The 144,179-nt window shown below is 38.6% G+C and overlaps 1 protein-coding gene across 1 annotated transcript; it reads right to left on the bottom strand.

Annotated features, from left to right (window-relative positions):
• Positions 1–76,290: 76,290 nt before the first annotated feature.
• LOC130463256 (uncharacterized) lies at positions 76,291–77,767 on the bottom strand. The gene is made up of 2 exons (XM_056832333.1): positions 76,822–77,767; positions 76,291–76,619 (listed from the first exon to the last, which is right to left on the bottom strand). The coding sequence occupies exons 1-2, from the start codon at positions 77,765–77,767 to the stop codon at positions 76,291–76,293; spliced, it is 1,275 nt and encodes a 424-aa protein (XP_056688311.1).
• Between the last annotated feature and the right edge of the window lie 66,412 nt (positions 77,768–144,179).

Raw genomic sequence — 144,179 nt, 5'->3', positions numbered from 1 at the left:
ACTGATGATAACATGACCTCAAGTCATTTCTTTGAAAACATTCCCACTCCTTTCAACTAGTCAAATAGATCATCTATCCTAGGCAAAGGATACTTATTCTTGATTGTGACCTTATTCAGCTCCCTGTAGTCTATACAGAGTCTCATACTACCGTCCTTCTTCTTCACAAACAAGACTGGCGCTCCCCAAGGCGATGCACTTGGTCTAATATAACCTTTCCCTAGCAATTCTTCAAGTTGACCGTTTAACTCACTCATTTCTGCTGGAGCCATCCGGTATGGGGCTTTCGAGATAGGTGCAGTTCCGGGTGCTAAATCTATGGTAAAATCGATTCGTCGATTGGGCGGCATTCCCGGAATCTCCTCCGGAAACACGTCCGGGAATTCACTCACCACTACAATATCCCCTGGTTGCTCTTTCATTACATGGTCCAGGTCTCTTACATTGCATAAGAAAATAGGGTTCCCTTTGTGTATTAACTTCACGAGTTCCATTGCCTTGACGATCCCTACACTCCCAGGCTTCCCAAAACGGCGATACGATACAACCTTTCATAGACTAGACTTCAAGTGAATCTTCTACTTCTCACAGTCCATCTTAGCTTTTAACATGGCCAACCAGTCCATTCCCAAAATCACATCTATATCCCCTAACTCAAACTCAATTGGGCTAGACAAGAATATGTTGCCTATGGTTAAAGGTACATCCCTATGGATCTATGTGCATTTCACGATCTCACCGGTTGGTATCACTATGGGTACTTCTATCACTTCAGGTTCTTTCAATCCTAACTTCTCTAAGATACCCTTTGATATAAATGAATAAGTCGCACCAGAATCAAATAGTACTTTAACTAAAATGGAGTTAATAGAAAAAGTACCAGCTATGACGTCGGACGAGTTTTCGGCTTCCTGCCGAGTGATCACATTCAGCTTTCCTTGGGCAACTCCCTTGTTATGGTCACCTCCATTGGCATTTCGGTTCCCATTCTGCTGATAGTTCCCTCCGGGCTTTCCATTACTCTGGCCATTATTGCCATTATTACCATTCTGGTTACCTCTTTGGTTTCCACCATTGTTCCCTCCATTCCAGTTTTGGTTATTCCGGTTGTTGTTCTGGCGGTTGCCTTGGTTGACTTGGTTGGGTTTCCCATTCTTGGCCCAACACTCAAACTCTCTATGGCCTAGCTTCTCACAAAACCTACAGACAACTTGGTTTCCATTACAGTCTCGGCCTGGGTGATTAGTATGGCAACGTCTACACTCATAGACTCTCGTTCCATTCCCTGCAGACTGATTATTATCTCCATTGTTATTGTGGAAGTCGTTCCTGTTTCCTCCCTGGTTTCCCCTGAACTGGAAATGGTTGTTTCCTTTGTTTTTCTTAAATTTCCCCTGATTCTGCTGGGCACCACCTTGGTTATGGTTACCAACATCCTTCCTCTTTTCACCAATTCCATTCTTCCTTTGCTGCAGACCATACAAATGGGCAGCATTTCCATATAGGGTGTCAAGAGATGTAAAGGTCTCTAGCAAGCATTAGTTGCAAGTCCATAGTCAATCCACTCTCAAATCTTTGGGCTCTAAGCTCCTCCGTTGCCACCACTTCCGGTGCAAACCTAGACAACTCTATGAACTTAGAATAGTACTCTGTCACAGACATACCATCCATTTTCAACTCGATGAACTCTTGAGCTTAAGGTTGGGTAAAACTTGTTCCTTAAGGTTGCCTTGAATGATTCCCACCCAAATCCAGGTGTAGCTCTCAAAGCATTCTCACATCTTTGCCACCATAAATCGGCTTCTCCCCTAAGGTAATAAACATCACTATTAACCCTAAGGTCTTCTGGGCAATTGACACCTACGATAAGCTTATCGAACTCCCTTAGCCAATTCTCAAGTACAGTTGGGTCTATCTCCCCTTGATACAAAGGAGGCTTACTCAAGGCCACCTTCTTAAACATCTCACCAGCTATATCAACTCCCTGGTTATTCCTATTCTGTGCTAAGTTCTGCACTACTTCAGCTAGTTGCCTAACCACGTCGGCAATCCCTTGGGTAGTCATTTCCCTTCTCCTGAATAAAACAAAAGACTAACTTTAACAACTGAGGTTGGACACTGCCTTACTAAAACATTGCACTAACTAGTCATTCAATTGATACACATGCATGAAATTTTCGGACCCTAAGCAAGATAGGCGCCTGTTATGGGCCGTTTTTCCCCTTAGTCTGCATCACAAAGTTCAAGTGGTGAAAATTGGACCACCTTGCAAGTATAATTTCATTGAAGAAATACATGAAATTCCTTAGCGATAATCGCTCAAAGAAACATAAAATTAGAATTAAAGGTAAAAGAAAGAATTCTAAGCTTTATTACTTCCATGGATAATAATACATCCTTTGGATCGTACTTTATTCGGAAAACCACAAAACTGAACTACTAAAACCATAAATAGTAGTGTACTACTTTATCGCTTCACTAAATTTTAGCACTAGCTATTACATTAGAAATGTCTTTTAGAATGCTACTCTACTATCCAACCACCTCTACAAACTGGTGAAGAGTGCTCATGGTCTTCAAAGTCATCAAAGTCTTCCTCTGGATCAGACTCATACTCCATATCCTCATAGTTCTACTGTAGCACACTGTTCACTTCATCATTGTTGGTTTCAGGCTCAATTTCTGTGTCACTGGAGATCTCAATAGTGGGTCCAGGAATGATAGGATTAGGGTTCTCAATCTCAACAACATCATCATCACTATCCTCATCCATCTGAGTTTCTGTATCATGATCTAATCCTGTAAGGTTGATGTTCTCTACAGTTTTACCATCATCAAAACATTCCTCCGCAAGTTCTATAATCGTAGTCATAATCTCCAAATCATATCTCCATCTACCATCTGGAGTACCATACTTGTAGTAATTAGGAATACCATTTTCCATATGCATGTCACGAAATCGGTTCTTAAGGTCTATGTATGGGTTCTTGGAAGGTAAGCAATGAATAACCATCTCTGCCATAACATCTATCTCTGCCATAACATCTTTCTTCCTTAGTTAAGGTAGGTTCTTCACTGTAGCAAAGTAATTGCAGGCAAACTCGATCTTCTTCACATAAATGTGTGGGGTTTCACAATCTAGCTTCTCTAGGTTTCCTAGATTTGTGTACTTTGAAATCAACATCTTAACCCTTAAAGTTAACAACTACAAAGTCTTACTAAAGTGTTCTAAAAACAAAGTAAGTTCGTTGAGCCATACAATTTCAATGCACACGTACATGCTTAATCATGAATCGTGATGCAATTAATCACATAAAGCAAAACAAGGCATGATCAAACTTGAATTAAAAGATCACAAATCAAGGCATAATCACATAAACACCTGGTTAGAAATGCATACTTAAATCAAACGCATACTTAGTCTAATTATACCCTTCTTCTTCTACCCTTTCCTCACTTAGAAAAATAAATAAAAAATTTCGAATTTAATTTAAATAAATAACTTCAAATATTCACGAAATTATTAAAAATTAAATTCGAAAATTAAAATAATTAATCGAATAATTTAATTAATTAATTCGATCATTTTCAAAAATAATTAAAAGAAATAAAAAATTAATTAGGAATTTTCGATTTTTTTTTTTCCTTGAAAAATCCGAAATTATTTCGGAATTGAAATAATTAATTCAAAAAAAATCGAGTAATTTAAAACGATTTTCAAATTCTTAAAATAATTGGTATTTGGCTTTTCAAAGTTTTGAGTACTCAAAAATAACATTTTGACTTTAGGAAAATAGTTTTCGAAAATCCTAAAGTTCCGCAATCGTAGTTTAAGGATTTACCACTTTGCACTATTAATTAATGCAAAGTAGCTCTCAAACTAGAGCTCTGCAAATACCACTTTTTAACACCCTAATAATTCCTTGCTTTTTATAAAACATTTTCCGACTCAAAACACAGGAATTACCAAGATATTACCGCCACCGTGATAACGGCTAAGGCTATTTACCAGAATTACGCAGCGGAATTAACTAACTTTCAAAACGTCATAAATAAATAGTTAATGGTCATTAAAACAAATTGGAACCGCTGAGGCCCAAGTTCAAAATATTAAACCATTTGAAATCCATTAACTGAAAATAGTAGTCATGACTTTAAATGAAAAATCAGAGTTTGTAAATTACGGAAGAATAAACTCTCAACTCGAATCCCATGATAACTTCTCCCGCAAGTTATCTCTACAAACCTGCTTTATTAAGAATCTACTCCCCAACAACTCAAATGCAATTGATGGAACATCATGGGGTCATTAAGGAAAAGGCCATGACCAGAAGACATGAAGCACGAAGTCAGCAAAAGTTGAGTACGAACAAGCTAGAATAACATTCTATCCTAACATGCTTCACTCAACGAATTAAATAATCCGCATGCAAAAGCCATATAATAAACAATCAAACATGGAGACAAGAATCGACGCATGACACGACTCTTGACTCACAGTTTAATAAAAAGATAGTTTCGAACGGGTAAAGTAAAGTATCCTCAAAAGGAAAGAAAGGGTGATGGGAGCCCACCATACACCAAATAATAATAAGTCGGACTCCTACCGACAGTCGGATCCTACCGACGGAATTCCAGTGCACAACGGCCTAAAAAGAAAGAATGAAACAACGTCTTGTATCATTCGAGGAGTACAAGTTTTCCGGCAAGTCTCCCCCCATTGTTCATACTCAAGGTATATACGTTCCAGGAGTTTTGAAGCTCCTTTGGGTTACGCTTGACATTAATTAATATATTATGTTCAAGGCGACTCAAGACACAACATACAAACAATTAAGTAATTAAACAATTCAACAATTCAACGATGACTCTCCAATATTTTACTTCTTTTAGGACTTGTGATCAAACATAGACTCAAGTGAAATTACTCCCATTGTTCCTTCTCAAAAACACTGTTTGAGATAACCCAACATTGCCTATTAACAAGCAGGGTGTGCCCTTAGCACGAATTTTTTCCTTAATTAAATTCACATAGACTCTTCAACATATTGTACCCCTTGGTAGAATATATATTGCTCACTGGCAATATTCAACTGGCTCAATGATTATGCTAGACATCCTGTACTATAGCATAATAATAATAATAACAACTTGCATGGGCACTACTCATACATGCAAACCAACTTGAACAACATGCTTGACATATAATTCAACGATTATAAAAGTCCATACATGATAGTTCAATAGAATCTATAAAGCATAATTCAATTCATAACATGCTCATTCACATAGATTCAATAACAATAACAACATGCTCGTTCTCAACATTAAACATGAATCCATAATAACATATTCATTCCCAATCATCAACATGAATTTAGAACGACATATAAGTTCACATGATTCGCATTCAATTCACTTCACAAAGTCCTCAAGGGATGGGTGGTCAACCTAGTCTTGTACGTACCTGGAATACCTAAGTACGGGGGCCACTGTGCGAATCACGACTCACTAGAAATCAACTCCTATAAAAAAAACAAGAGAACTAAATTATTATCCATGTTTACTAAATTTCCAGCAACTATTTAAGATTCTAAAACTCTTAATTTAATTAGAAATCATTCATTAATTGGTAATTTAATAGTCTCAAATACTCAACTCAAGTCCTACCATAAAAACATTGACTTTTTAGCTTTAAAACCCTTAAAACCCAACTTTATAAAGCTTATAAACAATCTGAAAATTTAAGTTGATTCCCATAATTGAAATTGTCATCAAATTATGTGAATCAATCGCTCAATCAATTTGAAACCGAAACCCTAACAATGGTTTAATCCGAAAACATGTTTTGACTTCAAAAATCAACACTTTATAAACTTATTAAATCTGAAAATTATAAACTCAATCATCAAAACCAATCTCTTTAATTAAAACATAATAATAACCCAATACGGTGTTCACAGCCGTTTTAATTAATCTAAACAATCCAAATAATTAAACTAATCATAATAATTAAATCAATTTAAAACTGAAATTTAATATTTTTGAAAACAATATCTAATTATCCCAATTAACAACACACACCCACACAACAATAAATTGTGTTGTGCGTGTGTGCGTCGAACAAGCAACGCAACAATAACAACAACACACGCACCGCAGCACGCAGGCAGCGCGGCAGCATGCGACGAGGGCGAGAGAGGAGGGGCGCTGGTGCGGGGCACTCGACACACGAGCAGCAGCGAGCACGAGGCTCAGCGCTGCGGGGCTGCGGGAAGGGACGCGGCACACGCGACACACAGCAGCAGCGATGGTGCTGCGCTGCGGGGCGAGGCACGAAGAGAGAGGGGCAGCTAGGCTTGGGCGCACGGGGCTGGGCACACACACACGGCACAAACTCGTGCGTTGGGCTGCAAGAAAGAAGTCGGACCAAGCGGAGTATGGGGCGCCACAAGGAGAGAGGGAGTGCTGAAATTTTTGTGAGGGTTTAATGAGAGGGCATATTTATAGGTTTTCTCTCCCTTGTGGGCTAGGTTAGGGTAATTATGAGTTGGGCTCATTACCGGGCTCATTTAAGTTTACTCCTTGCAAGCTTTGTTGGGTTTGATTAAAACAAAACGACCGGGCTTTAAGTTTATTAAATTCGTTTTTGAAATACGACCCAACAATTCCCGATTTAATAAATTCATTGAATTTGTTTAATAAAAATACGATTTTCGAAATAATTAATATTTAAATTAATTTAATATAAAAGCGCATTTAATTCTCATTAAATAAAATTAATTTATAAAAATACACGAAATGCGTTATAAATATAATAAAATATATTTATAATTATAGAAAAATACGAGGTATTACACCTATGGGTCATTTGGGTCGATATAGGTCATTTATGGCCAAAAATGGCATTTTCGATCCCAACTACCAACAAACGAACCTATTTCTACATTTTAACCCTTTTTCATGATTCATATGATTATTTATATGTTTATGAAACTCATTTCAAGTTCGTTTGCACGCCTGTGGGTCATTTGGGTCGATATAGGTCATTTATGGCCAATAATGGCATTTTCGATCCCAACTACCAACAAACAAACCTCTTTCCACATTCTGTCCCTTTTTCATGATTCATATGATTAGTTATATGTTTATGAAACTCATTTCAAGTTCGTTATGCACGCCTATGGGTCATTTGGGTCGATATAGGTCATTTATGGCCAAAAATAGCATTTTCGATCCCAACTACCAACAAACGAACCTATTTCCACATTCTAAACCTTTTTAATAATTCATATGATTAGTTATATGATTATGAAACTCATTTCAAGTTCGTTATGCACGCCTATGGTTCATTTGGGTCGATATAGGCCATTTATGGCCAAAAATGGCATTTTCGATCCCAACTACCATCAAACGAACCTATTTCCATATTCTAAACGTTTTTCATGATTCATGTGATTAGTTATATGATTATAAGAATCATTTCAAGTTCGTTATGTACGCCTATGGGTCATTTGGGTCGATATAGGTCATTTATGGCCAAAAATGACATTTTCGATCCCAACTACCAACAATCGGACCTATTTCTACATTCTAAACCTTTTTTATGATTAATATGATTAGTTATATGATTATGACACTCATTTTAAGTTCGTTATGCACGCATATGGTTCATTTGGGTCGATATAGGTCATTTATGGCCAAAAATGGCATTTTCGATCCCAAATATTAACAAACGAACCTAAGGACACTTTCTAAATTTTTTTAATGTTTCATATTCTTAGTTAGATGTTATTAAGATTCATTTCAAGTTCTTTATGCACATTTAAGGCTCATTTGGCTCGATATAGGTCATATTTGGCCAAAAATGACATTTTCGATCCCAAATATCAACAAATAAACCTAAGGACACTTTCTAAATCTTTTTTATGTTTCATATGGTTAGTTAGAGGTTACTAAGATTCATTTCAATTTCGTTATGCACGCCTATGGGTCATTTGGGTCGATATAGGTCATTTATGGCCAAAAATGGCATTTTCGATGCCAAATATCAACAAAAGAACCAAAGTAGATGAGAATAAGGATTGGAAACCAAAGTAGATGAGAATAAGGATTGGAAACCTAATACTAAGTATTTCAAACATGTAAAGGGTTAAGAATTCCTATTTTGGTTCATTAGTTGAGAGTTGGGAGCGAAAACGACCATTTTAGTCAAAATATGACGCACAACGGTCGAACGAGCCTGAAATCTGCATAAATTGACCAAAGTAGATGATAGTGAGGATTGGTAACCTAAAAATAAGTATTTTACACATGTAAAAGGTTAAGAATTCCTATTTTGGTTCATTAGTTGATAGTTGGGAGCGAAAACGGCTATTTTAGTCAAAATATGACATGTAAGGATCGGACGAGCCTTAAATGTTGATAAATTGACCAAAGTAGATGAGAATGCGGAGCGGAAACATAATAATAAGTATCTTAAACATGTAAAGGGTTAAGAATTCCTATTTTGGTTCATTAGTTGAGAGTTGGGAGCGAAAACGACTATTTTAGTCAAAATATGACACATAACGATCGAACGAGCCTCAAATGTGCATAAACTGACCAAAATAGATGAGAATGAGGATTGGAAACCTAATACTAAGTGTATTAAACATTCAAAAGGTTTAGTATTCCTAGTTTGGTTCATTATTTGACAAGTGGGAGCGAAAATGGCTAATTTAGTCAAAATATGACATATAACGATCAAACGAGCCTTAAATGTGTATAAATTGACCAAAGTAGATGAGAATGAAGATTGGAAACCTAATACTAAGTATTTTAATCACTATCTGCACAACTCACAACAATAATGATTTTCTTTTTAATGATTTTTTATTAGTTTAGTAGTTCTTACATCATGATTTAGTGTTGGTTGTATTATTTGAGACCTTAAGCTATACTTTTATCATGTTATGGCTGATTCTCGATTGATCTGCTACTGCTCTACTGATCTACTGATCTGCTGTGCAGCAGCAGTATACAGCCCAATGCAGCAGCCACAACAACAGCAGTATAGAGCCAACTGCAGCAGCAACTACAGCAGTAGTATAGAGCAGTGTAGAAGCAGTAGCAGAGCAGTACAAAGACGAGAAAAGCAGAATAAATGAGAAGAACAGAGCAATACATAGAAGAGAAGATCCACAACAACAACAACAGTATAGAAGAAGCAGTAGCAGAGCAACAACAACAGCAGTACAGAATCAGAGCATTCTCCGTTTTGAAAATTCTACACTCTCGTTTAAGACAAATAGTCAAGTACAACATGTAACGAAAAACATAATGTAATAGATCTTACCCAAAGTGTGACAAAGAACTCTTCAGATCTTTTCGTTCCCTTTCAAACTCTCTTCCGGCATCAACTTGTTTATCTTTTCACATCGCAACAAGATCAATAAGGCTGATTCGCCTAGCTTTAACTTTTGATGTTACTTGATGGAGTTTCATGTTCCACAAACATATGGTAAAAGTAAGTGTTCATATAACACGATCAAGTAAACTAGACTTAAATCAGAATTTATCAGAAGCTGATTGAAGGATACCTCGCACCAGGATTCAATCACGCAGGTAAATACAATATGAGTTCTAGAACTCTTAGAATTTATGCTTGTAGCACCAAGTTTTTTACTAGAAAGCCACTGCATCATAAAACTGAGTATGAGAAAACTAAAGAAAAATATTGTACCTCACTATTTATGTCTTTTAGATAAAAATTTCCTCTATAACCGCACTTCTTTTTTACTTCAGGTAATTCCTAAACTCCGCAGCAATATTTCTCATATAGTAGAAAGAAAAACATAGTCATCAGCTTCTTACACCATTAGAAATTACCCTCGAGAAATAAATTAACTAACCTCAGGAAAATCGCTACAGAACTTAGACATATTTTCCAACCAATAACAATTAACATATAACCTAGGAAAACACTACAGCCTCAAACTATTAAGGGGCAGAGGGGGGGAGTAAGAAGGGCACTGTCACATAAATGTCAAAACGCAACGGATCACATCTTATTTGATACAACTATTACTTAAGAGCATAGATAAAGTGACAGTGCACCCACCAAAAATAAATTAAAGAATTACCCAATAACCTCGAATGTCATTAAGTTGTATACCTGGTGACAAATCCTGTACCGTTGACATCAATCTTTTGGAAAAGGACGGTAGAGAAGAAGGATGGCAGCTTACATATTTCCTTTGTAACAGCTTTGAACTCTGTTATAGAAAACACCATATGGACATGTCAGTGTAACAGAACCCTAAAAAGCAGTTACAGTTTAGTTTCTCACAATTCATTGGCAAGCCCTCTGTATGACCATAAAAAAACTGATTTATTCTAAACAAACATCTCTCCTTTAGTTCTTTAGGTGCTGGACAGCCATTCTGGAAAAAGAACTGCAATGTGGCGTAGAAATCACATCAAAGACTCTCACATAAGGTGAAACAATGTTGGAAAGCTATTTCAATGATAATAGCTAAGCTAGTAAAAATATGATGGATACGAAGATAATAAACAAACCTGCGGTATCAGCTCTTTCACTGGCTCACTCAATACTTTAAGAGGGCTTCCTAAGGAAGAAGGACCTGCCCTCTGTTTCATAACACGAGGTGAACCTGATGAGCTTCTCGATGAGAGTGGAGGTGCACTCCCAGCAGGGAACATGGATGGTATTGAATTGCTAGCAGCAGCATTTGTGCTATAAGCACTTCCGGCGACATTTAAAGGATGCCCAGCCTTTGCGTCATTGACTAGTGATTTCACCTGCAATCAGGCCAGCGTTTACATGCTAAAAAAAACTGTTTATAAAACACACACAAAGTTGCAAATTTAATTTCAATAGCCAACAAATGAATTTAGGACAAGTTAAAGAAAACGGAAACTGCGGGATATAGTTTAGCAACTAAACCTGAAGAGGCAAGGTAAAGTTGACAAAAAAGTTAGCAACTACCACAAAAAATTCTCACAACAAGCACTGCCCCTCAAAAAAATATACATTCACATACAGATGGTGTAACTCCCATATACAAAAGGAGGACCTGAGTCCCCTAACAAAAATATACTATCAGCATTTGTCAGAGCTGAAAGCCATGAATTGAACATTGCTTTCTTTCAACAAACCAAAATAGTTTTACAAGTGCATTAAATAGCAACAAAAAACACTATGCATTAGAGATAAAAATTTGCTATATTGGACAAAGTACCATTCATGAGGCCCAGACTTCTCCTAGAAGTGGATCTTCTTCTTCTAGTTCAGATTCGTTTTGAAATATTTCAAGCAGTTGCCCCGGCCTTGCGTTGTTTAGAAAATCTACGTACAATCTTATACTCTCAAGTTGAGGGTCAGTGCTCATGCAAAACTAAAGACATAAATAAACAGGGGTTAGTGGCAATTTCAGATAAAAATTATATATATACACTTCAGCTACAGATATCAAATTTCAAAAGATAGACTTGAGACTAGTCTTGTTTGATAAAGCTAAAAAAATTAGTCTCCAAAGGTGATAATGTAGACACCTACTTTTGTCCCCATTCCCGAAAGGGAAGGTTCGATGATGAGAACATAAATCTCCACTTGACAACGCATCTCCTATAAAATAACGAATCTCAATTCCCCTTTTCATTTCACCCGAAACCTGCTATTTATAGAAACCTGCTATTTATGGAAACCTGCTAAAAATAGTAACTGCCGTAATGGGTAGTTGTTAAAAGTGGCAAGTCATAAAAGATAGAAACCTGTCAGAATTAGGTGTTGCACTCCAACATAAATCCTAAATGAGATAGAAATTGCGAGAGAATCCTATTCCTAATAAGATTCGAAAATAAGAGTCACGTATTAATTAAAATCCTGACCAGCCTAGAGTTCGTAACAGGCCCAGACGCATTCCGTCACAAGGTTAATACGCACTAAAAGACTCAATTAAATCTCAAACACTCCGGATTTTAGGATTCCGAATCTGACTAAGAAAACAGCCCATACCCTATTTTCAACGCCTGATCCTGGGCGCCGAAATCTTGGGGGCCCAGGCCTGGGCGCTGAAATTACCTGGGACGTATTCTTTCCTAATTCCTCGTGGATTAGAGTTCTACTATTCTATCTTTCCACAAACTCTTTTCTATAAATATAGCCCAAGTTCGACGAGAAAAAAGGACAACACACAATTATTATTCTGAGTATTGACTCTAAACCCCTAAGCCTAAGCCTCACGCTGCAAAAATGATCACGCGTTCTGTCGCAATCGATCCATAAATCGAACAGAACGTATCCTGTCCCATAACTTGAGATTCGTTAAATAAAAGGAGAAATAGCAAAGTCAAAGTGGTTAGTTTTCTGAGAACCGTGACGCACCTCTCAAGGGTGCGTCGTAATGTGTCCCTTTTCTATGATTTAATTGCTTTCCTCGCCCTTTTTGTGAACTGTTAAATTAACTAAATCTGATTGTTCTATCACGCCTAATAAAGATAATATGTTGGGAAATTGGATTATCATGCTAGGTCCCTTAAAACAATCTAAATCAGATAATCGCGTTCGATCTAGTACTATATGTTGCATATTGTTAAAATCAACTCAGATTAGTTTAATAGTTAACGCATGTCCCTTCAATTATTTCTGCTGAGCTAGTAAGGATATCCTGCCTCTGGAGTTATGGAAGAGCGAGTACTCCTCTCGGTAGTTACAGTCCCCTGAACCCTCAATATCTACCTTGCGGGTGTATGTTGAGAGATCCCCACACCAGGGATCACAAGGGAACCTACGGCCGTCGCGGTCAAACATAATTGCACTCCCTTTATGTCACGATAACCGGGTTTTGTCAATTTTTCTCATTGTCGTTAAAAACTTAATGGCGACTCCTATATTACTAGTCCATTGGGTGTAAAGTCACAGGAAATCCAATTACACTTGATTTGACAAAAAGAAACGTCACACCCACGAGTGACAAGGTCACGCATTAGCCTCGTGCTTTTTCGACCCCCTCACAGTGGCGACTCCACTGGGGATAGTGAAGGAAATACTCGTGCTTGTAGGTAATCAAAATAGCCGAAGGGTGAAACGATCCTACCCCGCGTTTATTTCCCCATCAAGTTGGGACGACTTGAAAATCAACATATTAATGTGAACGGGCAGAACCGCATAATGAATCTTGGCTCCCTTAGATGTTTCATCTCGGGAGTTGGGACTAAGGATACCCATTGCCTACCGGGGGGTGCATACGCTTCGGATGTTGTCCACTCGGCACGTTAGCTAGTAGTACACCCGTCCCAAACCCAATCGCTCGCCCATTAGGTCCCTCTCATTGGTGAATACCCCCTTGGCTTACATCGTGATTGGCCTCTTGGGCGAAATTCGTCTGTTGAAGACACTACCTCGACCGGGGCATGTGTTGGATCTGCGATAGAAGCGGTACCAAGCCAGGTGCAAATAACTACCCATAGAAACCTATCATAAACTACATGACATATTATTATTTTGCCTCATGATGCAATGTTAGTTATGTGTAGCGAATTATGTGATTGTGTGTAAAAATAATGCTAGAAAACCAACGGCCTTAAAAATTGCCCAAACATTCATAAACCAATTGGCCAAAGAGTTATACCAAAATACGTGTTCCGCAAGCCCGAACGATCGCCACAAAAATAAGCGACGCTCGGGATGGCCGTAACGAATCCCACAAGCGCTGCACAACGCGTAAAGGACGTTATAAGGCAAGCACGCAAAATTAAAGTCGCAAAAACAAAAGTAGACGAAAACTGAAAACGAGAACCAGCCAGAGACGCATTTTCAACGCCCCTGGCTGGGCGCTAAAATTTCTCACGCCCACCGCTGGGCGCTGAAGTTGCTGCCTGGCCTTTTAGTCAGGCGCAGCAGCCTCGGTGCCCGCATAAAAAAAAATACACGTAGCAAAAAAAAACTTTCGTAAAAATTGCTGCAAGGGCGTATGAAAAGGCACTCGATTCTAAAAGCGACTTGTAAAAAAATAAAATAACTCTTTGTGTCGTTGTTAGGCCTCCTATGACGACAATGTTCGGCTCCAAAACCGAGCACGCTAATTGAAACAACCTTGAATGTCACATGGGCAAAGTATTCAAGAAATAATGTTCAAATGAAGTTTTCAAGGAAAAAATAATGTTCGAATAAAAAAATAAATCCGAGTCTAGACTAGGCTATGCCAAAGTACAATCTAAATCCTAAGTCTTAGTTGTCTTATCCATAGAATCGTCCTAATGCTTGGTGTCGTTCTGCAAGGTAAAAGGTTAAACCATATTGAGTCTCCCTTCCTAACATTTAAATCAATAAGCACCCATATGTAATTGTCATCCCTTGCTAAGAATCTACGGCCTCAATACTCTCTCTCACCAATAAAAAGAATATATTATAGTATTTCCAAAATGGAAACGGCCACATTCTGAATATCATTCCCCCATAGTCGCACAACCCCCAAAGTGAACCTAAGGTGTCAATACCATTGGCAAAGAAAAATTAATGGCCTCAAGGCTTATAATCACCTTGGGTCACGACTATCATAGTCCTCTCGAGTCACTCACTCCTTGAAATACTACTAAGTACGGACTAAAAGATTTTCCATGAATGCAACATGACAAACCATGAAAATACCCAAATCGGCATGCCATAAGGCTACCATTGGGGTAAAGCAATACAGACTAAGAGAGAAGCCGCACTAATGATTCTAGTCTTGAAAAAATAAAAATTCGATCTCCCCAACTAACTACCTTGCCAACATTAAGCAAAATGGCGCATGACAAATGAACACCCAAGGGATAAAATCTAAAGTGTCAACCAATGAAAGTTATGGTCCAATTAGCCTAAGTTTGAGAGTTCCTTGGTCAAGTATTATGGGCTTACACCACGTCATTATTTTGAGTCTAGGCCACCTCCTTGTATTCATACACGGGTTATAATCAGAAAAATTAATGAAAGTTCGAGTCTAAATCACAACTTCCAATTAAATCCCGAAAACTGGAATCTGAAAAGAAGCAAAAAAAATTATTTTCGATGTAATTCTTTCGTTAAATTTCAATAAAGTAAAAACAACATTTTGAATCTACGCTATTTGCACATTTTAAGAAACGACTAAATACGCTTGCAAAGTAAGACAATTTAAAGGTCCACCTTAGGCCTACTAAAGCTAAAGGTCCACCCTAGGCTTACTAAGTTAAAGGTCCACTATAGGCCTACCAAACGAGGCTCACTCAGTCTCGCCTCGTGACTCAAAGACCACAACCATCTACCTTTTAGCCCAAATAAAAAAATTGAAGGATTTATGTTGGGGAGAAATCCCAAGCAAAAAGAGAAAATAGAAAGAGAAAAGGGAGAGCGAAAAGAGCGAGCCATGGAATACTTAGCCCGTACCTCCCAAAGTGCGAAATTTACCCAAGTAGACGAAGGAAAAGAATTGAGTAAACCAATCCAAATCATGCTGCAAAAACTACATAAAGTTCTGCGATGTCTACCCTTTCCGATCCTTATGTTCTTATACGCCTTCGCTATGGGGCCCTGTTCAGCTCATTTAACCCATCCATGTTCTCGTTACCATAACCCAAGAAACCATCACCTCGACTCTTGTTCTTGAACTTATTGTCAACTGCAAACCACGTCCGGCCATTGACACGTGCGTCATACCCATTATTTCCAAAGCCCAAACCTGCTCTTACACCACCATTAGTATATTGACCATATAATTTGTTTGGATCGATGCATCCTTGAGCCGTCCCCATACTACTCATTGGCCTAGGTTGATGTAAACTCATGACACTAGCACGAGGCTGCAAATTGTGAGTCCTAGCAGATGTAATCCCCATGCTTGACTAATACCTATACAACTCATTCAACCCATCTTTCAAACCGTCTTGAGTCACGAATAAAAAAGAAGACAAATGAAAAGTACAAAAAATAATAAATAATAAAAAAGAAAACTTTGCAAAGCGCCTTTAAAAGTTCGTCTAAAAAGAAAAAGAAGCATTTAGCGCACCAAAAAAGATCCGCCCAGAAATCATTTTCAACGCCCAAAGCTGGGCGCCGAAATCTTTAACGCCCCAGCCTGGGCGCTGAATCTCTCTGCTTGCCAAATTTTGTCCAGAAGTGCTCGTCATTTTATCCGCACATGCACCGAAAAATAACGAACACTTGGAGGGGTACAACACGTATTCAGATATACGTACCACCAAAAAATACATTTACTCAAAAAAAAAATATAAAACAAATTTTTGGCTTACGGCAAGGCAGCAGATTAAAATAATAATAAACTTCACTTATTCTACCGTTTCAAATAATATGTTTACACATTCAGAACGTACTTGTTTAAAATCGGCATTCTAAGAAACCATTTTCTAGGCTAAGAACTACGCAAGACCTGATTCCAAATTAAATCTATTTAAGGCGGATACGTAGGCAATCCATGATTCGGTCCAACCAATTTGCAAAAATGTTAGACCCTATAGAATAACAAGAATAAGAAATAGAGTCCCTTATTGAAATTTAATTACTTGCAACCCAAGTCGAAAGAAAAATAAATCAAAGGAAGAATCCAAGTCATCAAGATGCCAAAATTAATGCGCACACATCGAAAAATAATAAGGGCACGTACCCTTGCCAGAAGGAGCACTCACACTCCTAGGCACTTAGCCAAGACTCAAAAGATCGTTTGCCTCAATTGAATGGGGGCTAGCGCAACCGTCCATGACCTCTAAAGTACTCGACTTGACCCTGCCTAAAGCGAACTACATCACTTAAAGACCTTCTTTCACCACTAGACATAGTCGTTCGCTTAAAGACCTTCTTTCGCTGCTAGACACACTCATAATCGCCAACAAGTAGTAAAGGCAGTAAGCTTGCAATAAAGAGGATTGTTCTACGCCATCGCCCCATCGTTCCTTCGAACTCAGGGCACCCGTTCATGGTAATTCAAATGCTTGTGAATCCTCTTTGAAAAAAATCAGACATTGTCAATAGGACTTGGCACTTAACCAAGGCTCACCCTACTCAGACATATGACACGGGCATCTAAAATCGAAATCTAAAAACATCATTAATGGGAAGACATAATAGCAACTGGGGGCTAGAAAATTGAAGTGAAAGAGCTAGGGAAAGAACTAAGTATACCTTGACCTTTTGTACGGACATACACCAAGTAAATCTAAGTCCATTTGAAAACGGTTTATATTCCCGCAATTCTGGAAAAGATGGCCCTAAAAGCCCAAAGCATGTGCCACACAGGCACAAGTATATCTTGACGCCTGCACCCTGGCTTCCAGCAAATCCTTAGACAGCATTCCAATAATCGTAACAGTATTTTGATTCACTCATGTAATCCTGTACGAACCTTTCTATAAGTCAACTTACTTAGGACACCTCGAATTGTACACAGTAGGATTCGGATTTTAAATAATTTTCAAATGATTTTCAAAGACTTCTTCGAACATAATTAAGTGTCATTGGTTTAAGCTAAGTATGCATTTATCTCGATGTTGCAAGTGAGTCAGAGAGATTTCTAAATATGATTATGGGTAAAGAAAGGCACCTAGCTTTTGGCCAAGGCACACTTCGACATGTGACTACCTTGACCATGGCAATGTCGCACAATACGACATTCACAAGAGAAGTAGCAGATCACTACTCGAACGTACCTCGCACTAAACGAGTCTGGTTCAAACTGTTCATGATCCATGTCACCATGAATGCATAAAAACGTATGCCAAGCATTATAGCACCAAGCCAATCCCGTAGCTACAATTGGGGGCTTGAGAAAAACACTCTAAAAATACTCGAAATGACGATTTTATCGCAAATTCTCGACGCTAATGCTATACATACGTCATAGGGGCACAATCATAAGCTTTAATCGTGTGAAACGAACCTTAGACGATAATGACGATATCCCAACACCTGGAGGAATGTACTAAGACATGCCGTTAGGCCACACAAGCCTACGTCGCACCATAAGTTCACCCGGCCCACGGTACAAGTCTAAAAAAAGAGAATAAGGCATATTGCCGCTAATGCGGGCACGACCAAGAACACGTGTAAAAGAGGCAAAGACTACTTATCGCCCAAATTCAAAATGCAAGCCACACGACTTCTACATTAAGGATTGAAAGTAGCAAAATATTACCTACCACGAAAGGGATAGCTCGCACCTACACGAGCGGAACCCCAGGGCATCTTTCTCGAAAGAACCTACAAAAATCGTACGCCAAAAGGAAGCATCCCAACATGCATACTTGGGGGCTCCAAGCTACGAAACAACCATAGCAAAATAAAAATCTCGAAGCAAATGTTTAAACGATCAAGAAGGGCACGATGCTTGAGCCCACTTCATGAATGGGCCTGACCCCTATCAAGCTTCTAAGCAAACTATTCAAAATCAGTCATTGCTCAAAAAAAAAATGATTCAAACAAACTGATTAATGGACCGCACACAACGGTCATTCAATGAACGCTCGTTCGCACATACATATCATCTTTTCTAAGTATCGAACATTCACGAACGCGTTCAAAAGAAAAAAAAGGAAAACGAACGAACAAGAGGCCAACTGTGTCATCAAGAAACCTCGCCAGAAATTATTTTTCAGCGCCCAGCGCTGGGCGCCGAAATCTTTAACGCCCAGGCCTGGGCGCCGAAAATGAACCCAGGTTCAAAAAAGGCACTGACTTCTATAGGGCCCTGTTGTATCCGTTCGACTCGAAAATTGCCAATTTCTTTACTGAAAGTCACACCTCACGGCTTTGTTAAGAGTAACACACCACTACAAAGATCGCTCGCACTTACGAGCACAATCCCAGACATGATCAAGGACATTATAGAATGCGTATCCCCAAGGAACCTCTTTGACAAGAAATGACCGTCAAGCACGAGTGCTTGGGGGCTCGAAGGAAAATATATATTATCCAAATTTAAAACAATATTCCCAGACTACGCTGTACGAAGTCCCATGTTTGGATGTCTCAAAAAAAATAAAATCGGATTACGACCTCAAGACAAAGGTCATCGTTGATACTTATACATAGTCCCTTAATCAAGGACCCAGGTAATGGCAAAATTGAGCCATAAAGACTAGCTCAAAACCATGAAAGAAGATGACCACAAGACAATGGTCCGTTTAAACACGTTGTCAACTCACATTCAGGTTACAACTAAATCCGAGCATCCCTCGAAAGTAAATAAATTCTTCAAAAAACAAAAACAGGGTTCGCCCACCCTCAGCGGGCGGGGTCTGCGTCACTAGCCGCGCAGGTCCTCAGTTTTCGAAAAATAGAATCTTCAAAAAACAAATGAAACAGGCTCGCCATCTTTAGCCAGTGGGGTCGACGTCACAAACCGCGTAGGTCCTCATTTTCAAACAAATTAACTTCAAAACAGATTCGTCCACTTCTATCGGACGGGGTGTCCACCCTTAGCGGACAGGCTCGCCATCTTTAGCCGGCGGGGTCTGCTCCACTAACCGCACAGGTCCTTAGTCGCTGCAGCGATAACTTTTTTTGGTTTTCCCTTTTTCCCAAAAACGATGTGAGTAGCTTTTGGTTTTCCGTTTTTCCAAAAAAGAACGATGTGAGTAGCTTTTGGTTTTTCCGTTTTTCAAAAAAAAAGAACGATGTGAGTGGCTTTTGGTTTTCCGTTTTTCCAAAAAAGAACGATGTGAGTAGCTTTTGGTTTTCTGTTTTTTCCAAAAAATAGATGTGAGTAGTTTCCCTTTTTTCCAAAATTTAAAAGATTGGTTTTCCGTTTTTCCAAAAAAAAAAAGAACGATGTGCTGGATTTTCCTTCGTTTTACGTCCCATAAAAAACAAGGGGGTTTTCTCGTTTAGCTAACCCTGAAAATGAGAATCTTTAAAACATTTTTACCTCGTGATTGGGCTTGGCCAGGCCCAATTACACTTTATAGCTTTGATTTCGAAAACATCTGTAGCTACTCCCAATGACAAAGTGAGGGAGTTCCTACGCCTCTTTAGATACTTCCAATGACAAAGTGAGGAAGTTTCTATACTATCCGTTGACAAATCCCAATGACACGTGAGGGATATGTCGACACTTCAAGTGATGACCCTTAAGTCAAATGTTATCACTCGGGGGCTCGTGAGACCCTCGCAAAACAGGTCACGTACACCATGGCTTGTGTGACGCACTCCGTCCAGTACTTTGACCATCGTCTCATCCCGAGACTCAGTCAAAGTGGGGGCTAACTGTAGACACCTACTTTTGTCCCCATTCCCGAAAGGGATGGTTCGATGATGAGAACATAAATCTCCACTTGACAACGCATCTCCTATAAAATAACGAATCTCAATTCCCCTTTTTATTTCACCCGAAACCTGCTATTTATAGAAACCTGCTATTTATGGAAACCTGCTAAAAATAGTAACTGCCGTAATGGGTAGTTGTTAAAAGTGGCAAGTCATAAAAGATAGAAACCTGTCAGAATTAGGTGTTGCACTCCAACATAAATCCTAAATGAGATAGAAATTGCGATAGAATCCTATTCCTAATATGATTCGAAAGTAAGAGTCACGTATTAATTAAAATCCTGACGAGCCTAGAGTTCGTAACGGGCCCAGACGCATTCCGTCACAAGGTTAATACGCACTAAAAGACTCAATTAAATCTCAAACACTCCGGATTTTAGGAATCCGAATCTGACTAAGAAAACAACCCAGACCCTATTTTCAACGCCTGGTTCTGGGCGCCGAAATCTTCGGCGCCCAGGCCTGGGCGCTGAAATTACCTGGGACGTATTCTTTCCTAATTCCTCGTGGATTAGAGTTCTACAATTCTATCTTTCCAAAAACTCTTTTCTATAAATATAGCCCAAGTTCGACGAGAAAAAAGGACAACACACAATTATTATTCTAAGTATTGACTCTAAACCCCTAAGCCTAAGCCTCACGCTGCAAAACTGATCACGCGTTCTGTCGCAATCGATCCATAAATCGAACATAACGTATCCAGTCCCATAACTTGAGATTTGTTAAATAAAAGGAGAAATAGCAAAGTCAAAGTGTTTAGTTTTCTGAGAACCGTGACGCACCTCTCAAGGGTGCGACGTAATGTGTCCCTTCTCTATGATTTAATTGCTTTCTTCGCCCTTTTTGTGAACTGTTAAACTAACTAAATCTGATTGTTCTATCACGCCTAATAAAGATAATATGTTGGGAAATTGGATTATCATGCTAGGTCCCTTAAAACAATCTAAATCAGATAATCGCGTTCGATCTAGTACTATATGTTGCATATTGTTAAAATCAACTCAGATTAGTTTAATAGTTAACGCATGTCCCTTCAATTATTTATGCTGAGCTAGTAAGGATATCCTGCCTCTGGAGTTATCGAAGAGCGAGTACTCCTCTCGGTAGTTACAGTCCCCCGAACCCTCAATCTCTACCTTGCGGGTGTATGTTGAGAGACCCCCACACCAGGGATCACAAGGGAACCTACGGCCGTCGTGGTCAAACATAATTGCACTCCCTTTATGTCACGATAACCGGATTTTGTCAGTTTTTCTCATTGTCGTTAAAAACTGAATGGCGACTCCTATATTACTAGTCAATTGGGTGTAAACTCACAGGAAATCCAATTACACTTGATTTGCCAAAAAGAAACGTCACACCCACGAGGGATAAGGTCACGCATTAGCCTCGTGCTTTTTCGACCCCCTCACAGATAAATTATTTTATGTTCCCGTAAAACTATCTATTTGATCAGATTATCAAATGTAATGTGTAGAGAAACTAGGGAAACTTTTGGGATAACTACACTATGACCATATGACTACATAATCTGATTCAAAAAGAAACAATGAACATGTTAAACAAACTTATAGTTCAAGCCCAACTAAGCAACTTTCCAGATTATTAAAAGAGAATCCTAAGCTAGATGAACCATAAAATACTCAAGACATAATATAATTTTAGTTTATGAAGTCTACTTATAAATGTCTGATTATAAAAATTAATAATTTGAGGTAAAAAGGTTCATACACGGAAAACAAACATGGATAAGTCTTCTCTAATTCTTTAAACACGGTCAGATTAGACCTAAATTTAACTGATAAATTCTTTTAGGTCCTAACATAATAATACCTAGACGAGACAGGTGCTAAAATGTATTTTCATAAAATGAGAGTTTACTGTCCAGATTAAGTGAGAAGAATAAATTATGATCCCGAAAGCTTTAATGGATAAGAACACATTTGGACAATATATTTCAGATCTACCATGCTTGATATCAACGTGATCTCCAATATTCCAGTTCAACCAAGTACCCTTTTTATACGATCTGGGATAGCAACAAAGCATTAGGAGTACCAAGGACTTTAACAATCAGACTGATATAGATTAGCTTTAGTGTTTTTATTTACATTTGAACAAATAAATTAAAAAAAATTAAAAAAGTAGGCCAAAAAGTAGTAGTAAAGCTTTTTAATTATCTTACTGCGGGAGGAAGAATGTAGTGGACAAAGATTAATATATTAAGAAACAAATCCTTCACAAAACACCATAATCAATATATGTATACTATTAGCCACTATAATATCACAGTCACCTAAAACTAGAACTCCTTCAATATAAGCTACAGAAAACTAGTTAAAGTTCTAAAGTCTAAAATTATAAACTCTGAAAATCCCAGCAGCCAAACCAAGAGATTATTATGAACTAGCAGCTAGCAATTTACAAATTATAGGACTTGACTATACAGAAGCTATTTTAACCAAAGAACATAAGAATTTTGCTGGTTTTAAACAATGAGTAGTGAACACTTAGGTTGGATGTTTTCTCTCGAGTTTCCGAATGTAATAGTTTGTTTCCCTTCAGTAATATAACCATAAAACCCACAAGAACTACGAACATGCTATAGAAATTATATTGAAGTATGCAAGTACAAAAATGACAATCAAAATCAGGTATGAGCTAGGCTAAATATAAACTCCCCACAATAAATTGCTTAAATGAACATCTAGCGTCATACTTGTTTATCATCGTTACTGATAAGATTTCCCAAACAATATAACACACTGTCAGTAAACCTAACACATTACACAATAAAACCAACCTTTCTGATCTACAAGTAAAGTAGAATTATAAGGTTGTGATTGCTCTGATTCCACTAAGTGTCATAAAGCATAACACAAAGGCCCATAAAATAAAAGATATAGACTAAACATGATAAATTTACCAACTCTAAGAAGCGAGTTTAATACTAGAAATTATTATAAATATGAAGTAGCAAATGAAAGAACCACCTACTGATGGCAGCAGGTATGAACTACTAACATATCCTATGAAAACATGCAATTACACTAATTTAAAGAGGCATAATTAACCCTATATCTAGCATGAACCAACCACTAAAATAAAAGTCATACCATTGGAAAAGAAATTTAAATAAAGAGTAACTAAGCTAAACATAAAAAGAAAAACTTGAAGGAAATAATGCCCTTGGTCCAAAGTATGCATTCAATGTTAAGTCTAATAAATGCTGTTCAGTATTAATTAACAAATTAATAATTCAGTGAGATCAAGTGAGCTGAATGCCTAGCTAGAGGCCGCTTCAGTTCAAGTAGAATTAATGATATTAATCCACAGCTTACTCTTGACTGGACCCGTAGGGTCACACAAATAGTACGTAAACGGATCAAGTATTTAATGGCATTAAATACTTTATCTATGGATATTCGGAATCGACGGATCTTGGTTTCAGTGGGAGCTGAGATCGTCACAAGCAAGAAATGAATACTCCGGAAACGATGATATTGCAGGAAACGGAAATATGGATCGTATCGGGAATATAAATATTATCCAAGTCGTAGATGTTGCCGGAAACGGAAACATGGTACGTATCGGAAAATATTATCGGAAATGGAAATATTGCCGGAATCGGAAATATTGCCGGAAACGGAAATATTGTCAGAATCGGAAATATTATCGGAATCGGAAAATAGTTCCGGAAACGGAAATATTAAATATTTGTTCGAAACGGAAATTAATTCCGGAATCGGAAATATTAAATATTGTTCGTATCGGAAATGAATTCCGGAACCGGGAATTTAATCGGAAGCGTATCGTACGAATAAGCATCGGACGAGGCCTGCTGGACGAAGGCCTGCTGGACGAAGGCCCAGCACGAAGCCAGGCCATCGCCCAGCAAGCAAAGACGCGCGCCAACGCCCAGCCCAAGGCAGCGCCAGGCCCACCGCAAGGCAAGCCCAGCGCGCCAAGGCAAGGCTGCCCAGCGTGGGCTGCGTGGGCCGAGCGCACGCGTGCGGGCGCCCTCGTGGCTCCGTGCGTGTGTGTTTGTGTCCATGCACAATTCCTAAATCTATTAGGATTTGGTGTATGATTAAATTCCTATTCCTATTAGGATTAATTAATTAATTAGAGTACTTGTAGGATTCTAAGTTTAATTAAATCGTATCCTACTAGGATTCCAATTCCCTTTCCAAACCTCTATAAATAAGGGCCTAGGGTCATAATTTATAAAGACGATTGAAGTATTCAAAAAGGGTAAGTTTTGAAAGAAAATTCAGCCACACTCTTGCACAATAATAACCGAAAATTCCTAAGCACCTTAAGGGCGATTCTAGTTGGTCAATCTTGAGGCGGATCTGGACGTACTATGGACTATCTACGGAGGGACGACACTTGGAGTCCTAAAGACTTGTTCTTGTTCGGTTCGGGCGCAGCTAGGGAAGGCACGCTACAAAGTGTATGCATCTATACTATGCTAAATGATTATGTGTAAATAATATGCTTTCCTGGCTTTATGGTTTTTCCGTATGATTTATGTATTGTCATATGTATCATAACCTAACAGTGGTATCACGAGCCTCTTATTATTTTCATAATCTAAATTGCATAAACATGGTTAAATATTACAAATTTGCAAGAATTAAAAGGGGTGATTAATTTTCGTAATTGTTAATTAATTGCAAATTGCGTTTATTTAATTATATGTACGCAGTTTTTCGGCAGTTTCTTCGTTACTCATCCAAATCGAGTGATTTTTGTGTCAATTCCGCATGTAAAAGGCATTCTAGAATTTTGACGAAAAGAGTATCCCTCGGCCGAACCCAGAATTCTCAAATTCGAAGCCTAACTATGACTTTTCGGAGGTTTTAGTTTTTCGAACGCAAAATTTCGTAAATTTAAGATGTTAAATTAAATATTTGCGATTCTTGTTGATAAATCTTGAATTTTTAATTGACCTACTGTATATGTTTAACAAGTTTGAATGCCTAGCCTTGTTAATTATGCAATCTAATTTGTAATTATGATTAATTTGTTGAAAATTGGAAAAATTTAGAATTAATTTGATTTTCATAATTAGTTAATAATTTAATTAGATACCTATGATTAAAAACCACCATAAAAATCGTAAATTTGTGTTAAATTTTAAATTTTTATGACCTAGACTTGAATCTATGTTAATCGGAAATCAATTAATTAATAAATTTTCGATTTTTCGCCCTAAATTATGAAATTAATATGATTTATTAATTTGTCATTAATTTTGAAAATAAAATTTTAATTTTTATGCGATTCGCTCATATAACTTGCACGCACAAAGCAATGGACGCTACGTGTTACCCTTAAAAGGTGTTGTATAGTGCGGGCATGCGACGACGAGCAAGGGAGCTCGTCGCCCATGCGGTACGATTGCAATGAGCAAGGCTATGGTGCACGAGCACAAGGCAGCAGCCCTGCCTTGTGTCGTGTGCTGTGAGCGATGGGCGAGTGGGCAAGGGCGAGAGCAAGGCAGCGACCAGTCGCGTGCAACGCGCACTGCCTCGCGCAAGCGAGCGATGCCTCGCGCGCAACGAGCGCTGGCTCGCGTGCGACGAGCGCTACGCCCAGCATCGAACGACAGCGCGCAGCGAGCGATGGCTCGCGTGCATCGAGCGCTGGCGCGTGCAGCGAGCAGTTGCCTCGTGTGCTTCGATGGTACCTTGCGATGGCGCGCACATGGCCAGCGATGGCTGCGTGCGTGTGGCCTATGGCTGTGCATTGCGTGATGATGTTGCGCACCTCATGTTACGATTAGATCGTTTTAAAATTTTAATTTAAAATTTTCAGTTTACGTAATTTTAATTAATTTTAAAATTAATAATTTAAATTATTTTCTTGGATTTTAATTTTGAATATTATAATTATAATAAATTTCATTTATTCTAATTATTTTACTAAAATTAAAATCATGAATTAATTTAAATACGACTGAAAATAAATTAAATTTGTGGATTCAATTATAAATTTATATGAGCTTTAAATTTTAATTAAATTTGTATGTTTCCGGTTAGACTAGAAATACATTTTTATGTTTAAAATTAGTAAAGCGTATGAATTTATTGGTTTAAGTGGGAGCCCTTTTAGTCATAAACTCTTGATTAGGTCTACAAATCCTTAAGGTTAAAACGACTTGATTAGAATTAATAAGGACTGAATAATTTGTAGATTATTGGTGCCCTTGATTAATTGCTGCAAATATTTATGTGATGCATAACGTGTTTTACTAACCAGCTATGTGGGCCATTCATGATAATGAATGGGTGAATGGTATATATTGTATATGTACTGTTTTGCAGGTTATGAAGTGACTAGTTTGGCCCAAATAAGATAGAAAATATGGTCTGCGTACCATTAATTTGAATGTAATTGGTCTAAAGTACCAAAATTGTTTTTCAATTCAAATATGGTCTGCATACCATCAAATAGTTGTAATTAGTTTAATTATAGCTTATCCTATTTGAAGAAAATAGTGCCTCCCACGGAGATTTTCGAGACGGACTTTGAAGTTGAAGCTTCAAGATGAAGTCGGGCCATACTAGATCACATTTATCTTATGCATGCTTTAAGTTATTTATTGCTTTAAATATGTCTTAATTATGCATCAGATTGTGGCTTGATTATGTTGCATGATTAAGGATTTTAGTTCACTTAAAATCTAACCAACATAGTAAGAGCCTTAAGTTCCAAACTTAAAAATTGAGTTAAAAGGTGCCATGCCAAAATATACACTTGCTTGGATATCCTTTACATCAATCTAGTAATAGTTTTCGCTCAGCGAGGTGTTACTTATTGGTCCTAAAGGGGCAAGGTACACAAATAATTGTGAGTACATGTTAGTTTTGGTGAAACTCAACGATATAAGTAAGGAGTCCTTTTATGTCGTGGAAAAATCGATAGGTTTACCTAATAAGTTCTTAGACGTGCCTATCAAACAAGAATAGTTTCTAGACTATTAGCAAAAGGTTTTTGCTTACCTAAGATGTTTTAGGATTGAGTCGACAAACTGTGCTTAATTCTTCAATGGATTTTAGGATCTTGGAATCATTTTATTCACACCTGCCGGAACACATAACTTGAATAAAATGCTTAATGAACATTGAATTATGCATGTATGCTAGAATTTAAGTTTATTAAGAGAAACTGTGAATGGTTATTTATTTGTTTATTCTTTTCAATTGTAGTTTTAACTATGGAAAACAACAATCAAAACATCATCATGGGTTCTGAGCTTATGGTCAAGCTAAACCTAACAAATTTTCTTGAATGGGAAGCTAAGCTAGTTGAAATAGTCAGACTCAATGGACTTGAGTATGTACTGTTACATCCCATGCCAAGCTACTATGCCAGAGACATGACTCCTGAAAGATTTTTCGCCTAGGATGCGGATCTCAAAAAGGTTATGAGTCTCATGCTGAACAATATCCCTGATGGATGGGCTAGAAGGTTTGTAGCTTAAGAACCTTTTACGCTCGTCAAGAATCTGAGGGATATCTGTCGTGGAAGCACGGAGGACAGGGACCTAAACGTCCATGAGTTAATTGAATCAATGTCTGGTCTTAGGGTTAGTTCTCCCAACAGGTGTTATAGGATGGAAGTCCAAGAAACACATGTTCAACTCCTTCGCACTAAACAAAGGGTAGGCGTCCCACTAAGGTTCCATGTGGATCTTATGCTTTCATATTTTGATCGCCTAAGTCTGCTAGGAACACCAATAAGCAAAAGGATGGCAGTCTCTATCTTGCTCAATTCACTGCGCAGTGGGTTTGGTCGCTTCAAGCAACTATACCTAAGTGAACCAAGAGAAGAAACAGTTGCAGAATTTGTTCCCCTTGTCAGAAAGGCTGAGATAATACTGGACTGTGAAGCCAAAGATTTACTCAAGGCTAAAGGGAGACCGTTCGAAAAGTGGAAAGTCCAAGGGAAATGCTAAATCAAAGCAGGACAAGTCCACATCAAGCTGTCTTTATTGTGATGGAATAGGCCATTACAAAAGAGAATGTCCAAAGCTAAAGGAAGATCAGAAGAACGGAACAGTCGTTCCATCTTCAGGTATTTTCGTTATAGACTGTATACTTGCTAATTCAACTTCTTGGGTATTAGATACAGGTTGTGGCTCACACTTATGTTCCAATCCACAGGGACTAAGAAGAAGTAGAAAGTTAAGCAAGGGTGAAGTCGACCTACGAGTGGGAAATGGAGCACGAATTGCTGCATTAGCTGTAGGAACTTATTATTTGTCGTTGCCCTCTGGGCTAGTTTAGGAACTGGAAGAATGTTTCCATGTTCAAAGTCTTACTAAAAACATCATTTCAGTTTCTTGCTTAGATGCTAAGGGATTTTCCTTTTTAATAAAAGACAATAGTTGTTCGTTTTATTTTAAAGAGATGTTTTATGGATCTGCTAGATTAGTCAATGGACTTTATTTATTAGATCACGACAAACAAGTTTATAACTGTGAGGGGGTCGAAAAAGCGTGAGGCTAATGCGTGACCTCGTCCCTCGTGGGTGTGACGATTCTTTTTATTCAATCAAGTGTAATTGGATTTCCTGTGAGTTTACACCCAATTGACTAGTAATATAGGAGTCGCCATTCAGTTTTTAACGACAATGAGAAAAACTGACAAAACCCGGTTATCGTGACATAAAGGGAGTGCAATTATGTTTCACCACGACGGCCGTAGGTTCCCTTGTGATCCCTGGTGTGGGGATCTCTCAACATACACCCGCAAGGTAGAGATTGAGGGTTCGGGGGACTGTAACTACCGAGAGGAGTACTTCGCTCATCGATAACTCCAGAGGCAGGATATCCTTACTAGCTCAGCATAAATAATTGAAGGGACATGCGTTAACTATTAAACTAATCTGAGCTGATTTTAGCAGTATGCAACATATAATACTAGATCGATCGCGATTATCTGATTTAAATTGTATTAAGGGACCTAGCATGATAGTCCAATTTCCCAAAATATTATATTTGTTAGGCGTGATAGAACAATCAGATTAGGTTAGTTTAACAGTTCATAAAAAGGGCGAGGAAAGCAGTTAAATCATCGAAAAGGGACACATTACGACGCACCCTTGAGAGGTGCGTCACGGTTCTCAGAAAACTAACCACTTTGACTTTGCTATTTCTCCTTTTTATTTAACGAATCTCAATTATGGGACAGGATACGTTCTGTTCGATTTATGGATCGATTGCGACAGAACGCGTAAACAATTTCGCAGCGAGAGGCTTATGCTAAGGGTTGGAGTCAATACTCAGAATACAATTATGTGTTGTGTGTGTCCTTTTCACGTCGAATTTAGGGGTCTATTTATAGGGAAGAGTTCGTGGAAAGATAGAATTGCAGAGTTCTAATCCACAAAGAATTAGGAAAAAACACGTACCTAGGTATTTTCAGCGCCCTGGCCTGGGCGCCGAAGATTTCGGCGCCCAGAGCCAGGCGTTGAAAATAGGGTCTGGGCTGTTTTCTTTAGTCAGATTCGGATTCCTGAAATCCGTAGAGTTTGAGATTTAATCGAGTCTTTTAGCGCGTATCAATTTTATGACGGAATGCGTCTGGGCCCGTTACGAACTCTAGGCTGGTTAGGATTTTAATTAATACGTAACTCTTATTTCCGAATCATATTAGGAACAGGATTCTCGCAGTTTTCTATCTCATTTAGGATTTATGTTGGAATGCAGCACCTAATTCTGACAGTTTCTATCCTTTATGATTTGCCACTTTTAGAAGCTACCTTTTACGGCAGTTACTATTTTTCGCAGGTTTCCATAAATAGCAAGTTTCGGGTGAAATGAAATGGGGAATCTGTTAGGTTATGATACATATGACATTACATAGATCATGCGGAAACAACCATTAACCCAGGACAACATATTATTTACACATAATCATATAGCATAATTTAGATGCATACTCTTTGTTGCGTGCCCTCCCTAGCTGCGCCCGAACCGAACAAGAACAAGTCTTTAGGACTCCAAGTGTCGTCCCTCCGTAGATAGTCCACAGCACGTCCGGATCCGCCTTAAGATTGGCCAACTAGAATCGCCCTTAAGGTACTAGAAAATTTCGGCACTTTTATGAGCAAGATGTGTGTTTTAATTTTCTCTCAAAAAACTCACTTTTGAATACTTTGAAACTTGTTATAAATTGTGAGCCCTAGCCTCATATTTATAGGGGTATGGAAAGGGAATCGAAATCCTATTCAGATACAAATTAATTAAACCTAGAATCCTACAAGAACTCTAATTTAATTAATTTATCAAATAGAATTAGGAATTTAATCATTAACCGAACTCTGCATGTTTTAGGAAACGTGCACGAACACAAACACTTGCACACACACGCACGGCTTCCACGATGGGCCCCATGCGTGCGCGCGAGCAGCAGCCCACGCAGCGCCCGCGCGCGCTGCGCGCTGCGCGTGCTGCGCGCTGCGCGTGCTGTGCGCGCTGCGCAGCCTGCTGGGCCTGGCCTTGCGCTGGGCCTGGCGTGGCTGTTTGTGCGGCGCGCTTGGCTTGCTGGGCAATGGCCTGGCTTCGTGCTGGGCCTCGTCCGGCAGGCCTCGTCCGATGCTTATTCGTACGATGCGCTTCCGATTAAATTTTCCGATTCCGGAATTCATTTCCGATACGAACAATATTTAATATTTCCGATTCCGGAATGAATTTCCGTTTCGAACAAATATTTAATATTTCCGTTTCCGGAATTATTTTCCGATTCCGGTAATATTTCCGATTCTGACAATATTTCCGTTTCCGGCAATATTTCCGATTCTGGCAATATTTCCATTTCCGATAATATTTTCCGATACGTACCATGTTTCCGTTTCCGGCAACATCTACGACTTGGATAATATTTATATTTCCGATACGATCCATATTTCCGTTTCCGGCAATATCATCGTTTCCGGAGTATTCATTTCTTGCCTGTGACGATCTTAGCTCCCACTGAAACCAAGATCCGTCGGTTCCGAATATTCATAGATGGAGTATTTAATGCCATTAAATACTTGATCCGTTTACGTACTATTTGTGTGACCGTACGGGTTCAGTCAAGAGTAAGCTGTGGATTAATATCATTAATTCCACTTGAACTGAAGCGGCCTCTAGCTAGGCATTCAGCTCACTTGATCTCACTGAATTATTAACTTGTTAATTAATACTGAACCGCATTTATTAGACTTAACATAGAATGCATACTTGGACCAAGGGCATTATTTCCTTCAGTCTCCCACTTGTCCTTAGGGACAAGTGTGCATTTCCTAATTCCTTTGTCGCTCGATGCTTGCTCTTGAACATAAGGTAAGAGTTGTCATCCTTATTACGTCCAGAGGTGTTCCTCGGTTTCAGAGTTCAACTGATCAAATAAACAGATAATCATAGCCTATGATTCATCCGAGCACGGCCATGCATTTCACAGTTTCTAGCTCTCCGAGTGGCCTTGTACAACTTTTAAGCATCTCATCCCGATTTATGGGAGGACAATCCCAATCTTGCGATCTTGAGATTAGACTTCGTTTGATAGGTGATTACCTGAGCGTTGCCTTTATAGCCTCCTTTTACGGTGCGACGGTTGGTCAACGTCAAAGCAACTAGTTCTCAAACAAGTAATCTCAAATCACTCAGGTATTGAGGATTTAGTGTCTAATAATTTAATGAAATTTACTCATGACAGATTTTCATCTCTTACAGTAAAGTTTCATAGGTCTTTTCCGATACTAGTCTTCCCAAAGTAAGTATCTATGCAAATGATTATGACATTGCCATGTCCACATAGTTCAAGAAACAGAACTACTAGTCATCTTGCATTCTAATCGTCTAACGTTTTCTATGCGTCCAATTTTATAGAAAACTCCGATTAGGGACCATTTTCAACCTTTGACATTCAAGTTCACTTGATAGACATTTCTTAGTCACAGGACTGGTCCTGACAGTCTATCTTGAATATATCGTCAAATTGAAGGGACTCATCATTTAATAAACCACAAATTAAATGGAAAAATGAATTCATTTCATTTATTGTGAATGATTAACCAATAATGTTTTACAAAGATTTAAACCCTAAAACTTTAAAAAATTAAACAGAGACATCAAAGCCATTCTCCAATATGCTTGATTCCCATAGCTGCAGTGTGCGAGTTGTGCTTCGCCTGCGGCAGAGGTTTAGTTAATGGATCTGATATGTTGTCATCAGTTCCAATTTTGCTTATCTCGACTTCTTTTCTTTCAACGAACTCTCGTAGAAGGTGAAATCTACGAAGTACATGCTTGACTCTCTGGTGGTGTCTAGGCTCTTTTGCCTGTGCAATAGCTCCGTTATTATCACAATACAGGGCTATTGGTCCTTTAATGGAGGGGACTACACCAAGTTCTCCTATGAACTTCCTTAGCAATATAGCTTCCTTTGCTGCTTCATGTGCAGCAATGTACTCCGCTTCAGTTGTAGAATCCGCAATGGTGCTTTGTTTAGCACTTTTCCAGCTTACTGCTTCTCCGTTGAGGCAGAAGACAAACCCAGACTGTGATCTAAAATAATCTTTGTCGGTTTGGAAACTTGCGTCCGTATAGCCTTTAACAATTAATTCATCATCTCCACCATAGACCTGGAAGTCATCTTTGTGCCTTTTCAGGCACTTCAGAATATTCTTGGCAGCAGTCCAATGCGCCTCTCCTGGGTCTGACTGGTATCTGCTCGTAGCACTGAGTGCGTACGCAACATCTATGCGTGTACATATCATAGCATACATTATTGAACCAATCAATGATGCATATGGAATCCCATTCATTCGTCTACGCTCATCAAGTGTTTTTGGGCACTGAGTCTGAAGGAAATAATGCCCTTGGTCCAAGTATGCATTCTATGTTAAGTCTAATAAATGCGGTTCAGTATTAATTAACAAGTTAATAATTCAGTGAGATCAAGTGAGCTGAATGCCTAGCTAGAGGCCGCTTCAGTTCAAGTGGAATTAATGATATTAATCCACAGCTTACTCTTGACTGAACCCGTAGGGTCACACAAATAGTACGTAAACGGATCAAGTATTTAATGGCATTAAATACTCCATCTATGAATATTCGGAACCGACGGATCTTGGTTTCAGTGGGAGCTAAGATCGTCACAGGCAAGAAATGAATACTCCGGAAACGATGATATTGCCGGAAACGGAAATATGGATCGTATCGGAAATATGAATATTATCCAAGTCGTAGATGTTGCCGGAAACGGAAACATGGTACGTATCGGAAAATATTATTGGAAATGGAAATATTACCAGAATCGGAAATATTGCCAGAAACGGAAATATTGTCAGAATCGGAAATATTACCGGAATCGGAAAATAATTCCGGAAACGGAAATATTAAATATTTGTTCGAAACGGAAATTAATTCCGGAATCGGAAATATTAAATATTGTTCGTATCGGAAATAGATTCCGGAAATGGAAATTTAATCGGAAGCGTATCGTACGAATTAGCATCGGACGAGGCCTGCCGGACGAAGGCCCAGCACGAAGCCAGGCCATCGCCCAGCAAGCACGCACGCCACAAGCCCAGCGCGCGCCAAGGCCACGGATGCGTGGGCCTTGCTGCGTGGGCTGCTGCTCGCACGCGCATGGGCAGCCCTTGTGGCTGCCGTGTGTGTGTGAGTTTGAGCTCATGCGAGATTCCTGAATCTGCAAGAGTCAGTGTATGATTAAATGTCTATTCCTATTGGATAAATTGATTAAGTAGAATTCATGTAGAATTCTAATTCCAATTAATTCGCATCCTACTAGGATTACGATTCCTTTTCCATAACTCTATAAATAAAGGCCTAGGGGTCATAATTTATACACAAGTTTTCAAGTATTCAAAAGTGAGTTTTTGAGAGAAAATCAAACACACATCTTGCTCAAAAGTGCCGAATTTTCTGAGTACCTTAAGGGCGATTCTAGTTGGTCAATCTTAAGGCGGATCCGGACGTGCTGTGGACTTTCTACGGAGGGACGACACTTGGAGTCCTAAAAGACTTGTTCTTGTTCGGTTCGGGCGCAGCTAGGGAAGGCACGCAACAAAGAGTATGCATCTAATTATGCTATATGATTATGTGTAAATAATATGTTTCCTGGGTTAATGGTTGTTTCCGCATGATCTATGTAAATGTCATATGTATCATAACCTAACAGTGGTATCACGAGCCCCTTATTATTTTCATAATCTAAATTGCATGAACATGGTTAAATATTACAAATTTGCAAGAATTAAAAGGGGTGATTAATTTTCGTAATTGTTAATTAATTGCAAATTGCGTTTATTTAATTATATGTACGCAGTTTTTCGGCAGTTTCTTCGTTACTCATCCGAATTGAGTGATTTTTGTGTCAATTCCGCATGTAAAAGGCATTCTAAAATTTTGACAAAAATAGTATTTTTCTGCCGAACCCAGAATTCTCAAATTCGAAGCCTAACTATGACTTTTCGAAGGTTTTAGTTTTTCGGATGCAAAATTTCGTAAATTTAAGATGTTAAATTAAATATTTGCGATTCCTGTTGATAAATCTTGAATTTTTGATTGACCTACAGCATATGTTTAACAAGTTTGAATGCCTAGTCTTGTTAATTATGCAATCTAATTTGTAATTATGATTAATTTGTTGAAAATTAGAATAATTTAGAATTAATTTGATTTTCATAATTAATTATAATTTAATTAGAAACCTATGATTAAAAACCACCATAAAAATTGTAAATTTACGATAAATTTTAAATTTTTATGACCTAGACTTGAATCCATAACAATCGGAAATCAATTGGATAATAAATTTTCGATTTTTTCGCCCTAAAATTATGAAATTAATAATATTTATTAATTTGTCATTAATTTTAAATATAAATTTTAAATTTTTATGCGATTCGTTCAAATAACTTGCACGCACGAAGCAATGGACGCTTCGTGTTACCCTTAAGGGGTGTTGTATAATGCGGGCATGCGACGACGAGCAAGGGAGCTCGTCGCCCGTGCGGCACGAATGCAATGAGCAAGGGCGTAGTGCACGAGCGCAAGGCAGCAGCCCTGCCTTGTGTCGTGTGCCACGAGCAATGAACGGATGGGCATGGGCGAGGGGCGAGCCAAGGCAGTCGCGTGTGGGCAGCAAGCGAGCTGCGCCACAGCGCGCGCTGCCTCGCACAACAGCGCGCAACCTCGTGCGCAGCGAGCGCAAGCTCGCGTGCCACGAGCGCTGCGCACAGCATCACTCGCGCGCACAGCGCGCGACGTCGCCCGCCCAGCGAGCGATGTCGCGCACCAGCGAGCGATGGCTCGCGCGCACCAGCGAGCGATGCAGCGCCCCAGCGAGCGATGGCTCGCGCGCACCAGCGAGCGATCTCGCGCACCAGCGAGCGCGGTAACGCGCGCGCGCTGCGAGCGATAGCTCGCGTGCGGTGGGCGCTGTGCGGAGGCTTGCGTATGGGACAGCAGCAGCTATGCAACGAGCGCATGGGCTGCGCGCACATGGCCAGCAATGGCTGTGTGCGTACGGCCCATGGGCGTGCAACGCGTAGGGTGTTTGCGTTTCGATTAGATCGTTTGAATGTTTAATTTGAAAATTTCAGTTCACGTAATTTTAATTAATTTTAAAATTAATAATTTAAATTAATTTCTTGGATTTTAATTTTGAATATTATAATTATAATAAATGGAATTTATTCTAATTATTTTACTAAAATTAAAATCATGAATTAATTTAAATGCGACTGAAATTAAATTAAATTTTGGATTCAATTATAAATTTATATGAGCTTTAAATTTTAATTAAATTTGTATGTTTCCGGTTAGACTAGAAATACAATTTTATGTTTAAAATTAGTAAAGCATATGAATTTATTGGTTTGAGTGGGAGCACTTTTTATTCATAAACTCTTGATTAGGTCTACAAATCCTTAAGGTTAAAACAACTCGATTAGAATTAATAAGGACTGAATAATTGGTAGATTATTGGTGCCCTTGATTAATTGCTGCAAATGTTTACGTGATGCATAATGTGTTTAACTAACCAGCTATGTGGGCCATTCATGATAATGAATGGGTGAATGGTATATATTGTATATGTACTGTTTTGCAGGTTATGAAGTGACTAGTATGGCCCAAATAGGATAGAAAATATGGTCTGCGTACCATTAATTTGAATGTAATTGGTCTAAAGTACCAAAGTTGTTTTTCAATTCAAATATGGTCTGCGAACCATCAAATAGTTGTAATTAGTTATAGCTTATCCTATTTGAAGAAAATGGTGCCTCCCACGGAGATTTTCAAGACGGACTTTGAAGTCAAAGCTTCAAGATGAAGTCGGGCCATACTAGATCACAAATATCTTATGCATGTTTTAAGTTATTTATTGCTTTAAATATGTCTTAAAATGCATGAGATCAAAAGCTTGATTATGTTGCATGATTAAGGATTTTAGTTCACTTAAAATCTAACCAACATAGTAAGAGCCTTAAGTTCCAAACTTAAAAATTGAGTTAAAAGGTGCCATGCCAAAATATACACTTGCTTGGATATCCTTTACATCAATCTAGTAATAGTTTTCGCTCAGCGAGGTGTTACTTATTGGTCCTAAAGGGGCAAGGTACACAAATAATTGTGAGTACATGTTAGTTTTGGTGAAACTCAACGATATAAGTAAGGAGTCCTTTTATGTCGTGGCAAATCCGATAGGTTTACCTAATAAGTTCTTAGACGTACCTATCAACCAAGAATAGTTTCTAGACTATTAGCAAAAGGCTTTTGCTTACCTAAGATGTTCTAGGATTAAGTCGACAAACTGTGCTTAGTTCTTCAATGATTTTAGGATCTTGGAATCATTTTATTCACACCTGCCGGAACACATAACTTGAATAAAATGCTTAATAAACATTGAATTATGCATGAATGCTAGAATTTAAGTTTATTAAGAGAAACTGTGAATGGTTATTTATTTGTTTATTCTTTTCAATTGTAGTTTTTAATATGGCAAACAACAATTCATTCAACATTCGATCAATTCTCGAAAAGGAGAAATTGAACGGGAAAAACTTCCTTGACTGGCAAAGGAACTTGCAAATAGTTCTTATGCAGGAAGAAAAGGAGTATGTCCTAGATGAGGCGATGCCCGAAGCTCCAGGCGACGGGATCACTCAGGCAGCCCTCAATCGTTGGATTGATGCCAACAAGGATGTGAAATGTCTAATGCTCGCCACTATGAGTGCGGATCTGCAGAAAACGTTCATCAACTCAGATGCTTTCACAATCATCAGTGAGTTGAAGAACATGTTCCAAGATCTGGCTCGAGTCGAAAGATTCGAGACTCATAGGCAAATTCTTGAGACCAAGCTTAAGAAAGGCGAGCCCGTAAGTCCACATGTTCTCAAAATGATTGGACTCATTGAGAATATGAGTCGGCTGGATCAGCAATTTTCTCAGGAAATGGCTATAGACACCATCCTCCATTCTCTTCATAGCGGGTATGATCAGTTCAAACTGAACTACAGTATGAATAGTCTGGACAAAACGCTCACTGAGCTTCACGGTATGCTGAAGACCGCTGAAAAGACGCTCAAAAGTGATAAGCAGGATGTGCTTATGGTGCGTGGGGGCAAGTTCAAGAAATCTGGAAAGAAGAGGAATGCTAAGAAAGGTGGCAACAAGGCCAGCCCAACTAAGCAAACTGGCGCCAAATCTGCAAAGAGGAAGGTCAGTCAACCCACTTCTGAATCCGAATGCTTCTACTGCAAGAAGAAGGGGCATTGGAAGAGAGATTGCTTGAAGCTAAAGGAAGATCAGAAGAACGGAACAGTCGTTCCATCTTCAGGTATTTTCGTTATAGACTGTATACTTGCTAATTCAACTTCTTGGGTATTAGATACAGGTTGTGGCTCACACTTATGTTCCAATCCACAGGGACTAAGAAGAAGTAGAAAGTTAAGCAAGGGTGAAGTCGACCTACGAGTGGGAAATGGAGCACGGATTGCTGCATTAGCCGTAGGAACTTACTATTTGTCGTTGCCCTCCGGGCTAGTTTTGGAACTGGAAGAATGTTTCCATGTTCCAAGTCTTACTAAAAACATCATTTCAGTTTCTTGCTTAGATGCTAAGGGATTTTCCTTTATAATAAAAGACAATAGTTGTTCGTTTTATTTTAAAGAGATGTTTTATGGATCTGCTAGATTAGTCAATGGACTTTATTTATTAGATCACGACAAACAAGTATATAACATAAATACCAAAAAGGCCAAAAAGGATGATTCAGATCTCACCTATCTGTGGCATTGTCGATTAGGCCATATAAACTTGAAACGCTTAGAAAGACTTCAAAGGGAAGGAATTCTAGAACCATTTGACTTAGAGGATTATGGTAAATGCGAATCATGTTTACTTGGCAAAATGACAAAGCAACCTTTCTCTAAAGTTGGAGAAAGAGCAAATGAACTATTGGGTTTAATCCATACAGATGTATGTGGACCAATGAGTACAAATGCTAGAGGTGGTTTCAGCTACTTTATCACTTTCACTGATGACTTCAGTAGGTATGGTTATGTCTACCTAATGAAGCATAAGTCTGAATCCTTTGACAAATTCAAGGAATTTCAGAGTGAAGTAGAGAATCAATTAGGCAAGAAGATCAAGGCACTGCGGTCTGATAGAGGCGGTGAATATCTGAGCTATGAATTTGATGACCATCTGAAAGAATGTGGAATTCTATCAGAATTGACTCCTCCTGGAACACCACAATGGAACGGTGTGTCAGAACGGAGGAACAGAACCTTGCTAGACATGGTCAGGTCAATGATGGGTCAGGCCGAACTTCCATTAGAATTTTGGGGACATGCACTAAATACAGCTGCACTCACTATAAATAGAGCTCCATCTAAAGCTGTCGAAAAGACTCCATACGAATTATGGTTTGGAAAGCCTCCAAATGTGTCTTTTCTTAAGATTTGGGGATGTGAAGTATACGTCAAACGATTAATTTCAGACAAACTTCATCCAAAATCTGACAAATGTATCCTTGTGGGCTATCCAAAGGAAACAAAGGGGTATTACTTCTACAATACATCTGAGAACAAAGTGTTTGTTGCTCGAGATGGTGTCTTTTTGGAGAAGGATCATATTTCCAAAATGACAAGTGGGAGAAAAGTAGACCTCGAAGAAATTCGAGTCGAACAACAAACTCTAGAGAATGCTCAAGATGACATTCAGGATGAAACTCAGAGATCTTTAGAAGAATCTGGTGAGAATCATGGTCAATCTAGAAATGTTACCCCGCGTAGATCGCAAAGATATAGATCTCAACCGGAAAGGTACTTAGGTATTTTGACGAACGAGAGCTATGACGTTCTATTACTTGAAAGTGATGAACCTGCGACTTACAAGCAAGCTATGACGAGCCCTAGCTCCAAGCAATGGCAAGAAGCCATGCAATCTGAATTAGACTCCATGTCTGAAAACCAAGTATGGGATTTGGTCGATTTGCCAGATGGCTACCAAGCCATTGGAAGCAAATGGGTTTTCAAACTGAAAAAGGACAAGGATGGGAAACTTGAAGTTTTCAAAGCTAGATTGGTTGCGAAAGGTTACAGGCAAGTCCACGGTGTGGATTACGATGAAACCTTTTCACCAGTTGCAATGCTAAAGTCTATTCGAATAATGTTAGCAATCGCTGCATATTACGATTACGAAATATGGCAGATGGATGTCAAAACTGCTTTCTTAAACGGCGTTTTAACAGAAACTGTGTTTATGACACAGCCTGAAGGTTTTGAGGATCCAAAGAATGCTAAAAAGGTATGCAAGCTAAAGAAGTCAATCTACGGATTGAAGCAGGCATCCAGGAGCTGGAATATACGTTTTGATGAAGCAGTCAGTGACTTTGGTTTCATCAAGAACGCGGACGAATCTTGTGTATACAAGAAGGTCAGTGGGAGCAAAATTGCTTTCCTAGTATTATATGTCGACGACATATTGCTTATCGGAAATGACATTCCTATGTTGAACTCTGTCAAGATTTGGCTTGGGAAATGTTTTTCGATGAAGGATCTAGGAGAAGCACAGTATATATTGGGCATCAAGATTTACAGAGATAGATCTAAAAGGATGATTGGACTTAGTCAAAGCACTTATATCAATAAGGTGCTTGATAGGTTCAAGATGGCGGACTCCAAGCGAGGCTACCTACCCATGTCTCATGGAATGACTCTAAGCAAGACTCAGTGCCCAAAAACACTTGATGAGCGTAGACGAATGAATGGGATTCCATATGCATCATTGATTGGTTCAATAATGTATGCTATGATATGTACACGCCCGGATGTTGCGTACGCACTCAGTGCTACGAGCAGATACCAGTCAGACCCAGGAGAGGCGCATTGGACTGCTGCCAAGAACATTCTGAAGTACCTGAAAAGGCACAAAGATGACTTCCTGGTCTATGGTGGAGATGATGAATTAATTGTTAAAGGCTATACGGACGCAAGTTTCCAAACCGACAAAGATGATTTCAGATCACAGTCTGGGTTTGTCTTCTGCCTCAACGGAGGAGCAGTAAGCTGGAAAAGTGCTAAGCAAAGCACCATTGCGGATTCTACAACTGAAGCGGAGTACATTGCTGCACATGAAGCAGCAAAGGAAGCTATATGGCTAAGGAAGTTCATAGGAGAACTTGGTGTAGTCCCCTCCATTAAAGGACCAATAGCCCTGTATTGTGATAATAACGGAGCTATTGCACAGGCAAAAGAGCCTAGACACCACCAGAGAGTCAAGCATGTACTTCGTAGATTTCACCTTCTACGAGAGTTCGTTGAAAGAAAAGAAGTCGAGATAAGCAAAATTGGAACTGATGACAACATATCAGATCCATTAACTAAACCTCTGCCGCAAGCGAAGCACAACTCGCACACTGCAGCTATGGGAATCAAGCATATTGGAGAATGGCTTTGATGTCTCTGTTTAATGTTTTAAAGTTTTAGAGTTTAAATCTTTGTAAAACATTATTGGTTAATCATTCACAATAAATGAAAGAAATTCATTTTTCCATTTAATTTGTGGTTTATTAAATGATGAGTCCCTTCAACTTGACGATATATTCAAGATAGACTGTCAGGACCAGTCCTGTGACTAAGAAATGTCTATCAAGTGAACTTGAATGTCAAAGGTTGAAAATGGTCCCTAATTGGAGTTTTCTATAAAATTGGACGCATAGAAAACGTTAGACGATTAGAGTGCAAGATGACTAGTAGTTCTGTTTCTTGAACTATGTGGACATGGCAATGTCATAATCATTTGCATAGATACTTACTTTGGGAAGACTAGTATCGGACAAGACCTATGAAACTTTACTGTAAGAGATGAAAGTCTGTCATAAGTAAATTTCATTAAATTATTAGACACTAAATCCTCAATACCTGAGTGATTTGAGATTACTTGTTTGAGAACTGGTTGCTTTGACGTTGACCAACCGTCGCACCGTAAAAGGAGGCTATAAAGGCAACGCTCAGGTAATCACCTATCAAACGAAGTCTAATCTCAAGATCGCAAGATTGGGATTGTCCTCCCATAAATCGGGATGAGATGCTTAAAAGTTGTACAAGGCCACTCGGAGAGCTAGAAACTGTGAAATGCATGGCCGTGCTCGGATGAATCATAGGCTATGATTATCTGTTTATTTGATCAGTTGAACTCTGAAACCGAGGAACACCTCTGGACATAATAAGGATGACAACTCTTACCTTATGTTCAAGAGCAAGCATCGAGCGACAAAGGAATTAGGAAATGCACACTTGTCCCTAAGGACAAGTGGGAGACTGAAGGAAATAATGCCCTTGGTCCAAGTATGCATTCTATGTTAAGTCTAATAAATGCGGTTCAGTATTAATTAACAAGTTAATAATTCAGTGAGATCAAGTGAGCTGAATGCCTAGCTAGAGGCCGCTTCAGTTCAAGTGGAATTAATGATATTAATCCACAGCTTACTCTTGACTGAACCCGTAGGGTCACACAAATAGTACGTAAACGGATCAAGTATTTAATGGCATTAAATACTCCATCTATGAATATTCGGAACCGACGGATCTTGGTTTCAGTGGGAGCTAAGATCGTCACAGGCAAGAAATGAATACTCCGGAAACGATGATATTGCCGGAAACGGAAATATGGATCGTATCGGAAATATGAATATTATCCAAGTCGTAGATGTTGCCGGAAACGGAAACATGGTACGTATCGGAAAATATTATTGGAAATGGAAATATTACCAGAATCGGAAATATTGCCAGAAACGGAAATATTGTCAGAATCGGAAATATTACCGGAATCGGAAAATAATTCCGGAAACGGAAATATTAAATATTTGTTCGAAACGGAAATTAATTCCGGAATCGGAAATATTAAATATTGTTCGTATCGGAAATAGATTCCGGAAATGGAAATTTAATCGGAAGCGTATCGTACGAATTAGCATCGGACGAGGCCTGCCGGACGAAGGCCCAGCACGAAGCCAGGCCATCGCCCAGCAAGCACGCACGCCACAAGCCCAGCGCGCGCCAAGGCCACGGATGCGTGGGCCTTGCTGCGTGGGCTGCTGCTCGCACGCGCATGGGCAGCCCTTGTGGCTGCCGTGTGTGTGTGAGTTTGAGCTCATGCGAGATTCCTGAATCTGCAAGAGTCAGTGTATGATTAAATGTCTATTCCTATTGGATAAATTGATTAAGTAGAATTCATGTAGAATTCTAATTCCAATTAATTCGCATCCTACTAGGATTACGATTCCTTTTCCATAACTCTATAAATAAAGGCCTAGGGGTCATAATTTATACACAAGTTTTCAAGTATTCAAAAGTGAGTTTTTGAGAGAAAATCAAACACACATCTTGCTCAAAAGTGCCGAATTTTCTGAGTACCTTAAGGGCGATTCTAGTTGGTCAATCTTAAGGCGGATCCGGACGTGCTGTGGACTTTCTACGGAGGGACGACACTTGGAGTCCTAAAAGACTTGTTCTTGTTCGGTTCGGGCGCAGCTAGGGAAGGCACGCAACAAAGAGTATGCATCTAATTATGCTATATGATTATGTGTAAATAATATGTTTCCTGGGTTAATGGTTGTTTCCGCATGATCTATGTAAATGTCATATGTATCATAACCTAACAGAGTCTTGCTTAGAGTCATTCCATGAGACATGGGTAGGTACCCTCGCTTGGAGTCCGCCATCTTGAACCTATCAAGCACCTTATTGATATAAGTGCTTTGACTAAGTCCAATCATCTTTTTAGATCTATCTCTGTAAATCTTGATGCCCAATATGTACTGTGCTTCTCCTAGATCCTTCATCGAAAAACATTTCCCAAGCCAAATCTTGACAGAGTTCAACATAGGAATGTCATTTCCGATAAGCAATATGTCGTCGACATATAATACTAGGAAAGCAATTTTGCTCCCACTGACCTTCTTGTATACACAAGATTCGTCCGCGTTCTTGATGAAACCAAAGTCACTGACTGCTTCATCAAAACGTATATTCCAGCTCCTGGATGCCTGCTTCAATCCGTAGATTGACTTCTTTAGCTTGCATACCTTTTTAGCATTCTTTGGATCCTCAAAACCTTCAGGCTGTGTCATAAACACAGTTTCTGTTAAAACGCCGTTTAAGAAAGCAGTTTTGACATCCATCTGCCATATTTCGTAATCGTAATATGCAGTGATTGCTAACATTATTCGAATAGACTTTAGCATTGCAACTGGTGAAAAGGTTTCATCGTAATCCACACCGTGGACTTGCCTGTAACCTTTTGCGACCAATCTAGCTTTGAAAACTTCAAGTTTCCCATCCTTGTCCTTTTTCAGTTTGAAAACCCATTTGCTTCCAATGGCTTGGTAGCCATCTGGCAAATCGACCAAATCCCATACTTGGTTTTCAGACATGGAGTCTAATTCAGATTGCATGGCTTCTTGCCACTGCTTGGAGCTAGGGCTCGTCATAGCTTGCTTGTAAGTCGCAGGTTCATCACTTTCAAGTAATAGAACGTCATAGCTCTTGTTCGTCAAAATACCTAAGTACCTTTCCGGTTGAGATCTATATCTTTGCGATCTACGCGGGGTAACATTTCTAGATTGACCATGATTCTCACCAGATTCTTCTAAAGATCTCTGAGTTTCATCTTGAATGTCATCTTGAGCATTCTCTAGAGTTTGTTGTTCGACTCGAATTTCTTCGAGGTCTACTTTTCTCCCACTTGTCATTTTGGAAATGTGATCCTTCTCCAAAAAGACACCATCTCGAGCAACAAACACTTTGTTCTCAGATGTATTGTAGAAGTAATACCCCTTTGTTTCCTTTGGATAGCCCACAAGGATACATTTGTCAGATTTTGGATGAAGTTTGTCTGAAATTAATCGTTTGACGTATACTTCACATCCCCAAATCTTAAGAAAAGACACATTTGGAGGCTTTCCAAACCATAATTCGTATGGAGTCTTTTCGACAGCTTTAGACGGAGCTCTATTTATAGTGAGTGCAGCTGTATTTAGTGCATGTCCCCAAAATTCTAATGGAAGTTCGGCCTGACCCATCATTGACCTGACCATGTCTAGCAAGGTTCTGTTCCTCCGTTCTGACACACCGTTCCATTGTGGTGTTCCAGGAGGAGTCAATTCTGATAGAATTCCACATTCTTTCAGATGGTCATCAAATTCATAGCTCAGATATTCACCGCCTCTATCAGACCGCAGTGCCTTAATCTTCTTGCCTAATTGATTCTCTACTTCACTCTGAAATTCCTTGAATTTGTCAAAGGATTCAGACTTATGCTTCATTAGGTAGACATAACCATACCTACTGAAGTCATCAGTGAAAGTGATAAAGTAGCTGAAACCACCTCTAGCATTTGTACTCATTGGTCCACATACATCTGTATGGATTAAACCCAATAGTTCATTTGCTCTTTCTCCAACTTTAGAGAAAGGTTGCTTTGTCATTTTGCCAAGTAAACATGATTCGCATTTACCATAATCCTCTAAGTCAAATGGTTCTAGAATTCCTTCCTTTTGAAGTCTTTCTAAGCGTTTCAAGTTTATATGACCTAATCGACAATGCCACAGATAGGTGAGATCTGAATCATCCTTTTTGGCCTTTTTGGTATTTATGTTATATACTTGTTTGTCGTGATCTAATAAATAAAGTCCATTGACTAATCTAGCAGATCCATAAAACATCTCTTTAAAATAAAACGAACAACTATTGTCTTTTATTAAAAAGGAAAATCCCTTAGCATCTAAGCAAGAAACTGAAATGATGTTTTTAGTAAGACTTGGAACATGGAAACATTCTTCCAGTTCCAAAACTAGCCCGGAGGGCAACGACAAATAGTAAGTTCCTACGGCTAATGCAGCAATCCGTGCTCCATTTCCCACTCGTAGGTCGACTTCACCCTTGCTTAACTTTCTACTTCTTCTTAGTCCCTGTGGATTGGAACATAAGTGTGAGCCACAACCTGTATCTAATACCCAAGAAGTTGAATTAGCAAGTATACAGTCTATAACGAAAATACCTGAAGATGGAACGACTGTTCCGTTCTTCTGAACTTCCTTTAGCTTCAAGCAATCTCTCTTCCAATGCCCCTTCTTCTTGCAGTAGAAGCATTCGGATTCAGAAGTGGGTTGACTGGCCTTCCTCTTTGCAGATTTGGCGCCAGTTTGCTTAGTTGGGATGGCCTTGTTGCCACCTTTCTTAGCATTCCTCTTCTTTCCAGATTTCTTGAACTTGCCCCCACGCACCATAAGCACATCCTGCTTATCACTTTTGAGCGTCTTTTCAGCGGTCTTCAGGATACCGTGAAGCTCAGTGAGCGTTTTGTCCCAACTATTCATACTGTAGTTCAGTTTGAACTGATCATACCCGCTATGAAGAGAATGTAGGATGGTGTCTATAGCCATTTCCTGAGAAAATTGCTGATCCAGCCGACTCATATTCTCAATGAGTCCAATCATTTTGAGAACATGTGGACTTACGGGCTCGCCTTTCTTAAGCTTGGTCTCAAGAATTTGCCTATGAGTCTCGAATCTTTCGACTCGAGCCAGATCTTGGAACATGTTCTTCAACTCACTGATGATTGTGAAAGCATCTGAGTTGATGAACGTTTTCTGCAGATCCGCACTCATGGTGGCGAGCATTAGACATTTCACATCCTTGTTGGCATCAATCCAACGATTGAGGGCTGCCTGAGTGACCCCGTCGCCTGCAGCTTCGGGCATCGCCTCATCCAGGACATACTCCTTTTCTTCCTGCATAAGAACTATTTGCAAGTTCCTTTGCCAGTCAAGGAAGTTTTTCCCGTTCAACTTCTCCTTTTCGAGAATTGATCGAATGTTGAATGAATTGTTGTTTGCCATATTAAAAACTACAATTGAAAAGAATAAAAAAATAAATAACCATTCACAGTTTCTCTTAATAAACTTAAATTCTAGCATACATGCATAATTCAATGTTTATTAAGCATTTTATTCAAGTTATGTGTTCCGGCACGTGTGAATAAAATGATTCCAAGACCCTAAAACCATTGAAGAATTAAGCACAGTTTGTCGACTCAATTCTAAAACATTTTAGGTAAGCAAAAGCCTTTTGCTAATAGTCTAGAAACTATTCTTGGTTGATAGGTACATCTTAGAACTTATTAGGTAAACCTATCGATTTTGCCACGACATAAAAGGACTCCTTACTTATATCGTTGAGTTTCACCAAAACTAACATGTACTCACAATTATTTGTGTACCTTGCCCCTTTAGGACCAATAAGTAACACCTCGCTGAGCGAAAACTATTACTAGATTGATGTAAAGGATATCCAAGCAAGTGTATATTTTGGCATGGCACCTTTTAACTCAATTTTTAAGTTTGGAACTTAAGGCTCTTACTATGTTGGTTAGATTTTAAGTGAACTAAAATCCTTAATCATGCAACATAATCAAGCTTTTGATCTCATGCATTTTAAGACATATTTAAAACAATAAATAACTTAAAGCATGCATAAGATAAATGTGATCTAGTATGGCCCGACTTCATCTTGAAGCTTTGACTTCAAAGTCCGTCTTGAAAATCTCCGCGGGAGGCACCATTTTCTTCAAATAGGATAAGCTATAACTAATTACAACTATTTGATGGTTCGCAGACCATATTTGAATTGAAAAATAACTTTGGTACTTTAGACCAATTACATTCAAATTAATGGTACGCAGACCATATTTTCTATCCTATTTGGGCCATACTAGTCACTTCATAACCTGCAAAACAGTACATATACAATATATATACCATTCACCCATTCATTATCATGAATGGCCCACATAGCTGGTTAGTAAAACACATTATGCATCATGTAAACATTTGCAGCAATTAATCAAGGGCACCAATAATCTACTAATTATTCAGTCCTTATTAATTCTAATCAAGTTGTTTTAACCTTAAGGATTTGTAGACCTAATCAAGAGTTTATGACTAAAAAGCGCTCCCACTTAAACCAATAAATTTATATGCTTTACTAATTTTAAACATAAAAATGTATTTCTAGTCCAACCGGAAACATACAAATTTAATTAAAATTTAAAGTTCATATCAATTTATAATTGAATCCAAAAGTTTAATTTAATTTCAGTCGTATTTAAATTAATTCATGATTTTAATTTTAGTAAAATAATTAGAATAAATAAAATTTATTATAATTACAATATTCAAAATTAAAATCCAAGAAAATAATTTAAATTATTAATTTTAAAATTAATTAAAATTACGTGAACTGAAATTTTCAAATTAAACATTCAAAACGATCTTTAATCGTAACGCAAACACCCTACGCGTTGCACGCCCATGGGCCGCACGCACACAACCATTGCTGGCCATGTGCGCGCAGCCCATGCGCTCGTCGCATAGCTGCTGCATCCCCATCGCAAGCCTCCGCACGCATTGGTGCTCGCTGCGCGCGCCAGCGCTCATCGCACGCGAGCTATCGCTCGCAGTGCGCGCGCGACATCGCTCGCTGGGCGCGCGACATCGCTCGCTGGGCGCGCGAGCCATCGCTCGTTGGGCGCGCGACATCGCTCGCTGGGCGGGCGACATCGCTCGCTGTGCGCGCGAGTCCTCGCTCGTTGTGCGCGCGAGCAATGCTGGGCGCAGCGCTCGTGGCACGCGAGCTTGCGCTCGCTGCGCGCGAGGCTGCGCGCTCTTGTGCGAGGCAGCGCGCGTTGTGGCGCAGCTCGCTTGCTGCCCACACGCGACTGCCTTGGCTCGCCCTTCGCCCATGCCCATTCGTCCATTGCTCGTGGCACACGACACAAGGCAGGGCTGCTGCCTTGTGCTCGTGCACTACGCCCTTGCTCATTGCATTCGTGCCGCACGGGCGACGAGCTCCCTTGCTCGTCGTCGCATGCCCGCATTATACAACACCCCTTAAGGGTAACACGAAGCGTCCATTGCTTCGTGCGTGCAAGTTTTATGAACGAATCGCATAAAAATTTAAAATTTATATTTAAAATTAATGACAAATTAATAAATAATATTAATTTCATAATTTTAGGGCGAAAAAATCGAAAATTTATTATCCAATTGATTTCCGATTGTTATGGATTCAAGTCTAGGTCATAAAAATTTAAAATTTATCATAAATTTACAATTTTTATGGTGGTTTTTAATCATAGGTTTCTAATTAAATTACAATTAATTATGAAAATCAAATTAATTCTAAATTATTCTAATTTTCAACAAATTAATCATAATTACAAATTAGATTGCATAATTAACAAGACTAGGCATTCAAACATGTTAAACATATGCAGTAGGTCAATCAAAAATTCAAGATTTATCAACAAGAATCGCAAATATTTAATTTAACATCTTAAATTTACGAAATTTTGCATTCGAAAAACTAAAACCTTCGAAAAGTCATATTTAGGCTTCGAATTTGAGAATTCTGGGTTCGGCAGAAAAATCACTCAATTCGGATGAGTAACGAAGAAACTGCCGAAAAACTGCGTACGTATAATTAAATAAACGCAATTTGTAATTAATTAACAATTACGAAAATTAATCACCCCTTTTAATTCTTGCAAATTTGTAATATTTAACCATGTTCATGCAATTTAGATTATGAAAATAATAAGGGGCTCGTGATACCACTGTTAGGTTATGATACATATGACATTACATAGATCATGCGGAAACAACCATTAACCCAGGACAACATATTATTTACACATAATCATATAGCATAATTTAGATGCATACTCTTTGTTGCGTGCCCTCCCTAGCTGCGCCCGAACCGAACAAGAACAAGTCTTTCGGACTCCAAGTGTCGTCCCTCCGTAGATAGTCCACAGCACGTCCGGATCCGCCTTAAGATTGACCAACTAGAATCGCCCTTAAGGTACTAGAAAATTTCGGCACTTTTATGAGCAAGATGTGTGTTTTAATTTTCTCTCAAAAAACTCACTTTTGAATACTTTGAAACTTGTTATAAATTGTGAGCCCTAGCCTCATATTTATAGGGGTATGGAAAGGGAATCGAAATCCTATTCAGATACAAATTAATTAAACCTAGAATCCTACAAGAACTCTAATTTAATTAATTTATCAAATAGAATTAGGAATTTAATCATTAACCGAACTCTGCATGTTTTAGGAAACGTGCACGAACACAAACACTTGCACACACACGCACGGCTGCCACGATGGGCCCCATGCGTGCGCGCGAGCAGCAGCCCACGCAGCGCCCGCGCGCGCTGCGCGCTGCGCGTGCTGTGCGCGCTGCGCAGCCTGCTGGGCCTGGCCTTGCGCTGGGCCTGGCGTGGCTGTTTGTGCGGCGCACTTGGCTTGCTGGGCGATGGCCTGGCTTCGTGCTGGGCCTCGTCCGGCAGGCCTCGTCCGATGCTTATTCGTACGATGCGCTTCCGATTAAATTTTCCGATTCCGGAATTCATTTCCGATACGAACAATATTTAATATTTCCGATTCCGGAATTAATTTCCGTTTCGAACAAATATTTAATATTTCCGTTTCCGGAATTATTTTCCGATTCCGGTAATATTTCCGATTCTGACAATATTTCCGTTTCCGGCAATATTTCCGATTCTGGCAATATTTCCATTTCCGATAATATTTTCCGATACGTACCATGTTTCCGTTTCCGGCAACATCTACGACTTGGATAATATTTATATTTCCGATACGATCCATATTTCCGTTTTCGGCAATATCATCGTTTCTGGAGTATTCATTTCTGGCCTGTGACGATCTTAGCTCCCACTGAAACCAAGATCCGTCGGTTCTGAATATTCATAGATGGAGTATTTAATGCCATTAAATACTTGATCCGTTTACGTACTATTTGTGTGACCCTACGGGTTCAGTCAAGAGTAAGCTGTGGATTAATATCATTAATTCCACTTGAACTGAAGCGGCCTCTAGCTAGGCATTCAGCTCACTTGATCTCACTGAATTATTAACTTGTTAATTAATACTGAACCGCATTTATTAGACTTAACATAGAATGCATACTTGGACCAAGGGCATTATTTCCTTCAGAATCGAGATTCATTTATTTTATAGGAGATGCGTTGTCAAGTGGAGATTTATGCTTTCATCATTGAACCTTTCCCTTTCGGGAATTGGGACAAAACTAGGTGTCTACAGTTAGCCCCCACTTTGACTGAGTCTTGGAGTAAGACGATGGTCAAAGTATTAAACGGAGTGCGTCACACAAGCCATGGTGTATGTGACCTGTTTTGCGAGGGTCTCACGAGCCCCCGAGTGATAACATTTTACTTAAGGGTCATTACTTGAAGTGTCGACATATCCCTCACGTGTCATTGGGATTTGTCAACTGATAGTATAGAAACTTCCTCACTTTGTCATTGGAAGGATCTAAAGGTGCGTAGAAACTCCCTCACTTTGTCATTGGGAGTAGCTACAGATGTTTTCGAAATCAAAGCTATAAAGTGTAATTGGGCCTGGCCAAGCCCAACTACGAGGTAAAAGTGTTTTTAAAGATTCTCATTTTCAAGGCTAGTTAAACGAGAAAACCCCCTTGTTTTTATAGGACGTAAAACGAAGGAAAATCCAGCACCCTGGTTTTTATAGGACGTAAAACGAAGGAAAATCCAGCACCCTTGTTTTTATAGGACGTTAAACGAAGGAAAATCCAGCAAAAGTTATCGCTGCAGCGACTAAGGACCTGCGCGCTTTAATGGCGTAGACCCCGCCGGCTAAAGATGGCGAGCCTGTCCGCTAAGGGTGGACACCCCGTCCGATAGAAGTGGACAAATCTGTTTTTTGAAATTTGAAAATAAGGACCTACGTGGTTTGTGACGTAGACCCCGCCGGCTAAAGATGGCGAACCTTGTCCGCTAAGGGTGGACACCCCGTCCGATAGAAGTGGACGAATCTATTTTGAAATTTGTTTTGCTTTTTTGAAAATAAGGACCTACGTGGTTTGTGCCGTAGGCCCCGCCGGCTGAAGATGGAGAGCCTATTTTAAATTTGAAGACTTTATTTTTGTCGAAAACTGAGGACCTGCGCGGCTAGTGACGCAGACCCCGCCCGCTGAGGGTGGGCGAGCCCTGTCCGCTGAGGGTGGACGTCCCTGAATTCGTTTTTTTTTTTCGATTTGGGAACTCGCGCGGTTTGTGACGCGATCTTGCCGACTGAAGATGGGCAAGTTCCTATTTCTTTGGTTCTTTGTGATTTCTTTTGAGAATTTCTTTTTATTCATTCTTGCAAGAGCGAATTCTTTCGAGGGATGCTCGAATTTAGTTGTAACCTAAACGTGGGCTGACAACGTATTCAGACGGATCTTTGTCTTGCGACCGTCCGCTTTCGTGATTTTGAGCTAGTCTTTACGGCTCGACTTGGTCTTTGATCAGAGGACCGTGCACAAGTGTCAGTGACGTCCTTTCGATGAGGTCGAACCTTTTGTTGTTCTTTTTGAGATATCCAAACATGATATGGTGTATGGCGCAGTCCGGGAATGTGATTTTGATCGCGCGCTCCTCGTTGGAGTCTATTTTTTTCGCGAGCCCCCAAGCACTGGGGCTCGTCGGTTGTTTTTCGCATCTTCTAATCATGTTTGGGGTCATGCTCGTATGTGCGAGCGACCTTCTATAGTAGTGTGCTACTTTAGCGAAGCCGTGGAGTGCGACTTGAGTTTTCAGGCGACATCCGGTTTTAGCTTAGCCCGGATTAACCCTTTGAAAGACAAACATTTTTTTTGGAAAACCAATGACTTGACGACACATATTTTTGGTGTTTCGAAGAATGACCATGATATTTAACTTATTTTTTTTGAAAAGTGTACATAAGCATTTTCTGAGACGAGTCTAAGTTTCAATCAAGTTTTAATGTTATATTTTTTTCTTGCTTATTTGAGAGCTAAAGGTGCTTTGGGCTTGATCCTACTTGCAATAGAGCCTCGTGTTTACCAACACGGTCTTAAGTCCTTTCATGTTCTGTGTTTTGTGAAATCTGGGCCTTGGGCTGCATTTTCAGCGCCCAAGGCCAGGCGTTAAACATTTCGGCGCCCAGCCGTGGGCGCTGAAAGTCTTTTCCTGGTGACTTCGGATTTCCTAACACGTTTCCGAATGGGATCAGGATGTCATTGGGTGCGTTCAGCTATATATAGGGGTTAGATACGTCCTTATTTTCCACCACTCTCAAATTCTTTCTCTCCTTTTGCTGTGCTCTAATTATTCATTGCTTTTGCCATGTCGATCCCTACTTTCTCACTCAAACGGACTGTTAGGCGTTGGCTACGGGCCCTTACTCCCACAGAAAAAGCTTTGTTAAAAGAATACCACTTAGAGACACTTTTAGGCTTACAACAAATTAATATTGATTATAACTTTCTGCATGCTGCCCTAAGCTTTTGGGACTCCGATCATCATGTTTTTGCCTTTCGGGGCAACGAAGTATGTCCTTTGCCCGATGAATTTGCTGCGATCCTTGGTTATCCAACTAATGCTACTCCTGTTACCCCTGGCACTATTGAAGAGGGTAAAACAACCATAAGGGCTTTCCTAGGGCTAGATGATAACATGTTTGCTGAAATTGTTGTAGATGATAAGGTTAACTTGGCAAAACATGTAAAACATCACTTTAGGCCTAGTAAGAATATGACCGAACAGAAATTGAATATTCGAGCCCTTGTATTTTGCTTGTTGAATCATTATTTGCTATCGAATAACAATGGTGAGTTCGGTGACATAAGGTTGATCCCCTTGATTAGCCAGATGGAAAGTTGCTATTCTATCATGCCGTTGGTTGTTGCCGAGACTTTGCTGAGTGCGGATGAGTTGAAGAAGGAAGCCAAATCCGAACATTTTAAGGGAAGCCCCCTATTACTGCAGGTGATCGATTTTTCCTTGCGCACGTATACGTCCCTTTTGCATATTTTTTTTGCCTGGGGCTGAGTTTCAGCGCCCAGGGCTGGGCGCTGGAGTTTTCGGCGCCTGGTCCTGGGCGTTGAAACTGCGCCCCAGGGACCATTTTTTCATTCTTTTGATTCGATTGTACCTGTTTTTGTAGATTTGGCTTGCGGAACGGCTTAGACTTTTGGAAGCTCCTGCCGATCCTAAACATTATCGCCCTATATCCTTGGGTAACCGAAAATAGTTGCACCAAGGCCAGGACGAGGCCGAATGGACCTCCTTTTTTACTTATGGCATTTGTTCTATTAAGTGGGTGGTACCATGGTGGGGTTTGACTACTATGACAGGGGGTTCTGATGTATCGGTTTATGTTTCTTTGTTGGGGCTATCTCGTCCCATTTATATTTTCCCCTACCGAGTCATGCGTCAATATGGTTTAAGGCAGACTATCTCCTTTTCTGATACGGTACCACCTAAGGTAGCGGCCTTTTCACAAACACGGGTCTTAGCGCGCGTGGGCTAAGTATTATGATGGTCTCCCGCGTTGGGCCGTAGCTACAAATGGCTTTGTGGGTCTTTCTGAAAACTACAAGTTGTGGATGAACTCCGATGACAAAGATGTGAGGACCGAGGCTCGTAATGGGGAGCCGGCTGAGCTTTTGATACCTCGTATTTGTGTTAAGTATGAGGGTCCTGATTCTGTCAAACCTCGTACCTAAAGTGTTAAGACTGTGAAAGCTCGTCCTGATCGAAAGAGAAAGGAAGTTCCTCCCCGTTCCAGTTTCAGGCCTAAAAAGATGCCTAACATGAAGGGGCCTGCTGTTGTTAAAAGAAATGCAAGCTCTCGCGGAGATCGTCGCCGGAACAATGTATGGGTTAGGAAGGCTCAGCCGCCTGTAGAAACAGTTGCTAGTCTAGTTGATGATAATAATCCTTCTCCCACCATTGCCTGTGCCCTTGAGGCTGAGCGGGCTATAACTGAGAACGTTTCTGAAGCCTTGGCATCTTTGGAAGTTAGTGCCCAGGAGCTGGTTCTTATGGAGATTGACATTGGGGCAGCGCAGAAGACTGTGGGGGTGGATCCTGCGAATATTGCCCTCTACAAGACTTTATTTGATGATCCAGAAGAACTAGAGTAGTGTAGTTCTTGCTAGGGTCTAGGTGCCCTCCATTTATTTCAGTCGTGTTTGTTTTTTTATTTTTAGCACTCTGTTTTCCTTCTTATTATATTTTAATAAAGGCGTATTTTTAGTTTTCATTTTCATTTATTTTTGTTTCTCCTCTTTTTTATGTATTTTATATGTCTAACACTTTTTGCACAAAGAATTTTTTTTTTGTTTGGACCGAATCCTTGGTAAGGATTGCCTACGTATCTTGTCAGAATCAGGTCGCGCGTAGTTCTAGCTTTAGAATAGGTTCTAGTATGCCGGATTTCGGAAGATATGCCCTGAGGTGGGAACATATTACTTAATCGGTCAAATGAGTGAAGTATTCTCATTATTTTCATCTGCCCTTTTTTTGCGTAAAATATGAAACTCGAAATCCGACTAATTTGTATGGCTATATTCTTGGTTGGTAAGCCTACTTGGATACTTGGATACGTACTGTACCCCCCAAGTGTTCGTTATTTTTCCGTTGTGTGCGGATAAAATGACGAGCACTTTCTGAAAAGAAAATTTTTGTTAGGCAGAGAGTTTCAACGCCCAGGCTGGGGCGTCAGAAATTTCGGCGCCCAGCCATGGGCGCTGAAAATGACTTGGGCAGTCGATCTTTGACGCTTTGCTTCACATGTTAATGCATTTCATTTCTCTTTCTCTCTTTTTTTTTTTTGTGCCTTGATATTTTGCTCGTATTTAAAGGCCAATTTTGAGGCCACTTTGGAGGCTTTTTGACTGTTAGCGTGAAATGCGTTTTTGTCCGAATCAATTTTTTCTATTCGTGACTCGAAACAGTTTTGAAAATGTGGTTAGGGTGCGGAAGTTATGAAGATCTTTGTGTAGGCTTTGGAGGTGGGTTGTTAGTGAAGGGTATGATGGAATCTATGTTTTATGAATCTGCTTCTTTGGTAACATTTGCATTGTTTTGGATTTTGATTTCCTTTGATTTTGGGTTGCATGGATTGGCTCTTATGATGACACTGGTTGGCTTTTTAGGTTTTGGGGATATGAATGGGATAGTGTGGTTTATTTTGTGGGTTTCGGGAATCGGCTCCCATGGCACTATTTCAAAACCGAGTGGGCTTTGTTTGTTGGGCCTAGAGTGGGCCGCCTCTTTATTTTTGTACTTTGCAAGTACATTTGGTGTTTATTTAGTGTTAGAATAAAATTTTTAGGAGAAATATTACGCCTTTATTGATTCGGAAAGTAAGGAAAACACACTGAAATAAAATTGACCTATATTCTAAGCGGCCTTAGGACTGTGAGGGGGTCGAAAAAGCGCGAGGCTAATGCGTGACCTTGTCCCTCGTGGGTATGACGATTCTTTTTATTCAATCAAGTGTAATTGGATTTCCTGTGAGTGTACACCCAATTGACTAGTAATATAGGAGTCGCCATTCAGTTTTTAACGACAATGAGAAAAACTGACAAAACCCGGTTATCGTGACATAAAGGGAGTGCAATTATGTTTGACCACGACGGCCGTAGGTTCCCTTGTGATCCCTGGTGTGGGGATCTCTCAATATACACCCGCAAGGTAGAGATTGAGGGTTCGGGGGACTGTAACTACCGAGAGGAGTACTTCGCTCGTCGATAACTCCAGAGGCAGGATATCCTTACTAGCTCAGCATAAATAATCGAAGGGACATGCGTTAACTATTAAACTAATCTGAATTGATTTTAGCAATATGCAACATATAATACTAATTCGATCGTGATTATCTGATTTAAATAGCATTAAGGGACCTAGCATGATAATCCGATTTCCCAAAAATATTTTATTTTTTAGGCGTGATAGAACAATCAGATTAGGTTAGTTTAACAGTTCATAAAAAGGGCGAGGAAAGCAGTTAAATCATCGAAAAGGGACACATTACGACGCACCCTTGAGAGGTGCGTCACGGTTCTCAGAAAACTAACCACTTTGACTTTGCTATTTCTCCTTTTTATTTAACGAATCTCAATTATGGGACAGGATACGTTCTGTTCGATTTATGGATCGATTGCGACAGAACGCGTGAACAGTTTCGCAGCTTGAGGCTTAGGCTAAGGGTTGGAGTCAATACTCAGAATATAATTGTGTGTTGTTGTGTGTTCCTTTCACGTCGAACTTAGGGGTCTATTTATAGGAAAAAGTGGCGTAGAAAGATAGTTTTTCAGGAATTTGAATACGAAACTGATTAGGAAAAGAATCCGTCCCAGGTACTTTCGGCGCCCAGCTCTGGGCGCTGGATTTTTCGGCGCCCAGGGCTGGGCGTTGAAAATAGGGACTGGCAGAATTCTTTGGTCAGATTCGGATTCCTGAAATCCGTAGAGTTTGAGATTAATTCGAGTCTTTTAGCGCGTATCAATTTTATGACGGAATGCGTCTGGGCCCGTTACGAACTCTAGGCTCGTTAGGATTTTAATTAATACGTAACTCTTATTTCTGAATCATATTAGGAATAGGATTCTCCCAGTTTTCTATCTCATTTAGGATTTATGTTGGAATGCAACACCTAATTCTGACAGGTTTCTATCTTTTATGATTTGCTACTTTTAGAAGCTACCTTTTACGGCAGTTACTATTTTTAGCAGGTTTCCATAAATAGCAGGTTTCGGGTGAAATGAAATGGGGAATCGAGATTCGTTTATTTTATAGGAGATGCGTTGTCAAGTGGAGATTTATGTTTTCATCATCGAACCTTTCCCTTGCGGGAATGGGGACAAAAGTAGGTGTCTACAGTTAGCTCCCACTTTGACTGAATCTTGGAGTAAGACGATAGTCAAAGTATTAGACGGAGTGCGTCACACAAGCCATGGTGTATGTGACCTGTTTTGCGAGGGTCTCACGAGCCCCCGAGTGATAACATTTGACTTAAGGGTCATCACTTGAAGTGTCGACATATCACTCACGTGTCATTGGGATTTGTCAACTGGTAGTATAGAGATTTCCTCACTTTGTCATTGGAAGGATCTAAAGGTGCGTAGAAACTCCCTCACTTTGTCATTGGGAGTAGCTACAGATGTTTTCGAAATTAAAGCTGTAAAGTGTAATTGGGCCTGGCCAAGCCCAATCACGAGGTAAAACGTTTTTAAAGATTCTCATTTTCAGGGCTAGCTAAACGAGAAAACCCCCTTGTTTTTATAGGACGTAAAACGAAGGAAAATCCAGCACATCGTTCTTTTTTGGAAAAACGGAAAACCAATCCTTTAATTTTTGGAAAAAGGGAAAACCGAAAAAGATTATCGCTGCAACGACTAAGGACCTGCGCGGTAAGTGACGCCCCGTCCGATAGAAGGGGACGAATCTGTTTTGATGTTTTGAAAATAAGGACCTACGCGGTTTGTGACGTAGACCCCGCCCGCTGAAGGTGGGCGAGCCTGTCCGCTGAGGGTGGACGCCCCGTCCGATAGAAGTGGACGAATCTGTTTTGATGTTTTGAAAATAAGGACCTACGCGGTTTGTGACGTAGAACCCGCCGGCTGAAGATGGCGAACCTGTCAGCTAAGGGTGGACACCCCGTCCGATAGAAGTGGACGAATCTATTTTGAAATTTATTTTGCTTTTTTGAAAATAAGGACCTACGTGGTTTGGGCCGTAGACCCCGCCGGCTGAAGATGGCGAGCCTATTTTAAATTTGATGATTTTATTTCTTTCGAAAACTGAGGACCTGCGCGGCTAGTGACGCAGACCCCGCCCGCTGAAGGTGGGCAAGCCCTGTCCGCTGAGGGTGGACGTCCCTGAATTCGTTTTTTAATTTGGAACTCGCGTGGTTCGATCTTGCCTGATTGAGGTTGGCAAGTCCCTATTTCATTTTTTTCTTGTGATTTTTTTTTGAGAATTTCTTTTCATTTATTCTTGCAGGAGCGAATTCTTTCGAGGGATGCTCGGATTTAGTTGCAACCTGAATGTGGGTTGACAACATGCTTAGACGGACCATTGTCTTGTGGTCATCATCCTTTATGGTTTTGAGTTAGTCCTTACGGCTCAATTTTGCCACTACCTGGGTCCTCGATTAGGGGACTATGTATAAGTGTCAACGGCGACCTTTGTCTTGAGGTCGTAAACCGGTTATATTTTTTGAGACATCCAAACACGGGACTTCATACAGCGTAGTCTGCGAATATTGTTTTTAACTTTGTATACTTTCTTTTGAAATATTTTTTTTTCTTTCGAGCCCCCAAGCACTCGCGCTTGGCGGTCATTTCTTGTCAAAGAGGTTCCTTGGGGATACGCATTTTGTAATGTCCTTGATCGTGTTTGGGATCGTGCTCGTAAGTGCGAGCGATCTTTGTAGTGGTGTGCTACTCTTGACAAAGTCGTGAGGTGCGACTTTCAGTAAGGAAATCGGCAATTTTTGTGCCGAATGAATATGGCAGGGCCCAACAGAAGTTAGGGCCTTTTGAGCCTGGGTTCATTTTCGGCGCCCAGACCTGGGCGTTGAAATAATTCACGCCAGGTGGGGCGTTGAAAGTTTTGTTTGGGCTGGTCTTTTGATGACACAGTTGGCCTCTTGTTCATTCGCTTATTTCACTTGGAAGTTCTATGTATTCTCTTCCCTTTTGTTTTTTCTTTGTTTTTAGAACGTGATGATTTCCTTGAGAAGCCGTAGCCGATTGGTGAACTACGGTGCTTGTTGCTTTGGGGCGATTATTTTAAGGAACTGTTGCTCTTAAGGCGTACAGTCATTGCGATAGTTGGGCGAGTCTATATGGCCCGAGGAACATACCTTGAGGTGCAAGACTTTGATCGCTCTTATATTTTTTGAACGTGTTCGTGAATGATGATATGTATGTGCGAACGAGTGTTCATAGAATGGCCGTTGTGTGCGGTCCATTAATCAGATTGCTTGAATTGTTTCATTTTTTTGAGCAACGACTGATTCTGAATAGTTTGCTTAGAAGCTTGATAGGGTTCAGGCCCATTCATGAAGTGGGCTCAAACATCGTGCCCTTTCGATTGTTCAAACATTTGCTTCGAGATTTTTTTTTTATTTTGCTATGGTTGTTTCGTAGCTTGGAGCTCCCAAGTATGCATGTTGGGATGCTTCCTTTTGGCGTACGATTTTTGTAGGTTCTTTCGAGAAAGATGCCTTGGGGTTCCGCTCGTGTAGGTGCGAGCTATCCCTTCCGTGGTAGGTAATATTTTGCTACCTTTAATCCTTAATGTAGAAGTCGTGTGGCTTGCATTTTGAATTTGGGCGATAAGTAGTCTTTGCCTCTTTTACACGTGCTCTTGGTCGTGCCTACATTAGTGCAACATGCCTTACTCTTCTTTTAGACTTGTACCGTGGGACGGTTGAACTTATGGTGCGACGTAGGCTTGTGTGGCCTAACGGCGTGTCTTAGAACATTCTTCCAGGCGTTGGGATATCATTTGCATTGGAGTATTTCATCATGCCTTGTTCAGGTGCTCGAATAAGTGTAGCACCTTATGCGTGGGTTTGCACGGCTTATTACTTCGTTCGATGCGAGGATTCATAGGTGTTTCTTTCTTGTTTTTATATCAGGGCAAGATTTAGCAAGCAGAGATATTCAGCGCCCAGGCTGGGGCGTTAAAGATATAAGCGCCCAGCTCTGGGCGTTGAAAATGATTTCTGGGCAGAACTTTGACAGTTTTTTTCTTTCGCCGTTTTTTGGAACGATGTAGACTGTGTAACGGGCGCTTTTTAGGGCGAGCGTTATGTGCAGTGGTTTGATCGGAGTTTTGGTGACTCGTGATTTTCAGTTACCCTTGTTAGTGGGGTGACTTTATATATTCTAAGTAGTGCTTAGAATTTAGGAGGGGTTGTAGCCATTCTAAGGTTCGTTTTACACGATTAAAGCTTTGGATTGTGCCCCTATGATGTATGTATAGCATTAGCGTCGAGAATTTGCGATAAAATCGTCATTTCGAGCATTTTTAGAGTGTTTTTATCAAGCCCCCAATTGTAGCAACGGGATTGGCTTGGTGCTATAATGCTTTGCATACGTTTTTTATGCATTCATGGTGACACGGATCATGAATAGTTTGAACCAGACTCGTTTAGTGCGAGGTATGTTCGAGTAGTGATTTGCTTACTTCTCTTGTAAATGTCGTATTGCGCGACATTGCCATGGTCAAGGTAGTCACATGTTGAAGTGTGCCTTGACCAAAAGCTAGGTGCCTTTCTTTACCCATAATCATATTTAGAAATCTTTTTGACTCACTTGCAACATTGAGATAGACACATACTAAGCTTAAACCAACGACACTTTATTATGTTCGAAGGAGTCTTTAAAAATCATTTGAAAAATTATTTAAAATCCGAGTCCTACTGTGTACAATCCGAGGTGTCCTAAGTAAGTTGACTTATAGAAGGGTTCGTACAGGATTACCTGAGTAAATCAAAATACTGTTACGATTTTTTGGAATGCTGTCTAAGGATTTGCTGGAAGCCAGGGTGCAGGCGTCAAGATATACTTGTGCCCGTTTGGCGTATGCTTTAGGCTTTTAGGGCCATCTTTTCCAGAATTGCGGGAATAACTATTTTCAAATCGACTTAGATTTACTTGGTGTATGTCCGTACAAAAGGTCAAGGTATACCTAATTTTCTCCCTAGCTCTTTCATTTAAATCTTTTAGCCCCCAGTTGCTATTATGTCTTCCCATTAACGATGCTTTTTTAAATTTCAATTTTAGATGTCCGTGTCATATGTCTGAGTAGGGTGAGCCTTGGTTAAGTGCCAAGTCCTATTGACAATGTCTGATTTTTTTTTCAAAGGGGATCCGCGAGTGTTTGAATTACCATGAACGGGTGCCCTGAGTTCGAAGGAACGATGGGGCAATGCCGTAGAACAATTCTCTTTATTGCAAGCCTACTGCCTTTACTACTTGTTGGCGATCATGACTGTGTCTAGTGGTGAAAGAAGGTCTTTAAGCGAACGACTATGTCTAGTGGTGAAAGAAAGTCTTTAAGTGAGTTAGTTCGCTTTAGGGAGGGTCAAGTCGAGTACTTTAGAGGTCATGGACGCTTGCGCTAGTCCCCATTCAATTGAGGCAGAGCGATCTTTTGAGTCTTGGCTAAGTGCCTAGGAGTGTGAGTGCTCCTTCTGGCAAGGGTACGTGCCTTTATTATTTTTCGATGTGTGCTCATTTTGGCATCTTGATGACTTGGATTCTTCTTCGTGCTTTCAATTTTTCTTTCGACTTGTATTGCAAGTAATTAAATTTCAATAAGGGACTCTATTTCTTATTCTTGTTATTCTATAGGCTTTAATATTTTTGCAAATTGGTTGGACCGAATCATGGATTGCCTACGTATCCGCCTTAAATAGATTTAATTTGGAATCAGGTCTTGCGTAGTTCTTAGCTTAGAAAATGGTTTCATAGAATGCCGATTTTAAACAAGTATGTTCTGAGGTGGAAACATATTATTTGAAACGGTAGAATAAGTGAAGTTTATTATTATTTTAATCTGTTGCTTTGCTGTAAGCCAAAAATTTGTTTTATAATTTTTTTGATTGAGTACATGTATTTCTTTGGTGGTACGTATATCTGAATACGTGTTGTACCCCTCCAAGTGTTCAATTCGTTATTTTTCCGTGCATGTGCGGATAAAATGACGAGTACTTCTGGACAAAATTTGGCAAGCAGAGAGATTCAGCGCCCAGGCTGGGGCGTTTAAGATTTTGGCGCCCAGCTGTGGGCGTTGAAAATTATTTCTGGGCGGATCTTTTTTGGTGCGCTAAATGTTTCTTTTTCTTTTTTAGACGAACTTTTAAAGGCGCTTTTTGCAAAGATTGATCTTTTATTATTTATTATTTTTTGTACTTTTCATTTGTCTTCTTTTTTATTCGTGCCTCAAGACGGTTTGAAAGATGGGTTGAATGAGATAGGATAATTTGTACAGGTATTGGTCAAGCATGGCGATTATATTTGCTAGGACTCACAATTTGCAGCCTCGAGCTAGCGTCATGAGTTTACATCAACCAAGGCCAATGAGTAGCATGGGGACGGCTCAAGGGTATATCAACAGGATGTATCCAAACAAGTTACATGGTCACTATGCTAATGGTGGTGTAAGAGCAGGTTTTGGAAATAATGAGTATGACGCACGTGTCAATGACCGTACGCGGTTTGCAGTTGATAACAAGTTCAAGAACAAGGGTCGAGGTAATGGTTTCTTGGGTTATGGCAATGAGAACGTGGATGGGTTAAATGAGCTGAACAGGGGCCCCAGAGCGAAGGCGTCTAAGAACATAAGGATTGGAAAGGGTAGACATCGTAGAATTTTATGATTTGGATTGGTTGACTCAATTCTTTTCCTTCGTTTACTTGGGTAAATTTCGCACTTTGGGAGGTACGGGCTAAGTATTTCATGGCTCGCTCTTTTCTCTCTCCCTTTTCTCTTTCTATTTTTTCTTTTTTGCTTGGGATTTCTCCCCAACATAAATCCTTCAATCAATTTGGGCTAAAGGGTAGATGGTTGTGGTCTTTGAGTCACGAGGCGAGACTGAGTGAGCCTCGTTTGGTGGGCCAATGGTGGATCTTTTAGTTTTCGTAGGCCTAGGGTGGACCTTTAAATTGTCTTACTTTGCAAGCGTATTTAGTCGTTTCTTAAAATGTGCAAATAGCGTAGATTCAAAATGTTGTTTTTACCTTATTGAAATTTAACGAAAGAATTACATCGAAAATAATTTTTTGTTTCTTTTCAGATTCCGGTTTTACGGGATTTAATTGGAAGTTGTGATTTAGACTCAAACTTTCATTAATCTTTCTGATTATAACCCGTGTATGAATACAAGGAGGTGGCCTAGACTCAAAATAATTACGTGGCGTAAGCCTATAATACTTGACCAAGCAACTCTCAGACTTAGGCTAATTGGACCATAACTTTCGTTGGTTGACACTTTAGATTTTAACCCTTGGGTGTTCATTTGTCATGCGCCATTTTGTTTAATGTTGGCAAGGTAGTTAATTGGGGAGATCGAAATTTTTATTTTTGCAAGACTAGAATCATTAGTGCGGCTTCTCTCTTAGTGTGTATTGCTTTACCCCAATGGTAGACCTATTGGTTTGTCGATTTGGGTATTTTCATGGTTGGTCATGTTGCATTCATGGAAAATCTTTTAGTCCGTACTTAGTAGTATTTCAAGGAGTGAGTGACTCGAGAGGACTATGGTATTCGTGACCCAATGTGATCCTAAGCCTTGAGGCTATTAATTTTTTGCTAACGGTATTGACACCTTCGGTTCACTTTGGGGTTTGTGCGACTGTGGGGGAATGATTTTCATAATATGACTGTTTCCATTTTGCAAATATTATAGTATATTCTTTTTATTGGTGAGAGAGTATTGAGGCCGTGGATTCTTAGCAAGGGATGACAATTACGTATGGGTGCTTATTGATTTAAATGTTAGAAAGGGAGACTCAATATGGTTTAACCTTTTAACTTGCAGAAGGACACCAAGCATTAGGACCGATTCTATGGATAAGACAACTAAGACTTAGGATTTAGATTGTACTTTGGCATAGCCTAATCTAGACTCGGATTTATTTGAACATTTATTTTTTTCTTGAAGACTTTATTCGAACATTATTTTTTGAATACTTTGCCCATGTGACATTCAAGGTTATTTCAATTAGCGTGCTCGGTTTTGGAGCCGAACATTGCCGTCGTAGGAGGCCTATCGACGACACAAAGAGTTATTATTTTTTTTTATAAGTCGCTTTTGAAATCGAGTGCTTTTTCATACGCCCTCGTAGAAAAAAAAATTCACGAAAAGTTTTTTTGCTACGTATTTTCTTGATGCGTGGGCACCGAGGCTGCTGTGCTTGACCAAAAGGCCAGGCAGCAACTTCAGCCCCCATCTATGGGCGTGAGAAATTTAGGCGCCCAGCCAGGGGCGTTGAAAATGCGTCCCTGGCTGGTTCTCGTTTTCTGTTTGCGTCTACTTTTATTTTTGCGACTTCGATTTGCTTGCTTGCCTAATAACGTCCTTTACGCGTTTTGCAGCGTTTGTGGGATTCGTTACAGGCCATCCCGAGCGTCGCTTATTTTTGTGGCGATCATTCGGGTTTGCGGAACACGTATTTCGGAATAACTCTTTGGCGAATTCGTTCATGAATGTTTGGGCAATTTTTAAGGTCGTTGGTGTTCTAGCATTATTCGTACGCACAATTATAACATAGTCACATAGTTCGCTACACATAACTACATTACAAACATGGATTTGAAAATTAAATATGTCACGTAGTTTATGATAGGCTTCTATGGGTAGTATTTGCGCCTGGCTTGGTACCGCTTCTATCGTAGATCCAACACATGCCTCGGTCGAGGTAGTGTCTTCAACAGACGAATTTCGCTCCAGAGGCCAACCCGCAAGTGCAAGCCAAGGGCGCATGCAGGCGAGAGGGACCTAATGAGCGAGCGATTGGGTTCGGGATAGGTGTACTACCTGCACAAGTACCGAGTGGGAAACATGCGCGGCGTATGCACCCCCCTATTGGCGAAAAAAGGTATCCTTAGTCCCAACTCCCGAGGGAGCCGAGATTCGTTATGATGTTCTGCCCGTTCACATTAATATGCTGATTTTCAGGTCGTCCCAACTTGATGGGGAAATAAATGCGGGGTAGGATCGTTTCACCCTTCGGTTATTTTGATTACCTACAAGCACGAGTTTTCCTTCACTATCCCCAGTGGAGTGGCCACTGTGAGTGGGTCGAAAAAGCGCGAGGCTAATGCGTGACCTTGTCCCTCGTGGGTGTGACGATTCTTTTTATTCAATCAAGTGTAATTGGATTTCCTGTGAGTGTACACCCAATTGACTAGTAATATAGGAGTCGCCATTCAGTTTTTAACGACAATGAGAAAAACTGACAAAACCCGGTTATCGTGACATAAAGGGAGTGCAATTATGTTTGACCACGACGGCCGTAGGTTCCCTTGTGATCCCCGGTGTGGGGATCTCTCAATATACACCCGCAAGGTAGAGATTAAGGGTTCGGGGGACTGTAACTACCGAGAGGAGTACTTCGCTCGTCGATAACTCCAGAGGCAGGATATCCTTACTAGCTCAGCATAAATAATCGAAGGGACATGCGTTAACTATTAAACTAATCTGGATTGATTTTAGCAATATGCAACATATAATACTAATTCGATCGTGATTATCTGATTTAGATAGCATTAAGGGACCTAGCATGATAATCCGATTTCCCAAAAATATTATATTTGTTAGGCGTGATAGAACAATCAGATTAGGTTAGTTTAACAGTTCATAAAAAGGGCGAGGAAAGCAATTAATCATCGAAAAAGGACACATTACGACGCACCCTTGAGAGGTACGTTACGGTTCTCAGAAAACTAACCACTTTGACTTTGCTATTTCTCCTTTTTATTTAACGAATCTCAATTATGGGACAGGATACGTTCTGTTCGATTTATGGATCGATTGCGACAGAACGCGTGAACAATTTCGCAGCGAGAGGCTTAGGCTAAGGGTTGGAGTCAATACTCAGAATATAATTGTGTGTTGTTGTGTGTTCCTTTCACGTCGAACTTAGGGGTCTATTTATAGGAAAAAGTGGCGTAGAAAGATAGTTTTTCAGGAATTTGAATACGAAACGGATTAGGAGAAGAATCCGTCCCAGGTACTTTCGGCGCCCAGCTCTGGGCGCTGGATTTTTCGGCGCCCAGGGCTGGGCGTTGAAAATAGGGACTGGCAGAATTCTTTGGTCAGATTCGGATTCCTGAAATCCGTAGAGTTTGAGATTAATTCGAGTCTTTTAGCGCGTATCAATTTTATGACGGAATGCGTCTGGGCCCGTAACGAACTCTAGGCTCGTTAGGATTTTAATTAATACGTAACTCTTATTTCTGAATCATATTAGGAATAGGATTCTCGCAGTTTTCTATCTCATTTAGGATTTATGTTGGAATGCAACACCTAATTCTGACAGGTTTCTATCTTTTATGATTTGCCACTTTTAGAAGCTACCTTTTACGGCAGTTACTATTTTTAGCAGGTTTCCATAAATAGCAGGTTTCAGGTGAAATGAAATGGGGAATCGAGATTCATTTATTTTATAGGAGATGCGTTGTCAATTGGAGATTTATGTTTTCATCATCGAACCTTTCCCTTGCGGGAATGGGGACAAAAGTAGGTGTCTACAAGGACCATCTAAAGTCTCTATTATTTTTTCTATCAATCTAAAGAACTACTAGGCACTTTTTACTAATGGTGCTCTATGTGGCTCAAGCCTGGGGTTTAGTTGTATAAAACTTCGGTCCTTCACCGGTACTCATCTTGAATTCCATTCCTTTTGCATTGACCCACTGATATGTCTTCACCCATCCGTTCTCGACCTCTTCTAGTGTTGATGCAGGAGAGATTAACCGGGTTGGATTGAAACCTTCATCTTGTAAAGCTAGGGTAGTCATCACAGTCTCGTTCTCCATAGGTCTCGATTCGTTAAACAATGTCCATAGAGCCTGGTTGTCCAATATTTCAGCTGTTTTAGTCTTGGTGAGGTGGGGTGCCTCATCCAAGGTGTGGCAGTCATGGAAAATTTCAAATCCGGGTTTTAGCAAGCCATCCTGAACGAAGGGTTCAGGGAAATCACAGCATGGATGGTTTGTGAGGGGGTCGAAAAAGCGTGAGGCTAATGCGTGACCTCGTCCCTCGTGGGTGTGACGATTCTTTTTATTCAATCAAGTGTAATTGGATTTCCTGTGAGTTTACACCCAATTGACTAGTAATATAGGAGTCGCCATTCAGTTTTTAACGACAATGAGAAAAACTGACAAAACCCGGTTATCGTGACATAAAGGGAGTGCAATTATGTTTGACCACGACGGCCGTAGGTTCCCTTGTGATCCCTGGTGTGGGGATCTCTCAACATACACCCGCAAGGTAGAGATGGAGGGTTCGGGGGACTGTAACTACCGAGAGGAGTACTTCGCTCGTCGATAACTCCAGAGGCAGGATATCCTTACTAGCTCAGCATAAATAATTGAAGGGACATGCGTTAACTATTAAACTAATCTGAGTTGATTTTAGCAATATGCAACATATAATACTAGATCGATCGCGATTATCTGATTTAAATTGCATTAAGGGACCTAGCATGATAATCCAATTTCCCAAAATATTATATTCGTTAGGCGTGATAGAAAAATCAGATTAGGTTAGTTTAACAGTTCATAAAAAGGGCGAGGAAAGCAGTTAAATCATCGAAAAGGGACACATTACGACGCACCCTTGAGAGGTGCGTCACGGTTCTCAGAAAACTAACCACTTTGATTTTGCTATTTCTCCTTTTTATTTAACGAATCTCAATTATGGGACAGGATACGTTCTGTTCGATTTATGGATCGATTGCGACAGAACGCGTGAACAATTTCGCAGCGAGAGGCTTAGGCTAAGGGTTGGAGTCAATACTCAGAATATAATTATGTGTTGTGTGTGTCCTTTTCACGTCGAATTTAGGGGTCTATTTATAGGGAAGAGTTCATGGAAAGATAGAATTGCAGAGTTCTAATCCACAAAGAATTAGGAAAAAACACGTACCCAGGTATTTTCAGCGCCCAGGCCTGGGCGCCGAAGATAGCCAGGCGTTGAAAATAGGGTCTGGGCTGTTTTCTTTAGTCAGATTCGGATTCCTGAAATCCGTAGAGTTTGAGATTTAATCGAGTCTTTTAGCGCGTATCAATTTTATGACGGAATGCGTCTGGGCCCGTTACGAACTCTAGGCTCGTTAGGATTTTAATTAATACGTAACTCTTATTTCTGAATCATATTAGGAATAGGATTCTCGCAGTTTTCTATCTCATTTAGGATTTATGTTGGAATGCAACACCTAATTCTGACAGGTTTCTATCCATTATGATTTGCCACTTTTAGAAGCTACCTTTTACGGCAGTTACTATTTTTAGCAGGTTTCCATAAATAGCAGGTTTCGGGTGAAATGAAATGGGGAATCGAGATTCGTTTATTTTATAGGAGATGCGTTGTCAAGTGGATATTTATGCTTTCATCATCGAACCTTTCCCTTTCGGGAATGGGGACAAAAGTAGGTTTCTACAATAACATAAATACCAAAAAGGCCAAAAAGGATGATTTAGATCTCACCTATCTGTGGCATTGTCGATTAGGCCATATAAACTTGAAACGCTTAGAAAGACTTCAAAAGGAAGGAATTCTAGAACCATTTGACTTAGAGGATTATGGTAAATGCGAATCATGTTTACTTGGCAAAATGACAAAGCAAACTTTCTCTAAAGTTGGAGAAAGAGCAACTAAACTATTGGGTTTAATCCATACAGATGTATGTGGACCAATGAGTACAAATGCTAGAGGTGGTTTCAGCTACTTTATCACTTTCACTGATGACTTCAGTAGATATGGTTATGTCTACCTAATGAAGCATAAGTCTAAATCCTTTGACAAATTCAAGGAATTTCAGAATGAAGTAGAGAATCAATTAGGCAAGAAGATTAAGGCACTGCGGTCTGATAGAGGCGGTAAATATCTGAGCTATGAATTTGAAGACCATCTGAAAGAATGTGGAATTCTGTCAGAATTGACTCCTCATGGAACACCACAATGGAATGGTGTGTCGGAACGGAGGAACATAACCTTGCTAGACATGGTCAGGTCAATGATGGGTCAGGCCGAACTTCTAATAGAATTTTGGGGACATGCACTAAATACAGCTGCACTCACTATAAATAGAGCTCTGTCTAAAGCTGTCGAAAAGACTCCATATGAGTTATGGTTTGGAAAGCCTCCAAATGTGTCCTTTCTTAAGATTTGGGGATGTGAAGTATACGTCAAACGATTAATTTCAGACAAACTTCATCCGAAATCTGACAAATGTATCCTTATGGGCTATCCAAAGGAAACAAAGGGGTATTACTTCTACAATACATCTGAGAACAAGGTGTTTGTTGCTTGAGATGGTGTCTTTTTAGAGAAAGATCACATTTCCAAAATCACAAGTGGGAGAAAAGTAGACCTCGAAGAAATTCGAGTCGAACAACAAACTCTAGAGAATGCTCAAGATGACATTCAGGATGAAACTCAGAGATATTTAGAAGAAACTGGTGAGAATCATGGTCAGTCTAGAAATGTTACCCCGCGTAGATCGCAAAGATATAGATCTCAACTGGAAAGGTACTTCGGTATTTTGACGAACGAGAGCTATGACGTTCTATTACATGAAAGTGATGAACCTGCGACTTACAAACAAGCTATGACGAGCCCTAGCTCCAAGCAATGGCAAGAAGCCATGCAATCAGAATTAGACTCCATGTCTGAAAACCAAGTATGGGATTTGGTCGATTTGCCAGATGGCTACCAAGCCATTGGAAGCAAATGGGTTTTCAAACTGAAAAAGGAAAAGGATGGGAAACTTGAAGTTTTCAAAGCTAGATTGGTTGCAAAAGGTTACAGGCAAGTCCACGGTGAGGATTACGATGAAACCTTTTCACCAGTTGCAATGCTAAAGTCTATTCGAATAATGTTAGCAATCGCTGCATATTACGATTACGAAATATGGCAGATGGATGTCAAAACCGCTTTCTTAAACGGCGTTTTAACAGAAACTGTGTTCATGACACAGCCTGAAGGTTTTGAGGATCCAAAGAATGCTAAAAAGGTATGCAAGCTAAAGAAATCAATCTACGGATTGAAGCAGGCATCCAGGAGCTTGAATATACGTTTTGATGAAGCAGTCAGTGACTTTGGTTTCATTAAGAACGTAGACGAATCTTGTGTATACAAGAAGGTCAGTAGGAGCAAAATTGCTTTCCTAGTATTATATGTCGATGGCATATTACTTATCGGAAATGACATTCCTATGTTGAACTCTGTCAAGATTTGGCTTGGGAAATGTTTTTCGATGAAGGATCTAGGAGAAGCACAGTACATATTGGGCATCAAGATTTACAGAGATAGATCTAAAAAGATGATTGGACTTAGTCAAAGCACTTATATCAATAAGGTGCTTGATAGGTTCAAGATGGCAGACTCCAAGCAAGGCTACCTACCCATGTCTCATGGAATAACTCTAAGCAAGACTCAGTGCCCAAAAACACTTGATGAGCGTAGACGAATGAATGGGATTCCATATGCATCATTGATTGGTTCAATAATGTATGGTATGATATGTACACGCCCGGATGTTGCGTACGCACTCAGTGCTACGAGCAGATACCAGTCAGACCCAGCAGAGGCACATTGGACTGCTGCCAAGAATATTCTGAAGTACCTGAAAAGGCACAAAGATGACTTCCTAGTCTATGGTGGAGATGATGAATTAATTGTTAAAGGCTATACGGACGCAAGTTTCCAAACCGACAAAGATGATTTCAGATCACAGTCTGGGTTTGTCTTCTGCCTCAACGGAGGTGCAGTAAGCTGGAAAAGTGCTAAGCAAAGCACCATTGCGGATTCTACAACTGAAGCGGAGTACATTGCTGCACATGAAGCAACAAAGGAAGCTATATGGCTAAGGAATTTCATAGGTGAACTAGGTGTAGTCCCCTCCATTAAAGGACCAATAGCCCTGTATTGTGATAATAACGGAGCTATTGCACAGGCAAAGGAGCCTAGACACCACCAAAGAGTCAAGCATGTACTTCATAGATTTTACCTTCTACGAGAGTTCGTTGAAAGAAAAGAAGTCGAGATAAGCAAGATTGGAACTGATGACAACATATCAGAAGCACAACTCGCACACTGTAGCCATGGGAATCAAGCATATTGGAGAATGGCTTTGATATCCTTATTTAATGATTTAAAGTTTTAGAGTTTAAATCTTTGTAAAACATTATTGGTTAACCATTCACAATAAATAAATAAGAATTCATTTTTCCATTTAATTTGTGGTTTATTAAATGATGAGTCCCTTCAATTTGACGATATATCCAAGATAGACTGTCAGGACCAGTCCTGTGACTAAGAAATGTCTATCAAGTGAACTTGAATGTCAAAAGTTGAAAATGGTCCCTGGTCGGAGTTTTCTATAAAATTGGACGCATAGAAAACGTTAGACGACTAGAATACAAGATGACTAGTAGTTCTGTTTCTTGAACTATGTGGACATGTCAATGTCATAATCATTTGCATAGATACTTACTTTGGGAAAACTAGTATCGGACATACCTATGAAACTTTACTGTAAGAGATGAAAATCTGTCATAAGTAAATTTCATTAAAATTATTAGACACTAAATCCTCAATACCTGAGTGATTTGAGATTAGTTGTTTGAGAACTGGTTGCTTTGACGTTGACCAACCGTCGCACCGTAAAAGGAGGCTATAAAGGCAACGCTCAGGTAATCACCTATTAAACGAAGTCTAATCTCAAGATCGCAAGATTGGGATTGTCCTCCCATAGATCGGGATGAGATGCTTAAAAGTTGTACAAGGCCACTCGGAGAGCTAGAAACTGTGAAATGCATGGCCGTGCTTAGATGAATCATAGGCTATGATTATCTGCTTATTTGATCAGTTGAACTCTGAAACCGAGAAACACCTCTGGACATAATAAGGATGACAGCTCTTACCTTATGTTCAAGAGCAAGCATCGAGCGACAAAGGAATTAGGAAATGCACACTTGTCCCTAAGGACAAGTGGGAGACTGAAGGAAATAATGCCCTTGGTCCAAGTATGCATTCAATGTTAAGTCTAATAAATGCGGTTCAGTATTAATTAACAAGTTAATAATTCAGTGAGATCAAGTGAGCTGAATGCCTAGCTAGAGGCCGCTTCAGTTCAAGTGGAATTAATGATATTAATCCACAACTTACTCTTGACTGAACCCGTAGGGTCACACAAATAGTACGTAAACGGATGAAGTATTTAATGGCATTAAATACTCTATCTATGGATATTCGGAATCGACGGATCTTGGTTTCAGTGGGAGCTGAGATCGTCACAAGCAAGAAATGAATACTCCGGAAACGATGATATTGCCGGAAACGGAAACATGGTACGTATCGGAAAATATTATCGGAAATGGAAATATCGCCGGAATCGATAATATTGCCGGAATCGGAAATATTGTTAGAATCGGAAATATTATCGGAATCGGAAAATAGTTCCGGAAACGGAAATATTAAATATTTGTTCGAAACGGAAATTAATTCCGGAATCGGAAATATTAAATATTGTTCGTATCGGAAATGAATTCCGGAACCGGGAATTTAATCGGAAGCGTATCGTACAAATAAACATCGGACGTGGCCTGCCGGACGAAGGCCCAGCACGAAGCCAGGCCATCGCCCAGCAAGCAAAGACGCGCGCCAACGCCTAGCCCAAGGCAGCGCCAGGCCCACCGCAAGGCAGGCCCAGCGCGCCAAGGCAAGGCTTCCCAGCGTGGGCTGCGTGGGCCGAGCGCAGCGTGCAGGCGCCCTCGTGGCTCCGTGCGTGTGTGTTTGTGTCCATGCACAATTCCTAAATCTATTAGGATTTGGTGTATGATTAAATTCCTATTCCTATTAGGATTATTTAATTAATTAGAGTCCTTGTAGGATTCTAAGTTTAATTAAATCGTATCCTACTAGGATTCCAATTCCCTTTCCAAACCTCTATAAATAAGGGCCTAGGGTCATAATTTATAAAGACGATTGAAGTATTCAAAAAGGGTAAGTTTTGAAAGAAAATTCAGCCACACTCTTGCACAATAATAACCGAAAATTCTTAAGCACCTTAAGGGCGATTCTAGTTGGTCAATCTTGAGGCGGATCCGGACGTACTGTGGACTATCTACGGAGGGACGACACTTGGAGTCCTAAAGACTTGTTCTTGTTCGGTTCGGGCGCAGCTAGGGAAGGCACGCTACAAAGTGTATGCATCTATACTATGCTAAATGATTATGTGTAAATAATATGCTTTCCTGGCTTTATGGTTTTTCCGCATGATTTATGTATTGTCATATGTATCATAACCTAACAAAACTCATGTGAAACTAAGAGAGAATAACATGTAGAACTAACCATTAAAGACTAACATAACAACCAAGACAACTTAATAACTACAAGCAAACACGGGAAAACTAATAAGATTATGAAGAAAACAAGCAAATATAATAAGAAAGCTACTTAAATACACATGCTGTAAATATTACGGAGTAAGGAACTGCTAGTCTACTACATGCTGAAAATAACAAAAACAGAGAACAAAATATACTACAACTATGCCAACGAAAAAAAAAACAAGAAAATGATTACACAAAAAAAAAAAAAAAAAACAAACATGAATACAAATACTATACTAGAGGGAGTTTATGCGCATAAAAAGATAAACAAGAAACTTTCATTAGTTAAAAAGTAAATTCTACATCCAAATGAATCTCCCCGGCAACGGCGCCAAAATTTACGCACTTATCAAGGACTTTTCACGCTACACTAATCCCAATTAAATGCGTATATCGAGACCACGCACTGCAAGTTATCACCACTAACCCTCAAGACAATTGTATACATGATGGTCTGATCATGCAATTCAAAAGGAGTATTCCAAATAAGAAGATGACGGTTTATGGGAATCTAAAAACTCATACAAGCACCACATTGTAACAAAACTGAATAACATCAGCAAATTAAGCAAAACTCAAAAAAATCGATCTAAATAACATCAAAAACAAAAAATCAAACCCTAAAATTACCCGAATTAGTTTAATTAACATAGGTTTTTCCCCATATCATGAAGAAGGATTTCCTCAGTTGTAGATTTTTTTTTTAAAATTGCATTTTGTAAATTAAAAGAACCAACTAGATTTTCATCAAATTAACAACTAAAACGAAGAAAAATAAATCACCAACAATTCAGCAATTAAATAAGCGAATCTTCATAAATTATAAATTCGAAGAAAACGAAGAGTTTATAAATCGAAACCTTACCGCAATAGCTGAAGCGAAGGTAGAATGTCGAGTGTAGTAAGAGCAACTGAAGAGTGGGCAGGGCAGAGAAGATGGAGAAGATGGAGAAGAAGAGTAGTGCGCGGGAGTAGCAAGAAAAAAGGGGAGCACGAGCACCAACAACAAAGGGGAAGCAGCGAGAAAACTCAAAAGATGCGCTTCCTAGGAATTAGGAGGGAAGATTTTTATTTATTTATTTTTCTTTTAATTTTTGTCACTCAAAGGATGCCCTTGTTAAATAAGGGACACCTTTAACTAGCCACCTTTGATGTCTTTTCCTCTAGTGAGATGAAACGGTTGAGGGCGGCTACTCGTCCTGCTTACTTTTGCATGTCTTTCTGGCTTCGTGGTGATTGCAAGTTGATGATTGCTCGGATTTGGTCGGGACTTGCTTCAATACCTCGCTGAGTGACCATGTAGCCCAGAAACATTCCAGAAGAGACCCCGAATGAACATTTTTTAGGGTTGAGTTTCATGTTATATTCACGTAAGACGTCGAAGACTTGCTAGAGATGCGCAATGTGATCTTAAGACTTCTTAGACTTGACCAACATGTCTTCAATGTAAACTTACATAGTTTCGCCCAATTGTCTCTTGAACATCCTGTTGACGGGGCGCTGGTAGGTTGCACCGGCATTTCTTAGACCAAAGGGCATGACTTTGTAGCAGTAAGTTCCTCGCTCCGTGATGAAGGCGGTCTTTTCCTGATCGTCTGGGTGCATTAGGATTTGATTGTACCTACTAAAGGCATCCATAAAGGTTAGCATTTCGTGATCGACAGTGGCGTCGACCATGGCATCGATGTGAGGTAGTGAGCAGGAGCCTTTAGGGCATGCTTTATTGATGTCGGTGAAGTTTATACAGTCACGCCATTTCCCGTTCTTCGTCCTGACCACCATGACGTTGGCCAACCAATCTGGGTATTTGACTTCTCTGATCTTCCTTGTATCAAGTAACTATTGAACTTCATCGTTGATGATTTGATTACGCTGTGGGGAAAACTTCTGTCGTTTCTGCTTGACAGGTTTATGATGTGGTTCGACATTGAGGTTATTAGTGATGACGTCTGGACTTATTCCCGGCATATCTTCGTGGGACCATACGAAATAGTCTGCATTGACTTTGAGGAATGTTATGAGTTCCGACCTAATGTTGTCTGGCATGTCACATCCGATAAAGACGACTTGCTCCGGTTTGGAAGGATCCAAGATGACTTCATCGAGTTGTTTGGAATTTGGTTCTTTGTAACTTGTGGGGTCGGATTTGGAATGTAGTTGCTATAATGAGGACTTGTTGGTGGCCGAAGGCTTCACTGCCGCTTTGTAACATTCTTTGGACTCTTAATGATCTCCTTTAATTTCCTGGACTCCCCCATCGAGTTGGGAACTTGATGGTTTGGTGATAGGTTGATGGGATGGCCTTTATGTCATGAATCCAGGGCCTGCTGAAAATAATGTTGTAAGATGAAGGGCAATCAATAACACAAAATTTTTCCTGTTGTTTGACTCCCTGGGCCTAGACGGGTAGTGTGACTTCTCCGAAAGTGGTTTTCTCTTCGCCACTGAATTCTATCAGAACTGTAGATTTCTTAACGACGTCGGTGTCTGGATTCGACCCCATCTTCTTAAGGGCATCAAGCATCATAACATTGGTGGAGCTACCATTGTCGACAAGGACCCGTCTGATCATACTATCCCCGGCGGGAATAGATATCACCAGACCGTCATGATGTTTGTCGGAGATGTCACCTGCATCAGATTCATCGAAGGATATAGGGGTCAGGTGTTTCGCAGTGACCTCCCTTTCTGGTCTATTGATCTCGTTCTCCCGAGCATGCCTCTTTGCTGCAGAATAAGTTAGACCACAAATGTCCGAACTTCCAGCAATAAAATTTACAGTTTTAGTATAAGGGGGAGGTGGAGGAGGTCGTGAAAGAGAATTAGAGTTGTCTTTGTTGATGACGCCTCTAGCTTAATTTGTCAGACATGACGTCTTTGAGATATCCGTTCTTTAATAGGTAGGCGACTTCTCTTCTCAGCGCCACACATTCGTTGGTGGTATGGCCGATGTCAGCATGAAAATCACACCACTTCGAGGGGTCTTTCTTTGAGTCGGGCTTGCTGGACTTTGGCGGCCATTGCACTACTTTCCCCATCTTCGATATATGGTTCATCAGACCTGCAGTGTCAACATAAAAAGAGTATTCATTAATTCTGGGAGGTAAGTCGGGACTGTTCTTGCAATCTATGTCGTCATCTTCTTCCACCACTTCTACTTGTTGTGGTCGGGAGTAAGGGGAAGGACGATCATCTCTCCTCTTAGGGTAAGGCAGCCGTTTGTCCGTCTTTGTATAATCGTTTGTTCCCTTCTTGGAATAGAGAGCCTCAAGTCTGACTTGGGCCATTGCTTTGGCTTGTGCATCTTCTAACGTCTTGCAAGGATATTTGATTAGGTCTCTCCACAGGTCGGTCTCCCCATATAGCCCTTGTCTGAACGCCTCGATTGCAGTCGGGACGTCGCATTCTAGAACTGTCACCTTCTCCTTGATGAATCGAGCTATGTAATACTTCAGGGGTTTGTCAGGCCTTTGGACCACACGGTATAGATCGTTTGCTGCTTCTCTAACCCTCTGCTGCTGGCTATCTTCTGGTTGAACATATTGTCGAGATGTGCAAAGGAAGTGATGCACCCATTTGGCAAGCTGGTTAACCACTTCAGGGGCGGGTCCGATTAATGTCGAGCCGAAACCTTTGGATAAGCTGGCTTCCCTCATGTGCTTAGGGACCGGGATTATCATAATGCGCTGCTTGTAGGTTAATATATGTTCTCTGGGGTCGGTGGTTCCATCATACATGGGCATATTTTGTGGACTGAACCGCTTTGGGATGTCGATTACATCAATGGGGTCAGCATATGGTGAGTCGGCATAACTGTCCCGGCTGGCTTCTTTGATGGTTGTGGGTACTCCGTGGATTTTGTTTATCATGGTCATGATTTGTTAGAGCTGGTGGTTGGTGTTCTTGCAGATGCTGTTGAGGATCGGGACGAGGGGGCTTAATGTTTCGGGGAGGCTAGCTTGAAGATGTTCGTAGTAGGTGTTTTACGGGTATACGTTCTGAGGCTGATGAGGGGTGAACGGCGGCACAACCTGTTGCATGATGGGAGATGTCCCCAGGGTAGCGTTTATACCTGCCATATAAGGAAAAGGAGTTACAAAACCGTGACTAACTGGAACAAATGACCTGATAGGAGTATGATAAATGGAATAGTTTCGAGAGGAATCTAGGAGGAGTGGCGTGTGCGGGAAAGCTGCTTGTGGCGCTTGGTTAGACAAGGGGACCGCCATTATCAGAGGAGGTGCTCCTGGTGCCGAGGTGACTAGATTAACGACGGGTTGAACGACTTGCTGGGAAAAGAGCTGATCCCATGGCGCTTGGGTCATTGGCGATGGATTCGGTCTCTATGGTGGCGCCAAGACAGAGACTGATATCGACATAGTCACCGTTGGAGGAAGTAACGGACGAGACACCGGGTAGGAGATGGGTGCGGACATAGGAACAGACGCTGCCGCTTGGGATATGCCCATCTGAGGTAGGATGGCTTGGGTGGCCGCCGAAGCTGCGACGGTCGTCGATGCGCCTATAGAAAGTACTTGGTTCGTAGGAGGGGGTAGCCAACCCGGATTTTGGTAAGGTTGACTCGACAAGGGCTCGAACTCGCGGATCTGTTTGAGGACTAGACCTCCGGGCTCGCCAAACGGTACATTGAGGGGATGGTCAGGAGCAACGTCGAGGTCAAGGCGACGACTCAGGCCAGAAGTGTCTCAACGGTACTGGAACCTGGACCTGGTGGCAATGGAGGTGGCCGATCTAATCTGCGACTGCAAAGCTTCATTTTACCTTTGGAGGAGGCTGGTGCGTTGCTCCATAGCTTCAACGCGGCGAGTGATATCATTGGATGAACTTGCATTTCCAGACATGGTGTTTGGGTTGGGATTACCGAGCTGCTTTTGATGGTCAGCCCCACGGTGGGCACCAAATTGTTTTGGACAAATTCTACTTAGAGTCGAACTTGTCTTGAGGAAGGTGCTAACAATCGATTGAGCTAGATAATGAAAGGTAAAAAGAGCAATTTGCAAGAGCATTAGAGTGTTTAATATTAGCAAGTTAACTTATATCTACAAAGGAGCCATCTTGGCCATTTCATAGGCTTCATACAAGAGTGTAAGTACGCAATTAATGTACATAATTAGGCTTAATGAGGAAGGTTAATGTTGCGCTCCTTAAGTTCACATACTTAATCATCCATTTGTAACCGTTGCTATCATAATCAACCGTTGGGATCAAGCCGTCCAGCCGTATTTCATGCCTTGCTGGCTGACACATATGCATCATGATGGCACACTTGGGACATGTCACCAGGAGGGTATTTACCCCCCTAACAAGAACCACTCTAACTCCTCGGAATCTTCAAACAACGCCTTATGGAAATCGAAATGCACTTGAGTCGTCTTAGCAGAATCCTTTAATGCTCCCACATCAACATCCATAGAAACATCTGGCCCATGAGAACTCACTTCCATAGATTCCAGAGAGGCACTGACTTTATCAACACTTCCATAGATGCCAGAGCGGAGGCGCCAGGCCTATGATTTCGAGATGCGGCGCCGGTTTATGACGACCCCGCAAGCTTATCAGTATCCTCTCTTTCAGCAGGGAACTCAGCGGCCTTCCGGTACCCTTTGCATTTCAGAGCAGGAGCCAACTACCCCCGGGATGGAGCTCGACCAGGAGCTGGAGTGGTACATGAGCCGGAGCAGGAACAAGGAGCCTGTAATTGACGTTGTGGCTGATGGTGACTCGGACTAACCCTGCATGGTAGCGAATTTCAGCTTTGCCTTGGTTGTGTTCTTGTATAGGGATATTTGTATGGCTATTTGTAGTTTGTATATGTATTTGTATTTGTATGGTTTATATTTGTATTTGTATGGTTTGCATTGGTATAATTTGAATTGGCATGGTTCACATTTGTATGGTTTGAGTTTTGCTATGTGTTTTTTGCTGGGTTTGAATTAAATTTCGTATGCGTTGTGTGTGCATTTGAAATTTGTGGCTATATGTATGCATGCGAAATGAAAAAAAATTGCCCATTTTTTCGGGTGTACGTACCCACCATAATTGTAACACCCCCAATTTCCATACCTGATTAGGTCTTATAGCGGAAGCATAAATTAATAAATTAAGGGCATTACCGCCACATTTACGCTACAACCCAAATGTAAGGCTATATTTTCCAACAATAATCCAACCTTTATAAATGAACCAACATTGCCATAATTAAATAACTTAAACCAACTACCCAAAATATCGTTACAAACTGAATTAAATAAAACCAATTGTTTGTCTCTAGGTGATCTATGTTATTAATAACTTGATACTAGTTGTTGTGAAACGGTCGCTCATGACGTGCCACGCATACCTGTAAATTGAAAAAAAACATATACAGAAGGGAAACCACAAATCAGTGGAAATTGAGTAAGTACTACTTCACCCTGTAAAACATTTTTGAAAACCTTTTCCCTTACTTTGGAAAACATTTTATTTTAAAACATTTCACGCACAAATAGCACATAGCAAGCACACGCACACAACCCATAATTTAATAGTTAATTAATTACTCAGAGGTAAGAGAACAAGATAATTCCACCATAAATGTAGTTCGAGACTACCACCCTAATGGGTGTAACCACCAAAATAGGTCTTAGTCCTTAAGTGTGCACACCCCCCAGTGAGTGTTTTTAACTAAAAGGAGTAGAATAAGCCTAGGTCGTGCTAGTTAGCTCCGACTAAAATATTGAGACACGATGTGTCATACCACCAATGTGTTCATCACCTTAGGGGATCCTGCCTAAGATGTCTTACCAACTAAGAATATGTTTATCTTTACGTAAATGTTGTTCTATACATAGCACTGGCGTGGTCTCATACACAAAGTAATTAATGGATATCAAAATCACATACTCTTGCACATTTCCAAAAATTGACTAACTATTACGTACACTTCTAATTGCAACAATCCAAATTCATGAGTACCACTTTATTCTGATTATGCATGTCAGGTTGATAAAACCATAAACTCACCATAAATTGTCCAAGACAAAGTAATAACCTTACGCTAAACTACATGACCTGCCTTGCGACTAAGTTTAATGATCAAACACACGGGTCATGCACAGGAACTTGATAAAATAGCTACTGGTAGTGTATATATATACCCAAAAGCATTTTGAACATGGAAATCAATTACAAAAGAAGAAAGAGTCTATTATGACATTACTGATCTTAATGAATTTGCAAAAGTCATATAACCCACATATACATATTACACATAGTCACGTTAAAATAATATTTTCATAGGGTTAAGGTAGTGAACATAGTAACTTACCTTAACAAGCTTAGTATCACCAACAGCACACGTAAACACTAGTACGTATCCTCACGCTCTACGCACTCTACATACAAGCATGACATAATTGACGTCAATATATATACGATCTGGGTGTAAAGAGGAAGGCGAGGGCTTGAAGACGGTAGTCCTTACGGTAGAATCCGGTGATGTTTAATGGTGTTTCGGTGTAACCGAAAGTAGGTAGAAATCCACTTCGGCGCTCGAGGTTTTCCTGCGGTTTCTTATGCACGGCTCCTGGTGGTGTTTTGTGAGTGTACGAGGGTTTTGAAAAAAATGTTGTATTAGGGTTTTGTACTACTCCCTCCGTCCCAGAATACTTGACCTGTTTTCCTTATCGGGCCGTCCCTTAATACTTGACCTGTTTCTAAAAATGGAAATATTCTAACAATATTATATTATTTCTCACTCCACCCCTATTAACCCACCTACCCCTACTCCATACAAAAAATAAATTAAAAATTCAACCCCTACTCTCCCCCAACCCCACCTCTTAACCCACCTCCCACTAACTACATTAAAATAATACCCCACTATCAACTACTACCTATTAAATTAAATAAGTCAATTCAAGTCTCTTAAACTCTGTGCCGGTCAAACCGGGTCGAGTATTCCGGGACGGAGGGAGTATTATATATTTATATGGAAGGAGGATGATAAGGCTGTTCAGAATACGGTTACGATTACTAGCGTAGATTTAGGGATGATGATGTTTATCTTTTTGTTAGTAGCAAATCCTAGACTAATAGGTTACGAGAGGTGATAAGTATGGAGTTTGTTTTACATGAAGATAAGAACTCTCTCTTTTTCTTTTTTCTTTTTTAGAAAGGAAGGTGAATGAGGTGCTAGGCTTACCATTATCTTAGATAATATTAGAAGCTAGTGTTATAAAAGTATTCCACAAAATAAAAGGTGTTATTATATAACTAAGGTTATAATTTTATATTATCATATATTATACATCTATATTATTATATGACTAAGGCTATAAATCTAAGGTTATTTATATTATTTTCCTTAGTGAAATATGGGATATTACAATAAGCCCCCACTTTGACTGCGGTTTTTTGGTTAGAAAAAGTGCAAGTCAAAGTGTATTCAACTTTTTCTTATGCACATGCTAACTCTTGCAAAAATTTGCTCATTTTTTCGGGTGTATATACCCACTATAAGCCCCCACTTTGACTAAGGCTTTTGGTTAGAAAAAAACGCAAGTAAAAGTATATTCAACTTCGCCCATGCATATGCTGACTCGACTTAGGACGCCTATCTAGGACTAGAATGCTTTGAATTTTAAACAGATTAACCCAAAATTGACCCAAAATGACCCGAGTGCTGATTCGGACTGCTTGAAATTGCGCGACTTGCGGCTTTTGGAATCTGCAGTCGTGAATTATTGGGGATGATCTAGCTGTACAAAGCTATAAAGAGTGTGTACTTAGAGTCATAAAGTGAACGTTGAGCTCGTCCTTCTTGCAGGCCCTGCGCATGGCGTAGGCTTTGGCGCCCAGCGCAGGTGGTCCTTTCGAGTACCACCATAAGTGCTGATTTTTATATGAATAGGGAGCATTGCGGATCACATTTCTTGCACCAATCCTTCTCTGCTTTTCTTTACCTTCTACTTCTTCACAAAAGAGAAAGAAAATGGCCGTGTCCTTTGAAAATGCCTTGAACTATTGGGTTGATTCGTTTGGAAAACTTGAGAAAAGGGAGCTTGATGGCATGCCTCTTGGGGTGTTCGTCTCCTTCCGGTTCGTGAAGCTTGACATGCAATTCATTCATGCTGCTTTGGAGGTTTGGGATCCGAATCACCACGTCTTTCGCTTCGGTAACAATGAGGTATGTCCCCTCCCTGAAGCGTTCAGTGCCATATTGGGGTGGCCCCTTATGATAGAGCCTTGCATGCCGAGTGTTGAAGAACACTTTTTCTTGGCTTTTGAGAGATACTTGGGCTTGAAGCCCCCACTTGTCACTTACTTTTTCTTGCCTAGAGTGCTGTTGTATATGGACGAGGGGTGGATTTGTCCCTCCTTGTCACTTACTTTGCTAGACTTGATGTCCCCAAGGTCTACTGCTTGAGGGCTTTGATTTTTTTTATCTTTGCTCGCTTCCTTTTTTTGAAGCAGGGGTTTGGCATGAAGGAAATAATGCCCTTGGTCCAAGTATGCATTCTATGTTAAGTCTAATAAGTGCGGTTCAGTATTAATTAACAAGTTAATAATTCAGTGAGATCAAGTGAGCTGAATGCCTAGCTAGAGGCCGCTTCAATTCAAGTGGAATTAATGATATTAATCCACAGGTTACTCTTGACTGAACCCGTAGGGTCACACAAATAGTACGTAAACGGATCAAGTATTTAATGGCATTAAATACTCCATCTATTGATATTCGGAATCGACGGATCTTGGTTTCAGTGGGAGCTGAGATAGTCACAGGCAAGAAATGAATGCTCCGGAAACGATAATATTGCCGGAAACGGAAATATGGATCGTATCGGAAATATAAATATTATCCAAGTCGTAGATGTTGCCGGAAACGGAAACATGGTACGTATCGGAAAATATTATCGGAAATGGAAATATTGCCGGAATCGGAAATATTGCCGGAAACGGAAATATTGTCAGAATCGGAAATATTGCCAGAATCGGAAAATAATTCCGGAAACGGAAATATTAAATATTTGTTCGAAACGGAAATTAATTCCGGAATCGGAAATATTAAATATTGTTCGTATCGGAAATGAATTCCGGAATCGGGAAATTAATCGGAAGCGTATCGTACGAATTAGCATCGGACGAGGCCTGCCAAACGAAGGCCCAACACGAAGCCGGGCCATCGCCCAGCAAGCCAGCGCGCCACAACGCACCAGCCAAGGCTGCGCCAGGCCCACCGCAAGGCAGGCCCAGCGCGCGTCAACGCTGCGGCAGCGTGTGGGCCTCGCAGCAATGGGCTGCGAGCTCGCTGGCTGCGCGCGCGTGCATGGCGCCCCTCGTGGGCTGCTGTGCGTGTGTGTTGGTGTGCTATACGAATCCTAAAGCTATCAGGTTTCGACTAATGATTAAATTCCTAAACCTAAAAGGATGAATTAATTAAATAAGAATTTTATTAGGATTCTAGTTTAATTAATTCGTATCCTAATAAGATAACGATTCCCTTTCCATACGTCTATAAATAAAGGCCTAGGGTCATTATTTTGCATAGAGTATTCAAGTATTCAAAGTGATTTTTGAGAGCAAAAATTCAGTCATACAATTGCCTATACTAGCCGAAAATTCTAAGTACCTTAAGGGCGATCCTAGTTGGTCAAGCTTAAGGCGGATCCGGACGTGCTGTGGACTATCTACGGAGGGACGACACTTGGAGTCCTAAAGACTTGTTCGGTTCGGGCGCAGCTAGGGAAGGCACGCAACAAAGTGTATGCATCTAAACTATGCTAAATGATTATTTGTAAATAATATGCTTTCCTGGCTTTATGGTTTTTCCGCATGATTTATGAATTGTCATATGTATCATAACCTAACAGTGGTATCACGAGCCTCTTATTATTTTCATAATCTAAATTGCATGAACATTGTTAAATATTACAAATTTGCAAGAATTTTAAGGGTTGATTAATTTTCGTAATTGTTAATTAATTGCAAATTGCGTTTATTTAATTATACGTACGCAGTTTTTCGGCAGTTTCTTCGTTACTCATCCAAATCGAGTGATTTTTGTGTCAATTCCGCATGTAAAAGGCATTCTAAAATTTTGACAAAAATATTAATTTTCGGCCGAACCCAGAATTCTCAAATTCGAAGCCTAACTATGACTTTTCGGAGGTTTTAGTTTTTCGAATGCAAAATTTCGTAAATTTAAGATGTTAAATTAAATATTTGCGATTCTTGTTGATAAATCTTGAATTTTTGATTGACCTACTGTATATGTTTAACAAGTTTGAATGCCTAGCCTTGTTAATTATGCAATCTAATTTGTAATTATGATTAATTTGTTGAAAATTGGAATAATTTAGAATTAATTTGATTTTCATAATTAGTTATAATTTAATTAGATACCTATGATTAAAAACCACCATAAAAATTGTAAATTTATGTTAAATTTTAAATTTTTATGACCTAGACTTGAATCCATGTTAATCGGAAATCAATTAAATAATAAATTTTCGATTTTTCGCCCTAAAATTATGAAATTAATATTATTTATTAATTTGTCATTAATTTTAATATAAATTTTAAATTTTTATGCGATTCGCTCATATAACTTGCACGCACAAAGCAATGGACGCTACGTGTTACCCTTAAGTGGTGGTGTATAGTGCGGGCATGTGACGACAAGCAAGGGAGCTCGTCGCCCATGCGGTACAAATGCAATGAGCAAGGCCATGGTGCACGAGCACAAGGCAGCAGCCCTGCCTTGTGTCGTGGGCTGTGTGCGATGGGCGAATGGGCGAGGGCGAGAGCAAGGCACGAGCAGTCGCGTGTGGGCAGCAAGCGAGCTGCGCCACAGCGCGCACTTCCTCGCGCAAGCGTGCGGAGCCTCGCGCGCAGCGAGCGCAAGCTCGCGTGCCACGAGTGCTACGCCCAGCATCGATCGCTCGCGCGCAGCGAGCGCTATTGTGCGTGCGACGAGCGCTGCGCCCAGCGATGGCGTGCAGCGTGCTTGTTGCGACGTGCGACGAGCGCTGCGCCCAGCGATGGCGGGCAGCGTGCTTGTTGCGACGTGCGACGAGCGCTGCGCCCAGCGATGGCGAGCAGCTTGCTTGTTGCGACGTGCGACGAGAGCTGCGCCGAGCGATGGGCTGCGGCAGCATGCTTGTTGCGTCGAGCGCTGGCGCGCGCAGCGAGCACCAGCTCGCGTGATGCCTTGCGATGGTGAGCAGCAGCGATGTGACGCAGCGCATGGGCTGCGCGCACATGGCCAGCGATGGCTGTGTGCGTGTGGCCCATGGGCGTGCGTTGCGTAGGATTGTTGCGTTGCGATTAAATCGTTTTGAAATTTTAATTTGAAATTTTCAGTTTACGTAATTTTAATTAATTTTAAAATTAATAATTTTAATTAATTTCTTGGATTTTAATTTTGAATATTGTAATTATAATAAATTTTATTTATTCTAATTATTTTACTAAAATTAAAATCATGAATTAATTTAAATACGACTGAAATTAAATTAAACTTTTTGGATTCAATTATAAATTTATATGAGCTTTAAATTGTAATTAAATTTGTATGTTTCCGGTTAGACTAGAAATACATTTTTATGTTTAAAATTAGTAAAGCATATGAATTTATTGGTTTAAGTGGGAGCCCTTTTTAGTCATAAACTCTTGATTAGGTCTACAAATCCTTAAGGTTAAAACAACTTGATTAGAATTAATAAGGACTGATTAATTTGTAGATTATTGGTGCCCTTGATTAATTGCTGCAAATGTTTACGTGATGCATAATGTGTTTTACTAACCAGCTATGTGGGCCATTCATGTTAATGAATGGGTGAATGGTATATATATATAGTATATGTACTGTTTTGCAGGTTATGAAGTGACTAGTATGGCCCAAATAGGATAGAAAATATGGTCTGCGTACCATTAATTTGAATGTAATTGGTCTAAAGTACCAAAGTTGTTTTTCAATTCAAATATGGTCTGCGTACCATCAAATAGTTGTAATTAGTTTTAATTATAGCTTATCCTATTTGAAGAAAATGGTGCCTCCCACGGAGATTTTCAAGATGGACTTTGAAGTTAAAGCTTCAAGATAAACTCGGGCCATACTAGATCACATTTATCTTATGCATGTTTTAAGTTATTTATTGCTTTTAAATATGTCTTAAAATGCATGAGATCAAAAGCTTGATTATGTTGCATGATTAAGGATTTTAGTTCACTTAAAATCTAACCAACATAGTAAGAGCCTTAAGTTCCAAACTTAAAAAAAATTGAGTTAAAAGGTGCCATGCCAAAATATACACTTGCTTGGATATCCTTTACATCAATCTAGTAATAGTTTTCGCTCAGCGAAGTGTTACTTATTGGTCCTAAAGGGGCAAGGTACACAAATAATTGTGAGTACATGTTAGTTTTGGTGAAACTCAACGATATAAGTAAGGAGTCCTTTTATGTCGTGGCAAAATCGATAGGTTTACCTAATAAGTTCTTAGACGTACCTATCAACCAAGAGTAGTTTCTAGACTATTAGCAAAAGGCTTTTGCTTACCTAAGATGTTTTAGGATTAAGTCGACAAACTGTGCTTAATTCTTCAATGATTTTAGGATCTTGGAATCATTTTATTCACACCTGCCGGAACACATAATTCGAATAAAATGCTAATGACTTGTTTAAATTGCATGATTGCTTTCATTTTCAAGTTATTATTCATGTTATTATTCATGACTTGTTTATTTGAATGAAATGGTCATTTACGGGTTGAGTCAATATGCTTGATTAAAACAAACAACTCTTTAACAATAAAAACTTTACTAGGTTCAAATCAACCCCTTGATTTGAGTTCCACTAATCTTTGGCATTGTTGCTTAGACCATATCAACAAGTTAACATTCAAAATCTCTATTTTGATGGACTTTTAAAAGTTGATTGATTTCTAGATCAATTTAAGACAACTAGTCTTACTTGTTGAAAGTAACAATGGATTTGAACTATTGTTAGAACGCCTAGACAATAGAGTTCAAAGCTAAAGAAAGATTTTATGACTTTATTATTTCACATGGATTTGAGTAAATATAGGTTTATTTACTCAAATGTGATATAAGTTGAATCTGTTTGGCTAGTTCAAAGATTCAGAAGTGTAAAATCCACTTGGTAAGAAATCATAAAGATCTAGGTTAGATCATGTTGATGATTACTTGAGACCAAATATGATCATCAATGATTGTGTGTTGTAATTTCACAATCTAGGTCCATAAGATATGGCATATCTTAGTTGGAATAATTGAAGTCAATTAGTACTTGATTCGATCAATGATGAATCATAAAGACTTTTTTTATAATTTCTAAAACAAAATGCTCAACTACCACCAAACTAAACCAAATTCGTCAAAGCTATTGAAAAGTAATTTCAGGATATCTTTTCAATTATATATATCTAAAGAATTGCTAAACTCAGTGGGAGCTTAGTGTTTGTTATTCAACAAACTAAGGCCCAAGTATAGATATATGTTTCATTGTGATTTATTCAAATGAGACACAAGAGTATTGTTTCTACCACGAATTTTTGAGAACATAATGTTTGTTTGCTCGAAATAATGTCCTTTTGGAGATTCGTTTCCAAAATGACAAGTGGGAGAAAATAGACCTCGAAAATCTTCGAGGCGAACAACAAACATAAAACGGAGATTCCGAAGGCTTTTCGAAGTTCTTTAGAAAATCCGAACACTTATTCTTTGAGGACTTTAGAAGTAGCTTTAAAGAATAGACATCTCTTAGAAGACTTTACAAGTGCTTCAAGGAGAACAGAATATTCAAAGGACTTTCAAGTGGCTATTGATATTCTATTGTTTGATGTTCTATACCAAAGTAGGCATAGAGTTCAAATCACTGAAACTATGAGATTCTTCTATTAGATAGTGAAGAAACATGGAGTTCAGGTCACTGAAACTATGCAATTCTTCTATTAGATAGTAAAGAAACCTACAACTTGCAGTCAAACTATTATCATGTAGATTAATGAGTTTTTGACCTGTAAGAAAGCTATGACGAAACCCAGATTCCCTAAAATGGTTAGAGGCCATATATAGACTCAAATGTTTTAAATTGGTTGCAAGTTTGTTTTAAGGATAAAAACCATCAAACATGAAATTGTGTTCACACACAAAGCGAGATTAGTTGCTAAAGGTTACAAGCAAATTCATGGTGTGAATTGTGTTGAAACCTCATGCATAATCGTAATGCTCAAGTCTATAATTCAAGCAATGATTGCATATTGGTACATATAGCAATTGGATGACAAAACGTATTCCTCAATCAAATGTTGGAATAAACTATGTACATGGCATGTCATAGGATTTGTGGATCCAAATAAATGCTTGAAAAGGAATGCTAACTTATGAAATCTAAGTACAGATTTAAGCAAGCAATTGGGAATTGGAACTGTATTTTAGTGAAGCTAATAAGCATCTAGTTTCGTAAAATATACATGATTCTTATAGATATATAAGAAGTTTAGTGGGAGTACATAAAACTTAATTGGTCCTATGTGTATCACACACATATCTCTCTATTGTGAAATAACATTCAAAGGCTAATGACTTAGGTTTGAAATTATTCATCAATGATGGACCAAGGCGAAACTTAGTACATACTGGGTATTAAGATCTATTTACAAAGATCTTATGATATTGTTTAGTAATGGCATTTACTAAATCAAACACGAAAGACTCCATTGGAGATATTCGATCCATATGAATAAATCTAAGTAATGAATGTTTGAACTATGTATAAGCATTTACTAAGTTAAACATCAAAGAATCTAATGAGATTCTTCACCTATATTATATGTCAAAGAATTTAGTTGGATTCAGTATCTACTGTAACTGATTGAGCTAAAGTTACATGAATAGAATTCAATTGGGAATTATTCTGCAAAAGAATTTATCATGTATATAATATAATATGAGGATCGCCAAAAACGTATCGTATGACTTTAGGCATGACGAACATATACCAATCTCTATTGATCTAAGTGAAGATCAACTAGATTGAGATCAAGAACACTTATGGTACTTGAAAAGGTACATAGGAATAGTTCTTGATTCAAGGAAATAAAGATATGCTAAATATTGATGCTACACGCATAAACACTGGCAAAGGATCAAGCAAGACCCTTTGGAGTTAACCATTGACAAGGACGAGCTAAAGAGCATCGTGTTTTGAAATGGCAACATGGATTGAAGACCATGAGTTGTTGCGTGGGAAATTAAAATAATAATTTCTATGTTCTAAGATATAGTTGGAGAGTCTTCCACATATCTGTGAACTGCTTGGATAAGTAGATCCAAACAAAGCATCACTAGCAACCTATACAGTTGAAGTAAAAGCACTTATTGCCTAAGAAGCAATAAAATAGAGTTGTTTATATTAAAGAGTTCTTCATTGAACTTAGGAAGATCATATGTCTGTTGACTTAATGGTTCTTCATTGCAAAATGCGTAGAACCACTAATGTAGCAAGAAAGACTAGATCACAAAATAAACATAATCAAAAGTTCTTATCATCATATCTCGAAGAGTATTCGATGAAAAGGATGTTAAGATTGGCAAAGCGTGATAACTAAACCTATGCAACAAGTGAGAAGCAACCCTCACGTTGTAGCACTGGAAATCAAGCATAGCTTTGAATTCCATGAACTGTTTTAAAGATGGGTTTGAGGCCCATGGTTGTAAAACAATGGGGTTGAACATTTATCATATATGAAATGTATTTTCATATTCCATTTAATCTTGGTTTAGTATTAAATAATGAGTCCCTTCAATTTGACGATATATTCAAGATAGACTGTCAGGACCAGTCCTGTGACTAAGAAATGTCTATCAAGTGAACTTGAATGTCAAAGGTTGAAAATGGTCCCTAGTCGGAGTTTTCTATAAAATTGGACGCATAGAAAACGTTTGACGATTAGAATGCAAGATGACTAGTAGTTCTGTTTCTTGAACTATGTGGACATGGCAATGTCATAATCATTTGCATAGATACTTACTTTGGGAAGACTAGTATCGGACAAGACCTATGAAACTTTACTGTAAGAGATGAAAATCTGTCATTAGTAAATTTCATTAAAATTATTAGACACTAAATCCTCAATACCTGAGTGATTTGAGATTACTTGTTTGAGAACTGGTTGCTTTGACGTTGACCAACCGTCGCACCGTAAAAGGAGGCTATAAAGGCAACGCTCAGGTAATCACCTATCAAACGAAGTCTAATCTCAAGATCGCAAGATTGGGATTGTCCTCCCATAAATCGGGATGAGATGCTTAAAAGTTGTACAAGGCCACTCGGAGAGCTAGAAACTGTGAAATGCATGGCCGTGCTCGGATGAATCATAGGCTATGATTATCTGTCTATTTGATCAGTTGAACTCTGAAACCGAGGAACACCTCTGGACATAATAAGGATGACAACTCTTACCTTATGTTCAAGAGCAAACATCGAGCGACAAAGGAATTAGGAAATGCACACTTGCGTACCTTAAGGGCGATCCTAGTTGGTCAAGCTTAAGGCGGATCCGGACGTGTTGTGGACTATCTACGGAGGGACGACACTTGGAGGTTCGGGCGCAGCTAGGGAAGGCACGCAACAAAGTGTATGCATCTAAACTATGCTAAATGATTATGTGTAAATAATATGCTTTCCTGGCTTTATGGTTTTTCCGCATGATTTATGAATTGTCATATGTATCATAACCTAACATGGCAATGACGATGCCTCCCTAATAGAGATTTTGGAGGAGCTTTCTTTTGGTAGGGACCCAATGCCGCTTGTAATTGGCGAGTCATTGATGGGCCTTGACACGCTAAATTCGGACCCCTCTTTCATGCCGTCGGGAAGCCCGGTGCTACTCCGAGTAAGAATCTAGAGCTTTCTTGTATATTGAAATTTGTACTTGTATTTTGAACATTGAATTTTTAATTTCTTTCTTGTATTTTCCCCAAGGTTTGGCTTATGGAGAGACTCATGTTGATGGCACCACCAGAGAACATAGCAAGCTATAATGGAAAAGGTTTCACTGTGCGGCCCATGGTGTACGACCGACTTTCACTGGATGAGTGGCGCTGCGCACTCTCAGAGATTGGATCTTGTATCAGGTGGGTAGTTCCTTGGTGGGGAATTGCTGCTAAGAGATATGCACGTGGCTCTACTGCTTTGAGGGTGCCTAGCCTCACAATGTTAGTCTTCTACTCTCCTGCTCGAGTGATGAGACAATATGGCTTGAAGCAAGAAATCCAGGATTGTGCTGAAGAGCATCCGAAACCTGTTGTACTGAATGTTGATCGTCTTGAAGTTTTGAGGCGGTATTGGGTTGCCAAACCATTCTTGAATATTCAATTCCCACCTAAGCCTGTTACTCTGTCTGCGGGGTATATTGTATGGATGAAAGGTCCAAGCCAAAGGGACATTTCTCTCTCTAGGCTAGCGGGAGCGCAAGGTTCTAGACCTAGACGCCCTGTATCAACTGATTATGAAGAAGGTGACGGGAGTGTGGCCCGTCCAATACTTGACCGTTCTGGGTCCAAAGGAGGTTCGTCATCTTCCCGTCTTAGAAGACTAGCAAGTTCCTTCTCCCGCCGCTTGGGCAAGGGGAAGATTGATGAATGATTGCAAGGAAGAGCCAGGGGATAGTATTCAAGGTGCCAAGACTCAAGAGCATAGTCGCCCGACCCGAGATCTTTGAAAGGCTTGATATGTTTGAAGATGTATTTGTAGGAAATGTGTTTCAGAGTGTGTTTAGAATATGTGTTTAGGAATTGTGTTTAGTGGAAGTGAAAAGGCTTTGAACTTTGCTTCACTTGATTCCAACCTTGTAATCGAATCAGCTTTGATGAAGGCTTTAGAGCCAGATAAATGTTACTATGTTAAATTCCGCTTGAACATGCTTTGCATTTTATTTGTACATTTGGAATAAAAACAACAACAACCATTGAATTTTGAATTTTATTTTTATTTTTAGGATGCCCTTAATTGAGGAAACTTTGAATTTTTTTGTATTAAGGTGGCCAGGCCTCGGAATGAGGTTGCCTACGTGTCCCGTTAAGGAATTAGGCCGAACATAGTTCTAACATACATAACTTTTTGAATTTGACTTTTGAATTTTGAATTTAGAGCTTAAACATAGAATTTCTTGAGCTGATCAAGGTTCGTCAAAGAGCAAAACTTAGTCCCATCGACATCTGTTAATTCGTCTACTCCCCCGGAGAGGATTTTCTTGACAATGTATGGCCCGACCCAGTTGGGTCTGAATTTTCCCTTTGGGTCCATGACGCTCGTGCAAAGGGATTTCAGGACAAGATCGCCTTCCTTGATGTTTCGGGTTCTGACCCTCTTGTTGAAATGTATGGCCAATCGGCGCTGATAGACTTGTACATGGTGAGCGGCTTGAAGCTAGCGCTCATCGAGCATGACTAGCTCGTCATATTTTGCTTGTACCCATGCAGCTTCTGGGATTTTTCTTTCGAGGACTATCCTTAGAGAAGGTATTTCCAGCTCAATAGGTTGTACTGCTTCCATTCCATAGACCAACAAAAATGGAGTTGCGCCAGTTGAAGTGCGAATTGAAGTTTGATACCCCCACAATGCAAAGTGCAGCTTTTGTGGCCAGTCTTTGTAATTTGTTGTCATTTTAATGATGATGGTTTTTACATTCTTGTTGGCTGCTTCGACTGCCCCATTAGTTTGCGGGCGGTAAGGTGAAGAGCGGTTATGTTGAATTTTGTACTCGGTGAACAGATCTTCACACTCTCCTTGGAAATGGGTTCCCTGGTCACTAACGAACTCTTGAGGAACGCCGTATTTGCATATAATGTTTTCTTGTATGAACTGGGCCACTTGCTTGGAGCCCAACACTTTGAATGATTTGGCTTCGACCCACTTAGTGAAATAATCTATTGCAACCAGTATGAATTCATGACCCCCGGTGCCTGTTGGGGTGACTTTGCCAATGACGTCGATACCCCAAGCTGAGAATGGCCATGGTGATGATTGAGAATATAGCAAGGATGGGGGAATGTGCTTCGGGTTCGCACACTTTTGACAGATAGGACATTTCTTGACGAAGAAGTAGCAATCTCGTTCGAGGGTGGTCCAGTAATACCAAGCCCTGATGACATTGAGGGCCAACATCTTTCCATTCATGTGAGTACCACAGACCCCGGCATATACGGTGTCCATGACTCTTTGTGCTTTATGCTTGTCAACACATTGGAGGTTAGGGCCGTTAGAGGATCTCTTGTATAGAATGTCGCCTTCTAGGACGAAGTTTGCTGATTGTAGGCGTAAAGCCTTAGACTTTTTCTTAAAAAATGCGCTGGATACTCAGAGCTTTGTAGATACCTTCGGATGTCTGTAAACCAAGGCTCATCTCTGTTAGGCTTGACGTCGTTAATAGCATGGACATATGCTGCTTCTTGACACGTTTCAATTTTAAGGGGAATTTAAGCCATGCCATTTGGAATGTTGATCATTGATACCAGTTTTGCCAGTGCGTCGGCGAATTGGTTCTCCTCTCTTGGGAGGTATGTGTAACGAAGCTCTTCCACTTGTTCATACATCTTCTCAAGATATGACTAGTATGGGGATAAGCTTTCGCTTCTGACTTTCCATTGGCCGGAAATTCGATTGATGATTAGGGAGGAGTCCCCGTATACTCGAAGTTTCTGGACGCCCAATGCAAAGGCGGCTTCCAGGCCCATAATGCATGCTTCATATTCGGCCGCATAGTTTGTAACATTGAATTGTAACTTTGCTGATATGGGAATGTGAATGTCGCCCGGAGCTACTAGGATTACCCCGACACCACATACGTTTTGATTTGAGGCACCGTCAAAGTGCAGCGACCAACTGTCATCGCTTGTCATTAGAATTTGTTCATCGGGTAGGTCGTAATCCTCCTCTTTTTCCTCGATGGGACATTCATCTAGGAAGTCCGAGACCACGGAACCTTTGATAGATTTTTGAGGGATGTATTTGAGATCGAATTCAGCTAACATAACCAACCATCTGGACAACCGTCCGTTGAGAGCCAGCTTTTCGAATAGGTACTTGAGAGGATCTCCTTTGCAAACCACGTGCACTGTGTGAGAGAGCATGTCGTGTTGGAGTTTCTTTGAGGCCCAAACCAAGGCGATATTGAGTCTTTCGAGTTGAGTATATCTAGTCTCGTACTCGAGCAGCTTCTTGCTTACATACAACACGGCATTTTCTTTGCCTTGGATCTCTTGGGCAAGCATGGCCCCTATTGCCGAGTCGGTTGTTGTAAGGTAAAGCCTAAGGGGAGCCCCCGGTATTGCTGGATTTAACACTGGTGGATTTGAAAGTTAGTCCTTGATGGTGTCAAATACATGTTGGCAGTCTTCGTCCCATACCTTGGGCTCACTCTTGCGGAGTTTTCAAAATACTGGCTCACAAATCATAGTGAGTTTTGAAATGAATCTATTGATGTATTGTAACTTGCCAAGGAACCCCCGAATTTCTTGCTCATTAGCTGGCAGTTTCATGTCTAGAATTGCCTTGATTTTTGAAGGATCGGCCTCGATGCCCCTAGAATTGATGACATGCCCGAGTAACTTGCCTGGCGTTACTTCGAATGCGTTTTTTTGAGGATTGAGCCTCATATTGATTGCCTGGGCCTGTTGAAGAATTTTCGAAGTACTATTGTATGCTCATGTCTCTCCCTGGATTTGACGATCATATCGTCGACATATACCTCGATTTCTCTGTGAATCATGTCGCTCATAATGGTTGTGGCTGTTCTTTGATACGTAGCCCCCGCATTCTTCAGTCTGAACGGCATAACTGTATAGCAATATGTACCCCACTGAGTGATGAGGGTTGTCTTCTCCATATCTTCCTCTGCCATGGGAATCTGATTGTAGCCTGCGTACTCGTCCATAAAAGAGAGTAAGGCATGATTTGCTGTGTTGTCGACCAAGATGTCGATGTGAGGCAACGGAAAACCATCTTTAGGGCTAGCCTTGTTAAGATCTCTGTAATCAATGCACATTCGAACTTTGCCATCTTTCTTTGGAACTGGGACGACATTTGCAATCCATTCTGGATACTTGGCTTCTCGAATAAACCCGGCCTCTAGCTGCTTAGAGACTTCTTCTTGAATTTTAAGGGAAAGATCCGGTTTCATGCTCCGGAGTTTCTGCTTGATGGGCTTTGAACCTGGAATGAGGGGAACTGTATTGTTAGGTTATAATACATATGACAATACATAAATCATGCAGAAAAAAACCATAAAGCCAGGAAAGCATATTATTTACACATAATCATTTAGCATAGTATAGGTGCATACACTTTGTAGCGTGCCTTCCCTAGCTGTGCCCGAACCGAACAAGAACAAGTCTTTAGGACTCCAAGTGTCGTCCCTCCGTAGATAGTCCACAGTACGTCCGGATCCGCCTCAAGATTGACCAACTAGAATCACCCTTAAGGTGCTTAGGAATTTTTGGCTATTAGTGCAAGAGAGTGGCTGAATTTTCTTTCAAAAACTTACCCTTTGAATACTTCAATCGTGCGTATAAATTATGACCCTAGGCCCTTATTTATAGAGGTTTGGAAAGGGAATTGGAATCCTAGTAGGATACGATTTAATTAAACTTAGAATCCTACAAGGACTCTAATTAATTAAATAATCCTAATAGGAATAGGAATTTTAATCACACACCAAAACCTAATAGATTTAGGAATTGTGCATGGACACAAACACACACGCACGGAGCCACGAGGGCGCCCGCACGCATGCGCTCGGCCCACGCAGCCCACACTGGGCAGCTTTGCCTTGGCGTGCTGGGCCTGCCTTGCGGTGGGCCTGGCGCTGCCTTGGGCTGGGCGTGCGCGCGTCCTTGCTTGCTGGGCGATGGCCTGGCTTCGTGCTGGGCCTTCGTCCGGCAGGCCTCGTCCGATGCTTATTCGTACGATACGCTTCCGATTAAATTCCCGATTCCGGAATTCATTTCCGATACGAACAATATTTAATATTTCCGATTCCGGAATTAATTTCCGTTTCGAACAAATATTTAATATTTCCGTTTCCGGTAATATTTTCCGATTCAGATAATATTTCCGATTCTGACAATATTTCCCTGTCCGGCAATATTTCCGATTCCGGCAATATTTCCATTTCCGATAATATTTTCCGATACGTACCATGTTTCCGTTTCCGGCAACATCTACGACTTGGGTAATATTTATATTTTCTATACGATCCATATTTTCGTTTCCGGCAATATCATCGTTTCCGGAGTATTCATTTATTGCTTTGTGACGATCTCAGCTCCCACTGAAACCAAGATCCGTCGATTCCGAATATCCATAGATAGAGTATTTAATGCCATTAAATACTTGATCCGTTTACGTACTATTTGTGTGACCCTACGGGTTCAGTCAAGAGTAAGTTGTGGATTAATATCATTAATTCCACTTGAACTGAAGCGGCCTTTAGCTAGGCATTCAGCTCACTTGATCTCACTGAATTATTAACTTGTTAATTAATACTGAACCGCATTTATTAGACTTAACATTGAATGCATACTTGGACCAAGGGCATTATTTCCTTCATGTATGCTGACCGATTCTTGGATCAACCCCTGGCATATCATGATAGGAGCATGCAAAGACGTCTATGTACTCTGAAAGTAGCTTGATGAGATCATCCCACTCTGCTTGAGATAGAGTCAAACCAATCTGAACTAGTTTTGGATCACTATTGTTAGAAATGTTAACTTTTTCTGTTTCCTCAATTATGGGGGTCCTGATTTCATGATTTTCGACAGCTTTTAAGATTTCAAGGTCAGTTTCTTGTGAAGAAAAGTTGTTTGGATTAGGAGTGTGTTTTGAATTTGGATTTGAAGAGTAGGAGGAAATTGAAGTATTATTGAAATTAGCAATCATTACATCGACAACTTTAACTTGAATTGAAGTTCGGCCTTTAGAGGCTCTTGATTGATGCAAGACTCTAGCCCTAGACTCTTAGACTCATCATTGGAATCAGATCCAGACTCATCATCTGACTCGGACTCGCTCATCATAGATCCTTCGCCCACAGTAATCTTGAACATTTTTCCATTTGGAGCAGTGATCTTGAGGGATTTCCCCCAGCGATTGACCATCTTCTCACTAGGAGCAATAAGCTTAGACGGGTCAAAATCTTCTATTTGAGTGATCATTTGAACCATAGCATCTTCATAAACGACTGGTGCTACTTCTTGGCCGAACAAGAGGCCAAAAGCTGATGAATCAAGGCATTCTGGGGTAACCTTGTTTTGTACCGGAGGTGCATATTCAAGGTAGTGACAGTCTTGAAAGATCTCAAACCCAGGGTAGAGGACCCCTTTTGAAGTTCATAGAAAGGCTCTGGAAAATCAAAGTATAGGTTATCCTCTCCTTCTTTTATGAATTGCCCGTTGAGTGTGCACTGATGGGGAGGTATTTGTAATTGGTCATTACTAGCTAGACGGGCCCTTAACTTAGCCTCTTTTTGCTTGTTGTCATGCTTAGTTGGTTTGTATCCCAAACCGCTACAGTTAGTCTGACCATGAGTCTTGAAAGGAGATTCGATAGGCGGGGGCAGAGTACTGCCCAAGAAGCGCCCACGCTAGATCATTATATGCCTTTCCATGGGATTTATTTTAGACTCGATGGCTTCTACTTCAGCACTGAACTCCCAAAGGTCTTCGTCATTGTCATCATGTTCTATTAATATCAGAGCTTTGTCAACTACCTTGGTTCTTGGATGGGATGCATTTAGAGTAATGAAATTTCCTTGGACCTCCATTCGAACTTTCTAATGGAGTTAAGATGGTACAGCTTTGAGGTTAGGGAAATGTACACGGTACTAGCCTGTGACTTCTAACTATTATACAAGATGTTGTATTATTTTATTATGCATTGTAAATATGTCACCCTTTGTGACATAGGTTATGAAGTAAATATGTCCTTCACCCAAGGTGCATTGGTCCAATACCAAGGTTCGGATTAATTACTACTCCCTCCATATTTATTTAAGGGATACACTTGCTTTTTCCGGCTGTATTTATTTAAGAGATTGACATGCCATATTTATTAACTTATCAACCCCAACATCTAAGTAAATAATACATCTAATTTACCCTATGACCCACCATCTTAATAAACAAATAATTTTGAAAACTCACTGTACCCCACCTCCCTTCCCCCTAAAATGACATGGTCCCCAGTTATTTACTTATTAAAATATCTACCCAACCCCACTGGCTTTATTATTTTATTTCATTCAATTCTTCTTCTTATTACTCGTGCCCGGCCAAGTTATCTCTTAAATAAATACGGAGGAGGTAACAATTAATACAGTGAGATCAAGTAATCAGAGCAGCTGCCTGGAGCAATACTTCTGATAAGTGAGTTCTAATAAATATTAGGCTCACATCTTACTCTTGACTAAACCTATAAGGCCACATCATTGATATGTAGCAGATCACCGGATTAAATGAATCGGAAATTCATTTAATGGATTTTCGAAAAATTAGTTCGGAAAACATAAAACCTCCCTTTGTCTGTTAATACTCGCCCCACTTTGACCAGCACAAAGTTTTAAGCAATTTAAGTGACTTATTAATTTATTAGGTGGTAGTTGATAGTGAGGTATTTTTAAATATAGTTAGTGGAAAAAGTTTCAAATAATGGGGTGGTGGTGGGGGTGATCGATTTATAAATGCTTTTTAAGGAAAAAAAAATATATGCGGGTCATAGTCAAGTGAGATAAATGATATAATATAAGTAAAAGTATGCCATTTTCAGCAACCGGGCGAGTATTAAGGGACAACTTTATAAGGAAAGTGGAGCGAGTATTAAGGGACGGAGGGAGTATACGATATGACGTTGGATCGGAATCATATATCGTATTGCGAATATTCGAAAGCTACGCGGAACGAATAATCGTATCGTACGACGTTGGATCGTATCGTACAATACGATAAACAATAGTCGAAAGGCATTGGCGCAAATACGAGAAGGAAACATTGTCGGCCCAACGAGCCAAGCGCGCAAGGCCTGGTAGGCGCAGCAGCACGCCAGTTCGCATGGACAATAGCAACAACGCGCACAGCGCGGCCGAAGGCCCACTCCTAGGGCGCGCGCGCGTGTGGTCTTGTGGGTGCTGGCCGGTCGTATGCCCTTGTGGCTTGGTCGGTTAGTATTATAACTTAAGGTTATAATACTTATCCATTCTCTAATGTTTTCCAACCTAACTAATTTATTCATTCTAAACCCTAGCACCTAGAGAACCCTAATTCTCTATGTTCCTCCATTAGAGTGTTCTTCCCAAAAGCTAAATATCTTGAAGGAGATCTAAGCCATCAATCTCAAGACGGACCTGGACGTATCGGTGAACCAAGTAGAGGAACTACATTTGGAGTTCTTGTTCGTGTTCGTTGAACTAAGGGGAAAACACGCTACAAACGTAAGTTATGCTTAATATGTACTTTATACATGCTTCCTAGCTTTGGGGTTATTCCGCTATCATGTTATGTATTTAACTTTAAACCCCTACAGTTGTATCATGAGCTTCATGTAATTAAGTAATTTTTAGCCTGTTTCATATGTTTATGTGCTGTCGAAATTTCCTGAATTTATTTTGTTACTTTTCGAATATTTTTCTTGATTATTGGATGATTCGTTGAAAAAGGTGTTGTATTCTTAAAGTGTCGGAATTTCGACTTTTCTGACCCTAATCCGATTGAAAAAGGCATTTTAAAATAAACTCATGAGAACAGAATGTCAAAAACAGGCCCTAGAGTTGGATGTTTTGGGCGTTTTTGTTGTTTAATGAATTAAACCATTAATTTTGATGCGTTTTTTAATTAATTATATAACCGAATCAACTTATAATTAATTGAAGTTTTGTCCTACTGTTGTTTATAATATTATGAACATTTGATAATTTTTTTAGTTCATAATTTTTAATTATAAACCCTAATCCCAATTTAACCTAGAATAATGAATTTTTGAACGAAAATTAATTGTATTAATTTTTTAGATCTAAAATTTTATTTAGGTAAGAAAGGGAATATGATTTCATGTTTAAATGGCTCATTTAAAAATTCAAGGATTAAAATTATGCTTGGATTGGTTAATTTTAATCTTTCACCTAAACTAATTTTCGATAAAAATATGAAATTTAATTGTTTAGAACGTTTTAAATTGGATTGGTTTATCATAATTATTCAAATTTTTGTTGATGTTCATCGTTCTTTAAATTTGAATATTCTTAGCCCTAGATTTATTTAATTTCATTAGTTGAATTTTTTGAAATTATTTAGATCACCCACTTTATTATTTTTCGTAATAAGAACGATTGGTCTTGTTAATATTATGAAAAATTAAATCGTGCAAATTATCGTTTTGGAAAAAAAATTGAATGTTGTTTTTGGTTTGGATGAGCAAGCCACTCGCACTTGTCGAGGGGTGGTTGTTGTCCGTGCGAGACCAAAGCATAGCAACAAGCCGGCGCTGGCATGCGCATGGGCTTGGCTTGCTGCCTGCTGTGTGTGGCAATGTGCAAGGGGTTGGGGAAGCCTACGGGCGAGCTCGCAGCACGCAATACACAAAGGGCCAGCGACGCTGCACCAGCGAGAGAGTTGGCTTGACAGCGCACGCTGGCCAAGCACAGCGAAGCTGAGATAGCAGTGACGAGCGCTTTCGCTCGTTCACAGGGGCGCGCCAGCGTGCCCTGTGCGTTGTTGTTGGGCTTGCGCGACGTTGTGGGCCTCATGGCCAGCACATTGGCGCAATGATCCGATGCACAACGCATCGTTTGGGATGGGTGCTTGCCTAGCCTATGATGCATCAAATTGTGTATTTTGGCTTCGTTGTTAATTCAAGGCCTAATTTTTGGGCTTTGGGCTTATTTTTGCACGAAGGGGATAACGGTGGACTTTTCATTATTATATTTTATTTGACTTGGGTCGGGCTGCGAGTTTGAATATTTAAATTAAAAGGTCCAAATTAAATATTGGTTTAAGTGAGAGCCGTTTAAATTTAATTATTTAAATTAATTATTTTTAATTAATTTTTGTAGGAATTTTTTTTTTAATTCAATTAATTTTTTATTAGAATAATTCTAAGGATTAATAATTTGGAATTGATTAATCTTTTAGGACTCGTTTACATAAACGTGAATTTAATTAATCATGTAAATATGTGTAAAGCTTACTTGGGCCATTCGTTTTAGGATACGAATGGGTGAATACATATATTATTATTATGTATTGTAGGTGACGTAGGTGACGTAGGTGACTGGTATGGCCCAACTAGGATAGTTAAAAACGGTCTGCGTACCGTTTTATCTTTGAATATGAAATTTTGAATATGGTATGCGTACCATGAAGTTTTGATGTAATAATTAGATTATTAAGTTCAAGTTCTTCTAGTTTATTTAAAATTTTAAGTTAGCTTTTTTAATGGAGTTCAAGACGGTGCCAAGCTAACAAGGTGAAAGGAATATTGGAGGCTTCAAGACCAAGAAATTTGAGGCATAACTAGTTCACCAAATTTACATATGCTTTTATATGTTGGTGTATGTATATTATGCATGTGTATGTTGTTTTATGTTTTGATAAAGGATTTAGCTCACTAAATAATCAAACCAACAAAGAAACAACTAGGTCCAAAGAATATTGAGTTTAAAATTTCCTTCCAAATCAAGCACTAACAAAAATCTCTGAATCTAAGATAGTATTTTAGTATTCCTATATGGTAAGGCTTCCCAACAGAGCACGTTGATTGTGGTTTTAACTCAAAAAATATTGGTATATGTTGTGGCAATGGAATAAATTATGGTATTAGTTTATTAACCAAGAGTAATTTGGAATTACTAGCATAGGCGTTGCTTGCCTAAAATCTTAAAAGACTTAAGACAAGCCAAAGCATGCTTAAGGATTTAAGACTTTTGGGGTCTTGGATTCGTTTCATTCATTATGGACCATGTTTTATTGCATGAATGAAATGTTTAATAGCTTTAATGATTGTGTGTATGCTCTTATTTCAAAGTTATTAAAGTATGATAGATGTTTTCTTTGTTATTTGATTTTGTAGAATATGAATTATAATGCATATAATTGTAATTCTTCAACTTATTGCGTTTGGATAATAGATCTGCGATATTTCTTTGATCGATTGGTAACTAATTTTGAGAGAAATTCTCAAACAAAAGGAGACTGAGAGTGTATCTTAACCTATTTTTCTTATAGTTATTTTCATGGTTGTTTTAAAACTAAAACTTTAATGGTAGGCAAATTGGACCTCATATATTCAGATTACTGGGTAGTTTTGGAATAATGAAGTATTGAGTTAAAGACTCATGTATTACCAATGATTAACAACCAAGTTCCTTTTGATTCAATAATGAACTAGACTCATTGGATGTGGTCATTCAAAATGAATAAAAGAAAAGGGACTTTGTAAACGTAACTAAGTAAGAAGATCAAGCAAAGAGTAAAGTCTTTTGGACTGTAAGAAAAGGGTCTAGAAAAGGTAGGAAACGGGAACGAAAGAAATGAATTCAAAAATTCTATTTCTACCTTGAAGTTTATATTAAAGATAAACGACTTAGCAATTGAACTCCTATGGTATTGGATTACCGCTTGAGGTTCTAACTTTTGTTGAGAACTCAAATTTTGGAAGCTAAGTTTGATTGTTGACCTACAAGTGGAAAAATGAAGCAAAGTTGTGCTACATTAGCTGTAGGGTCATCTGTTTGTTTTAAAGTCCTTCAAAAGGCTGGGACTTAATGGCATTTTGTTCCATTAATCATCATAAACATTTTCTGTTTGGACACAGAGAGACTCACATTCAAAGTAAATAAAAACAGTCATTGAGGGTTTATTTGAGTGAAATGGTCATTTATGGGTTGAGTCATATGATTGATTACTAAACAAACAATTCTCTTGACACTCAAACTTCAGAAGGTTCAAGTCAAATATCTTGATTTGTGTTCCACGTATCTTTGGCAATGTCATACGACCATATCAACAAAACAACATTCTAAGATTCCATGGCATGGATTTTTGAAAGTTGATTAATTTAAGACATATAGGTCTTATTTCTTGTACATGACATAGAAGTGGACTATTCTTAGAAGGTTCTAGACAATTACGCCCTCTGGCCAAAGATGGATTTTATGACTTATCTATTTCACAAGAACTTGAGAAAATATGGCTATATTTACTAAAAGTGAAATACATGAATGCTTCAATGCGATTCACAAAAGGACATAAAATCAACTTGGCAAGATATTTGGAACATCTAGACTAGATCAAGATGATGTTTGCATGAACCAAGAATGATTATCAAGGTTGTATATATGGAATTATTAGAATCAAAGCTCCACAACAATATGGTATGTCTAGTTGGAGAAATTGAATTTCATTCAATTAATGATAATCACGACTATTATCCTATACAATTTCGAAATTAAACTCTTAAACGACTATCACAGTAAACTAAATTTGTCAAAGTTGGAGAAAGATATCATAAGGATTGAAATATGTTTCAGTATATCTTTTAAGCATATATATCTAGGGTTGTTAAACCCAGTGGGAGTTGGTGTTTACATCAAACAAACTCAAGAATAGATATATGTTTCTTTATGAGCAACTCATATAAACAAAAGGTATTGATTCTACCACAAATATGAGAGCACGTGGTTGTTGCTCTAGATACTGTCTTTTAGGAAACTATCATATTTCCAAAAAGGCAAGTGGGAGAAATATGACCTCGAAGTGACCTCAAAAAAACTTCGAGTCAAGCAACAAACAAATGTAGGATACTTAGGAGCCTTTGGAAGCGCTCCACACATGAAGTCTTTGGAAAAGCTTTAGGAAGACTTTGGAAGGCCTTCAAAAGAATCCTAACACTCAAAGGACTTGAGTAATGTCTTTATAGACACTAACGTTTCATGTTCAATACCTAGGTAAATTATATAAGGAATAGAATTAAACCAAGATAGATACATAGATATCTTGAGGAATGAAACCTATGAAGACTTTGGAAGAGCTTCAAGAACATACGACTTACAGGTAAGCTACGACGAATTAAAAATTCCCAAATATGGATTAAAGTTTGAGGTCATCAAATCCTAAAATAGTTTGAGGCCATTAAATCTTAAATATCTTCATCTTAAGAATCAAATCTATGATTTGGTTGTTTTACATAAAGGGTTCACACCCATTGGTTGCAAACATGTTTTCAAGAAGATACAAAGATGATATTGTATATCCATACAAAAGAAGATCTAGATTGGTGGTTAAAGATTACAAACAACTTCATGGCTTTGATAATGTTGAAATCTTTTTCACCAAGTCGGAATGTTTAAACTATTTTGGATAAATCTAGCAATCATTTCATATGGAAATTGGAAAACAAAACATCCTCCTCAATTGGACTTGTTGGAAGGAGTTGTGTACATTACACATTGTTAAAGTTTTGGATGATAGATAAATAAGCAAGCTTAAGAAATCTATTGGTAGATTAATGCATGCAAGTGGGAAATTGGACCATACTTTTCATACAAGGCTATTAAGCAATCGTAGCTTTGTGAATAATATGATTCGTCTTATAGATGAAGAATTTAGAGGGAGCTAAGTCAACTTTAATGGTTCTATATATGAGATACATATATCTCTATTGAAAATGACATTCAAATTCTAAAGTGTTGGATTTGAAAGTATTTGTCAACATTAGAACCATGGAGAAACTTATATCATATTGGGTCAAAGATCTATTGGATAGGATCTAAAGAGTTGTTTGGATTCTGTAAAAGTAATTACTAAATCAAACACAAATGAGAGACTCAAAAGAGACTCTTAACCCATATGAGTAAGTCTAAGTAATGAATGTTTTAACTTAGTGTAAACCTAGGATGTTATTACTAAAGTTAAACATGAAGGAACTTGTAGAGGAACCTTCACCTTATATCACTTGGCAATGCCAGGATTTTAGCAAGATTCAGTATCTCATAAAACATAATGAGCTAAAAGTTACATGGATAGATTTTAAAATGCGAATGATTTTTGCATAACAATCAATCATGTATGATCTGATGTATAGATCTCCAAGATGACTTGTGAGTGTTGGATCATGATGAGTTTATACCAATCTATGTTAATATAAAATCAAATATCATTTGAATAATATCAAGAACATCCAATACATTTAGACATGTAGGAAGAGCACTTGATAGGAGGAAATGAAGATGAACTAAAGTTTTGATTCTACATGCATTGGATCTGGATGTTAGGCAAACCACAAATTAAGATACACGGGAAATTAAGCGTCGTGATTAAAAGGTGGTAACATAGGTTCAAAACCATATGTGATGCATGTGGAACTGAATCAATGATTAGTTTCCATGTTCTTAGTCAAAAAATGAATCTCCCACATCTCTGTGAACTGGTTGGAGTATTCCAAAAGGGGAGCATCACTTGCAATTCTCCATTATTGAAATGCCTTCGTTATTGCCTGGGAAGCAATAAAAGGGAATTTCTTATAATGGGAGTTCTTCAATGAACTTAGGTTGATCATAAGTCTTCTATCTGGAAGATTTTCTATTTAAATATGAGAATCATTCTAAAAGGGATGAAATATTAGATCATTCTATAAACATATTAAAAATATATTTTCATCTTACATCGAAAGGCTTTCGATAAAAAAGATGCTAAGAATAGAAAAGTATGATAAACTAAACCTCTACATCAAATGAGATATAACACTCATATGTAGAAATGGAATCAAGGTTGTGTTCCATGAATGTTTTAAGTATTGGGTGAAAGTTAGGCCCATATCTGCAAGACATTAAATGTTTTGATTTTGGGTTAGAGTCCCATAAATTGGAAAGCATTGAGTTTGAACATTTATCATTTATGAAATTATATTTCATATTTCATTTAATCTTGGTTTATTATTAAATGATGAAGTCCAAGTGATTCAAAACATTCAAATGGGATGTCAAGATAGATTCTTTGACAAAGAAACACCCATAAGTGAACATGAATATTGAATCACAAAAGGATCCCTAATCCAGGTCATTGAATGGTTGGACGAACAATGACTAATGAAGATTATATTGCAAGTTGATTTATATTTCGGTTTCTTGAACTAGATGCGACATGGATGTTGGAAATCATTTGCATAGATACTTATTGGAATTCGTATCAAATTGACCGTGAGAACACTTTAAGAAATTAAAGTCATGTCATAAGTCGTTATCATTAACGGTGATTGCAACCTATTCCTTAAAACTTGAGTAGTTATGGATGCTTGTTTGAGAATGAGTTGCTTTAATGTTTGTTAAACGTCGCACCGTAAAAAGAGACTATAAAAACAGTACTTAGCTAGCTATGAATCAAAGTAAGTTGTTTATAAGTTACAAGGGATTGTCCTCCTATATTTGGTAGGATATGGTGTTGTTGTACAAGGTCTCTCGAAGAGTTAGATACTGTGAAAATGCATAGCCGTGCTCAAAATGGTTAAAGCTTAACCTTCTGTAAAAGTTTAACAGCTGAACTCAGTTTTCGAGAAACACTTCCAGACCTAATAAGGATGGCTTGGATCATACCTTATATTCAGTAGGTAACACTCAGAGATAGAGGAATCGGAATGCACACTTGTCTAAAGGACAAGTGGGAGATTTAAGGAAATATGTCCTTCATCTAAGGTGCATTGGTCCAATACCAAGGTACAGCCTAATTATGAGCAATTAATTCAGTGAGATCAAGTGATCGGAACAGCTGGCTGGAGCAATGCTTCCGATTAGCAAGTTAAAATCAATATTAGGCTCACATGTTACTCTTGACTGAACCTATAAGGTCACACCATTAGCTTGTAACAGATGACCGAATTAAATGAATCAAAAATTTATTTAATGGCTTTTCAGCAAATTACTTTAGAAAACATCAATATAAGATATGACGTTAAATCGGAATTGTATATCGTATTGCGTATATTCGTAAGCTAGGTGAAACGAATAATCATGTCGTACTACGTTGGATCGTATCGTGCAATACAATAAATAAATAGCTGAAAGGCATTGGACGCAAATACGAGCCAAGCGCGCAAGGCCCGCTAGGCGCAGCAGCACGCCCGCACGCATGGACAACAGCAGCAACGCGCACACCGCGGGCCAAGGCCCACACATGTGGCGCGCGTGTGGGATTGCGAGTGTTTGCTGGTCGTAGGCCCTTGTGGCTTTTTCGGTTAGTATTATAATTTAAGGTTATAATATTAATCCATGCTCTAATGTTTTCCAACCTAACTAATTCATTCATTCTAAACCCTAGCACCTAGAGAACCCTAATTTCTATGTGCCTCCTTTAAGTCTTCTTACCAAAAGCTAAAATATCTTGAAGGAGATCTAAGCCATCAATCTCAAGAGGATCTGAACGTGACGGTGAACCAAGTAGAGGAACTACATTTGGACATCTTGTTCGTGTTCGTTGAACTAAGGGGAAAACACGCTACAAATGTCAGTTATGCTTAATCTTTACTTTATACATGATTCATGGCTTTGGGGTTATTCCACTATGATGTTATGTATTTAAATGTAAACCCCTACAGGTTATTATTTTAATTAGTGTTTGGGTAGCTCCATGACACTAGTCCATTTTGGACACAAGGAGGAAGGAAACCCGTTCGATGCTTAATCCAAATCGTTTAATTAAATTAAAGTAGTAGAGTAAGGAGTCGTGTAAAGAGTTAATTCTTTTCATTTCAATTATGTTGAAATTGTATATCGATGTGGCTTTTGCATGTGACGTTATTTAATTACTTCGGAGTGAAGCATGATTAGTTCTAGGATTTCTTTAGGTTGTATGTACTCAATTTTGCTAATTACGTGCTTTCATGTGTTTTAGATCATGGCTTATTCCATAATGACCCTATGATGATCCATCATTGCACTTTCTTTTTTGGTGAGTAGTATTTTCAGAACATGATTTCTAGAGGTAGCCTACAAGTGAAGTGAAGTAACCATTTCGGGATTAGGAATGTTTAGAGCATTTATACTCGCATGTTTTATTAAACTCGATTTCAATAAATGTCTAGACAATGTTTTATAGTTTGGTTAGTTACTGGACTATTTAAGTTGGATTTTGATATGGGGCTTAAATGGTTTTGATTTGTAAAGGAGACCATTAACTATTTAATTCAATTTTCAAAGTTAGTTAGTAGTTCCACTGCGTTATTTTTGTACATGGCCTTAAGTGTTATCACGATGGCGGTAATACTTTAGTAACTCTTTTTATTTATTCAAGATAATAGTTTTAGAAAAATAAGAAATTATAACACTGTTACAATTTGTGGCTGTGAATTCCTTATAGAAGATAGCGTTGAAGTTGGCCCAATTACCAATAGAGTCTCTTTTAGTAACCTGTAGACTTTGAGAGACAAGGAAAGGAACAAAAGAATAACAACGTCACGGGATAGGTGGATAAACCTTGTGCATTTTACACAAGCATCTTGAGTCATTGAACATGACTCAATTAGCATGCTATGAACCCCAATAAATGGGGAGCAACACTCAAATATTAGATTTTGAAATCGTCGAGAACAACTCTTAATGCTTACCAAAAAAAGGGAATTAACAAGAGTGAACCCCCAAGATCAAAGAACATGTACACCCCAATCCCAAAGACATAGAACTTTCCTATTACTTACTTCTCCTTTCTTCATTGCACAACTTAAACACGAACCTCCATGTCCACACAAATAAGAGATAAAGTCCTCCATTACACACACAACTATACTTCCTCCACCTACTACTTTTGTGAAGAAGAGGACTTCGCTAAACATTACTACTTCGCACTTAACAACAAAGCCCAACATTATTGCCTCAAACCACCTCCAAAGTAGATATACCCACAAGGTACATCTAATTGAAACACATACAACTAGAAAGCACATATGAAGACCCAAACCAACAATCTGAAAAGGACAACTACCAACAAAACCTAGAATAAACCAAATTACTACTACCCATAACAGTTTCATAAAACTAAACATAATTAGAAACTAGCCAACAACAACAACTAAACCAAAACAAGTAAGGAACGAGAACACAAGGGAAACAAAATTGGCCCAAATCAAACCCAAAACAAAAACCCTTCACTGGTATTTACCTTTATCGCGAAGATCGGGGTGGTTAAACACTATGAGACGGCGACGATTAGTAAAGGTTCGGATAAAGAAGACAAAAACCCTAATAACACATATCACAACCTAAACTAGAGATTTCTGTCCCAAAGTAGAAGCCCTAACCCTGAACTTTACCTTTACCGACGAACTTCCGACGGTGGCGTTTAAGGAAGATTTGGGAAAGGGGCGCCCAAGGTTGCGAACCGGATATGATTAACCTCCGGATACAAAATTGGTGAGTTTTTCTTGGCTGATACCGACTACACTAACTAGTTATCCTAAGAGGTCCGAGGAGATAAAACCACACTAGGAGGAGTTCGGAGCTTTTATTGATCAAAACCTTGGTTTCCCCTCTGTCTTCTTCATCGATTGAAAGCACCACAGATTCAGCGGCTTTTACGTCGGCAAAGCTCGGGTGGACGCAACGATAGCTGGCTAGCCGGTGACCCGAGATGCATGCAAGGTGCTCAAGCGGTGGGGTGGTGGTTTTTATTTTGGTTTTGGGGTTGCTTAAGGGAGAAGGGAGTAAAAAATTTAGTGAGAGAAAGTTAGGTCATAACCGTAAATCAACCACAAGGAGCGAGTAAGGATAAGGAGGTATATCGATCGATCTAATCTCTTAAAACGTGGGTCGAGCTTTCTCTCTCCTAAAAACATTCTCGGGGTACGCAAACTCAACACTATCTACTAGAACTCGCCGGAGACGAAGAAGGGGCTTGAGTTTCCGGTTCTAGTCTCTGGCGAGTTTCCGTCTCCTTAGCTGTTACAGTTCGACACTTTTCTTTGATTACTCTTTCTAGGATTTGCAATTTTCCGACAGGTTCTTCTTCAATTGAAATAATCACAGGTTCATCTTCCCCTTATATTTAATTGCAAATCTTTCTCTCTAGTATTAGATTCAAGTATTTAGTTCTTGTGTGGCGTTAGAATATATATTGGGCCAATTAGTTTTCTCTCTGTGTGGAGGTGTTTTTTAGTAGTTAGTGATTTGTGTCTGTAAAATGTGTCCTTTGGAGATTTACAATAAATTTAGGGTGGAGCTCAATCGAGGTCTTACAGAAGGGGATAACCTCATGGAAGAAGATGAGATTTTAATTGAATTAATCTCAAGTTCAAATAATCCTAGGGGTGTTTTAGATCTTCCAAAGGAGATTTAGGAGGCAGGGAATAGTCTATTCAAGCAAGGAAGTATAGAGGATGCTTTAGAAAAGTATGGTTATACTGGGGTTATTCTTGGTTGCTTTCAGTTAGAAGAGGATGATGATAGAGTTGAGTTTTTTGACCTGGCTAATTGTATTCTGCTAAATTCAGCAACTTGTTTTAGTAAGAAAAGAGAATTTGAGCAGGTAGGTCAGCTTTGTTCGATTATTCTGGAATTTAACCCAAGTAATGTTAAAGCTTTATTTAGAAGAGCCATGACTGCTATTGAACTAGGAAGAAGTGACTTGGCATATTGGGATTTGCTAATGGCTTCCCATAAGGACCCTAAAAACCCAGAAGTATGCAGGAAGCTGGAAGAAGCAAAGCATTCCCGATTAAAAGGGAAAACAGAAAAGCAATCTAAAGGTGATGTTCCAATTGGATTAACACTAGGTCTCCCCCCACCAAAGAAGAAGCCAAAAGAGGATTTGGTGAAGGATCATACCAACGTGAAAGTTTTAGTTCATGAAAAGTATCATATTATTGACAGAATGAATGTAGAGTGTGATGATGGAATGAGTTTGAATAATATGGTGGTTGAGCAAGGTTTACCTATTGCGGAAAATAAGCCGGAATATTTTAGTGTTAATGAGAAATATCACATGACTGCAGTGGATGAAGGGGTAAAGGATGAGATGATGGAGGAAGTTGCAAGTGTATCGAACTTTGAGAATACTAAGTTGGTGGAGCCCAATTATCACTTTGTTAACCGAAGGAGGTCGGGTTCTTAATTGTCCATTTCGAAGAAAGACTACTAATTGTTGTTGGAAGGGAAATCTATTAAATATTTCAACTCGAGGTTAGCATCTCCTATGACCATTAGAAAAATTGGTGATGGACCAGAGAGCATCACGAAGAGGAAATGTGGAAGTACAGAAGAAAAATTGAATGACTTTTGTAGGACTGATAAATCAAATGAGAATCAAATTGTTGGTGAAAAAAATGGAAAGTCAAAAAAACAAAGAAAGGAGAGCTTGAATATGGATGTTAGTTAAAAGATGGTTGGTTCAAAGGAGGGAGATTCCGAAAGTGAAGCCATAAGTACTATTACAGACAATCATCACCAGATCGAAATTATGAATAGTTTTAGGGAAGATGTCTGCTTCAAAGCAACTTCTAGTCTCCAACAAGATGGGAAGCTCAGTGTAGAAATTAAATCAAGGAAGAAGATTGATCATTGTATGGAGAAGAAGACCAAGAGGAAGCATGGGACCAGGAGAGCGGCCACCCCCGTTTCTCACACTCACCTAGTTGTTTGCAGGCATACAGATGGAAAGAAGAGGAAGGTAGCTACCTCACTGCCAGAGCATTCCTATCGTCCAAGAAAGAAGTATTTAAGTGCATCTTTTTGTAATAATGATAAGTCCTCTTTGTATCAAATTAGTTGTGCCGAGTCTTGTGCTAGTAATGTTGAGTCTAGTAGTGCTAGTTGTGTCACCCATAAATCAGTTGTAGGCTGATAATAATGGGTTTTGTTTGTCTTTTCCTTTGTTGCCTGTTTGTAATTGCTGCCAAAAAAAAAATCCCGTAAATCAACCATGTTTTTTTTATTGAAAGTTCAATACAATATTTTCATTGTCATTTCATACAAATTTCTCGCTTCTCAAACTTTACAAAACTCAAAAATCAATTGATAATATTAGAAGGAACTTCTTAGAATTATGAGTTGATATTTTATCTCATCTTTTTCCAATATGGGACAACTTACGTGGATAATAGTTGAGCTTAAAATTATCTAAATACACGTAATGTGTATTTCAAAATTAAAAAATATGTCCCACAAGTCGTAACATATTTATATCAGAAATATTTCTACATCCGTTTCAAAATGATCTTTACACTTTCCGTTTTAGTTCGTTTCATAATGTTGTTTACACTTTGCTTTATTCTATTTATGGACATGAAATTTACTTCCTTATCCTTCTTATCCCAAAATATTTACAATTTTTCACTCACTTTCTCTTCCTTTATTAATTTTTTCTTACACCTACCCACATTTTTACAAATTTCTCTTAATTTATCCATATTTTGTTATATTCAACCAACTTTATCATTTTTGTCTGAATATTGTGCAATAGTAACCATAATTATCTTTATAAAATGGAGGTTGTACATATTTAAAAGTTCATAAATCATGAGATATTTTGAGTGTATACAAACTTACTCATGATAGTCATAAATTTGCTAATTTCCAATAGCAAAACTATATGCAACAATCTTTATTTCAATGTCGAAGGGGAGTTTTTAAGTCGAGCTGATTGTTTAAGAGGAGTCTGGCTAGACCCATTTTTTGAAAGGAGAAAACATATCCCAACCTAGATCCATTGGGCCTAAAAAAGTTAAATCCAGACCTAGATTTTACTACGTCTAGCAGGTACAGGGACCCGAAATGGGTCTAGACGTATTGCTTTTTCAAAAAATTATAGTTCTTTTTTCTTATTCTATATATTACTAGTCTTATATGCACGTCATGCGTGCGGAAGTATACACATAAAAATTAAAATCGTGTTATTACAACTGATCATCAGAGACAATAGGCAAGAAAAACTATTCACAAAATCCGTTTAAAAAAAATAGACATCATCGATCTCGAAGTAACAGTACACTTTTAGAAAAAAAACACAAAAAAACAAAAGCACACTATAAAGTTTTATGACTTATGAAAAGACTTATTTAAAGGAACAAGGTTCTTTTAAAATTGTATGAAAACAGCAAAGTTTTACAATATAAAACTTTAGTCTTTTAACTCTTTTGCGCATAACTTCAAAATTACAACCAAAACAAAAAAAAACATTAGTAGGAAATCTTGAGATACTGCAGAATCGAACGTCGCTTGTAAATGTGGTTCAACCTAGAACCCCACCTGCACTCATCTCAACCTCCTCAAAGTCGTCCATGTGAGCATCTACCGTTGTGGCCTGGAACAAAATAGATTTTTCCTCACCAAGATTATCCGTGTTTTCACCAACCTTAACTCACCCATTAATGGCTACCCTCGCGCCATAGTTCAATCATGAATTCCTTCCTTTGGACAGATCTGATTCGTGATTATGTCGTACATGGGCTATTTCATGAAGCTATAGTTTTATACTACTATGAAAAGAGATGGTGTTGGGCCAAATTTTTTTACTTTTTGCGCTTTGTTTAAGGCTGCCTCTTTAATGAAGGATGTGATTTTGGGTTGTCAGTTACATGGTGAAAGGAGGAGAGAAGCTGAGAGGGCAGAGATGATAGAGCACGGCGGAAGCAGTAGAGAGAATCATGCCCTAATCTGATACCATTAAAGAATGTAATTCCTTGGATTATTTCATTAGGGGATTTAGGCTACTATACTAACTGTTACAAAGCAATCCTAAGATATAATTACATGAGAGATTTATGTAGCTAATTATCCTAAGTAATAATTACGTAGGGGAATATGTACACCTACCAATATTACATGATTTGCTAAATCATTTCATAATATATAATTTTTACATATATATACTAACACATGGAGAGATGTTTAAGCTTGGTGGGTTTGGTGAATCGGATTTGTTTTTGCTCTTCTTTGACTGTCATTAACGAAAAGGAGAGATCATAGGCTGCTTTCCTGATTTTATGATATTTTAATCAAAATAACTTAATTCTTTGTTGACTTTTGTTACACTTCCCAGAAGAAAGATTTTATGCGTGATTTCCTAATTTGTTATTCCAATTGGTTTTTTAAATCACTAAATAATCAAATTTTTAGTTGAATGTGTGAAGGGTAGTTTAGTTTTTTTTCAAGGGGACACCAAAAGAGGATTTACTATATTAGCCTTAAATTTTTATTTATAGAATAGAGATACTATCAAAAGTTTAGAGAGAGAGAGAGAGAGAGAGAGCCCAACCAGTGGACAGTGGTGCAGCGAAGGAAACCTAGAGCCCCGGTAAACATGGCGTCAAAAACCATCTTCATCACCCTCCTCCCAACATATACCACCAAATCACACTTTTTCGAAATTTTCAGACAATATGGCTCCATTGACAACATCTCTATACCTAACCCACCCAAACCAAAACCAACATTCAGGTATGCCTTCATCAGATTTGCTACGCAATCCTCATCGTCACGAGCAATAAGTGGAGAAGATGGGAGATGGCTGAATAGCCACCGCATAAAAATCCAGCCAGCCCGGCAGGACACAAACATTCCACCCTCCTACCGCCCTCCTCGCCGACCCAACCCATCTCCTGCTAAACCAAAAACCACCACCAATCGACATAATCACCAAATTGAAAATGTCTCTACGCCACACAGAGACCAACGATCCTACAAAGAGGCATTCCTCAACCACCACCAATTAAACCCCCCTAACCAACCCACCCCTACTAGTGCCCCTGTAAGCGCCACCCCATCAAAGACCCACTTCATCCCTCCCACAGAACCTGATCCTTTACCCGATTGCTTCAAATTTAAGCCCTGCCCAACCCGTAAGATGAGTTCAAGATTATTAGGGGAAGACACAGAACAGATAAGGGATGACTTATCAACTTGTGAAGTTGATGGAGAAGTGCTAATCACCATGAAAGGCATGAGAACACATGATCATGACGAACTACTCTCACGAAGCATAGTCGGCACAACAATCTCATACTTACCTTCATCCCAAATCTTAGACCATATCTTGGCAGAGGGAGTAACATGTTTAACAATTCAACCAATTGGAGGCTTGCTCCATCTCATCTCCTTTGATAGTTTTGAAGAGAAAAAGGCAATGATGGAAAGTAAATGGCTAGAAAATTGGTTTTCAGATTTACGAAACGTCAATGACAATTGTGCGGCGAAGTGGAGAAAGACCTATATCAGAGTATACGAAGTGCCTCTCATTGGATGGGGATATGAGAATTTCTATAATATTGGGAGCGTCTTCGGAAGAGTCATCTCGGTAGACAGTTCCAACTTCGAATGCTCCAACCTCATAGTTCTCACAGACTACTTATTCTCAATAAATTGCAAGATGGTTATGGAAATAGGCGATGTGCAATATACCATCTGCATATCAGAATCATACTCCCACCTATCAACCACAGCAACCCCGCAAAATCAAGCCCCTAAACCAACCCAGCCACCGGCGACAACCCAATCAGGTGGTGCAAGTGAAGAGTCAGCCTCCCAATCAAACAGTCCAACTTTCATTGGTACCAATGCCAATAACTGCCTCGAGCCGCCCATCAATAATGACAGCATCATTATCTCCTCTGACTCCTCAATCCCGAGTAATGGGGAACCAAAAACCCTACTCCCAACTTATGGGAATCCCAAAAGTTCCCCTACGTCACCCACCAACCACAATCAGTCACCATCACACCCTTTGGGCCTGCACTCTATGGGCCAAAAAGACCCCTCAATCACTATCCCTTCTGAACCATCCTCACCAGGTATACCCATACCAACATCAAACAAATTTGGGCCGCTTCGCCAAAAGAAAACCACCCCTCCATCATCAATCTCATCTGGGCCCATCTTTCCTCCAGGTTTTGAAGATAACATCCCCCTAAACCTCAAAAAACTCCACCTGACAAAACGAAAGAAAAAAATTGTCAAAAGATCCATGCGTGCGGGAGCGAGAAAGGAAAAGCTGCCCCCCCCCCCCATTCCAAACCACCTTCCCCACCTAAAACTCACTCTCAACCCACCACACCCACCACTCACCATTCCATATCGACCTCTGAAATCCTGGATACAGCAAAAGCTCTCAAACTCGAGTTCAAAGGCCATCCATCCAATCTCGAAGGTCGCATTGAGAGTATCCTATCCCGCCAACAGTCAGAATGGGTGGCAGCCTCCCTTTAACCCACACCCCCATCATCACCACATTACCAACACTCTCATGATTGTACTATCCTGGAATATCAGAGGCCTCGGGGCAAAAATCAAAAGAACCTCTCTTCGCAAGCTTATCACCAAACACAACCCTACCTTAGTGTTCGTTCAAGAAACCAAATTGGAAAACATCTCACCCAGAGTTATTAGCTCTATTTGGAATGAACATAATATTCAGTGGGCCATCAACCCATCAGTAGGGCACTCAGGGGGACTGATCTCCCTATGGAAACCAGACTCTTTCACCCTTGAATCAACCAAAATTGAAAAGCACTGGATTGCTATAACCGGACGTATTGCTCCTGCAAACACCAAGTGTGCCCTAATAAACATCTATAACCCCTGCACCGTCGAAGCTCGTGCCCATGTTTGGAATGAAATCTTGAACTTCTGGAATCACTCGCGAATACCCTGTCTACTGCTTGGTGACTTCAACGAGACCTTAAGTCCAAATGAGAGAGGTAGTCAAAATTTAAATGCTAACGGTTCGAATGATTTCAAATGTTTTTTGCAGGAAACACAAATGCTGGAAATCCCACCAAACGGGAATTTCACGTGGTTCAGGGGGCAATCAAAGAGAAGACTAGATCGTTTATTCGTGAACACTGACTGGATCACTCTATACCCTTATCTGAAGTGCACCCTCCTCAAGAGAGGTCTTTCCGATCACTGCCCTATCCTAGTCAACTCTGTGACAAAGAATTGGGGACCGCGTCCATTTAGATTTCTTAACTGCTGGTTGAGTCACCCAGGGTGCATGAAGGTAATCAAAGAATCTTGGGCCAAGTCACAATTTCTGTCATTGCCGGAAAAACTCGAGATTACAAAGAAAAATCTGAAAACGTGGAACAACAATGATTTTGGCATAATTGACACTACCATTGCATCCCTTGAGGAGCAAATTCACACTATTGATCAAATCGCCAATGACAGAACTCTTGATGACAGTGAGCTCTCCCAAAGAAAATCTGCTCAACTTGAACTCTGGACTTGGCTCAAAAGAAGAGAGACGTATTGGGCCCAAAACTTCCATAAAACCTCAATGATTGGTATCAATGTAGAGGACTCATGGCTTCAGTATGCTGCCAAGGCTTTATTATGAAAGACAGGCACCCTACCTCTCACTTATTTGGGCCTGCCTATAGGGGGAAACTCGAGTCGTATTTCCTTGTGGGATCCAGTCATAGCTCGTATGGAGAAAAAACTCGCCTCTTGGAAAGGGAGTATGCTGTCCATTGGCGGCCGCACCACACTCATCAAGGCATCTCTTTCTAGCCTCCCTTTATACTATATGTCTCTTTTTCCCATCCCAAAAGGTGTGTTAGAAAAAATCACAAAAATCCAACGACAATTCATGTGGTGTGGGTCGACGAAAAAAAGAGGTATGCCCTTAGTACCCTGGCGCATGCTTGAATTCCAAAAAACCCTTGGGGGATTGAGCATGGGCAATCTCTTGCATAGAAATTTGGCACTACTTTTCAAATGGCTTTGGCGATATCACAATGAACCCCATGCGCTCTGGCGAAATGTCATACAACTTAAATATGGTTATGGACCAACCTCCACCATCTCAGACATGAAAATTCCCTCTCGTGGTGGTCCTTAGAAGAGTCTATGTGCCGCTTTCTTGCGCAACCCCCAAGCGCGGTCTCTAGCACAAGCCAGTGTTAGGAAAAAACTTGGAAACGGGCTCAATGTGTACTTCTGGCATGACTTATGGGCCTGCCAATCCCCCCTCAAAGTAGTTTGCCCACGCCTATTTTTTATCAGCCCATTGAAAGACTCCACAGTTGACGCCAATGGCTTCTGGGATGGGCACACATGGAATTGGAATCTTGCTTGGGCCAGACCCCTTAGGCCGCAAGATCTCATCGAGAGAAAACAACTTCACTCGATTTTGGAGGCAGTCTCTTTGTCCTCAAAAAACGCAGATGAAATAATTTGGGCCCCTCACAAATTGGGCACTTTCACAGTAAAATCTTTCACACATGAACTGGCCAAAACTGATCTTCACTGCCCGAAGGATGTGATCAATGGACTTTGGCGCAGCCTTGTCCCACATCGTATCGAAATATTCACTTGGTTCGCAATGCTTGGCAAAATAAACACAAAGGATAAATTGGCTCGGCTCAACATCATTCCCCCCTCTGAAACTGTGTGTGTACTATGCAACTCAGAAGTAGAATGTTGCAACCATTTATTTATATACATTGCCCGTACTCGTGGAAAATATGGATGTGGTGGATGCAACTATGGCACATGGACTGGTGTGCCCCCCTCTCTCTCCGCCACGCTTTCGAACAATGGCATCACCCTGCAAAAGGGAAATTTTTCAGAAAAGTCTGGGTTGCAACCTACTTCATCATTATATGGTCAATTTGGAAAGGGCGTAATGCTCGCATTTTCGAACATACCAAGTGCTCGCTAGCCCAGGTTCAGGATTTAATCCTTCTAATGCTGTCATGGTGGATAAAAGGGTGGGGGGACGCGTTCCCATATAGCTCATGCGAGGTAATCCGTAACCCAAACTGCCTACAATGGGACTCACGACAAAGCAACATGCTAAAATCTAAGGTACCTATGCAAATTATCAACTGGTCTCCACCCCCTACTCACATAATGAAATGGAATGTTGATGCATCACTCAACACGATCACTGGAAAATCTGCAATAGGCGGCGTCCTGCTAAATCATATGGAAGTATTCGCTTGTGTATTCTCCTCCCCCATCCCCTTTGTGGAGATCAACCACGCTGAAACACTTGCAATTCATAGAGCGATCAAGATCTTCGCTTCATATGGCAGTTACTCTCAATTTGGTCTCAACATCGAATCTGACTCGGCCAATGCTGTCAAATGGTGTAATGGAGTCACAAAGTGCCCCTGGAACCTAAATTTCATCATCAACTACATCCAAGAAGCAATGAAGTCAGGACTGGGAATAACGATCACATACAAAGGAAGATACTCAAATATGCACTACAAGAAAGCGCGTTATTACCAACCGTTTTTACCGACCGCCAAAAAAACAGTCAGTAAAATTAAATTTATCGACCGAAATTTAAGCAGTTGCTAAATTTACCGACCGAAGGAAGAGCGGTTGGTAAATTTAGAATTTACCAACCGCCTTCAAAACGGTCGTAAATTTAGCGACTGCTCTACCCCCATTATGACTAATTAGCAGTCGGTAAATACCCGACTATTATCAAAATAAATTTTAAATTTTAATAACCGCTTATTTAATATCTCCGACCAATAAGCGGTCGCTAAAAAAAAAATTAAAAAAGTAACTAATCATATAACTTTTACTGACCAACTTCTCTTTCTCCTTCAAGGTCTGCGACCATTCAAAAAAAATTGAAATCAAATTTGCTGGGCTCTCAACCTCACGTCGCAGCCACCCTAAACGTCGCCGCCACCCAGCCCACGACACAGCCACCCTAAATGTCGCCGCCACCCAGCCGCTCACAACCGACCCTCCCAGCTGCGAGCCCCCCAGCCAGCTGCGCGAACCCAGCCAGCTGCGCGAACCATCGGCCCGCGCACCATCCTCCGCCCACCGGCGCACCATCTACATTTGATAAAACTCCACCGGCGCGAACATCTCCGCCCACCGGCGCACCATCTACATTTGATACAACTCCACCGGCGCGAACCCACCGGCGGCGCACATCTCCGCCCACCGGCGCACAAACCTGTGAGCTTTTTCAGTTTCTTAATTTTTTATAATATTATTCAAATGCTTCAATTTTTCAAACCCTAACTTTGTTGTTTGTATCAAATGTAGATTTTCTATGTGAACTCTGTGAACTCTTCGATCTTTGAAGGTAACCTTTTTTTCTCTTCCAATTTAGTGACCATAATTATGGAATGACTTGATAGATAATCAATGTTTATTTTTTTCAATGAATTTATGGAATGACTTGTTGGAAAATTATGGAGATGTATGGAAATTATGGAAATTTTATGAAATTTTCAAGGAATGACATATTTAATTTGATGTATGTGTAAGATTTTATGAAATTTAATTTTATACCAAAATTTCAAGGAATGCCATATTTAATTTGATGTATGTTAATGTTATGAAATTTTCAAGAAAGTTTCAAGGAATGTCATATGAGAAACAACGAATAATTTAGAGAATGAATTTGAGTAGTAAGTAAGTGTATTGAATAAATTTGTCCATGTTTAGGTGTTTATTGTAAATGCATTTTATTATTTATATTTGATTTTTATCCTTATTGGCTTGTGTTTAAGTAATTATTGATCTTTATATAAATTATAAGTAAATTATTGAACTTTATATAATTTATAAGTGCGTTTGAATAAATTATTGATCTTTATATCATTAATAAATTATTTAACTTTATAATCATTAATAAGTATTGATTTTTATATAATTAATAAAATCAATTATTTGATTGTTTATTTAGAAAACTTCGAGCGGTAGTTAGACTATATAGTAGGTTTAGTAACATGATTAGTGTGAGATGTGTAGAGATTGGTTAGTAACATGTTTTTTGTGAGATGTGTAGAATTTGGTATCATGAAAAGAAGAGAGCATAGTTGGATGTATGATAGACTCGACGGGCGCAATCTTAAGCCCGACTTTCTCAAGGGGGTTGGAGAGTTCATTGAGTTTTGCAAAGAGCATCCAACATGCAATGATGGTGACAAAATAAGATGCCCATGCCCCTTGTGTGATAACAGACGTTTTCATGATACTGAAACAGTTAGAGTACATTTGTACAAGAAGGGGTTTGTTCGTAATTACTATCAATGGATATGTCAAGGGGAAAGCTTAGCAAGTTCAAACTAAGCTTATAAAACATGTTTTAAGTTTAAAATCAGCCCCTACGTGATTTAGTTGAAAAATGGGACCGAAAACGCTTTATTTAGCCTATATATGACCTATTTCGACTAAATATGACTTAAATGTGCTTAAATTGCTTAGAATCGGTTTTAGAAACCTTGAATATGCCACATAAAACATGTAAATGGTTTGAAATGACAAGTTTGGTTCCTTAGTTCAAAGTTGGGCGAGAAAATGTCATTTTAGGCAAAATATGACCTATAACGACCAAATAGGCCTTAGATGTGAATAAAAACATTTGAATGTGAATTGGCAAGTTTAAACTACCCTTATGAAACATGTTCTAAGTTTAAAATCAGCCCCTACGTGATTTAGTTGAAAAATGGGACCGAAAACGCCTTATTTAGCCTATATATGACCTATATCGACCAAATATGACTTAAATGTGCTTAAATTGCTTAGAATCGATTTTAGAAACCTTGAATATGCCACATAAAACATGTAAATGGTTTGAAATGACAAGTTTGGTTCCTTAGCTCAAAGTTGGGCGAGAAAATGACATTTTAGGAAAAATATGACCTATACCGACCAAATAGGCCTTAGATGTGAGTAACTACGTTTGAATGTGACTTGGCAAGTTTAAACTAACCTTATGAAACATGTTTTAAGTTAAAAATCAGCCCCTACGTGATTTAGTTGAAAAACGGGACCGAAAACGCCTTATTTAGCCTATATATGACCTATATCGACCAAATATTACTTAAATGTGCTTAATTTGCTTAGAATCGGTTTTAGAAACCTTGAATATGCCACATAAAACATGTAAATGGTTTGAAATGACAAGTTTGGTTCCTTAGTTTAAAGTTGGGCGAGAAAATGTCGTTTTAGGCAAAATATGACCTATAACGACCAAATAGGCCTTAGATGTGAATAAATACATTTGAATGTGACTTGGCAAGTTTAAACTAACCTTATGAAACATGTTTTAAGTTTAAAATCAGCCCCTACGTGATTTAGTTGAAAAATGGGACCGAAAACGCCTTATTTAGCCTATATATGACCTATATCGACCAAATATGACTTAAATGTGCTTAAATTGCTTAGAATCGGTTTTAGAAACCTTGAATATGCCACATAAAACATGTAAATGGTTTGAAATGACAAGTTTGGTTCCTTAGCTCAAAGTTGGGCGAGAAAATGACATTTTAGGCAAAATATGACCTATACCGACCAAATAGGCCTTAGATGTGAGTAACTACGTTTGAATGTGACTTAGCAAGTGAAAACAAAGCTTATGAAACATGTTCTAAGTTTAAAATCAGCCCCTACGTGATTTAGTTGAAAAATGGGACCGAAAACGCCTTATTTAGCCTATATATGACCTATATCGACCAAATATGACTTAAATGTACTTAAATTGCTTAGAATCGGTATTAGAATCCTTGAATATGCCACATAAAACATGTAAATGGTTTGAAATGACAAGTTTGGTTCCGTAGTTCAAAGTTGGGCGAGAAAATGACATTTTAGGCAAAATATGACCTATAACGACAAAATAGGCCTTAGATGTGAATAAATACATTTGAATGTGACTTGGCAAGTTTAAACTAACCTTATGAAACATGTTCTAAGTTTAAAATCAGCCCCTACGTGATTTAGTTGAAAAATGGGACCGAAAACGCCTTATTTAGCCTATATATGACCTATATCGACCAAATATGACTTAAATGAGCTTAAATTGCTTAGAATCGGTTTTATAACCTTGAATATGCCACATAAAACATGTAAATGGTTTGAAATGACAAGTTTGGTTCCGTAGTTCAAAGTTGGGCGAGAAAATGTCATTTTAGGCAAAATATGACCTATAACGACCAAATAGGCCTTAGATGTGAGTAAATACCTTTGAATGTGAATTGGCAAGTTTAAACTACCCTTATGAAACATGTTCTAAGTTTAAAATCAGCCCCTACGTGATTTAGTTGAAAAATGGGACCGAAAACGCCTTATTTAGCCTATATATGACCTATATCGACCAAATATGACTTAAATGTGCTTAAATTGCTTAGAATCGGTTTTAGAAACCTTGAATATGGCACATAAAACATGTAAATGGTTTGAAATGACAAGTTTGGTTCCTTAGCTCAAAGTTGGGCGAGAAAATGACATTTTAGGCAAAATATGACCTATACCGACCAAATAGGCCTTAGATGTGAGTAACTACGTTTGAATGTGACTTGGCAAGTTTAAACTAACCTTATGAAACATGTTTTAAGTTAAAAATCAGCCCCTACGTGATTTAGTTGAAAAACGGGACCGAAAACGCCTTATTTAGCCTATATATGACCTATATCGACCAAATATTACTTAAATGTGCTTAATTTGCTTAGAATCGGTTTTAGAAACCTTGAATATGCCACATAAAACATGTAAATGGTTTGAAATGACAAGTTTGGTTCCTTAGTTTAAAGTTGGGCGAGAAAATGTCGTTTTAGGCAAAATATGACCTATAACGACCAAATAGGCCTTAGATGTGAATAAATACATTTGAATGTGACTTAGCAAGTTTAAACTAACCTTATGAAACATGTTTTAAGTTTAAAATCAGCCCCTACGTGATTTAGTTGAAAAATGGGACCGAAAACGCCTTATTTAGCCTATATATGACCTATATCGACCAAATATGACTTAAATGTGCTTAAATTGCTTAGAATCGGTTTTAGAAACCTTGAATATGCCACATAAAACATGTAAATGGTTTGAAATGACAAGTTTGGTTCCTTAGCTCAAAGTTGGGCGAGAAAATGACATTTTAGGCAAAATATGACCTATACCGACCAAATAGGCCTTAGATGTGAGTAACTACGTTTGAATGTGACTTAGCAAGTGAAAACAAAGCTTATGAAACATGTTCTAAGTTTAAAATCAGCCCCTACGTGATTTAGTTGAAAAATGGGACCGAAAACGCCTTATTTAGCCTATATATGACCTATATCGACCAAATATGACTTAAATGTACTTAAATTGCTTAGAATCGGTATTAGAATCCTTGAATATGCCACATAAAACATGTAAATGGTTTGAAATGACAAGTTTGGTTCCGTAGTTCAAAGTTGGGCGAGAAAATGACATTTTAGGCAAAATATGACCTATAACGACAAAATAGGCCTTAGATGTGAATAAATACATTTGAATGTGACTTGGCAAGTTTAAACTAACCTTATGAAACATGTTCTAAGTTTAAAATCAGCCCCTACGTGATTTAGTTGAAAAATGGGACCGAAAACGCCTTATTTAGCCTATATATGACCTATATCGACCAAATATGACTTAAATGAGCTTAAACTGCTTAGAATCGGTTTTAGAAACCTTGAATATGCCACATAAAACATGTAAATGGTTTGAAATGACAAGTTTGGTTCCGTAGTTCAAAGTTGGGCGAGAAAATGTCATTTTAGGCAAAATATGACCTATAACGACCAAATAGGCCTTAGATGTGAGTAAATACCTTTGAATGTGACTTGGCAAGTTTAAACTAACCTTATGAAACATGTTTTCAGTTTAAAATCAGCCCCTACGTGATTTAGTTGAAAAATGGGACCGAAAACGCCTTATTTAGCCTATATATGACCTATATCGACCAAATATGACTTAAATGTGCTTAAATTGCTTAGAATCGGTATTAGAAACCTTGAATATGGCACATAAAACATGTAAATGGTTTGAAATGACAAGTTTGGTTCCTTAGCTCAAAGTTGGGCGAGAAAATGACATTTTAGGCAAAATATGACCTATACCGACCAAATAGGCCTTAGATGTGAGTAACTACGTTTGAATGTGACTTAGCAAGTGAAAACAAAGCTTATGAAACATGTTTTCAGTTTAAAATCAGCCCCTACGTGATTTAGTTGAAAAATGGGACCGAAAACGCCTTATTTAGCCTATATATGCCCTATATCGACCAAATATGACTTAAATGTGCTTAAATTGCTTAGAATCGGTATTAGAAACCTTGAATATGCCACATAAAACATGTAAATGGTTTGAAATGACAAGTTTGGTTCCGTAGTTCAAAGTTGGGCGAGAAAATGACATTTTAGGCAAAATATGACCTATAACGACCAAATAGGCCTTAGATGTGAATAAATACATTTGAATGTGATTTGGCAAGTTTAAACTAACCTTATGAAACATGTTCTAAGTTTAAAATCAGCCCCTACGTGATTTAGTTGAAAAATGGGACCGAAAACGCCTTATTTAGCCTATATATGACCTATATCGACCAAATATGACTTAAATGAGCTTAAATTGCTTAGAATCCGTTTTAGAAACCTTGAATATGCCACATAAAACATGTAACTGGTTTGAAATGACAAATTTGGTTCCGTAGTTCAAAGTTGGGCGAGAAAATGTCATTTTAGGCAAAATATGACCTATAACGACCAAATAGGCCTTAGATGTGAATAAATACATTTGAATGTGACTTGGCAAGTTTAAACTAACCTTATGAAACATGTTCTAAGTTTAAAATAAGCCCCTACGTGATTTAGTTGAAAAATGGGACCGAAAACGCCTTGTTTAGCCTATATATGACCTATATCGACCAAATATGACTTAAATGTGCTTAAATTGCTTAGAATCGGTATTAGAAACCTTGAATATGGCACATAAAACATGTAAATGGTTTGAAATGACAAGTTTGGTTCCTTAGCTCAAAGTTGGGCGAGAAAATGACATTTTAGGCAAAATATGACCTATACCGACCAAATAGGCCTTAGATGTGAGTAACTACGTTTGAATGTGACTTAGCAAGTGAAAACAAAGCTTATGAAACATGTTTTCAGTTTAAAATCAGCCCCTACGTGATTTAGTTGAAAAATGGGACCGAAAACGCCTTATTTAGCCTATATATGCCCTATATCGACCAAATATGACTTAAATGTGCTTAAATTGCTTAGAATCGGTATTAGAAACCTTGAATATGCCACATAAAACATGTAAATGGTTTGAAATGACAAGTTTGGTTCCGTAGTTCAAAGTTGGGCGAGAAAATGACATTTTAGGCAAAATATGACCTATAACGACCAAATAGGCCTTAGATGTGAATAAATACATTTGAATGTGATTTGGCAAGTTTAAACTAACCTTATGAAACATGTTCTAAGTTTAAAATCAGCCCCTACGTGATTTAGTTGAAAAATGGGACCGAAAACGCCTTATTTAGCCTATATATGACCTATATCGACCAAATATGACTTAAATGAGCTTAAATTGCTTAGAATCCGTTTTAGAAACCTTGAATATGCCACATAAAACATGTAACTGGTTTGAAATGACAAATTTGGTTCCGTAGTTCAAAGTTGGGCGAGAAAATGTCATTTTAGGCAAAATATGACCTATAACGACCAAATAGGCCTTAGATGTGAATAAATACATTTGAATGTGACTTGGCAAGTTTAAACTAACCTTATGAAACATGTTCTAAGTTTAAAATAAGCCCCTACGTGATTTAGTTGAAAAATGGGACCGAAAACGCCTTGTTTAGCCTATATATGACCTATATCGACCAAATATGACTTAAATGTGCTTAAATTGCTTAGAATCGGTTTTAGAAACCTTGAATATGCCACATAAAACATGTAAATGGTTTGAAATGACAAGTTTGGTTCCTTAGCTCAAAGTTGGGCGAGAAAATGACATTTTAGGAAAAATATGACCTATACCGACCAAATAGGCCTTAGATGTGAGTAACTACGTTTGAATGTGACTTAGCAAGTGAAAACAAAGCTTATGAAACATGTTCTAAGTTTAAAATCAGCCCCTACGTGATTTAGTTGAAAAATGGGACCGAAAACGCCTTATTTAGCCTATATATGACCTATATCGACCAAATATGACTTAAATGTGCTTAAATTGCTTAGAATCGGTATTAGAATCCTTGAATATGCCACATAAAACATGTAAATGGTTTGAAATGATAAGTTTGGTTCCGTAGTTCAAAGTTGGGCGAGAAAATGACATTTTAGGCAAAATATGACCTATAACGACCAAATAGGCCTTAGATGTGAATAAATACATTTGAATGTGACTTGGCAAGTTTAAACTAACCTTATGAAACATGTTCTAAGTTTAAAATCAGCCCCTACGTGATTTAGTTGAAAAATGGGACCGAAAACGCCTTATTTAGCCTATATATGCCCTATATCGACCAAATATGACTTAAATGTGCTTAAATTGCTTAGAATCGGTATTAGAAACCTTGAATATGCCACATAAAACATGTAAATGGTTTGAAAAGACAAGTTTGGTTCCGTAGTTCAAAGTTGGGCGAGAAAATGTCATTTTAGGCAAAATATGACCTATAACGACCAAATAGGCCTTAGATGTTAGTAAATACATTTGAATGTGATTTGGCAAGTTTAAACTAACCTTATGAAACATGTTCTAAGTTTAAAATCAGCCCCTACGTGATTTAGTTGAAAAATGGGACCGAAAACGCCTTATTTAGCCTATATATGACCTATATCGACCAAATATGACTTAAATGAGCTTAAATTGCTTAGAATCCGTTTTAGAAACCTTGAATATGCCACATAAAACATGTAACTGGTTTGAAATGACAAGTTTGGTTCCGTAGTTCAAAGTTGGGCGAGAAAATGTCATTTTAGGCAAAATATGACCTATAACGACCAAATAGGCCTTAGATGTGAATAAATACATTTGAATGTGACTTGGCAAGTTTAAACTAACCTTATGAAACATGTTCTAAGTTTAAAATAAGCCCCTACGTGATTTAGTTGAAAAATGGGACCGAAAACGCCTTGTTTAGCCTATATATGACCTATATCGACCAAATATGACTTAAATGTGCTTAAATTGCTTAGAATCGGTTTTAGAAACCTTGAATATGCCACATAAAACATGTAAATGGTTTGAAATGACAAGTTTGGTTCCTTAGCTCAAAGTTGGGCGAGAAAATGACATTTTAGGAAAAATATGACCTATACCGACCAAATAGGCCTTAGATGTGAGTAACTACGTTTGAATGTGACTTAGCAAGTGAAAACAAAGCTTATGAAACATGTTCTAAGTTTAAAATCAGCCCCTACGTGATTTAGTTGAAAAATGGGACCGAAAACGCCTTATTTAGCCTATATATGACCTATATCGACCAAATATGACTTAAATGTGCTTAAATTGCTTAGAATCGGTATTAGAATCCTTGAATATGCCACATAAAACATGTAAATGGTTTGAAATGATAAGTTTGGTTCCGTAGTTCAAAGTTGGGCGAGAAAATGACATTTTAGGCAAAATATGACCTATAACGACCAAATAGGCCTTAGATGTGAATAAATACATTTGAATGTGACTTGGCAAGTTTAAACTAACCTTATGAAACATGTTCTAAGTTTAAAATCAGCCCCTACGTGATTTAGTTGAAAAATGGGACCGAAAACGCCTTATTTAGCCTATATATGACCTATATCGACCAAATATGACTTAAATGAGCTTAAATTGCTTAGAATCGGTTTTAGAAACCTTGAATATGCCAGATAAAACATGTAAATGGTTTGAAATGACAAGTTTGGTTCCGTAGTTCAAAGTTGGGCGAGAAAATGTCATTTTAGGCAAAATATGACCTATAACGACCAAATAGGCCTTAGATGTGAGTAAATACCTTTGAATGTGACTTGGTAAGTTTAAACTAACCTTATGAAACATGTTTTCAGTTTAAAATCAGCCCCTACGTGATTTAGTTGAAAAATGGGACCGAAAACGCCTTATTTAGCCTATATATGCCCTATATCGACCAAATATGACTTAAATGTGCTTAAATTGCTTAGAATCGGTATTAGAAACCTTGAATATGCCACATAAAACATGTAAATGGTTTGAAAAGACAAGTTTGGTTCCGTAGTTCAAAGTTGGGCGAGAAAATGACATTTTAGGCAAAATATGACCTATAACGACCAAATAGGCCTTAGATGTGAATAAATACATTTGAATGTGATTTGGCAAGTTTAAACTAACCTTATGAAACATGTTCTAAGTTTAAAATCAGCCCCTACGTGATTTAGTTGAAAAATGGGACCGAAAACGCCTTATTTAGCCTATATATGACCTATATCGACCAAATATGACTTAAATGAGCTTAAATTGCTTAGAATCCGTTTTAGAAACCTTGAATATGCCACATAAAACATGTAACTGGTTTGAAATGACAAGTTTGGTTCCGTAGTTCAAAGTTGGGCGAGAAAATGTCATTTTAGGCAAAATATGACCTATAACGACCAAATAGGCCTTAGATGTGAATAAATACATTTGAATGTGACTTGGCAAGTTTAAACTAACCTTATGAAACATGTTCTAAGTTTAAAATAAGCCCCTACGTGATTTAGTTGAAAAATGGGACCGAAAACGCCTTGTTTAGCCTATATATGACCTATATCGACCAAATATGACTTAAATGTGCTTAAATTGCTTAAAATTGGTATTAGAAACCTTGAATATGCCACATAAAACATGTAAATGGTTTGAAATGACAAGTTTGGTTCCGTAGTTCAAAGTTGGGCGAGAAAATGACATTTTAGGCAAAATATGACCTATAACGACCAAATAGGCCTTAGATGTGAATAAATACATTTGAATGTGATTTGGCAAGTTTAAACTAACCTTATGAAACATGTTCTAAGTTTAAAATCAGCCCCTACGTGATTTAGTTGAAAAATGGGACCGAAAACGCCTTATTTTGCCTATATATGACCTATATCGACCAAATATGACTTAAATGTGCTTAAATTGCTTAAAATTGGTATTAGAAACCTTGAATATGCCACATAAAACATGTAAATGGTTTGAAATGACAAGTTTGGTTCCGTAGTTCAAAGTTGGGCGAGAAAATGTCATTTTAGGCAAAATATGACCTATAACGACCAAATAGGCCTTAGATGTGAATAAATACATTTGAATGTGACTTGGCAAGTTTAAACTAACCTTATGAAACATGTTCTAAGTTTAAAATCAGCCCCTACGTGATTTAGTTGAAAAATGGGACCGAAAACGCCTTGTTTAGCCTATATATGACCTATATCGACCAAATATGACTTAAATGTGCTTAAATTGCTTAGAATCGGTTTTAGAAACCTTGAATATGCCACATAAAACATGTAAATGGTTTGAAATGACAAGTTTGGTTCCTTAGCTCAAAGTTGGGCGAGAAAATGACATTTTAGGAAAAATATGACCTATACCGACCAAATAGGCCTTAGATGTGAGTAACTACGTTTGAATGTGACTTAGCAAGTGAAAACAAAGCTTATGAAACATGTTTTAAGATTAAAATCAGCCCCTACGTGATTTAGTTGAAAAATGGGACCGAAAACGCCTTATTTAGCCTATATATGACCTATATCGACCAAATATGACTTAAATGTGCTTAAATTGCTTAGAATCGGTTTTAGAAACCTTGAATATGCCACATAAAACATGTAAATGGTTTGAAATGACAAGTTTGGTTCCGTAGTTCAAAGTTGGGCGAGAAAATGTCATTTTAGGCAAAATATGACCTATAACGACCAAATAGGCCTTAGATGTGAATAAATACATTTTAATGTGACTTGGCAAGTTTAAACTAACCTTATGAAACATGTTCTAAGTTTAAAATCAGCCCCTACGTGATTTAGTTGAAAAATGGGACCGAAAACGCCTTGTTTAGCCTATATATGACCTATATCGACCAAATATGACTTAAATGTGCTTAAATTGCTTAGAATCGGTTTTAGAAACCTTGAATATGCCACATAAAACATGTATATGGTTTGAAATGACAAGTTTGGTTCCGTTGTTCAAAGTTGGGCGAGAAAATGTCATTTTAAGCAAAATATGACCTATAACGACCAAATAGGCCTTAGATGTGAATAAATACATTTGAATGTGACTTGGCACGTTTAAACTAACTTTATGAAATATGTTCTAAGTTTAAAATCAGCCCCTACGTGATTTAGTTGAAAAATGGGACCGAAAACGCCTTATTTAGCCTATATATGACCTATATCGACCAAATATGACTTAAATGTGCTTAAATTGCTTAGAATCGGTATTAGAAACCTTGAATATGCCACATAAAACATGTAAATGGTTTGAAATGACAAGTTTGGTTCCGTAGTTCAAAGTTGGGCGAGAAAATGACATTTTAGGCAAAATATGACCTATAACGACCAAATAGGCCTTAGATGTGAATAAATACATTTGAATGTGACTTGGCAAGTTTAAACTAACCTTATGAAACATGTTCTAAGTTTAAAATCAGCCCCTACGTGATTTAGTTGAAAAATGGGACCGAAAACGCCTTATTTAGCCTATATATGACCTATATCGACCAAATATGACTTAAATGAGCTTAAATTGCTTAGAATCGGTTTTAGAAACCTTGAATATGCCACATAAAACATGTAAATGGTTTGAAATGACAAGTTTGGTTCCGTAGTTCAAAGTTGGGCGAGAAAATGTCATTTTAGGCAAAATATGACCTATAACGACCAAATAGGCCTTAGATGTGAATAAATACATTTGAATGTGACTTGGCAAGTTTAAACTAACCTTATGAAACATGTTCTAAGTTTAAAATCAGCCCCTACATGATTTAGTTGAAAAATGGGACCGAAAACGCCTTGTTTAGCCTATATATGACCTATATCGACCAAATATGACTTAAATGTGCTTAAATTGCTTAGAATCGGTTTTAGAAACCTTGAATATGCCACATAAAACATGTAAATGGTTTGAAATGACAAGTTTGGTTCCTTAGCTCAAAGTTGGGCGAGAAAATGACATTTTAGGAAAAATATGACCTATACCGACCAAATAGGCCTTAGATGTGAGTAACTACGTTTGAATGTGACTTAGCAAGTGAAAACAAAGCTTATGAAACATGTTCTAAGTTTAAAATCAGCCCCTACGTGATTTAGTTGAAAAATGGGACCGAAAACGCCTTATTTAGCCTATATATGACCTATATCGACCAAATATGACTTAAATGTGCTTAAATTGCTTAGAATCGGTATTAGAATCCTTGAATATGCCACATAAAACATGTAAATGGTTTGAAATGATAAGTTTGGTTCCGTAGTTCAAAGTTGGGCGAGAAAATGACATTTTAGGCAAAATATGACCTATAACGACCAAATAGGCCTTAGATGTGAATAAATACATTTGAATGTGACTTGGCAAGTTTAAACTAACCTTATGAAACATGTTCTAAGTTTAAAATCAGCCCCTACGTGATTTAGTTGAAAAATGGGACCGAAAACGCCTTATTTAGCCTATAAATGACCTATATCGACCAAATATGACTTAAATGTGCTTAAATTGCTTAAAATCGGTATTAGAAACCTTGAATATGCCACATAAAACATGTAAATGGTTTGAAATGACAAGTTTGGTTCCGTAGTTCAAAGTTGGGCGAGAAAATGTCATTTTAGGCAAAATATGACCTATAACGACCAAATAGGCCTTAGATGTGAGTAAATACCTTTGAATGTGACTTGGAAAGTTTAAACTAACCTTATGAAACATGTTTTCAGTTTAAAATCAGCCCCTACGTGATTTAGTTGAAAAATGGGACCGAAAACGCCTTATTTAGCCTATATATGACCTATATCGACCAAATATGACTTAAATGTGCTTAAATTGCTTAGAATCGGTATTAGAAACCTTGAATATGCCACATAAAACATGTAAATGGTTTGAAAAGACAAGTTTGGTTCCGTAGTTCAAAGTTGGGCGAGAAAATGACATTTTAGGCAAAATATGACCTATAACGACCAAATAGGCCTTAGATGTGAATAAATACATTTGAATGTGATTTGGCAAGTTTAAACTAACCTTATGAAACATGTTCTAAGTTTAAAATCAGCCCCTACGTGATTTAGTTGAAAAATGGGACCGAAAACGCCTTATTTAGCCTATATATGACCTATATCGACCAAATATGACTTAAATGAGCTTAAATTGCTTAGAATCCGTTTTAGAAACCTTGAATATGCCACATAAAACATGTAACTGGTTTGAAATGACAAGTTTGGTTCCGTAGTTCAAAGTTGGGCGAGAAAATGTCATTTTAGGCAAAATATGACCTATAACGACCAAATAGGCCTTAGATGTGAATAAATACATTTGAATGTGACTTGGCAAGTTTAAACTAACCTTATGAAACATGTTCTAAGTTTAAAATCAGCCCCTACGTGATTTAGTTGAAAAATGGGACCGAAAACGCCTTGTTTAGCCTATATATGACCTATATCGACCAAATATGACTTAAATGTGCTTAAATTGCTTAGAATCGGTTTTAGAAACCTTTTATATGCCACATAAAACATGTAAATGGTTTGAAATGACAAGTTTGGTTCCTTAGCTCAAAGTTGGGCGAGAAAATGACATTTTAGGAAAAATATGACCTATACCGACCAAATAGGCCTTAGATGTGAGTAACTACGTTTGAATGTGACTTAGCAAGTGAAAACAAAGCTTATGAAACATGTTCTAAGTTTAAAATCAGCCCCTACGTGATTTAGTTGAAAAATGGGACCGAAAACGCCTTATTTAGCCTATATATGACCTATATCGACCAAATATGACTTAAATGTGCTTAAATTGCTTAGAATCGGTATTAGAATCCTTGAATATGCCACATAAAACATGTAAATGGTTTGAAATGATAAGTTTGGTTCCGTAGTTCAAAGTTGGGCGAGAAAATGACATTTTAGGCAAAATATGACCTATAACGACCAAATAGGCCTTAGATGTGAATAAATACATTTGAATGTGACTTGGCAAGTTTAAACTAACCTTATGAAACATGTTCTAAGTTTAAAATCAGCCCCTACGTGATTTAGTTGAAAAATGGGACCGAAAACGCCTTGTTTAGCCTATATATGACCTATATCGACCAAATATGACTTAAATGTGCTTAAATTGCTTAAAATCGGTATTAGAAACCTTAAATATGCCACATAAAACATGTAAATGGTTTGAAATGACAAGTTTGGTTCCGTAGTTCAAAGTTGGGCGAGAAAATGTCATTTTAGGCAGAATATGACCTATAACGACCAAATAGGCCTTAGATGTGAATAAATACATTTGAATGTGACTTGGCAAGTTTAAACTAACCTTATGAAACATGTTCTAAGTTTAAAATCAGCCCCTACGTGATTTAGTTGAAAAATGGGACCGAAAACGCCTTGTTTAGCCTATATATGACCTATATCGACCAAATATGACTTAAATGTGCTTAAATTGCTTAGAATCGGTTTTAGAAACCTTGAATATGCCACATAAAACATGTAAATGGTTTGAAATGACAAGTTTGGTTCCTTAGCTCAAAGTTGGGCGAGAAAATGACATTTTAGGAAAAATATGACCTATACCGACCAAATAGGCCTTAGATGTGAGTAACTACGTTTGAATGTGACTTAGCAAGTGAAAACAAAGCTTATGAAACATGTTTTAAGATTAAAATCAGCCCCTACGTGATTTAGTTGAAAAATGGGACCGAAAACGCCTTGTTTAGCCTATATATGACCTATATCGACCAAATATGACTTAAATGTGCTTAAATTGCTTAGAATCGGTTTTAGAAACCTTGAATATGCCACATAAAACATGTAAATGGTTTGAAATGACAAGTTTGGTTCCGTAGTTCAAAGTTGGGCGAGAAAATGACATTTTAGGCAAAATATGACCTATAACGACCAAATAGGCCTTAGATGTGAATAAATACATTTGAATGTGATTTGGCAAGTTTAAACTAACCTTATGAAACATGTTCTAAGTTTAAAATCAGCCCCTACGTGATTTAGTTGAAAAATGGGACCGAAAACGCCTTATTTAGCCTATAAATGACCTATATCGACCAAATATGACTTAAATGTGCTTAAATTGCTTAAAATTGGTATTAGAAACCTTGAATATGCCACATAAAACATGTAAATGGTTTGAAATGACAAGTTTGGTTCCGTAGTTCAAAGTTGGGCGAGAAAATGACATTTTAGGAAAAATATGACCTATACCGACCAAATAGGCCTTAGATGTGAGTAACTACGTTTGAATGTGACTTAGCAAGTGAAAACAAAGCTTATGAAACATGTTTTAAGATTAAAATCAGCCCCTACGTGATTTAGTTGAAAAATGGGACCGAAAACGCCTTATTTAGCCTATATATGACCTATATCGACCAAATATGACTTAAATGTGCTTAAATTGCTTAGAATCGGTTTTAGAAACCTTGAATATGCCACATAAAACATGTAAATGGTTTGAAATGACAAGTTTGGTTCCGTAGTTCAAAGTTGGGCGAGAAAATGTCATTTTAGGCAAAATATGACCTATAACGACCAAATAGGCCTTAGATGTGAATAAATACATTTGAATATGACTTGGCAAGTTTAAACTAACCTTATGAAACATGTTCTAAGTTTAAAACCAGCCCCTACGTGATTTAGTTGAAAAATGGGACCGAAAACGCCTTGTTTAGCCTATATATGACCTATATCGACCAAATATGACTTAAATGTGCTTAAATTGCTTAGAATCGGTTTTAGAAACCTTGAATATGCCACATAAAACATGTAAATGGTTTGAAATGACAAGTTTGGTTCCTTAGCTCAAAGTTGGGCGAGAAAATGACATTTTAGGAAAAATATGACCTATACCGACCAAATAGGCCTTAGATGTGAGTAACTACGTTTGAATGTGACTTAGCAAGTGAAAACAAAGCTTATGAAACATGTTTTAAGATTAAAATCAGCCCCTACGTGATTTAGTTGAAAAATGGGACCGAAAACGCCTTATTTAGCCTATATATGACCTATATCGACCAAATATGACTTAAATGTGCTTAAATTGCTTAGAATCGGTATTAGAAACCTTGAATATGCCACATAAAACATGTAAATGGTTTGAAAAGACAAGTTTGGTTCCGTAGTTCAAAGTTGGGCGAGAAAATGACATTTTAGGCAAAATATGACCTATAACGACCAAATAGGCCTTAGATGTGAATAAATACATTTGAATGTGATTTGGCAAGTTTAAACTAACCTTATGAAACATGTTCTAAGTTTAAAATCAGCCCCTACGTGATTTAGTTGAAAAATGGGACCGAAAACGCCTTATTTAGCCTATATATGACCTATATCGACCAAATATGACTTAAATGAGCTTAAATTGCTTAGAATCCGTTTTAGAAACCTTGAATATGCCACATAAAACATGTAACTGGTTTGAAATGACAAGTTTGGTTCCGTAGTTCAAAGTTGGGCGAGAAAATGTCATTTTAGGCAAAATATGACCTATAACGACCAAATAGGCCTTAGATGTGAATAAATACATTTGAATGTGACTTGGCAAGTTTAAACTAACCTTATGAAACATGTTCTAAGTTTAAAATCAGCCCCTACGTGATTTAGTTGAAAAATGGGACCGAAAACGCCTTGTTTAGCCTATATATGACCTATATCGACCAAATATGACTTAAATGTGCTTAAATTGCTTAGAATCGGTTTTAGAAACCTTTTATATGCCACATAAAACATGTAAATGGTTTGAAATGACAAGTTTGGTTCCTTAGCTCAAAGTTGGGCGAGAAAATGACATTTTAGGAAAAATATGACCTATACCGACCAAATAGGCCTTAGATGTGAGTAACTACGTTTGAATGTGACTTAGCAAGTGAAAACTAACCTTATGAAACATGTTCTAAGTTTAAAATCAGCCCCTACGTGATTTAGTTGAAAAATGGGACCGAAAACGCCTTATTTAGCCTATATATGACCTATATCGACCAAATATGACTTAAATGTGCTTAAATTGCTTAGAATCGGTATTAGAATCCTTGAATATGCCACATAAAACATGTAAATGGTTTGAAATGATAAGTTTGGTTCCGTAGTTCAAAGTTGGGCGAGAAAATGACATTTTAGGCAAAATATGACCTATAACGACCAAATAGGCCTTAGATGTGAATAAATACATTTGAATGTGACTTGGCAAGTTTAAACTAACCTTATGAAACATGTTCTAAGTTTAAAATCAGCCCCTACGTGATTTAGTTGAAAAATGGGACCGAAAACGCCTTATTTAGCCTATATATGACCTATATCGACCAAATATGACTTAAATGTGCTTAAATTGCTTAGAATCGGTATTAGAAACCTTGAATATGCCACATAAAACATGTAAATGGTTTGAAATGACAAGTTTGGTTCCGTAGTTCAAAGTTGGGCGAGAAAATGACATTTTAGGCAAAATATGACCTATAACGACCAAATAGGCCTTAGATGTGAATAAATACATTTGAATGTGATTTGGCAAGTTTAAACTAACCTTATGAAACATGTTCTAAGTTTAAAATCAGCCCCTACGTGATTTAGTTGAAAAATGGGACCGAAAACGCCTTATTTAGCCTATATATGACCTATATCGACCAAATATGACTTAAATGTGCTTAAATTGCTTAAAATTGGTATTAGAAACCTTGAATATGCCACATAAAACATGTAAATGGTTTGAAATGACAAGTTTGGTTCCGTAGTTCAAAGTTGGGCGAGAAAATGACATTTTAGGAAAAATATGACCTATACCGACCAAATAGGCCTTAGATGTGAGTAACTACGTTTGAATGTGACTTAGCAAGTGAAAACAAAGCTTATGAAACATGTTTTAAGATTAAAATCAGCCCCTACGTGATTTAGTTGAAAAATGGGACCGAAAACGCCTTATTTAGCCTATATATGACCTATATCGACCAAATATGACTTAAATGTGCTTAAATTGCTTAGAATCGGTTTTAGAAACCTTGAATATGCCACATAAAACATGTAAATGGTTTGAAATGACAAGTTTGGTTCCGTAGTTCAAAGTTGGGCGAGAAAATGTCATTTTAGGCAAAATATGACCTATAACGACCAAATAGGCCTTAGATGTGAATAAATACATTTGAATGTGACTTGGCAAGTTTAAACTAACCTTATGAAACATGTTCTAAGTTTAAAATCAGCCCCTACGTGATTTAGTTGAAAAATGGGACCGAAAACGCCTTGTTTAGCCTATATATGACCTATATCGACCAAATATGACTTAAATGTGCTTAAATTGCTTAGAATCGGTTTTAGAAACCTTGAATATGCCACATAAAACATGTAAATGGTTTGAAATGACAAGTTTGGTTCCTTAGCTCAAAGTTGGGCGAGAAAATGACATTTTAGGCAAAATATGACCTATACCGACCAAATAGGCCTTAGATGTGAGTAACTACGTTTGAATGTGACTTAGCAAGTGAAAACAAAGCTTATGAAACATGTTTTAAGTTTAAAATCAGCCCCTACGTGATTTAGTTGAAAAATGGGACCGAAAACGCCTTATTTAGCCTATATATGACCTATATCGACCAAATATGACTTAAATGTGCTTAAATTGCTTAGAATCGGTTTTAGAAACCTTGAATATGCCACATAAAACATGTAAATGGTTTGAAATGACAAGTTTGGTTCCGTAGTTCAAAGTTGGGCGAGAAAATGTCATTTTAGGCAAAATATGACCTATAACGACCAAATAGGCCTTAGATGTGAATAAATACATTTTAATGTGACTTGGCAAGTTTAAACTAACCTTATGAAACATGTTCTAAGTTTAAAATCAGCCCCTACGTGATTTAGTTGAAAAATGGGACCGAAAACGCCTTGTTTAGCCTATATATGACCTATATCGACCAAATATGACTTAAATGTGCTTAAATTGCTTAGAATCGGTTTTAGAAACCTTGAATATGCCACATAAAACATGTAAATGGTTTGAAATGACAAGTTTGGTTCCGTTGTTCAAAGTTGGGCGAGAAAATGTCATTTTAAGCAAAATATGACCTATAACGACCAAATAGGCCTTAGATGTGAATAAATACATTTGAATGTGACTTGGCACGTTTAAACTAACTTTATGAAACATGTTCTAAGTTTAAAATCAGCCCCTACGTGATTTAGTTGAAAAATGGGACCGAAAACGCCTTATTTAGCCTATATATGACCTATATCGACCAAATATGACTTAAATGTGCTTAAATTGCTTAGAATCGGTATTAGAAACCTTGAATATGCCACATAAAACATGTAAATGGTTTGAAATGACAAGTTTGGTTCCGTAGTTCAAAGTTGGGCGAGAAAATGACATTTTAGGCAAAATATGACCTATAACGACCAAATAGGCCTTAGATGTGAATAAATACATTTGAATGTGACTTGGCAAGTTTAAACTAACCTTATGAAACATGTTCTAAGTTTAAAATCAGCCCCTACGTGATTTAGTTGAAAAATGGGACCGAAAACGCCTTATTTAGCCTATATATGACCTATATCGACCAAATATGACTTAAATGAGCTTAAATTGCTTAGAATCGGTTTTAGAAACCTTGAATATGCCACATAAAACATGTAAATGGTTTGAAATGACAAGTTTGGTTCCGTAGTTCAAAGTTGGGCGAGAAAATGTCATTTTAGGCAAAATATGACCTATAACGACCAAATAGGCCTTAGATGTGAATAAATACATTTGAATGTGACTTGGCAAGTTTAAACTAACCTTATGAAACATGTTCTAAGTTTAAAATCAGCCCCTACATGATTTAGTTGAAAAATGGGACCGAAAACGCCTTGTTTAGCCTATATATGACCTATATCGACCAAATATGACTTAAATGTGCTTAAATTGCTTAGAATCGGTTTTAGAAACCTTGAATATGCCACATAAAACATGTAAATGGTTTGAAATGACAAGTTTGGTTCCTTAGCTCAAAGTTGGGCGAGAAAATGACATTTTAGGAAAAATATGACCTATACCGACCAAATAGGCCTTAGATGTGAGTAACTACGTTTGAATGTGACTTAGCAAGTTAAAACAAAGCTTATGAAACATGTTTTAAGATTAAAATCAGCCCCTACGTGATTTAGTTGAAAAATGGGACCGAAAACGCCTTATTTAGCCTATATATGACCTATATCGACCAAATATGACTTAAATGTGCTTAAATTGCTTAGAATCGGTTTTAGAAACCTTGAATATGCCACATAAAACATGTAAATGGTTTGAAATGACAAGTTTGGTTCCGTAGTTCAAAGTTGGGCGAGAAAATGTCATTTTAGGCAAAATATGACCTATAACGACCAAATAGGCCTTAGATGTGAATAAATACATTTGAATGTGACTTGGCAAGTTTAAACTAACCTTATGAAACATGTTCTAATTTTAAAATCAGCCCCTACGTGATTTAGTTGAAAAATGGGACCGAAATCGCCTTATTTAGCCTATATATGACCTATATCGACCAAATATGACTTAAATGTGCTTAAATTGCTTAGAATCGGTTTTAGAAACCTTGAATATGCCACATAAAACATGTAAATGGTTTGAAATGACAAGTTTGGTTCCGTAGTTCAAAGTTGGGCGAGAAAATGTCATTTTAGGCAAAATATGACCTATAACGACCAAATAGGCCTTAGATGTGAATAAATACATTTGAATGTGACTTGGCAAGTTTAAACTAACCTTATGAAACATGTTCTAAGTTTAAAATCAGCCCCTACGTGATTTAGTTGAAAAATGGGACCGAAAACGCCTTATTTAGCCTATAAATGACCTATATCGACCAAATATGACTTAAATGTGTTTAAATTGCTTAAAATCGGTATTAGAAACCTTGAATATGCCACATAAAACATGTAAATGGTTTGAAATGACAAGTTTGGTTCCGTAGTTCAAAGTTGGGCGAGAAAATGACATTTTAGGCAAAATATGACCTATAACGACCAAATAGGCCTTAGATGTGAATAAATACCTTTAAATGTGACTTGGCAAGTTTAAACTAACCTTATGAAACATGTTCTATGTTTAAAATCAGCCCCTACGTGATTTAGTTGAAAAATGGGACCGAAAACGCCTTATTTAGCCTATATATGACCTATATCGACCAAATATGACTTAAATGTGCTTAAATTGCTTAGAATCGGTATTAGAAACCTTGAATATGCCACATAAAACATGTAAATGGTTTGAAATGACAAGTTTGGTTCCGTAGTTCAAAGTTGGGCGAGAAAATGACATTTTAGGCAAAATATGACCTATACCGACCAAATAGGCCTTAGATGTGAAGTAAATACATTTGAATGTGACTTGGCAAGTTTAAACTAACCTTATGAAACATGTTCTAAGTTTAAAATCAGCCCCTACGTGATTTAGTTGAAAAATGGGACCGAAAACGCCTTATTTTGCCTATATATGACCTATATCGACCAAATATGACTTAAATGTGCTTAAATTGCTTAAAATTGGTTTTAGAAACCTTGAATATGCCACATAAAACATGTAAATGGTTTGAAATGACAAGTTTGGTTCCGTAGTTCAAAGTTGGGCGAGAAAATGTCATTTTAGGCAAAATATGACCTATAACGACCAAATAGGCCTTAGATGTGAATAAATACATTTGAATGTGACTTGGCAAGTTTAAACTAACCTTATGAAACATGTTCTAAGTTTAAAATCAGCCCCTACGTGATTTAGTTGAAAAATGGGACCGAAAACGCCTTGTTTAGCCTATATATGACCTATATCGACCAAATATGACTTAAATGTGCTTAAATTGCTTAGAATCGGTTTTAGAAACCTTGAATATGCCACATAAAACATGTAAATGGTTTGAAATGACAAGTTTGGTTCCGTTGTTCAAAGTTGGGCGAGAAAATGTCATTTTAAGCAAAAATATGACCTATAACGACCAAATAGGCCTTAGATGTGAATAAATACATTTGAATGTGACTTAGGCAAGTTTAAACTAACTTTATGAAACATGTTCTAAGTTTAAAATCAGCCCCTACGTGATTTAGTTGAAAAATGGGACCGAAAACGCCTTATTTAGCCTATATATGACCTATATCGACCAAATATGACTTAAATGTGCTTAAATTGCTTAGAATCGGTATTAGAAACCTTGAATATGCCACATAAAACATGTAAATGGTTTGAAATGACAAGTTTGGTTCCGTAGTTCAAAGTTGGGCGAGAAAATGACATTTTAGGCAAAATATGACCTATAACGACCAAATAGGCCTTAGATGTGAATAAATACATTTGAATGTGACTTGGCAAGTTTAAACTAACCTTATGAAACATGTTCTAAGTTTAAAATCAGCCCCTACGTGATTTAGTTGAAAAATGGGACCGAAAACGCCTTATTTAGCCTATATATGACCTATATCGACCAAATATGACTTAAATGTGCTTAAATTGCTTAGAATCGGTTTTAGAAACCTTGAATATGCCACATAAAACATGTAAATGGTTTGAAATGACAAGTTTGGTTCCGTAGTTCAAAGTTGGGCGAGAAAATGTCATTTTAGGCAAAATATGACCTATAACGACCAAATAGGCCTTAGATGTGAATAAATACATTTGAATGTGACTTGGCAAGTTTAAACTAACCTTATGAAACATGTTCTAAGTTTAAAATCAGCCCCTACATGATTTAGTTGAAAAATGGGACCGAAAACGCCTTGTTTAGCCTATATATGACCTATATCGACCAAATATGACTTAAATGTGCTTAAATTGCTTAGAATCGGTTTTAGAAACCTTGAATATGCCACATAAAACATGTAAATGGTTTGAAATGACAAGTTTGGTTCCTTTGCTCAAAGTTGGGCGAGAAAATGACATTTTAGGAAAAATATGACCTATACCGACCAAATAGGCCTTAGATGTGAGTAACTACGTTTGAATGTGACTTAGCAAGTTGAAAACAAAGCTTATGAAACATGTTTTAAGTTTAAAATCAGCCCCTACGTGATTTAGTTGAAAAATGGGACCGAAAACGCCTTATTTAGCCTATATATGACCTATATCGACCAAATATGACTTAAATGTGCTTAAATTGCTTAGAATCGGTTTTAGAAACCTTGAATATGCCACATAAAACATGTAAATGGTTTGAAATGACAAGTTTGGTTCCGTAGTTCAAAGTTGGGCGAGAAAATGTCATTTTAGGCAAAATATGACCTATAACGACCAAATAGGCCTTAGATGTGAATAAATACATTTGAATGTGACTTGGCAAGTTTAAACTAACCTTATGAAACATGTTCTAATTTTAAAA

The sequence above is a fragment of the Spinacia oleracea genome, chromosome 6 (genome assembly GCF_020520425.1).
Source record: "Spinacia oleracea cultivar Varoflay chromosome 6, BTI_SOV_V1, whole genome shotgun sequence".
Lineage (NCBI taxonomy): Eukaryota > Viridiplantae > Streptophyta > Magnoliopsida > Caryophyllales > Amaranthaceae > Spinacia > Spinacia oleracea.
The sequence above is the reverse complement of the archived record's forward strand: the minus strand, read 5'-3'. Positions and strand labels throughout refer to the sequence as shown.

Coding starts and splice junctions, on each gene's coding strand:
- LOC130463256 (XM_056832333.1), bottom strand. CDS start 77,767: ATGACCATGATAAACAAAATCCACGGAGTACCCACAACCATCAAAGAA. Junction 76,620..76,821: donor CGGCCATACCACCAACGAAT/GTGTGGCGCTGA, acceptor CTTATTCTGCAG/CAAAGAGGCATGCTCGGGAG.